Raw genomic sequence first — 144179 nt, 5'->3', positions numbered from 1 at the left:
CCATCCATCAAATTTTCACTGTGTTTGATAATTGGTGTTTGTAACAGTTGTTGTGTTTGTTTTCTCTGTTGTATTTTAGGTCAGTTGGGTAATAAGCATTGATTAACTACCTGCAGTTTTATGCATAGCTACTCTATAATTCCGATGTTTTGGCTCCCATATTAGATAGAGGGCTAAAACTTCTTGTCAACATTCCCATCAATATGGAGCATAATTAAGTACAATACATCCATGTCGATCGGACTGCCTTTAGGCAGGTTTTTAGCCATTTTTATATTTTTCAATGTTTGTGTTTTTGTCTCTTTTGTATTTTAGGTCAGTTGGGTGATAAGCATTTATTAACTACGTGTATTTTTTAGCCAAGGAAGGAGTGGACATTGGGCTGTTTATTACACTAGTCCACAAAGTTTTTTTTATAGTTTTTTTTATTCGTTAGCTTTACAACTATAAGGAATTTTATTAATTTTAATTGGCTGGTTCATTAGGTTGAGTATCCAAACGCTTTAACCATTTATTGTAATCTACAGAAGGAGTAATCATTGGGGATGTAGGTATATTCATCGTCCTTTGCCTTATTCCCTAAGATTCTTAGTTTTTAGCACAGCAAATATTTTATTAGGGTACTCCGCTATTAAAGAACAGAAAGCAGATTTACTAAACCTTAATTAAAAAGTATTATGAATTTATGATTCAAAAATTATAATACAGAGTCTTTGTTTTTTACTGTCTGTAGCTTAAGATCTCGTTAACTGCTGGACCGAGATAGTTCTTTATACCCAATTTAGAAAAAAAAACTTATTTTGATGGTGGTGTGTTGATTTTACCTCCCCTCTAAGCTTGTCTTAAATGCATGTAGATGTCTCTAGGGGCGTAGCCGCTAATCTAAAATAATTGGCAAGGTGAGATCATAATTAAAATGTTATATCGGTAAACAAAGTAAAATCAAAATAAGATATTGATTTATTTACAAAAATTCTATATAAAAAAACTACCGGATATAGAAAAGGGAGGGGCGTATTTGATATTATTAAAGGGAAAGGTAGATAAATATGTATAATCATTTAAAACAGCAAATATAAAATATTTACTGATGGTCTGTGATTACAAAAAAAATTTCTTCATTTTATATTAGTTTATTTAAGAGAAAAAAAATATTTGATAATAGTCAATTTTAACTTCAATTGAAACTTTAGTATAGATGTAATTTAAATACATTATTACACTATCTATTAAATTGATTTACTTTTGGGGGATTTTGTTCTGTTTACGAAGATTTTTTTATTTTTTATTTTCTATAAAATACAAGTACGTTTTACTTAAGAGATGTCCCTTTGTCCACTTGGATTTATGTCCTTTTGTAAGTTTGTCCCTTTATGAGGTTTGTCGGTGTATCGATTACTGATGATTGCTATTTTGATTTTTTGCTGTATTATATGGGATATGATACAATAATAAAGCAAGTTTTGGCACAAAGAATATAAAAAAAAGTTTTCTCGCTAAAAGTTTAGTGTTGTTATATTATTTGATTTTTATGACAGCTTTCTAAGATAGAATTTGATTCTACAATTTGAGAAAATGACTCTTTTTCTTGAACCTTAAAACATTTTCTGTTATCTATTAATTAATTCAAAACTATTCAAGTTGATTTAAATTTAAATGCTATTATGTGTATATTATATCTATTATTAGAATAGTTTATCAGAGCATAATTCTTAGAAAAACTTAGTTATAGTAGCTGCATTTTGGTCCGGATATGAAAAGGATAATATTCTGAATATTCAAATCTAATAAAATTATGAAAAGAGCATCAATGCAATTCTGACATATATAAATTTAACTGTAGGTATTTAAAATATGGTGCTTAGAAATAAATATGATATTTTATACATGATTTCAAGTTAGTATTAATTTTAAGATAATGATTTATTATTTGAAGAAGTAAAAAATAGAAATACTTTTTTTACTGGAAATTTTTAAAGTCCTATACCTCATTTTACTGAAAACTACATATTAAATAACCTACAAGATTAGATATTTGAATTAAGTCATATTTATGGCACTTAAACTTTTAAAATATTTAAATGCTTCCCTTAGCCTTGGGAATATCAATCTATAATAACCTAAATATCATACTATGCATATTTAAAACTTTTTTATTGCTGGGCTGTAATACGATTATAAAAAAGTAATAAAAAGTAATGAGTAATGATTAACTTTATAGTTTTCAAATGATAACCTATATTTGGCGATTTTTATTACTTATTATTTGACCTAGAAAAAATTCAAAAGCAAGCAAAAAAGTCACAGCAAATAATTTAGATAAGTACTTTTCCAGTATGGCCGAATAATATCCGATGGATTAGAACTGGTTCTCAGCCATACTGAAAATCATATAAAGCATTGTATTACATTCAATTTCTCATGACTATTAAGATAAAAAACATTAAATTAATACCAGTTTTGTTAGACCGGGCCTTCGTACCCTTAAGTCTTATTATATTATGTAAGTTTAAAATATTCTTTACTTGGGGATCTAAAGGGATAAGACAATAGCCGATAAATTGATATACTACCCAATGATGAAACACATAATTAGACCTTGTGTAGATTACAGTTAATGGTTGAAACGACTTGACAACCAACTAAATGAACCAACCAAACAAAGTTAACGAATAAGTAAAGGTTATAAAAAAACTTTGAGGACTATTGGAATAAACAGTCCAATGTCATACCCGCCCCCCCCCCCCCTGTCCACCCTGTTCTAATAACTAATTATAATTATTACCAAAATAAAGGAAATAAAAATATTTCTCATTTTTGTATTGATTTACACTAATTAATGTTTTATTACAACATAAAAACTATAATATCTTATTCTCATGTTTATAACATATTAGAGGAAAAACTTTTTCTAATTTTGTTAGAGGATCGTTTTTAAAAAGCTTCCTTTCTAAAGCGTTTTTACAAAAACAAGGATGACTACATCCATAAAATCGAAGCTCTGAAATGGTAGGACAAATAAACATTAACACTTCAGTGTCAGAACTGAAAATGCAGAATATAATGTCTAAGTTTAAATAAAATTTTTAGTAAATTTGTCGCAAAGCTGCTTAAATACAGTCTACTGTTTAGGAAATACTTACATTTTAAGGACTTGATAATAGAGGAGCTTTGCTTATAACATTGTACCTCTTGTTAATAGGAATCAGCATACCGAAAATGATTATAATATACCAAAAGTTGTTGTGAAAAAAGTATGAAAAAATAACATGTTTTAAATGGACGTACGGACATTCTGGTAACGATTACAAAGTTGAAACCCTTTATAGACTGTAAGATGTATCTATAGGAATCATCATGCAAAGTTTGGAATCGATCGGACACTTCTAAAATGTCTAAATTAACGAAAAGAGCTAACTGTTCTTGACACACAGGTGGACTAAACCTAACTATAGAAAAGCTTTGCTTCTAAAAAAGTTTTTATGAGCATTTTTACTCTTTTGAATACACATGAAAATGTAATGGATGTAGTATTACCTAGATGTTATAAGATAATTTCATGTTCTATAATAAAGTGAATCTCTCAGAGGGATAAAATAACGACCCCCCCCCCCCCCCCCATCTATTCCCTTTACCCCAGTTAGACCAATAATTGAGTTCCAAATTGACGACAATTTTTCTCCTGTCATAATATCCACGTATATTGTATATCCATTAGAAATATGCTATTTTATCGCCCTACACAAGGACTCTGGTAGGAAATTGACAACTTATTCATACGTACTGTACTAAATCAATCATTACTTGGACTAATTTAACCAAATTAGGTTTTTTTTAGGTTTTTGATATTTCATACAACCCCCTTAAGTTATTCATTACAGTAAAATACAATTTTAAAATTTATTTACTGTGTAAATATGCATAAATATGACGTTTTTACTGACAATTATGTTGATTTTTACTCAAAGCATATATCTTGTAGACAATAAAATGATTATAACTTTCGTTCTATTTAAGATAAATTGATGAAATAAAAAGTACATTCAATTTTATTAAGCTGAAAAGTCACTTATTGATATTAAGAAATAATAAACCCCTTTGAGTGGGGGAGGGGGCGGGGCATTGAGTATCGAAATAAGAAACTAATGTAAATTTCTTGTCTACTGTGGGTTTTAATGATTCATATAGCAGCCAAACTGTTTTAGGCAATACCCATTTGTCTGTCTGTCCCTCTGTCTGTCTGTCCTTTTGTCTGTCTGTCCCACCACTTGTCTGTCTATCTGTCTAACTGCCTCTCTTTTGGATTTCAATGAATCATCTAACATAGCCTAATTGTAATTTGTTAATGCCTCAAAGACTCTCTGTTACTATTTACCTGTCCCTCTGTCTGTCTGTCTGTCCCTCTGTCTGTCTGATCATTCACAGGTTCTCTATTGGATTTTATCTAATTAATTGTCTATTTTAGTAAAACTTTGATAATTCTTCTTGCCCGTCTGTCTGTCTATCTACTTAGTTTCTACCCTTGGTCTAACAGACTTATTCACTTAATTTATAAAAAATTAGATTTAACTAATAATATGGTGGTATCTTGTACCAAGAGATACACAAATTCTTGTGTTGAAAAAAACAAATAAAAAATGATTCAATTTCTTCTATGAAGAAAAGTGTAATACATGTTCCTTTATTCTCTTTGTACATCAAAAATATGTTTCAAATTTATAATATCAGGTTGTATTCCATTAATTTATTAACAACTAAATTTTTTGACACCCCACTTATGACTTTTAACAGCCCCCTTTAACTAAAATCAAGGGTGATTTTATTAGGATTTTACCAAACCTACTTTATTATATTCTACTCTACTCATTCTACTCTTGGCCGCTCCCAGCTGAGCTGTGGCCATTAGCAAGCTGCCAAATGAATTTTTTTGTGGTATTTTAAAAATTAATAAAATAAAATTAATGGTCTTCTTATCAATAAAGGGGGGTTTGGTGCTGGAAGGTGGGCAAAATTGATATATATTGAGCTAAAATTTTTAAACTACCTGGTCCAGTAGTTACTGCATCTAAAAGAAAAACAAAATTAAATTTTTTTTTTTAAGTTAGGTAAGAAAAACTGCAAAAATGGAATTTGACTTTGCAGATTTCTTGCTACACCTTCATATGTTATTATTGAGACTGCTCCATTTTTTTGGTAAATTTCAGGTTTATATTTACATACTAGAATTGAAATTTTGTAAAAATCTTTAAAATCGAGATCACACAAAAGAACCAAAAAAATGATGATTATAAAGACAATAAGGTACTATTTAGGAAGCGTAGCAACTCAATGATCGTCGTTAGTCCGTACGTCCATTTAAAGCATGCTTATTTTTTACAGTTTCAGAGCTTCTATTTTTTGGATGTCAGATAATACCCGATCGTTACATGAATCTAGATTCTTCTATGCCCAAATTTATTTATGTACTAATGTACTAACGGACTTATAGACTATTTGTAAAAATCTTCGCTTGTACAAAAATTGTACAAATTAATTGAATTGGATAGTTCCCAAAACTGTTACTTTTGTTCCACGGGAAAAACTATTTCCCAGTGGTTAAAACTAATCCCAAAATAAATTATTAAATTTATATAAATATAAATGTTTTATTTATTCATTGCAGTTTAAGGTACAAAATGAAAATAAATAAAAGACTTTTTTTATTTGGTGGGGTAATGGATATATTATTAGTTGGATGTTACAGCATATTTTCGTGTACTCTGATGATAAATTGATACATGCAGCGGGCTAAAATATCCCATTTTCTTCCCTCCTACTTAATGAACGAACTGAATTCAACCTAAATTGACGACACTTTTTCCCCTGTCCATATATTTTAAATATATCAATTGTGGGGTAGGGAGTATTTCTGTTTGTCCGCTAGGCTAGTTACTAGATTTTTGAGTTCATCTTTACAGGGAAGCTTTGTATAGTTTGTGGGCAGATTTTTTTTTGTTAAACTGACCCCAGCATTGAAAAAACCGCCAAATAAGAAACTTTCCTAAAATTTAGGCTTAACCGTTTCTGAGATCTTAATGGAAAAACACACACACAGATACCTAAAATGTATGCCTCGAAGTGACCTTTTAAAGAATGCATTTTTCAAAAAAAAAGTTTTACTTGAATATGTCGCCCGCATTAAAGGATGCACTTTATTATTACTTTCATTAGCAGGGCAGCTACTCTATAAATGAAGTTTGTCCGTGTGTAAATTAACACGTCATTTGAAGTAAAAAAAAACTGTATGTATCAACGTAAAGATCAAGTTAACTGATTTACATACAATACCTGCCAGAAAATAATGTTTATTTTTAAATTTTTACAATTGAAATAAGATTGAAAAAGATTTTTTCTTTTTTTTGCGTACTTTTTAGGATTTACATTCGCTTTTTAACAAACTTTTATAGTCAAAACTACTATATTTATTGTTAGAATGTTTTTAACCCTATTTCTTATACGAAAAAAATACTTTATTTGAGACCTGAAGATATATTTTGATTTTAACAACCATTTTCAGCTAAAAAATATATGTATGTATGAGAAATTAGATAACAGCAAATATGATTAAAGATTTTTTACAAAAATTGATAAAACTAATAAATCCAAAAACGCTCTCAAAGATATGATTATCCTTGTTTATATTTATATATTATGCATTTTAATACGTTTTTGCATGTTATAGTTAATGAAAATATGGTGCAAATTTTTATAAATTTAATTAAACTTTTTACATATTTTTATGCAGGGGGCCACCGTTTGCATTATTTAGTAATTTTTTTACTGGATTTTTAATATGAAACTTGTAAATATATGTATGTATATTAAGCACATAAGCGAAAGTTTTAAAAGCCGATTTTTAATATTCACATTTCGTCAACTAATACTTAAATAATTAAAATATGATTTAATTTAATAGAAATGTACTTTTATCTTTTGAAAATTGTAAGCATGAAATGTGAAAATATTGGTCAAACGATTTGCTATTGTCAAAAAGTATCAAATAATCTTTTTATATATTGTTATGATAACGTAAATTAGTAGTTGATTATAACATACATTCATCTTTCTGATTTTTTTTTTCAAAATAGCCTTAACCTACTATGTAAGGACATTAAGTTCACCTAAATTAATTAGTCTGAATTTTATAAGAAGTTTAATTGAAATTGAAAGTTTTCAAGATTAAATACTAACCCATATTTGTATTAAGGACGTAAAGTTATGGCCTAATTATATAATAGCTGTGCTATTCAAAATGAACTTGTTATAAACCGATCAAATGTTGCTTAATTATGCACGTAGTTTATCACATTTCTGCGAATGCACTCATTTTTTTGCACCAAATTTGCACAGTGGAATTTTGGTGCAACCATACTTATTTTCTTAAATGGACAATAATTAAAAGTTTTAGATTTCTACATTGAATTACTTACTTTTATGTTTATGTAAGAAAAAGAACTCTTACATAGTAATGAAGCCAGAATCATACTTCATAACTAAAAGTCTACTCTTATTTATTTAGATTAGAAAAAGCGGTTACGCCCCTAGAATCTAGGGGCTCTGTATTCTAATGGACAGAGAAAAGGGCTAGAAAAATTACATTAGAACATCCAAAAACTTGAATCTGAAAATAAATAGCCTAAAACCATCTCAGGACAGTTGAGAAGCTTACCTAAAATACACAAATGGTTAGTAGTTATTAGGCTTTAGACAAAAAAAACTTACTGCTTTATGTTATAGGATATTAGATTTTTTAAGAATGACAAATTTGAGTTCCATTAAATTTTCACTGTGTTTGATAATTGGTGTTTGTAACAGTTGTTGTGTTTGTTTCATTTTAGGTCAGTTGGATAATAAGCATTGATTAACTACCTGCAGTTTTATGCATAGCTACTATATAATTCCGATGTTTTGGCTCCCATAAGAGATAGAGGGCTGAAACTTCTTGTCAACATTCCCATCAATATGGAGTATAATTAAGTACAATACATCCATGTCGATCGGACGACTGCTTTTAGGCAGGTTTTAGCTACTTATTTTTATATTTTTCAATGTTTGTTTCTGTTGCATTTTAGGTCAGTTGGGTATAAGCAGCGATTAACTACCTGCAGTTTTTATTTGCCAGGGATGGAGGGAACTCTGGGATATTTATTACACTAGTCCCCAAAGTTTTATAATATAGTTTTTTTTATTCGTTAGCTTTACAACTATAAGGAATTTTATTAATTTTAATTGGCTGGTTCATTAGGTTGAGTATCCAAACGCTTTAACTATTTATTGTAATCTACAGAAGGAGTAATCATTGGGGATGTAGGTATATTCATCGTCCTTTGCCTTATTCCCTAAGATTCTTAGTTTTTAGCACAGCAAATATTTTATTAGGGTACTCCGCTATTAAAGAACAGAAAGCAGATTTACTAAACCTTAATTAAAAAGTATTATGAATTTATGATTCAAAAATTATAATACAGAGTCTTTGTTTTTTACTGTCTGTAGCTTAAGATCTCGTTAACTGCTGGACCGAGATAGTTCTTTATACCCAATTTAGAAAAAAAAAACTTATTTTGATGGTGATGTGTTGATTTTACCTCCCCTCTAAGCTTGTCTTAAATGCATGTAGATGTCTCTAGGGGCGTAGCCGCTAGTCTAAAATAATTGGCCATGTTAGATTATAATTAGAATGTTATATTGGTAAACAAAGTAAAATCAAAATAAGATATTGATTTATTTACAAAAATTAAAAAAAAAATACCGGATATAGAAAAGGGAGGGGCGTATTTGATATTATTAAAGGGAAAGGTAGATAAATATGTTTAATCATTTAAAACAGCAATCCAAAGCAAATTTAGCAAGGATATTTGGAAATAAAAAACAATTATATAATTTTTTAACTTATCTTCGAGAGAAAAATATTAATAACAGTGATATATTGTAGGGATCTAAAGGGATAGATAATGGTCGATAAAATTATATATATTCTTAATAAAAAATAACCTTTTCAGTAGATTACAATAAGGGGTAGAAACGTTTGGACACTCAACCTAATATCTAACCAATCAAAATTCATGAAAAGTTTCCAATATTGTTAGGCCAACGAATAAGAAAATGTTATTATACAACTTTAAGGACTAGTGTAATAAACAGCCACTTGACCTCTTTATCTCTGCCTATGGTTGCTATTTTGATATTTGCTGTATCATATGAGATATGATACAATAATAAAGCAAGTTTTGGCACAAAGAATATAAAAAAAAGTTTTCTCGCTAAAAGTTTAGTGTTGTTATATTATTTGATATTTATGATAGCTTTCTCAAATAAATTTGAGTCTTTAAGTTGCGAAAATGTCTCTTTATCAAATATCTTACCTTACACAGTTTGAACCTTAAAACATTTTCTGTTATCCATTGATTAATTCAAAACTATTCAAGTTAACTCTAATTTAGATGCTACTATGTGATATTACTAGAATAGTTTATCAGAGCATAATTCTTAGAAAAACTTAAATAATAATACCTGCATTTTGGTCCGGTTATAAAAAGGATATTATTTCTTAATGTATAAATCTAACAAAAATATGTATACAAGCACTAATGCAATTCTGACATAAATTTAACTGAAGGTAAATATTTAAAATATTTACATAAAGTATGGTGCCTAGAAATTAATATAGTATTTTACATAAGGTTGAAATATTAAAGCATTAATTATGTCTCGCTTCCAAAATTATCAATGATTATATTAAAATATATTATTTGAAGACAAATTAATAGACCTGTACGTAATTTACATATTACATATTTAATACCTACTCGATCATATATTTGAATTAAGTTTTATTCATGACACTTTTAACTTTGAAATAATTAAAAAGCTTCTCTTACCCCGGAGAATATCAATCTATAATAACCTAAATATCATACTCTGCATATTTAAAACTTTTTTATTGCTGGGCTGTAATACGATTATAAAAAGTAATAAAAAGTAATGAGTAATGATTAACTTTATAGTTTTCAAATGATAACCTATATTTATATTGGCGATTTTATTACTTTTATTTGACCTAGAAAAACATCCAAAAGCAGGCAAAAAAAAATACAACAAACATTTTAAATAAGTACTTTTCCAGTATGTCCGATTAATATTCGATGGAATAGAACTGGTTCTCAGCCATACTGAAAATCATATAAAGCATCGTGTTACAGACAATTTTCCATGAATATTAAATTAATAATCATACAATTAATACCAGTTTTGTTAGCCTGGGCCTCCGTACTTTTAAGTGGTATATTACATTAGTTAGAGAGATGCTTCACTTAGGGATCTAAAGGGATAAGACAATTGCCGATAAATTGATATACTACCCAATGATGAAACACATAATTAGACCTTGTGTAGATTACAGTTAATGGTTGAAACGACTGGACCTTCAACTAAATGAACCAACCAAACAAAGTTAACGAATAAGTAAAGGTTATAAAAAAACTTTGAGGACTATTGGAATAAATAGTCCAATGTCATATCCGCCCCCCCCCCCCCCCCCCACTGTCCACCCTGTTCTAATAACTAATTATACTTATTACCAAAATAAAGGAAATAAAAATATTTCTCATTTTTGTATTGATTTACACTAATTAATGTTTTATTACAACATAAATAACTATAATATCTTATTCTCATGTTTATAACATATTATAGAGAAAACTTTTCCTAATTTTGTATATAACAAGGATGACAACATGCATAAAGCAAAGCTCTTAATTGGAAGGACAAACGAACATTAAAACTTGTAGAGTGTCAGAACTGAATAAGCAGAATACAAGTTTGTTAGTTCAAACAAAATTTAACCTAAAAGGCGTAAATAAAGTATATTGTTTAACGATATACTTACATTTTTAGGAATTAGTTTTAGAGATGCTTTGCTATGAATATTGTACCTTGTTGTAATAGGAATCAGTATTATAAAAATCAGATGAATTAAATCGTACTTTGTTATAGGAATCATCATGTATAGTTTAAAATCGATATGACAATTTTAACATATCTAAATTAAGGAAAAGATCTAACCGTTACGGACGTACGCACGTATGGACGGACCTACTCTAATTTTAGAACAGCTCCGCTTCTAAAAGCCCTGTAAAAAAAACTTTATGAGCATTTTTACTCTTTTGAATACACATGAAAATGTAATGGATGTAGTATTACCTGGATGTTATAAGATAATTTCATGTTCTATAATAAAGTAAAACTCTCAGCAGGCTAAAACAAAGACACCCCAATCCAGCCTCTTTACACCATCTCCTGCCCTCAAATGCGACCAATAAATTAGTTCCATGTTAGCAACCTAAATTGAAGACAATTTTTCTGCTGTCATAATTTCCACGTATATTGTATATCCATTGGAAATGTGCTATTTTATCGCCCTACAATCCATTAATGTATTTTTTATCCACACGTATGTGAACAAAAGCAGGAATATGCATTCTAAAGAAAATAGTAAACAGATAGTTTCAACAAAGAGAGAGGGAACAATGGGCTGTTTATTACACAACTCCTCAAAGATTAATAACATTATCATATTCGTTAGCTTAACAACTTTGGAGACTTTAGTAAATTTTGATTGTTTGCTAATTAAGTAAGGTGTTCAAACGTTCCAACCGCTAATTTTAATCTACAGAAGAAGTAATTTTGTGTATCATCATTGGGGATGTATATCAATTTATCGGCCATTGTTTTATCTCTTTTGATCCTGTCTAAATGTTTGTCTATTGTTGGAATGCTTATCAATGCAGATGCTTGAACCATTCGATACCCCTACCCCTCCCTGCAAACTCTCATATAACACTCAATTTTATGGGGAAATGAATCCCCCCCCCCCTCCCGCCCATCCTGCGCCTTATTGCAATACAATCTTCTGTCGACACCCTACCCCCTTGTATTATAGATGATCGCTTTTAATACAACAAAAATTATAAGAAAATTTATAATAAAATACATATTTCCGTAAAAATTTGTGTTATCAGGGTTGAACTACCCTAACCCCCTCCAAAGAATAGATACAAACCTGCCTAAAGTCCCAAAAGGGTTTTATCTCCTTTACTTTATCATTTATGCAGTAAGCAGGTATTGTTTTTAAATCACTATGTATATTTCTGCTCAGGGATCTAATGGAATAAGATTGCTGATAAATTGATCTATAGCCCCAATGATGATACACAAAATTATGCCTTCTGTAGATTGAAATTAGTGGTTGAAAAGTTTGAATGCTCAACTTAATTAACCAACCAATTAAAATTCACTCAGTACTCAAAGTTGTTAAGCCAGCGAATAAGAAAAAGTTATTATAAAACTTTTGGGACTAGTGTAATAAACAGCCCATTGTCCCCTCTTTCTCTGATTTCTGCAGCTTTTAAAAAACACCTAATTTTCTATAATATAAATCCAGGGAGAGTAGGGACATTAGGCTGTTTATTACACTAGTCCCCAAAGTATTTGATTGAACCTTGGATTGAATTTTGATTGGTTGGTTCATTTACTTGAGTGTCTAAACGTTGCAACCACTTATTGTAATCTACAGAAGGTATAATCTTCATTGGGGATATTTATTAATCTATCGGCTATTGCCTTATCCCTTTAGATCCCTGACATAATTCCACCTTCTTCTCAAATTACTTTTCCCCACCTCTTCATGATTACATGGCATTAGAAAAAGTTGTGAAGAAATATTTTCCAGTATGGCATCGAAACCGATTAATATCCGCTGGACTAGATCCGGTTCTAAGCCATAATAAAAAACCATGTATCGTATTGTATTACATCCAGTTTTCAACGAATATAAAATTGTACAATCATAATATTTTAACCGGTTTTATAAGCCCATGACTTTGGAATCACGGGGCTAACAAAACTGGATTTTATCTAGAAATCGTACATTTTTATATCCGCAGAAAGCTGATTATAATACGATTATATATATAACTGTTCCTTTAGACTAAAAATATTTATATTTTCTAGTTATAACATATTAATGATACAAAAAATATGTGTCTTTTTTGTCTATTGGGGAAGCAATTTATTTGTGCTTTTTTAGGGATTAAAAGGTTTGTACAATGTGTATAAATTTAAAAAAAGAAAAGTTACTTGCAAATTTCAATAGCTAAATAATACAAACTGTAGTAAATAGTAGAATTTCGTTAAATAGTTGAAATAGAATACCAAAAGCTATTGTATAAAGTAGTAAGTTTTATCGTCTGTAGATCTCAATAACTACTAAACTGATTGTTTTTTTTCTATTTCAGGTAAGCTTCACATAGGTCCTATGATGGTTTTAGGCTATTTTATTTTCAGACTTAATCTTTGAATGGTTTAAATCATATTTACACCCTCTCTACCTCTTTGAAAGTTGCTTTATTAAATATGCAACACTTTCCCATATAGTCTACTTAAAACTTAAATCCTTACAGGCTTTTTATGCTTAACATTTTAAAAACAAGAGACCCATTCCTTTATCCAAGACGATATGTGTTCTATATGGTGCAATTTCCAATATTTCAAACATATATGTAGGTCCTATGATGGTTTTAGGCTATTTTGATTGAATAACTATATCTTGATGTATGACTAATGTGTTTTATATGGTGCAATTTCCAATACCTCAAACAATCAAAACAGATTTTATATCTCAATTTTCCTTCCTTCGGTGGATTTTTCTCAGGGACTTGTAATAAGAAAAACAAACAATACCATCAATACCTCAAGCATATAGGTCCTATGATGGTTTTAGGCTATTTTGATTGAGTAACTATCTCTTGATGCGTGACTATATGTGTTTTATATGGTGCAATTTCCAATACCTCAAACAATCAAAACAGATTTTATATCTCAATTTTCCTTCCTTCGGGGGATTTTTCTCAGGGACTTGTAATAAGAAAAACAAACAATTGCATCGAATTAAAGACAGTTATCTGCGGATAATAGAATAAAAAAAGGGATTTGATCTTTTGTTGTTGAAATTCTCTATAATACAAAAACGATTTCCTATCTTTCTTAACCAATACTAACCAAATGAGAGAGAGAGAGAGAGAGAGAGAGAGAGAGAGAGAGAGAGAGAGAGAGAGAGAGAGAGAGAGAGAGAGAGATTGAGCGAGAGTGTGTGTCAGAGAGAGAGAGAGAGAAAGAGTGAGAGAGAGTGTGTGTGTGAGAGAGAGGGAGAGAGAGAGAGAGGAATGGGATAAGTGGTTTAGGAAAAACTTAATAACACTTAACGACAGGGAAAAAGAAAGAAAGAGTAAATAACCAAGGATGACAACATCCTTAAAGCGAAGCTTTCTGAAACGGTAAGAACGAACACTAACAATTGTGTCAGAACTGAATAAGCAGAATGTATAAAGTGAAACAAAAGAATAAAAATCATGAACAATGAATGAATGAACGAACAGATATTCTGGTAACGATTATATAGTTGCTACGCTTTCTAAATTGTACCTAACAACTACAAAAAAACATTATGTAAAGTTTGAAATCAATAAGACAATTCTAAGATGCCTAAATTAAAGATTTAGCTATCCGTTTCGGACGTACGGAATGACCCAAATTATTGAAAAGCTTCGATTTTAATAAGAGAGTAAAAGAGGGAGGGGGGGGGGGGAGGCGTGATTGAATGAATGAAAAGGAAATTGATTGTTGAAGAGATAGTGAAATCAGGGCAAAAGGGGACATTGGGCTGTTTATTGAACAAGTCTCCAAAGTCTTATGCGTTGGATTAACAACCTTTTGTTGATTTTTGATTGGTTGGTTTATTTAGTTAAGTGTTTAAAAGTTTCAATCACTGATTGTAATCTGCAGAAGAGGTAACTTTGTGTATAATCATAGGGGATGTACATAAATGTATCGGCTATTGTCTTATCCCTTTAGATCCCTGGAAGAGATAGGGAAATAGCAGGGGTGTAAGCGTGTCAAAAACATTTAAGATTACTTAGATTTAATAACCATAGATAGATAGATAGAAAGATTAGGGGACATATATGTGAACAACATAATATTTTTGTTTTATTATTGTTGGGGAAAAAAAGTTTTACAGAAGCAGCACTTATAAACGTACTTACACTTTAAGGCTTGATTATAGATATGCGTTGCTTATAACATGGTGCCTAATTGTCCTAGGAATCAATTTTCCAAAAAATAAGTAAAAAGAATGATTTTATCATTTTAAACATTGTTTTTTTTTTGAAACAGCTAAACATCTTCAGTTTTTAAATGATTATATGGACTTTCTGGTTTATATGATTTTGGGATTGCTACGCTTTCTAAGTTGTAACTAACTATTACATAAATTATCATACCAAGTTTTAAATCAATAGGCTGATTTAAATCAACGACAAGAGCTAAGAATCGTACGGATATATTCTTCTTAATTGTATAAAGCTTCGCTATAGAAATAGAATCTACAGGCAAATGTAGAAAGACGCAAACAAAGACGAAATAGGAAATGTTTTTACCATTTGGAAAAGGGAGAAATTCAGGGAACTAAAGGGGAAAGACAATGGCTGATAAATTGATGCACATCCTCAATGATGCTCCACAAGATTACCCCTTCTATAGGTTAAAACTAGGGGTTGAAACGTGTGAACACTCAACTTAATAAACTTACCAATCAAAATTCAATGCAATTTATTAAAGTTGTTAAGAGAACGTATAAGAAAATATTAATATAAAACTTTGAAGACTAGTGTAATAAACAGCCCAATGTCCCCTCTCTTTCTGAAGAAATTAAAGAAATCACAGAGAAAGATATTTTGCATTTACCAATAAGGAATTTGAATTGACTACAGTTTAATTAATCAACTAATGAACTTTTTATTTTTGGATCATGTAAAGAAAAGAATTAAAGTAATTAAAAAGTAAACAATAGAAGTTTCAGTAGATGTCAAGTTAAATATGTATTTGAAAATTATAGAAGAAAACTTTTTTAACATTGTGTATCATAATCATTTTTCTTTTCGTTTGGTTAACATCTTTGGATACTTTTATTAAATTTTGATTTGTTGGCTTATTAAGTTAAGTGTCCAAAAGTTTCAATCACTAATTGTAATCTACAGAAGGGTAATTTTGTGTATCATTTTTGAGATGTACATCAATTTATCGGCAATTGTCTTATCCCTTTATATCTCTGCTGTATTACACTATAACCATTTCATGTGCCTCACTATTCAACTTGAACTTCCCCCCTCTCATCTTAGATTAAAGAAGGACACTTTTAATGGAAATTTTCTTTTTATAATACATTCACAAAATCTTCGAAATTGGAAAATTTGGGGATCAATTTTTGATTTAATTTGATAGTTGGTATTTTGGCAAAATTATTTTAATTAGATATAGTACACAGCTAGCTTAAGCCAGGTACAGGTTTACCTGAGCACGCCAAAGAAACTAACTAGCAGGGGTGTTCTAGGAAGGTATTGTGAGTTCATAACCACTCTTACTTAAATCGTAGCTGTAGCTTCCCTACTATGATTTTTTTCAAAATACATTTTCTTGGCTGCTGGGTTTCAATTTTTCTTTCTACTATAATTATGAAATGAATTGTTTGTTTCAGCGAGCTGGTTTACATGTTTTAAAGAGCAAATCTAACTGTTATCTGGATATTTCAATCATATAATCCAATCTATCAATGAAAAGTAATAAAAAATTCATATTCTTTTAGAGCTATACTACACAACATGAACAAACTTTTCAGTAGAAATTATATTTTGCTTTATTCAAGCCTTCTCAATTTTAATCATTTGAGAGTTTCTGACAGGTAATATCAGTGCATGTTAAACAATATGATCAGATAATTGACTCAAATTACATTGATGATTGATACCAGAACCTATTTCTTGTTTGTTGAACAAATTATTAAAAAAAGGTCTTTTCTTTTTTTAAGGTGTTTTTATTATTTAGAATCTGATTACTAATTCAGATGATCTATACAGACCTGTATTTTTTTCAATCTTTGGGATCTTGCAGTCAAACTAATATTACAATTGCATTTCTGTTCTGTTTTATCATCTGAGCAGGTATTTCTTTGCAGAATAAGATCTTCATAATCAAGCATAGCAAGTACTTTAGTTAAATTACCAGTTTGGCACTACTTAAGATATTTCAACATGTACTGCATGTGCCAGTTGGAAACACAGGATTGTTAATGTTATAGTTCACATTCATTAAATATACAGAAACTCTCAAATGATTAAAATTGAGAAGGCTTGAATAAAGTGAAATATATTTTCTACTAAGAAGTTTGTTCTTGTTGTGTAGTATAGCTCTAACAGCGTATTTTTTGAGAATTAGTTATACTATGTAAACTATTTTAGTATCACCTAGTCTCCTTGTCTTTTTTTGTCACAATGGACACAGTCCTTGCCATATTTACCTGTTAGTGTAAGGATTATTTCAGTTTACTTGTTTTAGACATATCCTAGTTTAGATGATTAAGTTTAAAATAATCTTATTTATCTGTGACTTCAAAGATATAATTTGCAGTAGAGAAATGAAAAATAGACTTGGTGTTTCAGAATTGTCTTAAAAATATTCTGGGACAATTTGATACAGATTCACCAGGCTTTTATCATTGCTTTCATCAATTAAATTAAAGATAAGGATGGTTTATTAGCCTAAATGTAGATTATATAACTTTAAAAGTATACTGTTTAAAATTTTATAATTAGTAAAAGATTATGAATTTTTTATTATTTTTCATTGATGGATTAGATTATATGATTGAAATTTCCAGTTAACAGTTAGATTTGCTCTTTAAACTTTGCAAACCAGCTCGCTGAAATAAACAATTCTTTTTAAAAGTGAAGCTTTTCTATAATTAGGGTCGGTCCGTCCGTCCGTCACGAATAGCTTTTTTCGTAAATTTAGACATGTTAGAATTGTCCTATTGATTTCAAATTTTGCATGGTGATTCCTTTAGTAGTTAGGTACGATTTAGAAAGCGTAGCAACTCTATAATCATTACCAAAATGTCCGTACGTCCATTTTTAACATGTTGATTTTTTTACTTTTTTAAATAGCTTTTTTTGTTAATTTAGGCATGTTAGAATTGTCCTATCAATTTCAAATTTTGCATGGTGATTCCTGTAATAGTTATGTACGAATTAGAAAGCGTAGCAACTCTATAATCATTACCAGAATGTCCGTACGTCCATTTTAAACATGTTGATTTTTTACATTTTTAACAACAAATTTGTATGTGACCTAATTATCCGATTGGTCTTATTTTTGGTATACTGATTCCTGGGACAACAAAGTACAATATTATAGGCGAATCAACTCTATAATCAAGTCCGAAAAATGTAAGTATGTCCATAATCATTATCCTGTATCAAGCAGTTTTTCAACAAATTTACTTACAATTTTACTTTGACTCTTATACATTCGCATTCTGATTATTCAGTTCTGACATTATACAAGTGTTAATGTCCGTTTGTCCTACCGTTTCAGAGCTTCGCTTTTATGGATGTTGTCATCCTTGTTATTTTATAGTAGAAAAAAAATTGAAACCCAGCAGCCAAGAAAATGTATTTTGAAAAAAATCATAGTAGGGAAGCTACAGCTACAATTTAAGTAAGAGTGGTTATGAACTCACAATACCTTCCTAGAACACCCCTGCTAGTTTTTTTCTTTGGCGTGCTCAGGTAAACCTGTACCTGGCTTAAGCTAGCTGTGAGTAGGAATGGTTTTAGATAATACGGTAAATTTGTCGTCAATTTAGCTTGCTAAATGTACCACATTTTTTGGTCAGTTCATTTTTCTAGTGTCTAGGAGGGTAGTACATGAAAACGAAGAAGAATGGACAATTAAAAATAAAAAATTTGGTACCAAAAAAATATATTAATGCATGTACGAATTGTGCACCTAAAACTTCAATTTTCTTAATTTCAAAACTTTAATCCTAACTTAAATTTATCATACAACTTTTATTCAATGATCCAGTTTTGATTAAAGTGAAATGCCAAGTTTTATTTAATGAACAACACCTAATTTTGCCTCTAAGGATACCTTGTAGATTAAACAAGGATGAAAAGATCCATAAAATTCAATTCAGCGATAAAAGCGAAGCTCTAAAATCAGATGGCTGGACAAACGAACAATAATCAAAATATAAATGTATAATAAAAGTCGAAATAAAATTTTTTGTAAATTTGTCAAAAACTGCTAAAATACAGAATACTGTTTAAGGACATACTTTCATTTTTAGGACTTGATTATAGAGATGCTTTGCTTATAACATTGTACTCTGTTGTCCTACCTTAATCGTACATAACTACTTCAGGAATTACAATGCAAAGTTTGAAATCGATTAGACAACATGCCTACATTAACATTCTTGACGTATGGACCGACCTTTATTATAGAAAAGATTCGCTTTTAAAAAGTAACATATGTTTGGTTCATGCTTGATAAAAACATCACGAGAAGGGGAGAAAAAAATTTTAAAAAGTAGAAACATGATATTGGCAAAATAACTAATATTCAGCGCAGCTGCTATACAATTCTCTTTTCAATTATACAGGCGTGGGGAGTCACCCATTCCCTACTTTTAATTGCAGTTTTAAAAATAAAAAGTAGTTACCCTGTAAATGAGAACCATATCGGTTCAGCGGTTAGCGAGATACTTCGGTACAGACAGACAGACAAATAAACAGAGATCCTTTTACTTTATCATAAGGATTTAAAAAAAAAGATTTTATTCTTTTGCTTCGTTTTTAATTTATCTGATTCTTGTTATTTTTAATCTAAATATCAAAATTAATATTTAGGGTCATATAAAATTTTATTTTATTTTTGCTCATTATTCTCTATTCAAATATCAAATTAGCATATTTTAATAAATATCATTTGAAAAAGAAAATTAATATTTGGTATAATTTTTTGTCTTTTAAAAGAATCTTGACTTTAAGTAGCATTTGATATTAAACAAGGATGATAACATCCATAATAAGCGAAGCACAGAAAAATCATGTAAAAAGCATTTGTGAGAATAGATTTATTGGAAACATCGGATCAAAAGCATCGAAGAAATTTGGAAATTTGGAATTTGATTTTTCTCAAACGAGTAGTTTAACACAGGGATCTAAAGGGATAAGACAATGGCCGATAAATTAATGTACATCCCTAATGATGATACGCAAAATTACCCCCTTGTGTAGATAACAATCAGTTGTTGAAACATTTGGATAATCAATTTATAAAAGAAACCAATCAATCTAAATAAATATTCCCAAAGTTGTTCAGCCAACGAATAATAAATTGTTGTTTTAAAACGTTGGGGACTATTGTAATAAACAGTCTAATATCAGAAAGATGTTTTGCTAACGACGACTCGCGACATATCTTAGGTGTATAGTATCTGCTCTACCAATAAAATAAAATATCAATAAAAATGTTCTAAGCTGAATTGCACAAAAACTCCACTTGAACCTATGAAATATAAAATACAAAGAAAACATTGTAACAAAAAGACATTGATGTATTCAAAATAGTTCTCCTTCAAATATTATTCTATTCAATATTAAATTCTAAAATGGGGGTCAATTCTCAACATTTATGAAACTTTTTCTGTAGACAAAGAATACCTTATAATTTAGTAAAAGTTGCTTAGCCACAAGCCTTTAAGGGCAATGAGACAGGGAGGGAGGGGACACCGGGCTGTTTATTCCACTTTATCGCAACGTATTATACACAGCTTTCCTCAGATATAAAAATGAAAACTTATTAGATTAAAACCAGTTTTGTTTACCCCGAGGGGCCGAGGGCCCAGACTAACAAAATTAGTATTGATTTTATTATTTATATTTTAATATTCGTGGAAAACTGATACGATGCTATACACGATTTTCCTATATGCCTGAGAAATGGTTCTAATCCAGCGGATATTAATCGGTTTCTATCCATACTTGAAATATAATTTAAATTCATCATAAATTGAATTGTCATAATTTCATGACAGCAGCAAATCTTTTCTGTAAACTAAGATTGGTTGCCAGGATTATCCGCGTAATTCTATCCATCTACTACTCATATTACAAATATAAAACTGGGAATCTATCAACGATAAAACATCTGTACAAATCTCTACAGGGAGGGAGGGGACATTGGGCTGTTTATTACACTAGTCCCCAAACTTTTCAGATTAGTAGACTTTTGAGGACTTTTAGTTAATTTTATTTGGTCGATTCATTTAGTCAAAACATTTTAACCACGTATTGTAATCTACAGAAGGGTAAATTTTGTGTATTGTCATTTCGGATGTATAAAAATTTGTCGGCCATTGTCTTATCCCTTTAGATCCCTGACAAATCTAACCCACACAGACAAAAAGAAAAACAGATTAAATGTCACAAATATTATATTTATGTATATTTTATTAGAAGCGAAGCTATTATATTACTTACATTATCTGTCCGTCCGTCCGTAAGTCTTACAAATGGGATTTTAACGAGTGTTCTATAATACAGACTTTTAATTTCATGTAGATACTTTCATCATTTATTGGTCAGTTCGTTCATTCAGTAGGATAGATTGGGTTGGGGTAGAGGGGGTGGAGGGAGGGCATTGTTTAGTTAGCCAGCTACAAGATTTACTTTATTAGAGTTCATGATAAAATCCATTGAAAAACTCTTTGTTTGTCTTTTTTTTTGTCTTTCTGTTTGTTTATCTGACAAATGTTTTTTTTTGTTTTTGAATTTACAAATAATTGACTTATACACACACTAATAAAATATAGGTTTTTTAGCCAAAAAGATGAATACTCTGGAAATTCGACCAGATATCATTTATCTATGCCCCACGTATTTATTTAAATCATAAGTGCATGGCCTAATTTTTTTTTAGAATTAATTTTATAGTTTAAAAACATAATTTTACAGCTTTTTGTTCAAGAAAAAAGACACTCAAGTTCAAATTCAATTTATTCTTTATGCCATGCACTTATGATTTAAATAAAAACGTGGGGCTCTCTATATAGGTATAAATAAATTAAATCTGGTCGAATTTCTAGAGTATTCATCGTTTGGGCTAAAAAACCTATATTTTACTAGTGCACAATACCTGCTAAAATTAAGTTCCGATAAGAATATATAAATAATGCTGAATAATAAGATTACGCCTGAAAGAAGTAAAACTAAATAAGAAACCTGTGCCTAAGTTATATTAAAAAACTTTTATAGAATGACAGCAGAGAAAATGGACAGATAAAAAGAATTAATTACTTAGAGAAACATATCAAGAAGGGAGGGGACATTGGGCGCTTTATTCCACTAGTACCCAAAGTTTTTATTAAAATGTCTTATTCGTTTTGGGGACTTTTATTTGATTTGATTAGTTGATTCATTAAAATGAGTGTCCAAACGTTTCAAGCACAAATTGTAACCTACAGAAGGAGTAATTTTGTACAGCACCATCGGGGATGTACATTAATTTATTGTTCATTGTCTTATCCCTTTAGATCCCTGGTTGCTAACCGAAAGTATGACCTAGCCTTTAGGAGCGTGTTACAAAACTTTTCTTTCAAATCTGCCTACGACTTGATGTGAAAATTCTATTAAACGAGATCTTAAGGGACAGACACACATAAGAACACAGTAATAGTGTCTGACGGATTATGACGTAACAAAAAAAAATTAGCCAATGAGAGGCCGTTATTGACCAATGGTAAAATTTATAGTGGCCTCTCATTGGCTAATTTTTTTTGTTACGTCATAATCAGTCAGACACTATTACTGTGTTCCACACATAAATATCTACTTTATTATATGAGAATAAATCTTATATTTACCTTTTTTAAAAGTCCTGTTTCATTTACTTTAGCTTGAAACCCACCACATGTAGAATGAATTGTTAAATGAAAGCCATTATTTTTCATGGCAAAATTGGACCACTTCCTGAACTGTTAACTATCGATCTATCTTTACCCCTATACCATCTATCTATCTTTCTATCCAGTATGAATCATTTCCTATCCAATATATCTATCTATTCGTATAATATTAAAAGGCTCGGCAGCCGCTTAAAACAGTCAATTTAAATTGGATTGGATCCCTAAAACATCTAAATGAACGGATGAAATGGTTTGCTCATAAATAAAAAAAAATATTTGATATCCAGTAGATTTTGATTAATTATAATGTTTGTTTGTCGCGGATATTCCGCGGATATTAAAGTGGAAAATTATAAGTTTAAACCCCGTTTTGTTAGTCCCAAGGGGCAGAAAGCTAGGGCTCACAAAACTGTTATTCATTTTATGATTTTATTCTAATAGTTGGAAAGTTGTCTACAATACATCTAATCCAGCAGATATCAATCGGTTTCGAAACCATTCTGCCGAGCCTTATAAAACTGAACCACACTTCCTGTTCTAATTTTACAAATTGTCCACTGCATTAAATTGAGTACACTGCACTATATTAAGATTGGCCAAAAATAATAGGACGCAGAAAATGAATTCAGTGCTGTCCCTCAAAGTACTTATCGAGCAATGAACTCTTCTACCTTTGTTATATGTTACCAAATGCAAAAGCTGACACATATTGATAGGTGGAATTGTTATTGATCGCACGTATTATAGACAGCTTTCAGCCTGGGAGGGAAGGGGACATTAGACTGTTTATTACACTAGTCCCCAAAGTCTTATAATAATAACATTTTCTTATTCGTTGTCTTAACAACTTTGGAGACATTGGTCGGTCCATTTAGTTGAGTGTCAAAACGTTTTAACTACAAATTGTAATTTTCAGAAGGGGTAATTTTGTGTATCATCATTTGGGATGTACATCAATTTATAGACCATTTATCCCTGTAGATCGCTGGCTATCAGCGGATAGTAATATTGAACATTATAGGATTAAAACCAGTTTTGTTAGCTCCGAGGGGTCGAAGGTCCGGGCTAATAAAACTGGCATTAATCTTTGATTATTTTTTAATATTCGTAGACAATTTTCTGTAATACGATGATATACATGATTTTTCAGTGTGGCTAAGAACGTGTTCTAGTACAGCGGTTATTAATCGGTTTTTAAGCCATACGGAAAAAAAAATATAAAAAAATGGAAAAACTATATTTATGGAAAAGCTATAAACGCATATAACAAACCTCACACAAAAATATAAAAATAAATGTGCCAAATCATCTAGAAATATTTAATATTCATGCTTATACTACAAAAGTTTTTCCCAATTTTTTTATCCCTTGTTAGTAAGTATTTCCATACAACCACACATTATATTCCTAAAATGTTATAGCATTAAAAACACATTTAATCACATTTATCTTATTCATTCGAAACCAATTAATATCCGGTGATTTAGAACCGGTTCTCATCCATACGAAAAAAATATGTCTAGCATCGTATTCTACAAATATAAAATGTACATAAGATTAAAACCGGTTTTAATCTTATATTTGTACATTTTATATCCGTGGAAATATGTTTATAATACGATGCGGGAAATAGGTATTCTTCCATTTATTGTCCACATAGACTAACCCTTTGGCCCTCATTCCCATAGATTTGGATTTTTAACCCCAAAGGGTTAGGGCCTCCGTAGGAGTTAGAAAAGGGAAAAGACTAACTGCCCACCATTACTCAATTGAAACATTGAGGGAAAGCAACATCATATATTGTCTAAAGCAAAGCTTTTTTGCACATGATTATAAGAGCACAATTGCTGAGGTCAAAAACCTCTGAATGTTACTACAGATATTTTGTGCTGGTCTAAAAAGGACTGTTTGTCATATGAATGTAGCAATTATGCAACATATGGCGCTTCTGCCTTACAGGAAAAGAGGGGATATTGGGATGATTATTACACTAGTCCCCAAAGTTTTATAATACGTTTTCATATTCGTTGGTTTATCAACTTTAGGGACTTTTCTTGAATTTTGATTTGTTTATTTATTAAATTGAGTCTTCAAACGTTTAAACCATTAATTTTAATCTACAGAATTTTGTGTATCATCATTGAGGATGTATATCAATTTATCGGTCATTGTCTTATCCCTTTAGATCCCTGGCTTCCTTACCTTTTCATAAAGATTATTCCTTTTTTAATAAAGGACGCTTTATTTCTAGGGTTCTAACAAAATGCTTTTCTTTGTCGTACAGCATAAAATTTTATCATTTTTCAGTGATCTATAGGGATAAGACAATGGCTGATAAATTGATGTACAATGATAATAAACAAAATTACCCATTCTTTTGATTATAATAGGTGGTTGAAACGTTTGGACACTCCTAAGAAACCAGCCAATCAAAATTTAATAAAAGTCCCCAAAGTTATTGAGCTAACTAATAAGAAAAAATATTATAAAACATTGGGGACTAGTGTAATAAACAGTCCAATTTTCGTAGCAACTCTATAGATTACAGCCAGGAGAAATATGTTTAATAATAAGTGTAACAATCTTCACATAAAGTCACTGACTTTTTTTATCAATTTGCAGAAAGTGTATTTTTAGCATTTGACATTATAGTAAATATAAAGCAATTTCTGACGTACAAACATATCATAGCTATACTACTTATTAAAAAATCACATCTTAATTTTGCTATCTCCATTTTTATTATTTTTTGTAAAACACCACAAATTTCTTACTTCCTTTTTCTATGGTCTTCAGATTTTCTTTAGCTGAGATATTAAATACTAGCGGCTTCGCCCCTAGCCTCTAGGGGCTTTGCCCCAAGAGGTGATAAAAAAAATTAAGGCAAAATTCGTTAAAGGACCAAGGAAATCTTAAGCAAAAAAAAAAAAAAATGGGGGGGGGATTTTTTTGTTTTTGGGGGTTGGGGGTGTCCCACCCCCCAGGAAAATAGCTTAAAACCACCACAGGACCAATAGGTATATACCCTGAAGAGTAGAATCCGATCGGTTCAGTGGTTACCGAGATCTTAAGGGACAAACAGACAGACAGACAGACAGACAGACAGACAGACAGACAGACGGACAGACGGACAGACAGACATCGTTCTACTTTGTATTATAGATAATTTTTCTATCTCTTTATATAATAGTAACAGGATGGCTGTATTTTTGTCCGTTTGTACGTTTATTTCGGAGACTCGACAAAGTGTCCGACAAAATGTTCCGTGTGACGTCAATAGATTCATTTTTTTTTAAAGGGGTTTACTGTCCCACTTCTTCTCTCATCTCTCCCTTTTATGACGTCACACGGCTCATTCTATCAAAAACTTTGTCGAGTCTCTTGTTTCGCTAACCATTAGACCTATGTATGGTACACTGAAGCTTTACATAGACCATTTTTAATTTTCAATTACAATGTTATATTTTCAGTTCATTATTTTTTGATTTGCTATAAATTGGTCATTAAACGTTATCCTTGATTAATATAAATCGAAAATTAATTTTAAAAAGTAAAATTGTTATCATTTCAAAATTTATTTAAACTAAATAAACCCAAAAATACAAAAGAAATTTTCGTTACATAGAACAAGGGCATTTTTATCTGTAAGTAGCACAAGACAAATCTAGGAGGCAATTGATTTACTATTATTGCTAAGATAGACGATTAATGCTGAATTATCAACTTAACCCATTAGTGCCGAACCGGGTTTTAAAACCCGGTTCCAGAAAATGTAAAAAAAACCGTTTCCGGCTTCATAATTGCATCATTCTCAGTATGAATCCCCCCTCTACTACCCTGGCTTTCATTTCCCCCTGGAGCAGGCAGTTTTGCTTACTTCCGTTTGCCGGTATAGATCAACAAAGTTTGAAAATCATGAAAATTCAAAATACCCCATCTAACTTTTTTGTTTTTATAGTAAAGTCGCTGATTTTTTTCGTTAAATCTAAAGTTTATTGACAAGTACATCTATTTGTGAATTCGTTTTATTTAAATTATTATTTTTTATATGATTTTTTTATCGTATTTTTACGCCCTATATAGGCCCGGTTTGGCATTTCCATTTGGAGTCTGAAATTTTTATTACCCGGTTTCACTAATAGATCTTTTTTGACAACAACAACAAAACAGGGTTTTTTTACCCGAAATCGCCGGCTAAACACGAAATTTGAAATAAATCACTTCGTATTATACTTGTAGCTCTATAGATTACATGAGGTTGTGTAGTTTTCAATTACGGATCGTATCAAAGTTCTAAAAAGTGTTCATCTCACTTTTGGCGTTCAAAAATTACATTTTTCGATTTTTGGTCAAAATAACCGGGTTTTTACAGGAAAACCGGGTTTTAACGCCGGGGGAAAGCACCAAAAACGGGTAATAATGCCTGGTTGGTATTTATGGCCGAGCCGAACCGGGTTTTTTTGCAACTTTCCTGTGCACGCCACTAGAGCAAAACAAAAAAATACGAATTCCGTTTTGACCATTATAAAGCTTCCCTGAAACTTTCAGCTCGCTCGGCCCATAAAAGTGGCGCTCGGCACTAATGGGTTAATCTTATTTAATCAAATCACTGAAAATCGCATATTTTATTGATTAATTAATTTTAAGATATATAAAGTTCGCCAATAAAGAATAGTAATAGACTGATAGAGGACGGTGTAACGTGTACAATTATAACTTAGTTAGAGAGTAGCTGCGCTACTATGAAAAAATGTATTACGACAGATTTTCTGTGGTTTTCTTACATCTTTTCCCGCTTTTCAAATACAAAGAAAATAAAGATTCACTTTTGTATTTAGTAAACAAGAACGGTAGTGTTATTTGTAAGAATAATAATGGGCGTAAGTTATGGCGCAAAATAGAAAAATAAGAAAGTTGTATATCACTTCGTATTATGGTCCTTTGTCTGCGGATAGTAAAATTTGTTGCCAAATTAAGCGGATATAGTGCAGTTTAAGGTTAAATGTTTTTCGTAACAATTTTAGAAGCAGCTTGGTGCTTAACCTCTCTATTGAAGAAAAAGCACCAAAAGATAACTGTGCATTATTTAGTGATGACTATTCCAGATTATTTGTAGGCTTTCTTGTGTCGGTTTAAATTTTGTGCGAGCATATCTATACGTTCCACCGTTTGGCCGTTAGCAGCATATAAAGTTAAGTAAATAACACTCACAATATGTTGGAATGAAAATATAAGTTATAGAGTATCTACGTGTAAGCTACCAAAATAGTGAATTTAAATTTTTTTCCCGGAAACCAACAAAAGTTATTCAGAGCCGGAAGTTTGATAAAAATTTATATTTATACATATTGGTGCAGCACAAAGGGGGGCGGAGCTGCATATTTTTCAACGTAGATTTTCATAAATTCTTTTTTTTTGTAGCAAAGTTACTCTAAAATGCATGTTTGTTATCTTTCTATTTCATTATATTCGTCTTGCTTTTACGGCTACTCATTTTATTTCAATATTTTTAACTCTTCCTTTTTTTCTTAATTTTCTAGATTTGCTCAAATTGGATTGTGTTTTCAATTTAGGTTACAGATATAGTCCTCATATATTGATCAATGTGTTCTACTATGTCCAGGCGGGGGGGGGGGGGTGGGGTGGTAAAGGGTTTTGTTATATTAGCAACCTGAGAGAAACATTTTATTAGGGTATGCGAGAATTTCCATTTATTCTATATCCATTCTTAAAATAAAAAATTATTTTCCTTTACTTTATATTTTTTATTTTTTAAAAGCCCAACTACCATATATAACATGTTTATCCTTGTTTATTTTTAAAATGCATGCATAGTTTGCTTTATCATCGTGACAACGGTTTGGGTAGTATTTATAAAAATAAACAGTTTAAAACTTTTTAATATTTCATATAGATTTTTACCTATAACAAAGCAGAAAATAACTTTGAAGTTTAGTATTCTGTAGCAAAAGTATCTATTCACCCCCCCCCCCCTTCAAATATATAACAGAATATTCAATGAAAATTAACCATTACATAAATAGTTATACAAATATAGTAAGGGAACCAAAGCATCAAGAACAAGAACAAAGTTATAATCGATACTGATAGTTTAAACGTTAAACAAAAATAAAATGTAGATGGCTCGAAGGGAAATCAAGTCCAATCAATGCGTTATTAGAACCCCTTAATATACACAATAGGTATTCTTTCAATGTGAAGAATAATTGCTTTTATATCAATCTTACATTATAATTACAAACTATTTTCTGTCAAAAGTATCTATGTCTATTAACAAAGTTTAATTTTTTCCGGCATACAAACTTGTATATACCAGTACAACATTTATAATTACACACAAAATAAAGTTAATTAGCTTATTGTTGCTTCGCTACTTATGGACAAAAATTTTCTTGACTTTTTCACCCATAAAATAATTTTTTTTAATGTGCTAATTATTTTTTTGTTTATTTCAGGTTTGTTAGAACACCTAGTGATACATAATTGACTTGTTATTGTTGAGGAGAGTGTCGGCTTGTCCGTAAGGAATTTTGGTCATATATATATAACGGATCCAAAGGGATAAGACAATGGCCGATAAATTGATCAACATCCTTGATGATCATTGATTATACACAAAATTATCCCTTCTGTAGATTAGGCTTAGTGGTTGAAACGTTTTGACACTGAACTTAATGAAGCAACCAATCAAAATTATCTAATTTTAAGCGAACGAATAAATAAACGTTATTATATGACTTTAGGGACTAGTTTTTTAAACAGCCTATTGTCCTCTCCCTCCCTGATGCACAATCATTATGCCTGTAAGTTGAATTTATGACCAAAATCAGTTGAATTTAAAATAACAATTTTTACAATAACTTTATAACATACATATAGGATTTATAGCTGCTGGAGGCTTTCCCTAGAGCCTCTAAGGGCTTTCTCATAACCAGCCTAGAATCATTTTAAAGTTTTTGAAATAATAATAACTAATTGGAGTTTTTTAGTATGGCTTCGAAACCGAATATTATCCACTGGAATAGAACCGGTTCTCAGCCATACTGGAAAATCATTGCATGACAGACAATATCCGTAGATAATAATCTTATACCTTTTAATTTTTATATCCGCGGAAAGCTGTCTATGATTTAATGCGATAAATAACTATTCCAGATTTCTTGTGATACCAGCATTCAAAATATGCAGCTACTTTTTTTTACAATTCTTAAATATCTGTAGGTCAGTAATGCGCTTAAAAAACATGCTCAACTTAAATACGATCTTCGAAATACAATTGCTATAGAAAAAGCACACTGAGAAAAACAGTTTTACAATTGAATTTATCGTAAAATTAACTATTTGTGCTAAACATTTTTTACATGAAAGGATCGACACCGCTTTTATTTTCTTAATTTAATTTGTAATAAAGTGGCCTAAAAACGGTTGCAATTTTTGAGTTTTAGAAAGTGTTTTTAGATGAGAGTTTTAAGTTTTTCATTGTAGTAGATTAACCTTTAAGCAATAGAAATAACTACAATCAATCTCCCCCCCCCCCTAAAAAGAAATAATTAATTAACTGTCTAGAAAAATCGGCTATTGATCCCTTGCAATCAAGTATATAATAAAAACATCAAGATTGCATAAAAATTATGACTGTTTGTTTGCCAATCAATGCGGGCTCTAAATTGTTTTTATTTTTACATTGTTTCTTTTCAAAAGCGAAGGTTTTTTTTAGTTGGGGTCGGTCCGTCCATCCGGGACATTAAGTCTTATCGATTTCTTGCATGGTGATTCCATTAGTAGTTAGGTATAACTCTAAAATTCAAACCAGAATGTCTGTCTATAGCGTGTTGATTTTAACTGTTTTACAACACTTTTTAGTCATGTTAGAATTATTCTGTTGATTTTAAACTTCACATGGTGATTCCTGTAATAGTTAGGTACAAGTGTTAATGTTTATTGTCCTATTGTTTCAGAGTTAGCTTTATTGATGTTGTCATTCTTTTTTTATGTTTAGTTCATATTAATTTAAAAATATGTCCATGAAAAGCAAAGAGGAATCTTACAATTTTTAGTTAATATTTTTTTTAAAACAATTTTTTGGCAGGTTTTTTTCAGACATATTGTAGTTTTATAGTAGTTACTAAAAATAATAAAGGTTTCTTACAGATGAACATACGGACAAATCTAATTATAGAGTAGATTCTGCAAATCTATATAGACATAATATAAACAATAGGATATATATTTATGTTTATTATTAAGCTTATTTTCTTATATATTCTTACCCGTTCTCATAACACCTATAATCCAGGGAGAGGGAAGGGACTACTTATTACACTAGTCCCCAAAGTTTTAAAGAACTTTTTCTTATTTGCTGTCATGACAATTTAGGGTACTTTAGTGAATTTGATTGGTTGGTTCCTTAAGTTTAGTGTTCAAATGTTTCAACCACTATTTTTAATGTACAGATGGGGCAATTTTGTCTATCATCATATGGGATGTATTACATTTATCTGCTATTGTCTTATCCCTTTATATCCCTGCTCTAATACGTAAACGCTTGCATTGATTATGAGCAAAATTGCCAGAAGGGTGATTGCACATAGAGTAATGAAAATAAGAGAAAACATTTTATTCCATCGAGTAATACACAAGATAGATTATAATCTATTTTGTTAAAATGTGTTATTTACAGCATAATTTTGCCCAGCTTATAACCAAAAATTGAAGAAAACTATTAGTGTCAACTCTAAAAAAATATAGATAATTATTCTATGGCTAGGACTATGGCAAGTGACACTAAGGATTAAGAATATATAGAATGGATATATATTTTATCCGGGAAAGGAAAAATATTCGAGAAATCAGCGTCTGTGCCTTTAGCATATAGTAGCTTTGTATCGAAAGGGGGTCTAAAAATTGCTTAAAACTATCCTAATACTTAAATGTATAAATAAAATAGCCTATAAGAGATCCCAATAGATTCAGTAATTCTTGAGATCGTAAGCTACAGACTAAACGCCTTACTACTTTTCTTAATAAGTAAAATGTTTAATTGTTTTTTACTATATTATCCCCTTTCCCAGTAAATTATAGTATAGTATTTGGTGCATTATTTGCCAAATGTACCACTTTTCTGCACTACCTCTCCGATTTTGTTAATACTCTATATTTTAATCCGTTGGGTCATTCAAGGATGCTGGATGGCCAAAAAAAAGTTTCAGAGTCCCTGGATGTCTAGATATCTAGCTATCTATGAAGGTAGGTAACAAAAATGTAAAAACACCCATTTTTTCACAATTTTAAAATTAATTTTTTCATCAATCTTACATCCAATCTATACATTTTATACATCAAAATGATCGTTTATTCATGTAAAAAGCGCACATAATGCTATTTTGGCCAAAACTCTAATTTTACAGGGTGTCCAACAAAAAGTGTATTTTGGATATCTAGCGTAATACCCAAAATACCTGTCCAAAAAAAATCATTTTTTTTTGGCTTAAATCCTGTGTTTTATCTGTGTGCATATGTGGTATATAACGGTTTGGACCACCCGGGACTATAAGGTTGTCAAATTTCACTTTGGGACACCCTGTAAATGTGATTTTTGCATCTGTAGAGCTAAAACTTGGTCCAAATTGGCTATTTTTTTCAAATTACTCTAATATGTGTCTTAGTATGTTTGGCCATAGTGTTTTCTGACCAGATCAATATTTTCATATTTTTTGGACACCCTGTATTTTCAAAAAAAAGAGAAATAAAATTTTTGGTTTTTTAAAAAAAAAATTTCTATTTTTAAGTTACTTAAAACTGTCATATAGATACAGATTTTGACTAATAACAATAATATTTGCCTATTTTATAATTTTTTACACTTTTGGGACACCCTGTGCATGTTTTTGAAAAATGATGGTTTTTGCCCATTTTTGGGGGGAAGGAGTCGTTTTAGGGCCATAGACTATTTCTTCATTTTTGTAGAACTTTTTAAGACACATCATTTGTTATTTATGCAAAAACCGCAAAAACAGAACCGTTTTGCCGTTATTCACCGCCAAAGGCAGAATTTTTTACGTTTTTTGCCGTTCCCGAGGTTCTAATGGGCATTTGTGGTAAGAAGACGTTGATTTATCAAGATAACTGTGAAATATCTTTATTTAGGCATTTTAATTTATTAAATTTCATGTGAAGTAAATTTTTTTGTATATCCAACTGATTTTTGTTAAAAGGAATTTCAAATGCACATGATTTATGATTCTTTTATCACTTATGTTATAGCAATTATTTATGTTATATTCACCTAATTTTTCTTGTTTTAACAATTGAAATCCATCTCGACGAAAAACGGTTAGCTGCACAAAAATTTTTACTTAATATGAAATTTAGTAAATTAAATTACCTAAATAAAAGTATTTAAGAGGGATCTTGATAAATCAACGTTTTCTTACCACAAATGCCCATTACAACCTCCGGAACGGCAAAAACGTAAAAAAATTTTGCCTTTGGCGGTGAATAACGGCAAAACGGTTCGGTTTTTGCGGTTTTTGCATAAATAACAAATGATGTGTCTTGAAAAGTTCTACAAAAATGAAGAAATAGTCTATGGCCCTAAAACGACTCCTTCCCACAAAAAATGGGCAAAAACCATCATTTTTCAAAAACATGCACAGGGTGTCCCAAAAGTGTACAAAATTGTAAAATAGGCAAATATTATTGTTATTAGTCAAAATCTGTATCTATATGACAGTTTTAAGTAACTTAAAAATAGAAAAAAAAATTTAAAAAAAAACTAAAATTTTTTTTCTCTTTTTTAGAAAATACAGGGTGTCCAAAAAATATGAAAATATTGATCTGGTCAGAAAACACTATGGCCAAACATACTAAGACACATATTAGAGTAATTTGAAAAAAATAGCCAATTTGGACCAAGTTTTAGCTCTACAGACGCAAAAATCACATTTACAGGGTGTCCCAAAGTGAAATTTGACAACCTTATAGTCCCGGGTGGTCCGAACCGTTATATACCACATATGCACACAGATAAAAAACAGGATTTAAGCCTAAAAAATGATTTTTTTCGGACAGGTATTTTGGGTATTACGCTAGATATCCAAAATACACTTTTTGTTGGACACCCTGTAAAATTAGAGTTTTGGCCAAAAAAGCATTATGTGCGCTTTTTACATGAATAAACGATCATTTTGATGTATAAAATGTATAGATTGGATGTAAGATTGATGAAAAAATTAATGTTTAAAATTGTGAAAAAATGGGTGTTTTTTACATTTTTGTTACCTACCTTCATAGATAGCTAGATATCTAGACATCCAGGGACTCTGAAACTTTTTTTTGGCCATCCAGCATCCTTGAATGACCCAACGGACCAAAATATAGAGTATTAACAAAATCGGAGAGGTAGTGCAGAAAAGTGGTACATTTGGCAAATAATGCACCATTTTATATATAAAAGCTTGAGAGAGATTTGCATATATAATCAAAATATTCACCCTTTCATTAGATTAGACAAAATTTAGACTGTTGGATTTTTGATATGTTGTTTATATAGCAGTATTTCTAAGAGAGAGGTGGTTTATTACACTAGTCTCTAAAGTTTTATTATAACGTTTTCTTATTCGTTGACTTAACAACTTTGTGGAATTTTAATTAATTTTGATTGGTTGATCCATTTAAATGAGTGTACAAACGTTTTAACCACTAATTTTAATCTACAGAAGGGGTAATGTTGTGTATCATCATTGGGGTTGTACATTAATTTATCGGCATTTGTCTTATCCCTTTAGATCCCTTTGTTATGTTTGTTGGTCTATCTGATTGCAATAATTGTATCATCTTATGGGCAATACTAGAGACGTTAAAAATGATCTCTACTGCTGCTCAATAGCTCATAGTTCTTTGGAAATAATCTACCTTGTTTGAAACAAGAAAAAAAATATATTTAGCACTCTAAGCTTTATCTCTATTATTCACCCCTTTAAGACAAGTTTACTTAGATGTATGTAAAACTCTCTAAATGTATATTATGTAGGAAGGGATATTATATTGAAAACTGTTATTAATATGAAAAATAAATATAAAAATATTTCTGAGAGATAGGGGACAATGTTTTGTTTATTACACAAGTCATCAAAGTTTTTTAATAACGTTTCAATATTCGTTAACAACTTTGGGGCCTTTTACTGAATTTTGATTGGTTGGTTCATCAAGTTGAGTGTCCATACGTTTCAATCACTAATTTAAATCTACAGAGGAGGTAATTTTGTGTATCATCATTGGGGATGTACAATTTATTTGCCAGTGTCTTTTATTTCTTTTAAGCTGATTTTTTTGGTATTTTCTTAAGGCGATTGATCTTGGAAGGGCGGACAATCTCTCCCTAAAGTAGTTATAAACCTTCCCTGGTCCTATGAAAAGCTTTACAATAGAGGAGAACCATATCGGTCTATTGTTCATTAGAGTAAAACACTAAAGGGAGAAAGGGTTAAATAACTGTATCTCCCCAACGCAACCGTCTTGTGCAACCTTTCTATTGGGTCATTGAAAATTAACCAATGGTATCGCTTATATTAGACAGCCGAGTAGCAGAAAATAATTTAGAAGTAGACGAAAGAGGTCTTTGAAAAAGGAAGGGAGGTAGTTGTCTGGTTATACATCTATACTATAGATCTGTTTTTTGGTCAGCAAGATCCTTCGGTTCAACCACACACAGACAGACATTGACTACAGTTCAACTTTTTTCTGTGGAAAAATTTGTCCCTACTGATATTTTTAAAAATTAATGTTTCGTGTAAGTTTCTTAAAATTGCATGATCTAAGGAGAATATTAATTTAATGATTTTCAATATATTCTTTCATGCAAAATTTAAAGAGTTATTTATCGCATCGTATTATAGACAGCTTTCCGCGGACATTAAAATGAATAATTATCTTAACCAACTTTGTTAGACCCAAGGGGACGAAGGTCCGGTCTAATAAATGTTTTTTATTTTGATATTCGTGGAAAATTTTCTGTAATACGATGCTATATATAATTTTTTAATATGGCTGAGAACTGGTTTTAATCCAGCGGATACTAATCGGTTTCGAAGACATACTAGAAAATATATTATACAATGTATACAGGGATAAGACAATGGCTAATACATTGATTAAACTCCTCATTGATAATATACAAAATTACCCCTTCTGTAGATTACACACTCAACTAAATGAACCAACCAATCAAAATTCTTTATAAGTCTCCAAAGTTGTTCAGCTGAAGGATAAGAAAACGTTATTATAAAACTTTGGGGAGTATTGTTATAAACAATGTCCTCTTCCTCCCTGCATTTTATATTTGTATTGCGGTCAAAAAATGTGGGTCAACCAAGAATATTTGATCAAGTTTAATGATTGAATTAACTTCTATTTGTTCATTTATATATTTATACAGCTTATGGTCAAGAGTTTTATAATGCAATTAATACAATATAAATACCAGAGTCTGATACTTAAAAACATTTAGAATTTGTTAACATTGCTATAAGGTTATTCATAAGGAAAATTGATTAATATCCTATAACATTAAGTAGTAAGCTTTTTTTGTCTGTAGCGCAGGATCTCGCTAACCACTGAACCGACAGGGTTTTCCTTTACAGTGTAGCTACTTATAGGCCCTGATATGGTTATAGGTTATTTTATTTTTTTTGAAAAAGTCTTAGTGTGGTTTCAGGCTATTTTTAGCGTTATTAGTATCATCTTATATTTACGAAAAATAATGTACAGCTAATAGTACATAAATGGTAACATAATGCGAAACAAACAAATTTAAAAGTATCAGACCCTAGAGAAACCGCAAAAGGTATGCTCTGTTAGGCTCTCTCTAGTCTGGAAGCTTATTAATTATTTATTTATCTTCATAAATTGTCGTTCAAAATTGCTGATTTTATTAGTTGGGACGTTTAGTCATATAAAAACCTAATCTGTCATTTTTTTCTACTTTTAGTTCATTTTGAGTAAATTACAGGGCTACCCAACCGACTTTGACCGGACACCACGACCGACACAGACCAGATATCCAAATAAAATCAACTCTTGCCGACGTATAATTACTAAACTTAAAAAGTCATGAAGTCACAGCTCTCCATCTTACCTACAAAAAAATGAGATTGAAAAAACTAGAGGGGATGGGGCTCCCCCCCCCCCCCCCGATCTGTAAGGGTTAACTAAATGAAACAACAAATTACAATTCATCAAGAGCCCCCAAAGATGTTAAGACACGTATAATGAAACGTTTTTATAAAACTATAAAAACAATTAACTATTTCACAGTAAAAGTAATATTTGTTAAATTGTAGGAAGCATATTTGATAATATTTACCAATAAAGTTTTATTATTAACATCGACAACTTAATAATACAAATAAGTAATGCATGGAAATTAATATTTACCAAAGCAAAGGCTTTATGCATTTAGGGGTTGTCTGTTTGTAATGGATAGCACTTGTGGTTAATTCCAGCCATGTTAGAATCGTCCTTACTATTTCAAACTCTGCTTAGAGATTTCTGTATTGATTGTATTTAATTGTTAAGCATTATAATACAGAAAACAAGGATGACAACATCTCTGAAAGCGAAGCTCAAAATGCATAATAAATCATTTTTAAGACTAAAACATTGTTGCTTTTTTATTCCATTGTTATCTGTTAAGCTTTACTTTTATGGATGTGTTTATTCTTTTTTTTTTATTAAATATTAACATTTAATTAAAAAGCACACTGATTGTATTCAATTTTCGCGTATAATACCATGTTTTATGAATAAATCAACTGCAATGAAAACGAACAAAATTTGTAGAAAGAAATTAGATTTTTAAATTTAATAAACCAATATGATAAAGCACTATACAAAGTTTTAAAACTTAAATTTTTTTCCGCTTAATTTAAAAAAAATGAAAATAATTTCATTAATCCGATTTCATCTTTGTTCTTTTTACTCATGCTAATAAAATACACATATTGGAGTAAAATACATGTTTTTTTTTGTCTGAAGCAAAAGATCTCAGATTATGTAGTTAGGAAAGCTTCTTATTAGTCTTAATATGATTTTATATTTACATATTTCAATTTTGTATATTAGCTATTTTTAACTAGTCGAAAGTTTTATTAAACTACTTTAAAACTGTAATTTATAAATACCTAATTTATAAGAATAAATTACATTGCTGATGATAATATGTAATTACTATGGACAAGGGACCAAGATTCTTACAAACTATTCTAAGTGAAAAAGTCCCCAAACTTTTATAATAGCGTTTTTATATTTGTTAGCTTAACAACTTTGGGGAATTGAATTGTAATCTACAGAATGGGTAATTTTGTGAATTATAATCGGGGATGTACATCAATTTATCGGCCATTGTCTTATCCCTGTATTATGAGACCTGTAATTAAAGCATTCATTATCCTCATAACATTATGTACAAGTTTAGCTTTATTTATTAATAACTTGCCTTAATGACTGATAATGGTATTTTAACAAGGACAAGATCTTACAAATTAAAGAATTGTATATATTATAACTTTTAATTGGCAGAAAAGCTGTAACTTATTTATGGATTTTCTGTAGTTTAAAGTCAAGGTCTAAAATGATAGAGGCATTTGACAAAGTTAATGAATAAAAATTATGTCTTTTGGTTTAAATTATACTAATATACATATGGTTTCATAATTTTATTCTTTGTTTAAATTTATAATACTATAAAATTTGATAAATAATGTTTAAGACAGCATGAAAAGTTAATTAAATTTAAGGCAATGTCCCTTTAATAATTATTAGACCACAAAGAAACTTATGAGAGAACTAATATCTTGTTTACATTTATTTTAGGATAGATTAAGTAAGGCATTGACTTTGCAATGAATTTTTAATTTTAACCCTTACAGATCGGGGGGGGGGTCATATTGACCCCCCCCTCTAGTTTTTTAAATGTCATTTTTTTTGTAGGTAAGATGGAGAGCTGTGACTTCATGACTTTTTAAGTTTAGTAATTATGCGTTGGCAAGAGTTGATTTTATTAGGATATCTGGTCTGTGTCGGTCGTGGTGTCCGGTCAAAGTCAGTTGGGTAGCACCAAAATTTTAAAAAAATTCTAAATAAATCTTAATTTCTACATTATGACTTTTGAAACCTAAATTTTTTTTGGTGAATACTAAGATATCAATGACCTTATGAGAAAAGTGGTGTTATGACCGTTTGACCGCACCCTGACCGACTTTATGACCGATTTTTGTCCGGCTTTTACTACAGACATATATCATGAATATCGTGGCTTCTATTACAGCTAGAGACCAATAAATTTTTTTGGTAAATTCTTGAGCAACAATAAACAGATAAAAATATTAATTGGCGCCGCCAACCGCCGTTTTACCGCCATAACCGCCGTAACCGCCGAAAATAACGGTTTCCATTATTTGCCGTTTTTCGGCGATGATCAGAAAAAGTAATATTTTTGTTATGAAAAATAAAAGTTCGTCCTAAAATTTGATCATCCTAGCTGCAAAATTGGCCGCTCTACAGCTGTTTTAAAATTTAGCGGCTGGCCGCTAAAAAGCGGCTAAGGAGCGGCCTGACCGCTATGACTAGAAAAAGTAATTTTCTCTAAAAATACACATGAACCACCAGAAAAAAATTTTACGTCTTTATCTGTAACAGAAGCCGAGATAGAGGGGGGGGTCAATATGACCCCCCCCCCCGATCTATTAAGGTGGGAATTGGGGCCCGATCTGTAAGGGTTAAATAAGATGGTTGTATAGCAAAAATTTAAAGGGATAAGACAATGACCGATAAATTGATGTACATCCTCGATGTAAATACACTCAATTACCCCTTCTATAGATTACAATTTGTGGTTGAAATGTTTGCTACTCAACTTTATAATGCAACCAATCAAAATTCGTTGAAAGTCCCCAATGGTTTTAAGCCAACTAGTTAGAAGGGTTATTATAAAACTTTAGGGACTAGTGTAATAAACAGCCTATTGTCCCCTTTCTTCTTGAGGTTGTATAGTTATCATGTAGGTTTCTGAGATTATACCAAAATTTAAATATCCTATAAAATATCCCCTAATTTGAATATCAATATCAAATTTGATTATCGTTGTTTCTAATTAATTCTTGGTGGAATAAATTAACATCTTAATACAAAGTCTACTTTGTTGATAAATTCTTAATTTTAAGTTGATTATTTTACTAAAATATTAGGTTTTTTTTAATCTGAATTAATCAATTATTTTATTATTAATAGCCATATAGTCGACATGAATTATTGTATGTTGATTCATTGCTACTGTTAATGCTAGGTTTCTTTGATGGTTTTAGGCTATTTTGCGTTCACATCTCTCAAGTGCACTATAGTCCTTTGGGATGTAGCCTGTAGTATTACAGTAACCAAAGTATCATTGATACATTATTTTATTGATACATTATTTTATTTCTTGGCTTATAAACTTTAGGCACATTAATAATAGGGGGTTCTTTGAGGGTTTTATTCTATTTTAAAAAAAGTCTAATTTAGAAATTGTAGCTTTTTTACAGGTAGTAGTTATAAGGTTTGTTTGTTATATGTTATATATAAAAAATAACGCCATAAAATACAAATGACCAATAATAGGTCAATACACAAACTAAATTACGAATGGCAGGCGAATATACATTTTAATTGACCTAGGGTAGGACAGTAAGACGTGATTTTGCAAAGGCACTATAAAAAGTGCTTGTTTGTGACTCATCCTAATTATAGAAAAGCTTTGCTAATTAAACTAGGCCACCAGTTCAACTTATACAAAAGCTTGTGTGCGTTCATTTCCGTTTTTCACATTAGCTAATCATTATCAATAGCATATTATTACAAGAGCACAAAATACCCTTCTTCTCTTTTATTTAATCTCATCATTGAAGGAAGTCTGCAAGAAATACACAGATTTAAGAAGCTAGAAAAAGTGGCTCCACAGATACTGGCCTCTCATTGGCTACTCTATCGTATGACGTCATAATGTGTGGATCAACTTTTTCTTGCTTTCAGTTTTAACTGCTAGAAGACTTCTTCAAGTAGACCCAATATCCCAAAATATGAAACTTATTATAAACAAAATGTCTGTAACTAATTACATTTTACATTAAAAAAAAAACGCTTTTTATAGTTATAATCTCTCAAAAAAGATTCAGTTTAGGCATTGGATCTACTTTCGGCAGTCTTTCAGCAGTTAGAGCGGTGTATTTCTTGCAGGCCTCCTTTAAACTCTGTTTGATAAATTTGCTATGATGTGTTCTTTGGCGAATATGAAAGCTATAAACATGTGATAAAATGTTGACGCGAACGCACACCAGAAGAAAATCTTTAGAAACTATGAAAACATAAATTTTCAACCCATTTTCTCTCCTTTTCAGATCTAGAAAATGATAAAGTGACAATCTCAAATAAAAGTGGAATCAAGAAAGAGAGAGAAAGATTATGTGTGTGTGAGAGAGAGAGAAAGATAGAGAGTGTGTTTAAGAGATAGAAAAGTTGCTTTCATCTTCAACTAAAAGGTATTCATACAAACACACGAAACAAATATTTGCAAAAAGCAATTGAAAGTTATCCTTATATTAAAGTAGGAGATATTATCTGTGTCTGTTTGTACCATTAAATCTCGCTAACTGCTAAACGTACATGGTTCTCCTATACAGTGAAGCTTTATGTAGGTCCAGGAAAAGTTTTGACTATTTTGGGGGAGGGTATCTCCACCCTCCCAAGATAAATCATCGACTTTTTTTTACAACTTAAATTGAAAATTGTTTAGGGGGTGCCCTTTCCTCCCATACAATTTAAGTTCCCCTAGAGGCTTCTATGTGGAGTAGCCGGTAATCTATAATATGTGAACACTTTACTATTATCTAGTAGAAAATCTTGAAAGTTTAATAGCCAGGGACAAGATATACTAGAAATTTTTAAAGCAGCTTATGGTGTATCATAAATAAATGACGTTATACAATACAAATGACCAATGGAAGGACAGTTTGCATTTTACCATTAGTTAATTACAATATATACTGGCCTATCATTGATCATTTGTATTATATGAAGTCATTTTTTATTAGGCACTATAAGTTGGTTGATTTTTATTTTATTTATTGGTACAATTAATAAAAGCGCAATAATACCTATCTATTATTGGTCTTTAATAAAAGAAATAAATAGCAGATCTTGTAATAAATAGATTTATTATTACTTGGAAGTGATACTTGTTGCTGGCTAATATAACGAACCACCCCTTTTACCACATCCCCTCCTACTGGATGAATAAACTGACCATTAATTATTGTCAACCTAAATTGACGACAATTTTCTCCCTGTCATAATATTCTCGTCTATTCTACATCCATTATACTACATTTTTTAAGTTTTTAAATCTGTAAACAAACCAGAATGTAATATGACGTATTCGGAGTTACTTCCCCCCCCCCCACAGTGGGATTTTTGGTCATTTTTTAAATTTCCTCAATTTTGAGTTAAATGTCCCAGGGGCTAGTATTACCATTCAAAAGTTGCCATGCAACAGATTTTTTTATATACTACAAAATTAGGCAAAATACAGCCGTTTTGCTGAACGTGGTCAAAGGAATATTTTTAAAAAGTGAATTTTTTCATTAAAATCATCATACATTGCTTTTCCTACTTTTTCCTAGAATAAATTGGTGTAAAAATCTGATTAAATGATATGTAACAATATTTCATTGATATATACAGATGTTTCTACTTTAAAATGCAAAGAAAAATAAGAAAAGTTGTCATAAATCTGTAATTTAAAATCCAAGAACACCTAATATTGCATCTTAAAATAACATGTATTTTTTACGTTTAAAGGTTTTTCTCACTTGGGGCTACGAGGTGCCAAAAGTTATTTAGGCCCTGATTAAATTCAAGTATTCATAATTCAGGATTAGTTCATAACTCTTGGCACCTCGTAGCCCCAAATGAGAAATCCAGCTTAGAAAATAGATACTGTGAAGTTGTATTAATATAAATTAAATACCATTATGAAGTCAAACTACTAAAAATTGATATAATTTAATAACACACATATTTAATCTTTAAAGGTTACCTTTCCGTTTTTAATAGTGAAGCTATTCTGTAAATGATACGTCCATCTGTCGGTACATCTGTCCGTTAGAAACATTATTAGGGAAAACGTGAATTTCTCGGCTGCTATTTAAAAGACTTTATTACCATACTAAGAAGCATCCAGATTATAATTTACTAAGTCCTTCAGTCTATCGGTAATGGTCTGACAACCAGTTGATTTATATTTGAACAAGGATGACAACATTCATAAAAGCAAAGCTCTGAAACGGGGTGACAGACAAACATTAAGTCATGTAGAGCGTGAATATGTAAAATATATATAAATAAGTCTTGTCAAAATTTTGCCTAATTTTTTTGCAAAAGTTCTTAAATATAAAATACTGTTTAAGGGTATACGGACATTGTTAGGAATTGATTATAGAGATGCTTCGCTTATAATATTGTACTTATAATAGGGGTGCTGCCACTTTTACCACTAGCAAAAGTACAGCCACTGTGTTTTTGACAAAAATTGGGTGTGTTTTTGTCAATTTCGTTTTTAGCTGTATTTTTGGCAATATTTTTTTATCCACTGTCAAAATTACACCTTTCTGCTGCCATAAACACAGTTTTACTGTCAAGTTCACACCCATGAAATTCAAGTATGCTGTCAAATTCACAGTTTTGATGACAAAAATACACCTACTTTTAAATCAATATTAATTATAAATATTTTGACCAAGTTATTAAACCTTATAACTATTTATAATAGTTAAATCAATCTACACAACAATAATTCTAAACTTTTCAAAAGAAGGTAACAGACAAATATTGGATATTATAGTGGATCTAGTGGTGATATAAGTATAGGTGTAGACGTTGGAATTGAATGTCCAGGTTCAGGTACAGTTTCAGGTACGGTCACAGGTACAGGCACTGGTTTACAGATTGTAATATGCCGTGGTAAATAGAAACTGGAATATTCCATATTACAAGAAGGACATGGTTTTCAACAGTTACGAGTGACAAACAATAATTCTTGTAGAATGTCAGAACTGAATATACAAAAAATTAATATATAAGTTCAGACAAAATTATACGTAAATTTGTAACAAAACTTCTTAAATACAGAATTCTGTTAAAGGACATACTGACATTTTTAGGACTTGATTATAGAGATGCTTCGCTCAAAATATTGTAACTTTTTGTAATATTAATCAGTAATCCAAAAATCAGATCTGATATGAGGAGGGGAGAAATAGGGGGTAAATCAAGGGGTATGTATAATGCTACAACATTAAAGTGGGTTTATACACATATTTTTCTATATGTAATAGATATATTAAATATTATGGATAAATAAGTAGGTATAAATTTAATAGGTGTATATTTGTCAATATGTAGGTGTATAATTGACAAATTATAAATTTAATAGATGTATTTTTGTCAATATGTAGGTGTACAATTGACAGCAAAACTGTGAATATGCCAGTGCAGTAACTGTATTTTTGTCATACCCCCTAAAAACGCAGGTGTGAATTTGACAGTAAAACTGTGTTTATGACAGCAAATCACTGTGTTTATGACAGTAATATCACTGTATTTTTGCTAGTGGTAAATCTGCCATGTACCCTTATAATATTGTACTTATAATATAATTTAAAAATCAACATAAACGTATGGACATTCTGGTAATGATTATAGGGTTGATACGCTTTACAGCACTAATACAGGAATCAATAGAACAATTCTAACATGCCTAAGTTAACGAAAAAGCTAACGTTACGGACGCAGGGACGTACGGACTGACCCTAATTATAGAAAAGCTTCGCTGTAATTTTAGATAGACAGCTTTTTTTTGGGGGAGGTGGTAAAGATTTACCTCATTGATGATAATCTACTCTATATAAAACTAACGTCTGCGACCCTAGCATCTAGGGTATTTGAAGGGATATAGAAGGGCAGAAAAATAGCTTAAAACAATACTCAGGCTTTTTTATAAAAATAAAATAGCCTAAAACCATCCTATAAGAAGCTTCCCTCTAAAGAAGAACCATATCGGTTCAGTGGTGAGTGAGATCCTTCGCTACACACAAAAAAGCTTAGTACCTTATATTATAGGATATACTGAAAACATATATACAATGATTATTATGAAATAGTTTTAGTAACAAAGCTGCTCAATTTTTATAAATGTGCGTATGTCTTCCTTTCTGTATTTCTGAAACATTTGATTTCTAAGCCACTATTTTTTTCTGTCTGTCCTTTAACTTTGTTTGAAATACTTAATTTATATTGTTCTTTCCTTTCAATGGTCTTGGTTTCTAAATTTATATTAGTCCCTGAATCCACTTTCATTTACTGTATTACTAAAATTTTCCATCCAACTATTAAAATTTGAAAATAATAAGGATGACAACATCCATTAAAGCGAAGCTCTGAGACGGTGGGAAAAACGAACATTACCACTTATAGATTGTCATAAATAATCAGAGCATAAATGTATAAAAGTTGAACAGAAATGTAAGTAAATTTGTTGAAAAACTTAATAATTACAGGATAATTACAAAACTTGTTGTTAAAAACAGTTAAAAATTGCCATGTTAAAAGTGGACATTCTGGTTATGATTATAGAGTTGCTACACATTCTAAATCGTACATAACTACTACAGGAATCACCATGCAAAGTATGATAAGTTTGATAAGACAATTCTAACATGCCTATATTAACGAAAAAAAGTTATCCGTTCCAAACAGATTGACAGACGTACGGACGGACCCTAATTATAGAGAAGCTTCACTTTTAAAAAAGATTTTACAATATAATAAGGATGACAACATCCATAAGTAATAAAGCACCAAAAAACTTGGCATAAACAAAAAGGCAACTTGAGTTATAGAGCAGTTGTTTAACATAAAAAGAGAGAGATAATATGCAAAAACTCTTTTGAAGCATGACAGATAAACGGACAAGATAATGTATAGATTAGATGCACATATATTTTAGCTGTGAAAATTACATTTTCCCCATAGCGTTACGGACTGATATCATATATTATATTTTTTTTTAATGTTTAAAAAGTCATATTTGATAAGTAATAGGAGATAGTTAAAAGAAAACGATCAACAAGGAAGTTAAAAAAAACTTTTGTATAAGTAATACCACGATACATTAAAAAAACTCTTAGATATCCTATAATATAAAGTAGTAAGATTTTTTTTGTCCAAACATTAAGATCTCAGTAAATACTGAACCGATTGGATTCTCTAAATTAATCCTGTGTTGGTTTTATGCTAATTTATTCTCAAAATTAAGACTTGGGATGGGTTTAGGCTATTTTTCTAGCGCTTCGCTGTCCCTTTAAATAAAAGCCCCTGGACTCCAGAAGAATAGAAGAATATTTTTACTATAAACATCATTACTTAAAATCAGTATCGAATTGAGAATGCATATAAAATCTTGAAGAACATCACATTTTTTTCCTATTTTGTATGGTGTATGTTTGCAGGGCTCGGCAGCCTGTATACCTCGGGAAACCATTTACAATTTTAAATATCAACTGAAAGTTTGAACCTGACCCAAGTATAACAATCCCTCTTATCAAAAATCTTTTAAAGCATTATAACGGGTTTAAATTTACGGTTTAGTCACAGCTGTTGCGCAGCTGCCGAGCCCTGTATACTATTTATTGATAACTTAGAATAATATATTATGTATATTAATCATATACACCTTAAAACTCTCCAAAAGTTTTAATTGAGGTCTCAGTCGATGTTAAAATAATTTTTTTTTAATATGAATAATTTCAGAAATTTCGAACTTTTAACTATATGAGTAGATTAGTTCTAGGGACATTTTTCTTATATAAAATCACAATAATATGTTTATAATATGTTATATTACATAAGCTATAACCTGTATATGAAAGGTTTTAACTTTATTTTTAGATAAAATAAGCTTTTGTTGGTATTTGTGACTCATAAAGTTAAAAAATCCCCAAAACAGCCAAAAAACCCACTGTGCCCCCTTTAAAGAAAATATTTTCTTTTGTTGTCTTATCCCTTGAATCTTACATACAAGGCTTTTTAATAAAGTCCCCCCTCTTTTAAAGAAAATATTTTCTTTTGTTGTCTTATCCCTTGAATCCTAGTATAAGAGTGAGTGAGCCATCATATTACATACAACTTACCATCAAGGCTATCAATCACCTTTATATATTCATCTCTCTCTCTATCTATCTATCCCTTGAATCCTAGTATAAGAGTGAGTGAGCCATCATATTAAATATAACTTACCATCAAGGCTATATATCTATCTATCTATCTATCTACCTTTCTATATCTCTATCTATATATCTATCTACCTCTCCCTTGAATCCTAGTATTTTAGTGAGTGGGCCATCATATTACATATTACAAAGTAGATTTTACCCCCCTCCCTAAATTTATAACCCAACAAACATCGAATTTTAGTGCCTACAAAAAATTACGTCATAGAATACAGATGACCAATGATAGGCCAGTATATATTTTAATTGACCAATGAAAAAATGAAGTAGCATTGTTCATTTGTAATGTATGACGTCATTTTCTTATAGGCACTATGAGCTGCTTCTCATTTATTTCCAATTGAAAAAAAAATCCGCCATTCGAATTTGTTTGGACTCACTTGATAGACCTTACTCTTACTTTTGGGTTTTCCATTATTAAAACCAAACGCAGATACAAATTGTAGATTAGCTTTGCTACAGAAATAATATAAGTTTTGATAACATTTCTCGTATTCAACCCTCCTTGAAAAAAAAACTTTATCTACAACTTTGATGTTTATTAAAACTGTCCTGAGCTGCTAGTCATTCAGTGAAATTGGTCAGGGAGGGAGGGAACATTGGCTGTTTATTACACTAGTCCCCAACTTTTTATAACGTTTTCTTATTTGTTGGCTTAACAAGCTTAGGGAATTTTATTAATTTTTGACTGGTTGGTTCATTAAGTTGAGTGTCCAATCGTTTCAACCACTAACTATTATCTAATATAGGGTTAATTTTATGTTGCATCATTTGTAATGTTCATTAATTTATCGGCCATTATCTTATCCCTTTAGATCCATGGAAATTGGTCCCAACCCTTCAAGTGTAAGGGTAGTAAAATAATCGTTTTTATACATCCTCACCCTTTAATTATGCTCTTATATTTAAAGAATACAAAAAAAAGAAAATTCTGAATTTATTTTAATATACATAGAATGTGTTCTAATGTACATCAACTTAGACCTTTTTATTTTTTTAAACTCCTGAAAACCCAAATATTTTAAGACAATGGACGATCAATTGATGCAAATCCCCAATGTTGATAAACAAAGTTATCCCTTATTTGAAAACTACTAGTTTGGATACAACCAATGAAAATTCAAGTTAAGTACCCAAATTTTTTGAGGCAAAGAAATAAGACATTGGGTACCTATGTATTTTAAAGTCATTCACTGTTACAAACCAAATTTGTATTTGCTTTTTTTGCCTAGATTTCACCAGCCTTACTTGATAGTCTGTGAGAAAAGAGTGGAAAAAGTTTCAACTTCCAACAGATAGAGAAGAGAAAAAGTGATTTGCTTCAACATGGAGAAATATTTTGTTCTAGTTTCGGTAAGTTTATGGATTTTTTTATGCTTCTTTTCAAAAAGTCACAGTGTTCGCTTTTTCCAACAATTATACTTAAAATGTCAATGCTTTCTTGTCATTTATTTGGCCTTTGGGACTTCTGAAATGATAATCTCCAAAAAAATTTGTACGTTACGCTAATAGAGACACTAAAGTGAACTACAAGTGAACTACAAATTATCTAGAGATACACTCTTTAAATCAGCCAATACGAAGTTTGAATATCATTATTAAGTTTAACGTTTTTTACTATTAAACACGTTGCTTAAGTCAAAAATGCAAAAATTACAGTCAGTTTAATTAACTTAACTTTTAATGTCATCATAAAAATTAGTGAATCATGGAAAGAAAACGAAGTAGCAGGTTTCGTCGTATTTTCACAGTAACTTTTGATAGGGTTTTTTAGTTTAGGTTAGGTTAGGTTAGGTTAGGTTAAGTAAATGCTAATGATTTCCCCGCAGGGTTAGAAAATTGGCCCCGCAAAGCTACTGTGAAAATACGACAAAATCTACTACTACGTTTTCTATTTATCCATTCTTTTTTACCCTTTGCTAAGAAGACATTCCTGAAAAAAAACTCCCCTCCCCCCTACCCGTTCTTCTTTAATCTCAACTGGCCTTTCTTAGAATAAATAACAATGACATAAAATAATTTTCTCATATTCATTCGAATCCGGTGGATAGAAACCGGTTCTCATCCATACGAATAAACTATGTCTAGCATCGTATTATATCCAGCTTTCTACGAATATAAAAATGTACAATCCTAAGATTAAAATTAGTTTTTTCAGCCCGTGCCTTCGGCATCTCGGGGTTAAAAAACTAGTTTTAATCTTGTAATTGTACATTCTATGTCCGCGGAAAGCTGTTTATAATACGATGCGAGAAATAACTATTATTTTCAGTGTTTATCGATTGTTAGCGGTCAAAGAACCCCCACCATTTCATACATTTCTCCTAACATTTCCACTACAAGGTAATATACTTTTTTATAGATGATATGTTCGAATCTCGGTCCGACACCGCGTCTTAATAAAGACGTTAAAAATGGTACCTACTGCTGCCATGTCAGATGCGCGACATAAATAGTTAGAGTAGGGAGAATTACTAGGCCACTAACAGGCGCAACCTATTACCATTCAGAGTCTGGACTTCTCAGACAAAGGTCGTGCAATCAAAAGGTTGGTTGGTCTGATGGGTGTTAGTTACGCTAGGCAGTTAAGCGCGTTACACTGCAAATCAATGTGCAGAGTATGTTCAAAGGTGACGTTCTAACTTTAAATCTAAAAACAAAGTATGAACTATATTTAGTCAGACGTTACAAATTATTTCGAGCATGTTTGCTCTCTACAGTTGTTAACGAAAAACTAAAGTTAAAACTAAAATTAAATTTTATGGATTTTAAAAATATTTTAGAAGATTTTTGTAAAACATTTTATTTTAAGTTATCTATAGATAGCAGCACCAGAATATCTATCTATCTAGGAGTAGTACAATTGATATGGACTGTTCAGTATTATATGCCACTGAGTACCCGGTTTTGTGGAAAAAGCAGGAGGTAATAGTTATTTCTAATGTATAGTGGAACAGGGTTTAGGGTTTTTAAGTCTGTTTCAAATATTAATATTCGTTTCATTTAATTTTCAGCAAAATTGTTCTTTTTTATTTATTTATTTTCATACATCACTTAATTGTAAATTCACTGTTAATTGATAAATTTCAATAATTTGATCAAATAATTAGATTAAATAAGATTGTTATAAACAGTAAATTTAAACTTATGTTGCCTTTAATTATTACTACATTTTGTCTGTGTTTTTAATCATATTTTTATATCTATTACTTTTTTTCTCTATTTAAATAATTGTTTTTTTAAAATAATTCATGGGTAATTTTTGTTATTTATATATTAAAATTCAGTGATCTGAAGGGATAAGACAATGACCGATAAATCAATAATCATCCCCAATTATGATACATAAAATTAACCCTTCAGTAAATTACAATTAGTGGTTGAAATGTTGGAACACTAAATTTAATGATCCAAGCAAGTCCCCAAAGTTGTCAAGCCAACGAAAAGAAAACGTTATTATAAAACTTTGGGGCCTAGTGTAATAAACAGCCCATTGTCCCCTCTCTCTCTGATAAAACTTTCTTTCAGATAGGGGGATACAACAGGGTAAGTAGTGTAGAGTAGCTGCACTCACAGCTGCAAATAATTATAACATATAATTTGATACAGGACAAAAACTCACAGATTAGTATGGTTTCAAAAATCTATCAAATTTTGAAATTAGAATTATTGTGAAACCAAAACAAAAAACAATCCTTTTTTATACCTTAATAAAAGTAAAAACAAAAATTGTATTACTTTTATTTTATTTTGTTTAGTTTTTAATAGTAATTTTGATTTTAAGATTTGATAGGTTCTCTTAGGTTGCTTGAATATAAAAGACTTTCAACTTTTTATAATTTAATGATTTTCTAAAATAAAGTTTTTATTTTTTATTTTAAAAAATCTAGAGAAAAATATAAATTAGAGTAATAAATAAAATCATAATTTTAAATAAACTTTCTAAACATCTTTGCTTTTATATAAACAAACTGCTTTATTAAATTTTCAATAAATTTTTTGTGTAAGATAAAATTCAAGCAATAATAAACAAGTCCTTAAAATTTTTAAAAGTAATTGTAAAAAATCCCGAATAACATTTTTTTTAAAATATAAAATATAGTTTGGATCATGGAAAGAAAACCAAGTAGAGGCTTTCGTCGTAATTCCACAGTAACTTTTCTCCTATTTCAAGCCCCTGCAGGAGGATCTAACCCTACGGGACAATCACTAAAATTTACTTCACCTAAAATAACCTATCCAAAGCTCTGTGAAAATACGACTAACCCCGCTGCTTTTTTTTCTTTCCATGATATTGAAATCTTCCAAAAGATCTTTTTGAAAAATTCTAAAATATTGTTTTTTTAGCCCGGACAAGGACCCATTCCACTTTCTGAGAGTTCCTCACTTATTATCAGAGATAACAGATTCTCTTTGAGGTAAGAAGATTATTCCTAATAGAGAAGTAACAGGATGTCTCTCCGTCATTCTGTTAGTCTGTCTGTCTGTATGTCTCTTTGTCTGTCTGTGTGTCTGTACCTAAGGATATTTCTATGGAACTCCTCATTATTAGAGATAACAGATTCTCTAAGGTAACATGATTATTCCTAATGTAAAAGTAACAGGATGTTTATCTGTCTTTAATTGTGTCTGTACCTAAGGTTATCTCTAACCGCTTAACCGCTATGGTTCTCCTTTACAAGTCCTAAAAATGTAATTATGTCCTACAGTATACTGAATTTAACAGTTTTGCAACAAATTTACGCTCTATTTTGTCAAAATGCTTATTAAGTTCTGTCACTCTACAAAAGTTAATGTTCGTTTTTTATGGATGTTGTCATCCTTGTTCTTTTATGTATCTATCTAGCTGTCTTCAATTTATCTCCTAAACTAAAAGAAACTTACATACCCTAGAACAAGATACAAATTAAGTTGGCTGTTATATTTCCAATAAATGTATTAAGTATAGATGTATAATCCAGACAAATACCTGGCCCATGTCTTGAGTATCTTTATCGTCTTTAAGCAAAATGCTTTCTGCTCTTTTGTAGCCACTTGGCTGTGTTAAAATTTATGACACTATCAGATAAAATTCAAACTCCCAATTGAAAGCCAGCACAGGGTCTTTGGTGTTGGGACATATAACCTATTACCCCTCTAGTGTTTTAATCTAATGTATTTCCTTACTTTACCTTTTTATTTAAATGCAATATCAAAGTTGGCAGACGTTAGGTTCAAGGAATTCCCTCTAGGGGGTTTTAATCAATAGAGATTGTGTTAGAGTAACAACTTTGAATCAGTTTAGGTCAGCAAAAATAGATCATATGTATTTTCAGCCTTCTGCAGGGCTTAATAAAAGATAATTTTATGAAAATATTTGTACATTAGTAAAACAGCATCAAAAAATATTTTACTTATTCTTTAAAAATAATTATAACAGTAATTGTTTAACATCTAGTTTATAAAGGCCCTATGATCATTTTGGGAGGAAGTAAGCAAAAAAAAAGCCTAAAACCACACTGATACCTATATGAATTTTCCCTAAAATAGCAAACTTAATTAGTTCAGTGTTTAGCGATTTTTAAATGGACAAAAAAACTTACTACTTTATGTATTAGAATCGCAAACAAGTGAGTAAGGATTTTATACTTTCTTACTTTATTAAAATTTGTATCATAGCTCTAAATTGAAATTTTTGAGAAAAATTGTACATTTTATTTGGAGTTAGTTTGTAAACTACATAATTTGCTGGTTTCCTTGTTAGGTAATTAATATTCAATACACTAAAGGACAAATTGCATTAAACAAATACGATTTTTATTGGCAATGTTATTTTTAGTGATTTTTTACTGTGCCCCTATTATCTGGGTATTGGAAGAAAGTAAAATAACCAAAAAACATCTTAAATTTAATTTAAAAACAATAATCCTATGTATAAGTCTATATTACATCTTATGTCTCTAAAAACATCTTGGTGGTGGTCTAGGTGACATTCCCCCATTTCAATATAAATTTAAGAAGAAAAGGTTATTTTTTTTTGGGGGGGGGGTATCATTTTTTAAGAGGGTGGAGATTCCCTCCCTCTAAATGGTTTTAAAAACTTCCTTGGCCCTATAACAAGCTTCACTGTAAAGAAGGACCATATCGGTTGGGTGGTTAGCGTGATCCTTCACTATAGAAAAAAAAATTGCGGTTAGATCATTTTACCTTTGAACATAATTATCCTTATTAGTCTAATGCTTCGATGCTACCCTTTATTTTTTTCCTGAATTGATTATAGATTTGTCCTTTTTTACCTCATTGCTTTTGTCATTTATCTTTCATAAGATTATTAGTAAGAATACTTATCTAAAGGGATAACACAATGACCGATAAATTGATTAACATACCGTATAATGATACACAAAATTACCCCTTCTGTAGATTACAATTAGAAGTTAAAACATTTGAACTCTCAACTTAATGAATCAACCAGTCAAAATTTTCCTCAATTAAGCCAATGAATAAGAAAACGCTATTAAAAAACTTTGGGGACTATTGTAATAAACAGTTCTAATATCTAATCAGAACTTTTAGAATAATATGGATTAAAACTTTTCTAAGCTTTACTGAAATATCATGTATCGTATTTTGTAAGCATTATAAAATACAAATACAGGTCAAGGCTCACAAAACTGGATAAAATCTTTTTTACTATCCACAGAAAGCTGTCTATAATATTATGCGATTAATATATTTTCCTAAATACTTTTTGCTAGTTGCTGCGTTCTTGTTCTTGTTTATTCCATTAATATATCTGTAATGATATTAATATTTAGGATTTAAAGGGATAAGACAATAGCCAATAAATTTATGTACATCTCTAATGATCACCCCGTCTGTAGATTGCAATTAGTGGTTGAAAACGTTTTGACACTAAACTTAATGAACAAACAATTATGTGCCTACTCCATATGTCTCAAAAGCCAGGGAGGGTTGGGACATTGGGCTGTTAATTACACTAGTCCCCAAAGTCTTATAATCACATTTTCTTATTCATTGGCTTCATAACCTTGAAGACTTTTATTGAATTTTTATTAGTGGGTTAATTTACCTGAGTGTCTAAACGTTTTAACCACTAATTGTAATCTACAAAAGGAGTAATTTTGTGTATCATCATAAGGGACGTATATCAATTTATCGGCCATTGCCTTGTCCCTTCAGATCCCTGGCCTATACTCCACATGTCTCAACAACACTACAGGATATTTTGGCATAAATATCGTTAAGAACCTCCCACACAAATAATCTTTTTTTTTATTAATATTCCTTTTTTTCATCAAATTATAAGTGTCTTAGTTCATTGACTTTTTGTGCTTTGTCTCCCCCCCCCCCCCCACTTTAAATATTTTTTGAGGGAAAGTTACGTAAATTTGGGGACACATACACCGTTAAAAGATTTTAATTTTATTATATTATTAAAAAGAATAAAGATGTTTCACTATAGTTAACCACTGAACCGATTGTGTTCAACATTTAAGCAAAGCATCACATAAGTCCCTAGATTGTTTGAGTCTTTTATCAAATTTAAATGGGGTTTATATGCTATTTTAGTCTCTCTAGATGCCGGAGGTGCAGCCACTAGTAATTATAAATAAATTTGAAATTATATTATTTTCTCTTTACTTCCTCCTACCCTAACAGAATTGACCCCTACTTTGTCCTTTATAGGGATAATTCCCTACAGACCTTGCACAATTATCATGGAGGGAGGGGACATTGGGCTGTTTATAACACTAGTCCCCAAAGTTATATAATAACGCTTTCTTATTCATTGGCTTAACAATACTGGAGACTTTTATTTAATTTTTATTGGTTGTTTAATTAAGTTGGGTGTCCAAATATTTTGACCAATATATGTAATCTACACAAGGGGTAATTTTAGTCCACAAATTTTTATAGTAACGTTTTTTTTTATTCGTTGGCTTAACTTGGAGACTTTTATTGCATTTTTATTGGTTTGCCAAGAAAAAATTTAAGTATGCGTAATAATCCAATGAGGGAAGAGACATTTGGCTGTTAATTACACTAGTCCCCAACGTTTTATGATAACCTTTTCGTATTCGTTGGCTAATTACTTCTTATTGATTGGTTGGTTCCTTAAATTGAGTGTCCAAATATTTCAACCACTAAATGTAATCTACAAAAGAGGTAATTTTGTGTATCATCATTTTGGATTTATATCAATTTATTGGCCACTATTTTATCCCTTTAAATCCCTGAAAATTATAGTCTATAGATAGATAGATAGATTTGTTGATTGATAGATAGATAGGGAAATTAACCCTCTTGGGACCTTGCGGATTAATCTTTTATACAACACTTGCAATATATAATTTTATATACATTTATTCCTACTTTTATTTAGAATGGACATCTTTACAAATAAAATCAAGCCTTTTTATATTAATACTAGCGGCTTCGCCCCCTAGAGGCCTCTAGAGGCACTTGGTGGTAGGGGGTCAGTCTTTCCCACCCCACTTACAATTTTAAAGAAAAAGTTTTTAAAAATTTGTGGGGGTTATTTTTTTCCAAAGGCAATTACTCTTGGCAGGGTGGTTGTACCCTCCCCTAAAATAGTTATAAACCTTTCCAGGACCTATTACAAGCTAGCTACATTGTAAAGGAGAACGATTTCGGTACTTTTGTATACGGAAAGGATATGGCATTCCTTGAAAAAATGACTCCCTGCACCAAATCAACGGAGAATTAGAGGTACATTGTATATTTGTATATACTTAATCTCAGAGGAGGTACAATATAATTGGAACAGGTTTACCCTAAGAGCAGATTACCAAGGATGACAACATCCATAAAAGCGAAGCTCTACAATCAGAAGGAAGATCAAACAAACAATAACTCTTGTAGAGTGTCAGAACTTTAATTTGTAAGTCTTAACTAAATTGTACATAAACTTGAAGCAAAGTTTTAAAAAACAGGATGTTGTAATGATTGGTTGAAATGTTTGAACACTCAACTTAATGAATCAATCAATCAAAACCAATAAAAGTCCCAAAGTTGTTCAGCCAACGAATAAGAAAACGTTATTACAAAACTTTGGGGACTAGAGTAATGACGGCCCAATGTCCCCTACCTCTTTAGATTATTACAGATTATTAAAATCTAAATATCTTACATAGCAAATTTTGTGAAAAAAATCTCAGATGTTCGACCATCAAGAAAAAAGAAATATTCAAAGTTAAAAAATATTTCTTTTGTAAAGAAAAGTTATTTTTGCATTTCCCCCTCTCTAAACTTTTCTTCTGATGTGTGTTGTCATAAAAAGTAAAAAGCATATTAGATTAGTACAAACATGGAAGCCTAAAATCTGAAAACGTAATTGTAAGTCTGAGAAATTGGTGGCTGCAAAAACATGCAAAAATATTGCAAATCTATTATTTTCTTCTCTAAAATGCCCTTTACCCTATCACCGCAAAGAAATAGAAAAAAAAAAATGTTTCAAACTGTAAAACATTATTTATTTTGGCAATTATTTTAATAGAAATATTTTAAGTTTTATCCTTATAATTTTAATATCTAATGTTAACATGAATGTGTAAATTCAGTGATTTTCTGAATTTTCTCCTCGCCCTTCGGCTAAATATTCAAGACTTTTCTACCAGGGATCTAAAGGATAAGACAATGGCTGATAAATTGATGTACATTCACAAAGATAATACACAAAATTACCCCTTTTGTAGATTAAAATTAGTGGTTTAAACGTTCAGACACTTGATAAACCAACGTCCCCAAAAATGTTAAGTCAACGAATGTAATAATGTTGTAAAACTTAAAGAGCAGAGCTGGATGTTTAAATCATTTCAATGGTGCGCCAAATCGGGGTGCGCCGAATTTCAGCCAATCACAGCGTAAAATGTTGTGCTCTTATTGGTGGAAAAATGGCTCACCCCGATTAGGCGCACCATTGAAATGATTTAAAGATCCAGCTCAGTATAATTTATAGTCTATTGTCCCTACCATCCCTGACTAAAAAATATATTTGTATTTTTTATTTAACTCTATCTCTCTATCTCTAATATAATTTTCTGTAATCTAACTATCTATCTATGAATGAATTATCTATCTATTTAACTATTTTCTCCTAGCCCTGTAGCTAAATATTCAGTGTCTATTTTGACACTTTGTCAACTAAGTGGCGTACTTGGAAATTTTAATTTGGTGGATTTTTTGTTTGAAGCAGTGATGCTCTATATTTGGTTATTTTTGTACGTTATATAAAATAAATACACCTTATAAACAGCCTTTGATTGTCTCATTTTTGTATACCTAGGAAAGCTAAAATCTCCTTTTTTACTCTTTTTCTTCTTACTAACTCACTCACGGCTTCGTTTCTTGTATCTAGGGTAGTGAGGCAGTAAAATAGCCTAAAAACCTCCAGTTTCCATAAAATGTAAGACAAGGAGAAAACAAACAAAGATATACAATCTCTATCATGACGTGGAAAAGTATAACTCGAACTCGAACACTTCACCCCATCCCCTGTTTACGCTCTCGTGCTGTCAAAATATGATAGCCTGATATCTAGTTGCCGAATGTGTACGCAGTTTCCTGAGTGTTTCCTCATCCTAGCTCAATATTTACTACTAGCTAAAAAAGCTTCAAACTTCCCTTAAAAAAATCAAAATTTGAATGTGTAAACGATTTATACAATATACATTATAAATTTGAATTTTTTAAATTTTGATTTTTTTTTTTTGAAGTTTGAAGCTTTTTTAGCTAGTAGTAAATATTGAGCTAGGATGAGGAAACACTCAGGAAACTGCGTACACATTCGGCAACTAGATATCAGGCTATCCAAAATATTGTATGAGAGTTTCTCCCATGCTAACCTTACCCTTCTTTAAACAATTCAATATTTCTTTTCCAAACTTTGGTCAAAATTATTAGTTGCGCATCCACTCTTTAACTACGGCTTGTTCGTCTGTATGTCAGCAGGGATCTAAAGGGATAAGACAAGGGCCAATAAATTTATGTACAACACCACTGATGATACTCTAATTACCCCATTGGTAGATTACAATTAATTGTTGAAACGTTTCTACACTCAACTAAATGGACCAACCAATAAAAATTTAATATAAGTCCCCAAGGGAGTTATGCCAAATAATAGGAAAACGTTATTGTAATACTTTGAGTACTAGTGTAATGAACAGCCCAATATTCTCTCTCTCCCTGGTACGCAAAAGTAAGTTAAGTAAGTTTACAATATCTTCGTTGTTAACAAAGTACATTGCTTTTCATGTTTTCCCTTATTGTTCCGTCTGTCCGTAACGGTTAGCTTTTTTCATTAATTTAGATTTTTAATTTTAGCGCTTCGCTTTTATGGATGTTGTCATCCTTGTTATATTGTATTTTACTGTTACAATAAGATAATTAAATAATTGGAACGTAGCTACTATTGACCTATATTTTTAATTAGGAAAAATATATGAAATTTTAATTCATTGTCCATGACTGCATCCATATACTTTTTTCCCACAAAAAAATCCGAAAAATAAGTTTTAAATCCTTTCAATTGTTTTTAAAAGCGAAGCTTTTCTATAATTAGGGTCGGTCCGTCCGTCCGTACGTCCGTACGTCCGTACGTCCGTCCGTCCGTCCGTCCGTAACGGATAGCTTTTTTCGTTAATTTAGGCATGTTAGAATTGTCCTATCGATTTCAAATTTTGTATGGTGATTCCTTTAATAGTTTGGTACGATTTAGAAAGCGTAGCAACTCTATAATCATCACCAAAATGTCCGTACGTCCATTTAAAACATGTTGATTTTTTTACTTTTTTAACAACAAATTTTTAAGTGATCTAATCATCCGATTGATCTGATTTTTGGTATATTGATTCCTAGGACAACAAAGTATAATGTAATAAGCGAAGCAACTCTATAATCAAGTTCTAAAAATGTAAGTATGTCCATAAACATTATCCTAAATCAAGCAGTTTTTCAACAAATTTACTTACAATTTTGCTTTGACTCTTATACATTTATATTATGATTATTCAGTTCTGACACTATACAATTGTTAATGTCCGTTTGTCCTACCGTTTCACTGCTTCGCTTTTATGGATGTTGTCATCCTTGTTTTTTTATGAATTATATCATTATTTTTAAAAGCGAAGCTTTTCTATAATTAGGGTCGGTCCGTCCGTCCGTACGTCCGTACGTCCGTCCGTCCGTCCGTAACGGATAGCTTTTTTCGTTAATTTAGACATGTTAGAATTGTCCTATCGATTTCAAATTTTGCATGGTGATTCCTTTAGTAGTTAGGTACGATTTAGAAAGCGTAGCAACTCTATAATCATTACCAAAATGTCCGTACGTCCATTTTTAACATATTGATTTTTTTACTTTTTAAAATAGCTTTTTTCGTTAATTAGGGCATGTTAGAATTGTCCTATCGATTTCAAATTTTGCATGGTGATTCCTGTAATAGTTAGGTACGAGTTAGAAAGCGTAGCAACTCTATAATCATTACCAGAATGTCCGTACGTCCATGTTAAACATGTTGATTTTTTTACATTTTTAACAACAAATTTGTATGTGACCTAATTATCCGATTGGTCTGATTTTTGGTATACTGATTCCTGGAACAACAAAGTACAATTTTATAAGCGAAGCAACTCTATAATGAAGTCCTAAAAATGTAAGTATGTCCATAAACATTATCCTGTATCAAGCAGTTTTTCAACAAATTTACTTTTACAATTTACAATTTTGCTTTGACTCTTATACATTCGCATTCTGATTATTCAGTTCTGACATTATACAATTGTTAATGTCCGTTTGTCCTACCGTTTCAGAGCTTCGCTTTTATGGATGTTGTCATCCTTGTTTATTGATAATGGTTCCTCCCCTAGCATCTACGGGCTCTGGATTTGAATAGATTTACTAAAAGATATATTAATTCCTAAATCATTCTGATTCAAAAATAAAATAGCCTAAAATTATACTAGGGATGCTTGGGGGTAGTTGTATTCGATAACCCATCTTTTATTGTAGATTCGAAAAAAAAATTGGGTGGGGGGGGAGGATTTTGAATTCTATTTAAAAAAATTGAAAACCACATTTTATTTTTTTGGGGGGGAAAGATTTTTTCTATGGTCCATTTATCTTGGTAGAGTTGAGGTACCCTCCCCTGAAATAATTAAAACCTTCCCAGAACCTATGAGAAACTACACTGTAAAGGAGAACCCTTTCGGTTCAGCTGTTAGCGAGATCAGACAGACAGAGAGACATCCTGTTACTTATAAAGATAAATGGTTTTTACATAGACTCCATTATTAATATATTGATTGATAAGATGTATAAAATTCATGTTTGCGTAAACTAGACTATTAAGCAAATCATTAGGGAACTATTTACAAACCTATTACCACACCACCAGCCATCAGGGATCTACAGGGATAAGACAATGTAAACTAGACTATTAAGCAAATCATTAGGGAACTATTTACAAACCTATTACCACACCACCAGCCATCAGGGATCTACAGGGATAAGACAATGTAAACTAGACTATTAAGCAAATCATTAGGGAACTCTTTACAAACCTATTACCACACCACCAGCCATCAGGGGTATAAAGGGATAAGACAATAGCCGAGAAATTTATGTTTATCTCCAATGATCATACACAAAATTATCCCTTCTGTTGAAACGTTACGACACTCAACTGAATTAACCAACTTATCAAAATTCAATAAAAATCCCCAAGGTTGTTAAGCCAATGAATAAGAAAACCTTATTATAAAACCTTGGGGACTAGACTATTGTAATTAATAGCCAAATGTCCCCTCCTTCCCTGTCTCACACAATACATCTATTATATAACTATTACTGGATCATTTTGAGCATAGCTGCGCCCCCCTCCTGAGAGGAAAATGGTTTCTTTCTTATTATTACTTCCCCCCTTTTCCCTTAAAAGTTAAAATATTTATGATACATGGTTTTGATTATATTATAGCAAAATTACAAGTTATTAAAATCGTATAAAATTAAGTAGTAAGGTTTTTTTTGTCTTTAACTTAAAAATTTCAATAACTACCCAACCGATTAAGTTCTCCATTTTATGAAGGCTTCTAATAGGGCCCTGGATGGTTCTTTTTAACTATTTAGCTTTTGTATCTAAGTTAGGTTTTAGACGTTCCTTACTCCTTCGAATATATAGCTCTTAATGCGCAGCCACTAGTGATTAATAATAGGATATCGATAAACCGCCGCCGCCTATAACAATCCACAGCTAGTCGCATTTTTTTAAAACAGATACAGCCACAGTCGCGATAATGACAGCTGGATATTTCTAGAACAGTTCACAGAAATTCAGAGAGGCATTTTTAGCGGAAATATTTTCTTGTGAAAACACTTTACTTCATTAAACCATTTTGCATAATTTAGGCCAATTTTCTTAACAATTTTGTGGGTTCTTGATACTTTTTAAAGGTCTAAATGATTATTTTTGACGTCTAAGCTATACATTTCATAAAAATATTTATTTAATTGTTCGAGGAACGATACAATTAGTTTAAAGTACATCCAATAGCTGAAAGAGTTTTATAATGTATCCATTTATCTATTTAGGTACGACACATCCAGTGCGACGTACAACGTTCAGCTGAAAAATGTACATATACCTCTTCTATTTATGTCTTTTTTAGGTACGGCACAGCCAGCGCAACATACACCTTTCTATTGAATGACATACAGAAATCTATCTATCTATACACAATTTAGCTAAACGTACATTAATTTATCTATCTTTCTTTTTAGGTACGACACAGCCAGTGCAACGTACACCCTACAGCTAAAAGACGTGCAGAAATCTGACGAGGCTAGATATGAATGTCAAATTATTCTGGGTCTAAACAACAAGGTAAATGTTAATGGATATAGAATTGGAAAATGGGCTGTTTATTACACTAGTCCACAAAGTTTTGTAATGGTATTTTCTTATTCTTTGGCTTAACAACCTTGGGGTTTATTAGTTGAGTGTTCAAACGTTTCACCCACTTATTTTACGCTTCAGGAGGGGTAACCGGGACATACATTAATTTATCGGCCATTGTCTTATCCCTCTAGATGTGAATATTATGACAGGGAAAAAATTGTCGTCATTTATTGGTCAGTTCTTTCATCCAGTAGGAGTGGAAGGGATAGGGTAAAGGGAGAAGTATTTTATAAATACAGTGATTTTTTATAATACAAGTTTATTTGTTTATAGGTTAGCAAATCTACATATCTAAGAGTTCAAGAACCACCAATCATTGATGATAACTCCACTAGAAGGTAAATTCAGTTTTATTTGTTTACTTAATTATATGGAGTTTAGGCGCTCTAAAAGTCCTAATTATATATTTGTCTATAATAAATTGTCTTGAATCATGGTTTTTAGATTTAATTTACCTAGTTTAAGCCGTTTTCCAGTTTTCAAAGCTACCAAAGCAAATTTTAATATATTGATATTGTATTAACCATAGATGCATGCTCCTAACACATTAAATTTTTGAAAATGAATAATAATTTTGTTTTAGTGTGAGTGTAAATGAGTTTGAAAGTGCTTCACTCCAGTGCACAGCAACAGGTAATGGATTTATTATTACTTAGATGTTGCACCAGATTTGCTTGTACTTTGATAAAGTAACACTCGCAGCTTGCTAAAATAACGATATCACCCATGGTATACTCTAATTATAGGAAATCTTTGCTTTTAAAATAAGTAATGTAAAAAAGACAGAGGAAAAGGGCTTAAAAGACAGATGAATTAAAGAACAGATACTATAAGAACAAAAATACATAAATACATTCAGACACACATGCATACATAAAGACAAGCAGACAAATAGACAAGACAATAAGATAGACAGACAGAAAGACAGACAATCAGATAGACAAACAGATATACATACAGACTGACAGATAGACATACATAATACATAAATACAGAAAACCAGATAAACAGACCATCAGTGAGTCAAACAATCATAAAGACAGGCAAGCAGAAAGACTGATAGACAGACAGACAAACAGGCAAATAAATAAAAAAAGATAGACATGCAATAAGAAAGACAGGCATACATACATTCAGTTAGACAGACTAACATAAATTTACTTATCAAAACTACATTGAAAATAAATATTTAGGGTCCCCAAAGCCAAGAATTGAATGGAGAAGAGAAAATAATGCAATTCTTCCTACTGGTGGAATTATTTATAGGTATATCTATTTACTATACTATCTATCTATCTATCATCCTAAATACCTAACTATCTATCTATCAATCTATCATCCTAAATATCTAACTATCTATCTATCAATCTATCACCCTAAATATCTAACTATCTATCTATATTGCAGAAGAGAAAACAATGCTATTCTTCCTACTGGTGGAATTATTTATAGGTATATCTATCTACGGTGATCACTGGGATTTTCGAACGCATAGAAATTTCGTACGAAAGTTTTTTCGTCGTGATCTATTCATGATAGTTCAAATAATATGATACGCAAATTGATCAAAAATATTGAAATAAATTACTACAGTAAATTTCAATTTTACTTAAAGAATAAATCTATTATTTAAAGGTATTTTTAAGGTTTTTTAATGTTCAATCTATACATATATATTTTAAAAGTCTTAAAAAAGGTAAAAGTATCTCAGAGTACATTAAACAAGTATATGCCAATAAATGGTAACATAATCACAACAAATAATAACATAATCAACATTTTCTTTACTATGCAAATTTCTATGTTTAAAGCTTGAAATAAGTTTTTAAGAAATGTTTTTTTACATTTACTTATCCCTGAACTCTGTGAGTATGGTAGATTTACAAACAGCTGCATATAATAAAATTTTTTTAAGGATTAATACTATCAGGTACAAAATTTAATACAACACATTTTTTAAAGTGCAACTTAATTGGATTAAATGAAAAGATAAAAAAAAACCAAAAGTTTGTGTTCTTTAACTCATACCTACATATCCCATCATTTACCATTGTTTCTAATTAGGGAAGGAATATCTCTGTGAAACTCCTATAACTCTAAATTTGCCTAACCTAAGACAATATTATGTAAGTGTGTGTGTGTGTGTGTGTTTTTGTAAAGAATTATATATTTTGTTAACTTTTACATTGGTATCCTTGATTAAATCTTCTTGAAAATAGGGTAATAAACTTATGTTTCTACATCCTTCCTGTATCTATATATAAGTGTTTATATATTTTAGCAAATTAAATTAATGTTATATTATTATTATCTGATTCAATAAGACTGACATCTACTAATCTATTTTAAGGGTTGATATGGTATAACAATAAGAGTTTACATTTTTCTTTTTTTATAAATACAAATACTTTCATGCAAAAAAAAACAATAAAATGAAAGCCTTTTTCAAATTTTAAATATTTTTTGTGACACAATAAAATAAAATCGTATAAATATCTTATTTGCATGGAAACATACTTTTTGGTTTAATTTTAGAAAGAATATTTAAGTAAATTTAATACTTAAAAATGAACTTAAGAAGAATTGTCAGAACACTGTTTCATGACAACAAGAAAGTATTACAATTAAAAACAAGGATGAATATTACTATAATTGCACAGCTTAAACAATCAAAGGCTAATTTTCATACTATATATACCCAAACACTATTATTCTCATACGAAATTTAAATTAAATAATTCATATATTTGCAATTTTTAAAAGCCACATTTTTTTGTATCTGGTCGGTTAATCCGTCCGTTAGTGAATAACGTAGAGTTCTGCTTGTTTTGGTATACTTACTATCTCAAATTAAGAGTACAATAAGGAATATAAGGAGTATTTGCAACAAATTAACAACGAATTTATATTCAAATTATTTACTTTATTTCGCATCATCATTATAAAAAGTCACTAAATTTTCTTTTACGTTATTCTCTTTGAATGCTCACTTGAGTTATAGAGTAGCTTCGGGTTTTTTATGGCGGAGTGAAAGAGTGGGAGGAGTTACAATAAAAAATAGGAGGGACAGTTCTCACCGAATATTATTTCTACCTTCTGCAGCGCAACTACTTTACAAATAGGTTTTCTAAAGCAATAGTTTTACAAATAGTCAAGATTTTTAAAAACTTTTCAAGTCAAAACCTTAATTATTTACAGTCTCCGTCAATAGACATTAGATCAATAAAACAATTTACAGTTTTTTTCTCTGGTCAAAATAATTTGTTTTTTGTTCACAACAATAACTTAGATATTATTTTTTACTAATAACCGTTTGTTTATTTTATTCGTATTTTCTCTCGTTTTTCTCTTGTCTTGTAACTGTAGGTTTTTAAAAACAATCAAGAATTGTCCCCAATGTTGTACATACATACAAACTAGACGGAAGAGGGAAATTGGAGAGATTCAACTTATCTTAAGAGAAGGTCGCAATGACTTATATCTATTATTTGTACAGACATTTTCAATGTACCAAAAATTTAAATTGTATGCTTTTATTCTATAGTATAAATTGATAAGGTGCATTTTGTATGTAGCGAAGGATCTCGCTAACCACTGATACGAAATGGTTCTCCTTTACAGTGTAGCTTTGCATAGGTCCTGGGAACGTTTATACCATTATGGGGGAGGGTACCATCATCTTACATTTATGTTTGAAACTAAAAAGAATGGGGTCCAATACAAGTGCCCCCAGAGGCCTTTGGGGTATAGCTGCAAGCTGTCATTATTGTGACAAAATCTTTTATTTTGGAAGTATTAACAACGTAAAATATAAATATGTCCAATCTTTACCTATACATATTTTGCAAGTTAATCTTGCTTTGTAATAAGAAATGTAGAAGAGTTTTCTAAGAAAGACCTGAATATGGATTTGTAATAGATGTATTATTATGTTTTTATGTTCTCTAATAAAGTGAAGCACGCAGAGGGCTAAAATGACGATTACCCCTTAAACCTCCTTCTACACCATCCCCTCTCTTCCTACGGATAAACTAACTGACCAACACAGGAGTTCCATGTTTGCAACCTAGGTTGACGAAGATTTATTGTATAGAAGAACCATACAAGTTCAGCTGTTATTGTGATCCTCTAGTACACACAGACAGACAGACTCCCCTACATCCTGTTACTTTTATATTAGGAGTATTGTATATATGTACAATGTACATATGAAGGGGAATCTATCTAAATATTTATTAAAATTGGTTGTCATGCGCTCCTACTCTTCCCATTTAATCTGGAATACAGGGATAGAACCATTGACTACAAAGTTATACCCCCTCCCCCCGCAAAAATAATTATGATCAAAAATCGATAAACCTAGATTGGACAGTGGGAAAAAATAATTTTCGAGAAATCTAAAACAATATATAAAGTAATAAAGACCAAGACATAATAAATGAAGTAATAATTATTAGCCACTAGGGGAGCTTATTGTTTGTCAGAAAATAGCCTAAATCCATTTTAATTCTTTCCTGAAAAGTTTTCTGAGATCTTTAGCTTCAGACAAAAAAGGATAGTATAGGCCAATATAAATATAGGTTAGAGATATTATTTTATAGCCCATTGTCATATCACTGTTTTCCAGAAATTATTTCTCTTCCTTCTTCCAAGTATAAGATGTGCTCAAGACGTTTTTACAATAATGCAATATTGAGCAGCACAACATATCTCTGACTAAAAACGTCGGTACGTGCGTAATAATGTATGTAAAGCAGAGTAGATTGCATTAGTGTTTCATGTCCCAAAAGGTCTAGTAAAGGGCTGTAATGGCGTTCCAACTTTTCAGGAAATGGTAGTGTTGGTTTGGGGAAGGTTTTATGCTATTGAATATAGAAATATCGAATCCTCATCATTGTAAACAATTTATATTTAAAAAGCTAATAATTTGAACGATTTATTGCTAAAATTTGGAAAAATTTTTGTTGTTGAATGAAATGAATACCAATACTCAATCTTGTTGTATCTTATAAATCATTATACATAATGGGTCGCGTTAAACTTAACTTCGTGGCGTATAATATTGTAGGAAACGTTTCTTTGTACAATGTTATAGGCAAAGCTTCTCTAAAATCAAGTTCTAAAAATGCAAGTATGTCCTTAAACATTTTTCTGTATATAAGCAGTTTTGCAAGAAATCTAATACAATTTTGTTCGGTAAAGTTTTTACATTTACTACATTTATATTCTGTTTATTCAGATCTGACACTCTACAAGTGTTAATATTCATTTGTCATAAAATTTCAGAGCTTCGCTTTTATGGATGTTGCCATAAATTCTCATATATTATAAACGTACATAAAAGTCCATAGAAAAGTCTTGACAAAATTTTAAGTAATTTGCTGCAAAACTGATTAATTAGAGGATGCTGTTTAAGGACAAGACATGTTTATCACATATTTATTTATGTATTTTAACGCATATTTTCCTGACAAAAAGATTGGCAAGGTGAATTATAGAGTAGCTTTTCTCTTAACTTGCACTTCTCATAAACTTGATAGGTCACTCATATTTATTATTATGGTGTTTCATTCTTATAACAAAATAAATGTGCTATACAAAAACTCAAAAAATAATTTAGTTTATGAAAACTAGACTCCATTAAATATAAAAGAAGACAACAAAAGAAGATGAAATGCAATAAACTTTAGCAGAAAATATTCATTACATATTGTCAATTGTTCAATATGTGAATATAATAGATACATTTCTTAACTTTTTATATTTTGTTTTCAATATTAGGATACATAAACATTTGCTATATTGTTAATTTGCAGAAATGTGTGAAGGACTTAATATCATAACGACATAGTGTGACATTAGGTGTTTATACATTACAGCTAAGAAAAAATAACTGGACTCTCAGTTTAGAGGAGACTGGTTTTGTCCAAAAAATTATAATTATAATTTTCACAAGATTTATTTGAATAAAAAATGAAAATATGTAGAAAAAACATTGCTAATTAATAATTTATTATTATTTTTCTTTTTAATTTAACGGTAAATGTATGAACGCCATGATCTGCACCTGTTGTCTACTACTTCCTTTCTCTCCAAACGGGCGTTTACATAGGGGGGATAAAGGGAACAGACCCCACCTTTTTTAAAATTCAGGAGAAGACCAACTTTAACTTTTAAACTCCAAAAAATTTTAAAGTTTGTTAACCTCAAAAAGAAGTATTATTGTATGAGGTATAATAAAAAAGGTTATACCAATACGATATTATAAGGAGAATAAATAAAAACCAAAATTTTGAAGTTTAAATGTTTACCCCCCTAAAAGATAAAAAGCTTGGACGTCCTTGCCTATATAATGTAAAGATTACCCCCCCCCACAAAAAAAAATTAAATTCGGGTTGCCATAGGCCCCCCCACAAAATTTGGAATTTTAACCCCCCAAAATGAAAAAACTTGGACGCCCTTGAAATAACCCCACTTTTTTGGGATTATGAATACGAACTTTCTGTACGATTTTTCCAAATTTATGTTCTCTACGAAGAAACTCTCACGAAAATGATACCTGCAATCCTATCTACTATACTACTATCTATATTTATCTGTAATGGAGAAGAGAGAACAATGCAATTCTTCCTACTATTGGAATTATCTATAGGTATATCTATCTACTATACTATCTATATATCATCATAAATATCTACCTATCTATAATAGATAAAAGATAACAATGCCATCCTTCCTACTGGTGGAATTATTTATAGGTATATCTATCTACCATACTATCTATCTATCATCCTAAATATCTATCTATAATGGAGAAGATAAAACAATGTTATCCTTCCTACTGGTAGAATTATTTATAGGTATATTTATATACTATACTACTATCTATATCTATCTGTAATGGAGAAGAGAGAACAATGCAATCCTTCCTACTGGTGGAATTATTTATAGGTAAATCTATCTATTGCACTACTTATCATCTTAAGTATCTATCTATCTATCTATCTATGATAGGTAAGAGAAAATAATGCTATTCTTCCTACTGGTGGAATTATTTATAGTTATATCTATCTACTATACTATCTTTTATAGTATCTATCTATCTAAGTATCTATCTATCTATAGTATCTATCTATCTATAATAGAGAAGATAGAACAATGCTATCCTTCCTACTGGTGGAATTATTTAGAGGCATATTTATATACTATACTATCTATCTATCTATAATGGAGAAGATAAAATAATGCTATCCTTCCTACTGGTGGAATTATGTATAGGTATATCTATCTATTATACTATCTATCTTTCTATCATCCTAAATATCTATCTATATTTCTATAATGGAAATGAGAGAATAATGCTGTCCTTCCTACTGATGGAATTACTTATATGTATATCTATCTACTATACTATATCATGCTAAGTATCTATCTATTTATCTATATTGGAGAAGGGAAAATAATGATATTCTTCTGATGATTCTGTTAGGGAAGGTTTTGACACACAAAATCAAAGCTGAAAAGTTTTCATTAATAAAAATCTACTAATTTTTAATAGGGGTAACACAATGAAGATCCACAGTGTAAAGAAAGAGGACAGAGGCACATATTTCTGTGTGGCTGATAACGGAGTTGGAAAACCCGCCAAGAGAAACGTGGCTCTAGAGGTATTACATCTATTTTTTGTTTTAAGGTTGCGTGATTTTTTACCATATTTTCTATAATATACTGGAAACAGCGTATAGTGACCATTTAAAAAATGACGTCATACAATACAAATGACCAATGATAGGCAAGTATACAATTTACCATTGGTCAATTACAATCTAAACTGGATTATCATTGGTTAATTGTATGGTATGACGTCATTTTTTATAGGATATATAAACTGTTCCTCATACTGGCATATTTAAAATAATTACAGAGATGTTTTTATCAAAATGATCGATTTTCTTAATTATGATTAAAACAAAAAATGTCAATGTGCTAAAACATATAAAATGATATTGGTTTATGTGGTTTAGGGTTTCATTTGCCTTACATGGATGTAAATTACTATGCAAGGCCTAAGGAACACTAACTCTTAGGCTAGCAAAAGAAATTTCACTTTTAACAGTTATAAATCTCTCTCAGTCATAACATTTAAAATTAGTAACTACTGCTGCTTCATAACTAAAAATATTTTAAAGAAAAAAATCTTCATTACAAATCGCATCTTTTGTAGAAGTTAATCAAGCAATATTAGCTTGGTTGTTTTAGAATTTTATATCATTGGGCCTAATATCCAAATAAGTTACCTACCAATAAGTGCACTATTCTATACTACAAAATTAAAGCAAGGATGGACATATCCATTTACGTTAATGTGTATTTCTTTATATACTACCAAAATTAGGATACGAATAAGAATGATAATATTCTACAATTTATTATTAGCTATAAGAGCCCGTTATCTAAAGGGATAAGAAAATGAACGATAAATTGATGTACATCACCAATGTTGATACACTTTTGTAGATTACGATTAGTGGTTGAAACGTTTGGACACTCAAAATAGTGAACCAACTAATCAAAATTCAATAGAAGTCCCCAAAGTTGTTTAACCAAACAATAAGAAAACGAGAAAACTTTTGGGACAAGTGTAGTAAACAGCCCAATGTCCCCTCCCTCCCTGGTAAAACTAAAAAAACTTTAAACTTTTTATGAACAATAGGAATAAATTGACGTACCTACCCTAATTTTGGAAATGTTTTACTGGTAAATATCTAAGAAGCAATATTTGGTATAAGATTGACAGGATTAGGTTAACAAAATGCATTCAAACAAGAAACTTTCTTCCACAGAAGCGCAACAAGAAAATATACATGTCTGAAATACAAACTAGTACGGTGTGTTTCTGTCCTTCTGTCTGTCTAACACAACTACCTGTATCCCCCTGTCAAGAACCCTTTTTGTCTGCTGGCAAATTGTTTTCTGCTCTTTTGTAGTGACTTGGCTGTGTTTATATTCCTGACGCTATTCGTTGATTTTCAAAGGCCCAAGTACAAGTTCCTTGGGAAGGAGACATACAGTTATTTAACACCTTTCTCCTCTGGTGTTTTACTCTAAAGTCGGTATGCCCTTCTAAAACCTAATACTTATTAGCTGCTGAACCGGTTAGGCTCTACTTTTCAAGGAATATAACCCCTGGTCCTGATTATTTTCTTGGGGGGGGGGAGGAACAAGTCACTCAATTTTAAATCAGAAAATTGACCTGTAGTGACTGATTGACTGACAATTACAAATTATACAAATTATAGAGTAGCAATGCAATTCTTGCGATACATGCTTTGAATCTTACAGATTTTCAACAATACAATCCATGTATCTATCTATCTCACTTTTAATCTATCTACTTATCTATCTGCTATATCTATTCATAATTGTATCTATCTATCCACCTGTTCATCCTATTTATAAGTCTGTATGTCTATCCTATCTATTAGTCTATCTGATTAAACATTATATCTATGTTCTTATCAGTTAATCTATGTATCAATTTTATTATCTATTAATCTTACAATGTAGTAATCTACCCTATCTATCAATATATCTATTTACCTTTAAATATATCCATCCACCTATCTATCTATCTACCAATTAATATATCCATCTGTTCATCTATTAATAAATATATCCATCTATCTATCTAACTATCTACCAATTAATATATCTATCTATCTACAATCTACCCACATATAAAACTACAAGTTTTAATTGTTTAATTTGATGTATAAATACAAAAAAAATATTAGATTAATTGTTGATTATCCAAAAATCTGTAGAATTGATTCTATTATTGCAAAAGATTAATCTAAAAATGAAAAATCTGAATTCTGAGCAGATAAGATATTTCTCTGTCTCTCTCTCTCTGTCTCTCTCTCTCTCTCTCCTCTCCTTATTTCTCTCTCTTCTTTTTCTCTTTCTTCCTCTCTCTCTCTCTCTCTCTCTCTCTCTCTCTCTCTCTCTCTCTCTCTCTCTCTCTCTCTCTCTCTCTCTCTCTCTCTCTCTCTTTCCTTCTCTTTCTCTCCTTCTCTCTCTGTATCTTCCTCCCCCCCCTCTCTCTCTCTCTCCCCTCCTTATCTTACTATCTCTTTCTATTATTTTCTTTTCAGCAAAAAGTTTTTATATTTGTTGAAATGCAGGGCTGGATGGGTGTTCCACCCTTTTACAAAATAAACATTATGTGAGGGTTTTCACTGAGCTAGAAAGCTGCTTTTTTGGCTGATTTTAAGGGTTTATATTAGGGTATAACACCTACCTTTATGTTGGTTATTTTTATGGTGGGTTCCAGCCTGCCTATTGAAACAGATATTTAGCTATTTTGCCCAGAGAGGGAGAGGACATTGGGCTTTTTACTACACCAGTCCCAAAAGTTTTATAATTACATTTTCTTTTTTGTTGGCTTAACAGCTTTGTTGAATATTATTAAATTCAAATGATTGGTTCATTGAGTTGAGTGTTTTCAACTTTTCAACCACTAATTGTAATCTGCAGAAGGGAAATTTTGTGCATTATCATAGGAGAAGTACATCAATCTTTCGGTTATTGTCTTATCCCTTTATATTCCTGTATTGTTTCTTATCCTACTAAAGTCCATTATTGTCATTATTGTAAAAACACTAAAATAGAAATGGCCAGGTTTGATTTAGGCCAAACTTTAGTTTGAGCGTGTCTGAGTGAGAAATTTTTTTGGGAGATTTGTTATTCCACTTTTCCTTATCTACATATAGGAATATTTTTAGGCAATTTAGTATACTCTAACTTCTTTTTAACAATTTTAAGCAAAAGATGTCTAAATCTATTGAACCTATTGGCTCAATGACATCCAAGGAGGGGGGAGGGTTAAAGTGTGTTTCCCTCTTTAAAAGTTTTTTTTTTGAAATACATTATAATTATCACCTCCTAAACCTTTGGAAACATTATTTTAAGCCCTACCCTTAGAAAAAAAGCTTGGACGTCCTTAAATTTGCTTACCTTTCTAAAGAAATCTTCATAATATTTTTAATTCATTTATTTTGTTTTATTTTAATTGAGTGGAGAAAAAAAAATTATAAAACTTTACTTTGAATATTTAGATTTTCAAGATAATTATTGAAATAACAAAAACTATTGTTATGTTAAAATAAAATTTTAAGGAATGCAAAAATGAAAAATTCAGTTAGATAATCAGAAAGTGAGAGCCAGATTTTCTCAGGGCTTATCATTCCCAGTCAACAGTTAGTACATCAGGGATCTAAAGGGATAAGACAATAGCCGATTAATTGTTGTACATCTCCAATTATGATACACTAAAAATTACCCCTTTCGGAGATAACAATTAGTGGTTGAAGAAACGTTTGGATACTATACTTAATACACCAATTAATCAAATTTCAAGAAAATACCCCAAGGTTATTAAGTCAACGAATAAGAAAACATTATTATAAAACTTTGGGGACTAGTGTAATTAACTGCCCAATATCCCGTCCAGTCCCTGATTATTTCACACAGTTGCTTGATCAGGCGCGTGTACAATACAGTAGATAATTCAATTATAAAAGGTATCCTTTACTTTGAAGGGTTAAGGTTATTTCTGAAATGATTTAGTTCTACATTTTAGGGAAGCTTTATAAAAGCTCCTGTGATAGTTTTTTTGTTTTTTTTGTTTTTATATTAGTTCTTAGAATGGTTTTAGGCTATTTATCCTACCATCCATCAAAAGTAATTTAAAACGACGTATAAAAGTGCCTTTGGTGTTTACTTATTTTGTTTTTCTAAACCAAATTTTGATAAATAATAACATTGCAAACCATTTGATTGCACGACTTTGGTTACATTCAATTCAATTTTTAGAGGAGGTTGGGGAGGGGAAGTTATCCATCTAACCCATCTAATACCTTTTGGGGGTCGTAATCCCCTGTTTATCTTCTTTATGTAGTTGTAGTTTAGACCCATTTGAATTAATTTTTTCACCATTTTGCATAAACACAATTGTGTTAATTTTGCAAAAAGAAAAGAAAAACTAAAACGCTTTGCCCCGGGAAAAATTGTTGGTTTTACATGTTTACCGCATTTTTTACAGTTTCACTTTTAAATGGCAAAAAATGTAAGCCATGAAACCTCTTTTATTATTTGAATTTATATTTTGATAGCTCAATTGTTATACTTAGCGTAAGTGCTATTGAGACAATCAAACAATTAATTTAAAGTTCAGGTTGTGTCTTTTAGGGCCAATGGGACAATCTTAGTTGGCTTCACACAAAAAAAATCTCTTAATAAATTCAAAAAATTAAAATATTTGAATTAAAGAATAGTTATTTATCGCATCGTATTATAAACAGCTTTCCTCGGATATAAAAATGTACAATTATAAAATTAATTAAATTTTTTTATTTACAAAACTGATTTTAATATTATGATTGTACATTTTTTATTCGTAGAAAACTGAATATAATATGATATCACAGTGGTCCTCAAGGCAAAAGAAGTTTGACAAAACCTACCATAAAAACATACTATATGGCCATCAAATATACACATTGGAGGGCCAGGAACTGATTTTCTTAAAATCATAGCTGTTCCTTCTTGGGGTTTATTCCATTTTAAAGTTAACAGACCAAATTCCCTAAAAAATCAAGGTTGTTTGTCACGATTTTGTTGCTTTGGATTCAAACCCTTATAACTTTGGCTGTATGAAAGACTCGTGAAAGCTAAACCTACCACTGGAAAGCCTATTGAATGACAATTTCAGACATAGCTTTAAATTTTTTGTAGCTTTCTTACTTTTTGCTCTACAAGGAAAATTGTAACCAAAGGGAGAAAATTTATTGATAAATCTATTCTCAGAAAGGCTTTCACTAGGGTATTTTGATATAAATTTTTCAGGATTTTTCTAATGTTCAGTGATTCTTTTGATGACAAATGCAAAAAATACACTTTCATACATTTAATTTGGTATATTTGCATTTTTTCTACCTTGTGCCAAAATATTTTTATAAAAATTATAAGTTGGTGTATATTTTTTTGTCCAAAATTGTACATAAATTTCAGGAATAAATATTAAGAACCATCAATTGCTACATTTTACATGTGTAGTTTTAAATTTCCTATATTTATGGTTGTGTAGGAGCCTCAAAAATGCTAAACCTACCATTGTAAAGCTTGTTGAACACTCTATCCAAATAAATCTACGACTTTAAAAAAAAATTGACTTAAAAGGCTTGCACAGGATTTATGTTAGGTGTAATAAATTTCACCAAAAATGTTTTCTTTCCTACAAAATTTGGAGTAGAAGGGAGGTTACAAAGCAGTAATAGTTATCACATGTCCTGTTTCAACACCAATCTATGGAGGGGGTGTGCCCCCCCCCCCAAAAAAAAAATGGTGCAGGGCTTAGGTGCCCCCCCCCTTTCCCCCCCTAAAAAGGGAGGGGGGTAACATTTTGATAGTTGAAAATAATGCAAAATTTAAAAATTTAAAAAAATATTTTTTCAAAACTCAACAAGATATAACATACCCCCCCCCCTGGCCCCCCTCCCCTACCCCATATCTATGGGGAATAATTCACAGTTGGGGGAGAGTGGGGGGTGTAAAAAGTGCATGAAAAGTGCTGAAATTCATTTTATTTTCCTAAAATATATTTACCCCAGGGTTAACACTTTTATGGGGTGGGGGGGTATTATCTGCTATATATCTTTTTTTTTTAAATTAGGGGGGGGGGATTTCAACCCCTCCCCCCACCTCCTTAGACATCTCTGGGAATTTTTTTCATCTTTTTTAACTCTTCTCCTTCTAAATTCTGGTAACTTCCCCCAGTTCAGAGGGTTTGGGTGGGGCTAACAATCCTTCCATAGAAAAAATCCTGCTCACGTTCAATCTGCACAAAGTAAAGACCAATTTAACTTTGGGCTCGGGAACGAAGTAGAGGTTAGAAACAACAATATGATGTTTGGCTGGGAAACCGCTAAAGGACTAGTCAGGCAGATGATTCTGAATTCCCGCAGACCAGCAAAAATTTGCACCTGGAATGTTTGGACATTGTTTCAGTCAGGCCAGAAAGAAAACATTTGCTGAGAAATGCTTAAAGCCAGGGTTGATATCCTGGCTATCACCGAATCAAGGTGGACAAATAATGGAGAGTTTAAACATCATTCTGGCTTGAAAATACTTTACTCAGGCCATATGAATGAGAATCATCAGCATATGAGCAAGGGGTGGCTCTTATGCTGACCAAGCAAGCAGAGCAGGCCATGATCAGTTGCCAACCCCATGGTCCAAGAATCATGGAGGCTTACTTCAAATCCTCAGATATAAACATCAATCTGAGAATTATAGTAGCATATGCTCTTACAGAACAAGCAGATACAGAGGTCAAAAACAAATTTTATGACCAGCTTGACTCTGTATTTAAGAATGGTCATAAAGAAAAGGACCTGACCATGCTCCTAGGAGATTTCAATGCTCAAGAGGGGAGTAATAATGAGAATTTAGAAGAAGTCATGGGCAAATATGGCCTAGGCTTAAGTAATGGCAAGGAAAATGACAATGGTGATAGACTTGTAAGTTTTTGTACTGAAAACAAACTTGTCATTGGTGGAACCATCTTTAAACACAAGAAGATTCATACTGCCACCTGGAGATCACCAGATCAAAGAACCTTTAAACAGATAGACCACATCTGTATATCTAGATGTATAAAAGGTTCTCTCCTTGATGTCAGGGTTGAAAGAGGACCATTCAGACTATTATCTTCCTGATAAAGACCTGTATAAGATGCTCAGCAGGGAAATCCAAAGAAGTGTCAGAATTGACAAAAAAGAACACTTGGAAAAACTTGCTATGCAAGCAGAAAATGCTGCTAATCAAAATAGAATGAAAGATGTCTATGAGATTACTAAGAGCATTGCAGGTAAAGTACACAAATCAGGATCACACATCAGGGACAAGGATGGTTCACTCCTTAAAACTGATGAAGATATTCCAAATAGATGGGCAGAGTACTTCACTGAACTGCTGAATCTTCCAGTTCCAGAGGAAGATACTGAGATTCCACCCTCAGATGCACTTGACATTGACTGTCAAGCGCCAAATCTATTGGAAATCAAAGAGGCCATTAAAAATTTAAAAAATAACAAGGCCACTGGACCTGATAACATACCAGCTTAGGTCATAAAAGCAGACCTAGATACATCAGCTGAGGCATTCCTACCTTTGATTACAAAGATATGGAATGATGAGTTATGCCCAGAGGACTGGAAGAATGGACATATCTCATTACTAGCCAAAAAAGGACACTTGACCCAATGCACACTGGTCCGAAAACGGAGATTTGGGTCAACAATTCGTTTTTAGCCGTTTTTTGGCCGATTTCGATGCCCAATACGGCAAATTGGGGATTTTAGGGGTCAGGGAGTCCATTTATGAGAAAAAAAATATATGACCTCGAAGGTCAAAGACCTTTAAAATGACCTTTAAAGTCTGATTTTGCCGTTCTTGTGGTTTAATTGGACATTTAGGGGGGGAAGGAGGTGTCCAATCAAGGCGACACTGAAATACGTTTTTATAGGGGATTGCATTAGCTAAATTTCATGTGAAGTAAAAATTTTTGTAAAATAAATTGGTTTTGCACCAGCTGAATTTCAAATTTTCGCCTTTATTTATAGTTTTAACCCATTTATATAAATATATATAAATATATATATATTATATTATTAAGACATACTTTTAAAAAAGAATTTATTTGATACTTTAAAGTCTTGCAAATTGTAATTTTTAATTAATGAAATATTTAAAATTATTAAAGCCCAAAAAATGTGTTTATGTTTAAATAGAAGCAGACGAACACACACACGAACGCACACACACGAACGCACACACACAAATGCAGACACACGAATACATAGTTTCGACCAATCAGAGGCAAGAGATTTTTCTTAATTGTCCAATGAGAACTCAGTATTTTGGCTTCGAACAATAAGAGACAAGGACCTTTGTTTCTACCAATCAGAGGCGAGATTGGCTATGCTAGATTGTGTAGGCAGAAGATTGAATTAATATATGTATGTTTTACGACACGCATATTATTTTTTTTTATAATGCACAAAACGAACAAAATCGGATGCCATATATATCGTGAAATATGAAGTTAATTACAATACCAACAAATTCTCTTTAATAAACATGCGCAAAACTCGGAGAATACTCACTAAGAAAATTTTGCCAAACTTACCCTTATCTTAAAAACTGAGAAAAAAAACCACATTTTTGCATTTTGTACCATTTTTTGTGTTATAAATAATTTTTGAACTTATTTAGGACTTATTTTAGTTGGACAATTTCCAACATGCGGATATTTGATTTTATCACATTTAAGCAAGTATAGCCAATTTATCAATGTCAACAATACCTTCTTAGATTTTAGGGTTCTGCAGCTTTGGCCCCAAATTATTTCAAAAAACATATTATCAACATGGGTTGATATTTAAAATAAAGGTGGCCCAGGATGTCTTTGAAGGCTGGCAGGTCAACTTTTGTCTAAATTGATGGGTAGGAAAAATTGAATTGTTGACCCCTCCAGACCAGTGTGCAATGTGGAAACCACAGAGGGATAATGCTTCTTTCAGTACCTAGCCGTATCCTTACTGAGCTCTTTGTAAACTTCATTGACTACAAAAAAGCATTTGATTCTTTAAACAGAAGATCTTTGATCTGGTGATCTCCAGGTGGCAGTATGAATCTTCTTGTGTTTAAAGATGGTTCCACTAATGACAAGTTTGTTTTCAGTACAAAAACTTACAAGTCTATCACCATTGTCATTTTCCTTGCCATTACTTAAGCCTAGGCCATATTTGCCCATGACTTCTTCTAAATTCTCATTATTACTCCCCTCTTGAGCATTGAAATCTCCTAGGAGCATGGTCAGGTCCTTTTCTTTATGACCATTCTTAAATACAGAGTCAAGCTGGTCATAAAATTTGTTTTTGACCTCTGTATCTGCTTGTTCTGTAAGAGCATATGCTACTATAATTCTCAGATTGATGTTTATATCTGAGGATTTGAAGTAAGCCTCCATGATTCTTGGACCATGGGGTTGGCAACTGATCATGGCCTGCTCTGCTTGCTTGGTCAGCATAAGAGCCACCCCTTGCTCATATGCTGATGATTCTCATTCATATGGCCTGAGTAAAGTATTTTCAAGCCAGAATGATGTTTAAACTCTCCATTATTTGTCCACCTTGATTCGGTGATAGCCAGGATATCAACCCTGGCTTTAAGCATTTCTCAGCAAATGTTTTCTTTCTGGCCTGACTGAAACAATGTCCAAACATTCCAGGTGCAAATTTTTGCTGGTCTGCGGGAATTCAGAATCATCTGCCTGACTAGTCCTTTAGCGGTTTCCCAGCCAAACATCATATTGTTGTTTCCAACCTCTACTTCGTTCCCGAGCCCAAAGTTAAATTGGTCTTTACTTTGTGCAGATTGAACGTGAGCAGGATTTTTTCTATGGAAGGATTGTTAGCCCCACCCAAACCCTCTGAACTGGGGGAAGTTACCAGAATTTAGAAGGAGAAGAGTTAAAAAAGATGAAAAAAATTCCCAGAGATGTCTAAGGAGGTGGGGGGAGGGGTTGAAATCCCCCCCCCCTAATTTTTAAAAAAAAGATATATAGCAGATAATACCCCCCCACCCCATAAAAGTGTTACCCCTGGGGTAAATATATTTTAGGAAAATAAAATAAATTTCAGCACTTTTCATGCACTTTTTACACCCCCCCCTCTCCCTCAACTGTGAATTATTCCCCGTAGATATGGGATAGGGGAGGGGGGCCAGGGGGGGGGGGATGTTATATTTTGTTGAGTTTTGAAAAAAATATTTTTTAAAATTTTGCTTATTTTCAACTATCAAAATGTTACCCCCCTCCCTTTTTAGGGGGGAAAGGGGAGGGCACCTAAGCCCTGCACCATTTTTTTTTGGGGGGGGGGGGCACACCCCCTCCATAGATTGGTGTTGAAACAGGACATGTGATAACTATTACTGCTTTGTAACCTCCCTTCTACTCCAAATTTTGTAGGAAAGAAAACATTTTTGGTGAAATTTATTACACCTAACATAAATCCTGTGCAAGCCTTTTAAGTCAATTTTTTTTTTAAAGTCGTAGATTTATTTGGATAGAGTGTTCAACAAGCTTTACAATGGTAGGGTTAGCATTTTTGAGGCTCCTACACAACCATAAATATAGGAAATTTAAAACTACACATGTAAAATGTAGCAATTGATGGTTCTTAATATTTATTCCTGAAATTTATGTACAATTTTGGACAAAAAAATATACACCAACTTATAATTTTTATAAAAATTTTTTGGCACAAGGTAGAAAAAATGCAAATATACCAAATTAAATGTATGAAAGTGTATTTTTTGCATTTGTCATCAAAAGAATCACTGAACATAAGAAAAATCCTGAAAAATTTATATCAAAATACCCTAGTGAAAGCCTTTCTGAGAATAGATTTATCAATAAATTTTCTCCCTTTGGTTACAATTTTCCTTGTAGAGCAAAAAGTAAGAAAGCTACAAAAAATTTAAAGCTATGTCTGAAATTGTCATTCAATAGGCTTTCCAGTGGTAGGTTTAGCTTTCATGAGTCTTTCATACAGCCAAAGTTATAAAGGTTTGAATCCAAAGCAACAAAATCGTGACAAACAACCTTGATTTTTTAGGGAATTTGGTCTGTTAACTTTAAAATGGAATAAACCCCAAGAAGGAACAGCTATGATTTTAAGAAAATCAGTTCCTGGCCCTCCAATGTGTATATTTGATGGCCATATAGTCCGTTTTTATGGTAGGTTTTGTCAAACTTCTTTTGCCTTGAGGACCACTGTGGATACTATACATGAGTTTTTAGAAAGGCTTAGAACTGGTTCTAATCCAGCGGATATAAATCGGTTTGGAAGCCATACTGGAAAACAAATTGTTCTAACCAAAGCAAATTGATATTGAATTGGTCTATTTGGTAGCTTGCAGTTGCACCCAGGGAGAAAGGACTGTAAAAGCAGAATTTTTCCAGTATGGCTTCGAAACCGATTAATATCCGCTGAAATAGAACCAATTCTAAGTCATACTGGCAAACTATAAAACAACTTTTGGTACTTTATTGAATTTTGATGGTTGGTGTTGAGTGTTCGAACGTTCAACCACTACTTTTATTGCAGAAGGGATATTTTTTGCATCATTTTGGGGATGTACATCAATTTATCGGCCTTTGTCGTATCACTCTAGATCCCTGCTTTTTAACAGCTTATAGATAGGCAGCAAGAAGAAACCGATGTAAGAAAAGGATAAAAGTAGTTTTTTTTTTAATTAAATAACAACTATATGAGATTAAGACATTTAAATAGTGAATATGGATTGTTTTAGTAGGATTTTTTTCCCATCAATAATAAGAAATCCATATAACCCTGAAAGTACAATTATCTGAATTGAGGCCAATTTTAGATAATTTTACTATTAGACATAGACAATATACAATTATAGAGACTTAGATAAATTTAGATTTTTATGCCTCAAGCCATTTAGAAAGTTAATAGAAGATAGTATAATACCTTCACACATAAAAGATAGAAACATAGCAATACATGTTTAATCTAGATAACTACCTGCCCAAAGTGGTGGGGACATTTTTCGTCAGCTAGCATATTGCATCTGTAGTTACTTATCTGTGTTTATATTTTCGATGCTATTAGCTTATATTCAAAGACCCAATTGAAAGTCAGCACAAGGTCTTCAACCTCTGGATAGTTCAAATATCTCGTAGCCCCTCTATTTTCTTACTTTAATTACATAAAAGTTAAGTAATTATTTATTTTTTATTTCTAGTCATTAAATATGTTTAGACTATAAAAAAAGTATATATATTTAATTTTTGTTTTCAAAGATTAATTCATTTTCCATTATATATCCCTGCATTTTTAAAATCTGCAAATACATAATTGCTATCTTAGACAATTTGGATTTCAGTGAAAGTGATTTGGTTTTCCTAGAAACATTGGTAGCACAACTACTCTTTAACTAAGGCATTTAATTAAGTACGTACGTTTGTCTTAATTATATCCTATTTTATGAATTAGTTAGGTTTTTTTGTCTGTATCTTAGAATTCGACAACTACTTAATCGATTGAGTTCTCCTTTTTCTAGAAGCTTCTTATAGATCTCTGGATGATTTAAGGCTATCAATTATTATATCTAAGAGTGTTTTAGGCTATTTTCATACTGTCCTCCTTCGAAAACATAGCTCCTAGATGCTAGGAGCTCAACCGCTAGTATTTAAAGACATAATATTTATTACTAGCGGATTCACCCCTAGCCTCAAGGGGTTATGTTTTCGAAGGAGGACAGTATGAAAATAGCCTAAAACACTCTTAGACATAATAATTAATAGCTTTAAATCATCCAGAGATCTATAAGAAGCTTCCAGAAAATAGATAACTCAATCTGTTCAGAAGTTATCGAAATATTAAGATACAGACACAAATTTCGTACTACTTTATAAACAACAACACTTTATAAACAACAACACCCCCCTTGAAATTAGAATTTTCACACTCTCAAGAAACCCACAAAAACTCTGTGAACGCAAGTGATTCCAAATTGTTATTGCTGCCCTACTGATGAAAATAGTTATCCTTGTTAAACTACAAATTGTCTTTTCATAATTAACAAATTGGAAGAGTTTTTAGATTTTGCATTCGTAGAAATATTTTAAAATAAATTGTCTTTTGATCATTTGCAAATTTTGATATTGTGCAAATAAAACGTTGCAGTGTAAAATTGGTAAAAAAGTAATTTAGGTAAAAAAGTAAAGTTTGTTTGGTTACAAACAGAAAATAGTTTTTCAAAAATCCAATAAAGAAAACTAACAATTCTAATATTCCATGTGTATACTGTATAGGGAGGGTCTGGACATTGGTCTGGTTTATTACACTAGTATCCAATGTTTTATAATAACTTTTCTTATTCGTTGGCTTGACAACTTTGGGGACTTTTACTGAATTTTGATTGGTTGGTTAATTTATTTGAGTATCTAAATGTTTCAACCAATCATTGTAATCTACAGAAAGGGTAGTTTTGTGCATCATCATTGAGAAGTACATCAGTTTATCGGCCATTGTCTTATCCCTTGTGTATAGCTGCAATGAAGTAGACAATATAGTATAAAGGGATAAGACAATGGCCCACAAATTGATGTATATCGCCAATGTTGAAACACAAATAACCCCTTCTGTAGATTAAATTAGTGGTTGAAATGTTTTAATGTGAAACTGTATTATAAAACCTTGGGGACTAGTGTGATGAGCAGCCCATTGTCCTCCCCCCTCTCTGGTTTGTGGCCTATTTATAGAAAAGCTAACAAAATAAATAGAAGGTTTCGTGATTAAAAATATAAAATTTATATTTCTAAGAGAGGTTTCGTGATTAAACTGTAATTTTTTTATTTGTTTTTTTTAGGTTGAGTTCCCCCCTAACATAGTTGATGCCCCTCAGGAGAAAGTGATCTCTCAAGCTCAAGGATATGAGGTAAGGACCATAGTGAAGCTTCATTTAAAACTTAAATTAGAACAGGACAGTAAAACACTATGGATCATTGAAAGAAAATGAAGTAGCAGGGTTTGCCATCTTTTCACAGTAGCCTTTGAAAGGTTAATTTACGTTAGGTAAATGTTAATGATTGTCCCGCTGGTTTAGTGCCCCCCAAAGGGGCTAGAATTAGGAGAAAAGCTACTCTGAAAATACGACGAAACCCGCTACTTTTTTTCTAACAATTTAAAGAGTCAATAAATATCAATTATATCGCTGGAATAACAAGCTAAACACATTTATAATTAGTAAATGTAGAGCATACAATTTTACGCAATTTTTTTATTAAAATTATTAAAAATCTGCCAAAAACAAGAAATATTGCTACTTCAGAGATGTATAGACAAACCCAAATTATGAAGAAGTAGAACTTCTGGAAAAAAGAATCTAATTGAGCAAGGAAATAAAGTAGAAATTGAATAAATTTTCTATGTATCTATCCATTTTCCGGCATATTCCCTAAAACCGACAATAATGATTTGAACATAGCCTCCTTCCTTTCGCTGACTTTAAAAATGTGTTTTCTTCTCTTTAGCAAGTTTTATTATTTTAAGCTTCCCTTATCATAATTTAATATAAAATTATATTCAAACATGCGTTTTTTTTTCTTCTCAAAAATAATTTTTTTCTCGTATTCATTCGAATCCGGTGGATAGGAACCGGTTCTCATCCATACGAAAAAACTATGTCTAGCATCGTATTATATCCAGCTTTCTACGAATATAAAAATGTACAATCATAAGATTAAAACCAGTTTTTTTAGCCCGTGCCTATGGCACTTAGGGCTAAAAAACTGGTTTTAATCTTATAATTGTACATTCTATATCCGCGGAAAGCTGTTTATAATACGATGCGAGAAATAACTATGATCCGCTTTCAATTCTTTGAAAATCACCTATTTTTCCTCTCTCTCTTAATCTTTACTCTCACACTGCAAGGAGGAAGGGGACATTGGGCTGTTTATTACACTAGTTCCCAAAGTTTCATACTAAAGCTTTCTTATCCGTTGTCTTACAACCTTAGAGACTTTTATTGAATTTAATGGTTGGTTCTTGAAGTTGATTGTCCAAACGTTTCAACGTCTAATTGTAATCTAAAGAAGGGATAATTTTGTGAATCATTATTGGAGATGTACATTAATTTATCGGGAGATGTCTTATCCCTTTAAATCCCTGTATTTTTGCTCTCTCTTAATCTTTACTCTCTCACTAGCAAACTCATTAAAAGTTGTGGGCTTATTAAAACTTGCTTGGAAGAAGATTATAGAGAGCATGGGGTGCCATAATGCATGGCAGGGCAGCCGCCATTTATTTTTAGCGGATTTTTTTTGTAGCCCCAGATTAAACTACAAATACCAAAAAAGCAAAATGTAATCTGACATCTGAATTAATATCCATTTTTTTTTCTGTAACAATTACAAGCGGCTACGCAACTATAAGCCTCTAGGGGCACTCATGAAGGCTGGGTAAGGACTAAGAGATATAAGTTTTCCGGAATTTTAATGTAGGGAGTAGATTAGAAATCTGCATCAAATTTTAAGGATTTTTTATAAAATTCGTTTTTTGTAAAATTCTTTATCTAAAAGCGGAAATACATTTTAAGTTAATTAATTTGGGTATAGTCCTTTCCATGACATCGCTCCATATGGGGCGATGATTTTCTATAGCTCCTTCAAGGAGCTATAGCATAGCCTCTTATCATATGGAGCGATGTGATAGCCCCTTTTAAGGAGCGTTCATATCGCCTCTTATGATAAGAGGCTATGCTATAGCTCCTTCATGGCCTCTTAATAGCTCCTTTGAAGGGGCGTTAATATCGCCTCTTATGATAAGAGGCTATACTATAGCCCCATGATGGCTCCTTCATAGCCTCTCCATCGCCCCTCCATAGTCCTTTACCTCCAGTGCCCCTTCATCGCTCCTTCATCGCCCCTACATCGCTCCTTCATCTCTCCTTCTTGAAATTTATATTAAATTGTACTTTGATGGCCCCTACATCGCCCCTACATCGCCCCTACATCGCTCCTTCATCTCTAATTCTTGAATTTTATATTACATTGTACTTTGATGGCCCCTACATCGCTCCTCCATCGCCCCTACATCGCTCATACATCGCCCCTACATCGCTCCTTCATCTCTCCTTCTTGAAATTTATATTACATTGTACTTTGATGGCCCCTACATCGCTCCTCCATCGCCCCTTCATCGCTCCTCCATCGCCCCTACATCGCTCCTTCATCTCTCCTTCTTGAAATTTATATTACATTGTACTTTGATGGCCCCTACATCGCTCCTCCATGGCCCCTTCATCGCTCCTACATCGCCCCTACATCGCTCCTTCATCTCTCCTTCTTGAAATTTATATTACATTGTACTTTGATGGCCCCTACATCGCTCCTCCATCGCCCCTTCATCGCTCCTACATCGCCCCTACATCGCTCCTTCATCTCTCCTTCTTGATATTTATATTACATTGTACTTTGATGGCCCCTACATCGCTCCTCCATCGCCCCTACATCGCTCCTCCATGGCCCCTACATCGCTCCTTCATCTCTCCTTCTTGAAATTTATATTACATTGTACTTACTTTGATGGCCCTTACATCGCTCCTCCATCGCCCCTGCATCGCTCCTCCATCGCCCCTACATCGCTCCTCCATCGCCCCTACATCGCTCCTCCATGGCCCCTACATCGCTCCTCCATCCCCTTACATCGCTCCTTCATCTCTCCTTCTTGATATTTATATTACATTGTACTTTGATGGCCCCTACATCGCTCCTCCATCGCCCCTACATCGCTCCTCCATGGCCCCTACATCGCTCCTTCATCTCTCCTTCTTGAAATTTATATTACATTGTACTTACTTTGATGGCCCTTACATCGCTCCTCCATCGCCCCTTCATCGCTCCTCCATCGCCCCTACATCGCTCCTCCATCGCCCCTACATCGCTCCTCCATGGCCCCTACATCGCTCCTCCATCCCCTTACATCGCTCCTCCATCGCCCCTACATCGCTCCTATATCGCTCCTACATCGCCCCTACATCGCTCCTTCATCTCTCCTTCTTGAAATTTATATTACATTGTACTTACTTTGATGGCCCCTACATCGCTCCTCCATTGCCCCTATATCGCTCCTACATCGCCCCTACATCGCTCCTTCATCTTTCCTTCTTGAAATTTATATTACATTGTACTTACTTTGATGGCCCCTACATCGCTCCTCCATCGCCCCTTCATTGCTCCTCCATCGCCCCTACATCGCTCCTCCATCGCTCCTACATCGCCCCTACATCGCTCCTTCATCTCTCCTTCTTGAAATTTATATTACATTGTACTTTGATGGCCCCTACATCGCTCCTCCATTGCCCCTTCATCGCTCCTACAACGCCCCTACATCGCCCCTATATCGCTCCTATATCGCCCCTACATCGCTCCTTCATCTCTCCTTCTTGAAATTTATATTACATTGTACTTACTTTGATGGCCCCTACATCGCTCCTCCATCGCCCCTACATCGCTCCTCCATCGCCCCTACATCGCTCCTCCATTGCCCCTACATCGCTCCTCCATCGCCCCTATATCGCTCCTACATCGCCCCTACATCGCTCCTTCATCTCTCCTTCTTGAAATTTATATTACATTGTACTTACTTTGATGGCCTCTACATCGCTCCTCCATCGCCCCTATATCGCTCCTACATCGCCCCTACATCGCTCCTTCATCTCTCCTTCTTGAAATTTATATTACATTGTACTTACTTTGATGGCCCCTACATCGCTCCTCCATCGCCCCTACATCGCTCCTCCATCGCCCCTATATCGCTCCTACATCGCCCCTACATCGCTCCTTCATCTCTCCTTCTTGAAATTTATATTACATTGTACTTACTTTGATGGCCCCTACATCGCTCCTCCATCGCTCCTTCATCTCTCCTTCTTGAAATTTATATTACATTTTACTTACTTTGATGGCCCCTACATCGCTCCTCCATCGCCCCTACATCGCTCCTACATCGCTCCTTCATCTCTCCTTCTTGAAATTTATATTACATTGTACTTTGATGGCCCCTACATCGCTCCTCCATCGCTCCTTCATCTCTCCTTCTTGAAATTTATATTACATTGTACATACTTTGATGGCCCCTACATCGCTCCTCCATCGCCCCTACATCGCTCCTTCATCTCTCCTTCTTGAAATTTATATTACATTGTACTTTGATGGCCCCTACATCGCTCCTCCATCGCCCCTTCATCGCTCCTTCATCGCCCCTACATTTTTCCTTCATCTCTCCTTCTTGAAATTTATATTACATTGTACTTTGATGGCCCCTACATCGCTCCTTCATCGCCCCTAAATCTCTCCTTCTTGAAATTTATATTACATTGTACTTACTTTGCTGGCCCATACATCGCTCCTTTTCCAAATTTATATTACATTCTACTTTGATGGCTCCTACATCGATCCTTTTCCAAATTTATATTACTTTGTACTTTGATGGCCCCTACATCGCTCCTTCTCCAAATTAGTATTACATTGCACTTTGATGGCCCCTACTTCGCCCCTTCATCGCCACTCCATTGCTCCTTCTCCAAATTTATATTACATTGCAACTTGATATCCCCTACATCACTCCTCCATCGCCCCTACATCCCTCCTTCCTTAAATTTGCAATACATTGCAATACATAGATGGTAACTAAGAAGAAAACAAAATAAAAACTTAATATATTTTTAATATATTTATATGGCCCCTACAACGCCCCTTCTACAAATAAAACATCATTTTACCTTATCTGAAAAAAAACATAAAAAAACAAAATAAAAAACTCAATATATTTTTTTAATATATTTATTAAGTAATCTATTCAAATGAGTAATCTAACATTGCAATTTAAAATAGAGGTCATAGATACAAGGAGAAGCTGCTATAATACAAGGTAGAATGTCAGTCTGTCTATCCATCTATCCATCTATTCATCTATTCATCTATTCATCTATTCATCTATTCATCTATCCATCTATCCATCTATCCATCTATCCATCTATCCATCTATCCTTCTATCCATTTGTCTGTCTATCCATCTATATATCTGTCTGTCTGTCTGTCTGTCTGTCTGTCTATCTGTCTGTCTGTCTATCCATCTATCCATCTATCCATCTATCCATCTATCCTTCTATCCATCTGTCTGTCTATCCATCTATCTATCTGTCTGTCTGTCTGTCTGTCTGTTTACGTTTACTTCAAAGTTTAGTTCCTAGCTGCTAGCAGCGGCCGACCCGACCCGACAATTAAACGAAGTGTACACTTCATAGACAAATAATACATCGATTTTTAGATTAATTTCTATGACCATAGACAACTTAATATTTTTCTTTTTGCTAATTTTACTTTGAATAAACATAATTTGTAAATAAAATAAAATTTACTGTTTTTCTTTTAAATATCTTGTGGACTTTAAATGACTATTATTTTTACATAATTAAATACCAAATTTCATATAATTGACTGGATCTCTCCTGCTTATAAAACATTAAATTTGTGGTTGATTTTGACGCAATACCCTAGTTGTAAAGTAGATATTCTAAATTAAATCCCTTAAAATCTAACCCCAAGAAGTGATTTAAATATACCTAACTAAAATAAATATTAACTACTTAACAAACCATTAAAATGGAAATTTGAAGAAGGAGCGATGTAGGGGTGATGGAGGAGCGATGTAGGGGCCATCAAGTTGCAATGTAATAAAAATTTGGAGATGGAGCAATGGAGGGGCGATGGAGAGGTGATTGAGTGGCAATGTAGGGGTCATCTAAGTGGAATGTAATATAAATTTGGAGGAGCAATGAAGGGGCGATGGAGGAGCGATGTAGGGGATGTAGGGGCCATAAAAGTACAATGTAATATAAATTTGGAGAAGGAGCTATGAAGGGGCGATGGAGGAGCGATGTAGGAGCGATGTAGGGGCGATGGAGGAGCGATGTAGGGGCCATCAAAGTACAATGTAATATAAATTTTAAGAAGGAGAGATGAAGGAGCGATGTAGGGGCGATGTAGGAGCGATATAGGGGCGATGTAGGAGCGATGTAGGGGCGATGGAGGAGCGATGTAGGGGCGATGGAGGAGCGATGTAGGGGCGATGGAGGAGCGATGTAGGGGCGATGTAGGAGCGATGAAGGGGCGATGGAGGAGCGATGTAGGGGCCATCAAAGTAAGTACAATGTAATATAAATTTCAAGAAGGAGAGATGAAGGAGCGATGTAGGGGCGATGTAGGAGCGATGAAGGGGCGATGGAGGAGCGATGTAGGGGCCATCAAAGTACAATGTAATATAAATTTCAAGAAGGAGAGATGAAGGAGCGATGTAGGGGCGATGTAGGGGCGATGTAGGAGCGATGTAGGGGCGATGGAGGAGCGATGTAGGGGCCATCAAAGTAAGTACAATGTAATATAAATTATAAGAAGGAGAGATGAAGGAGCGATGTAGGGGCGATGTAGGAGCGATGAAGGGGCGATGTAGGAGCGATGAAGGGGCGATGGAGGAGCAATGAAGGGGTGATGGAGGAGCGATGTAGGGGATGTAGGGGCCATAAAAGTACAATGTAATATAAATTTGGAGAAGGAGCGATGAAGGGGCGATGGAGGAGTGATGTAGGAGCGATGTAGGGGCGATGGAGGAGCGATGTAGGGGTCATCAAAGTACAATGTAATATAAATTTCAAGAAGGAGAGATGAAGGAGCGATGTAGGGGCGATGGAGGAGCGATGAAGGGGCGATGGAGGAGCGATGTAGGGGCCATCAAAGTACAATGTAATATAAATTTCAAGAAGGAGAGATGAAGGAGCGATGTAGGGGCGATGTAGGAGCGATGAAGGGGCGATGGAGGAGCGATGTAGGGGCCATCAAAGTACAATGTAATATAAATTTCAAGAAGGAGAGATGAAGGAGCGATGTAGGGGCGATGTAGGAGCGATGTAGGGGCGATGGAGGAGCGATGTAGGGGTCATCAAAGTACAATGTAATATAAATTTCAAGAAGGAGAGATGAAGGAGCGATGTAGGGGCGATGTAGGAGCGATGAAGGGGCGATGGAGGAGCGATGTAGGGGCGATGTAGGAGCGATGAAGGGGCGATGGAGGAGCGATGTAGGGGCCATCAAAGTAAGTACAATGTAATATAAATTTCAAGAAGGAGAGATGAAGGAGCGATGTAGGGGCGATGTAGGAGCAATGTAGGGGCGATGGAGGAGCGATGTAGGGGTCATCAAAGTACAATGTAATATAAATTTCAAGAAGGAGAGATGAAGGAGCGATGTAGGGGCGATGTAGGAGCGATGAAGGGGCGATGGAGGAGCGATGTAGGGGCCATCAAAGTACAATGTAATATAAATTTCAAGAAGGAGAGATGAAGGAGCGATGTAGGAGCGATGAAGGGGCGATGAAGGAGCGATGTACGGGGCGATGGAGGAGCGATGTAGAGGCGATGGAGGAGCGATGAAGGGGCGATGGAGGAGCGATGTAGGGGCCATCAAAGTACAATGTAATGTAAATTTCAAGAAGGAGAGATGAAGGAGCGATGTAGGGGCGATGGAGGAGCGATGAAGGGGCGATGGAGGAGCGATGTAGGGGCCATCAAAGTACAATGTAATGTAAATTTCAAGAAGGAGAGATGAAGGAGCGATGTAGGAGCGATGAAGGGGCGATGGAGGAGCGATGGAGGAGCGATGTAGGGGCCATCAAAGTACCATGTAATAAAAATTTCAAGAAGGAGAGATGAAGGAGCGATGTAGGAGCGATGAAGGGGCGATGGAGGAGCGATGTAGGGGCCATCAAAGTACAATGTAGTATAAATTTCAAGATGGAGAGATGAAGGAGCGATGTAGGAGCGATGAAGGGGCGATGGAGGAGCGATGTAGGGGCCATCAAAGTAAGTACAATGTAATATAAATTTCAAGAAGGAGAGATGAAGGAGCGATGTAGGGGCCATCAAGGAACTCAGATATATATATAAAATCGTGAAGGGGCCATGAAGAGGCGATATTTTATTAAATAGCCCCTTGGGATAAGAGGACATATCATTACCTCTTTAGAAGGAGCGATTATGGAGCGATAAAGGATCATTTAATCGCCTCTTAGGGCAAGGGGCTATCAAATCGCTCCTTTCAAGGAGTCATAACATCGCCTCTTGTTATAAGGGGCTATTAAATCGCTCCTTTCAAGGAGCCAATACATCGCCCCTTGTCATAAGAGGCGATCAATTAAAATCATCGCCCCATATGGAGCGATGTCATGGAAAGGACTATACCCATTAATTTTGACCAATAGGATAGGTGGATTTTAATCTACCTGCGCTCTAATTGGTTGAATGATGTACGACATCCAATCAGAGCGCAGATTTTTTAAATCCACCAATCACGGATGCCAAAATTAATTAACTTAATTTGTATTTCCGCTTTTAGATAAAGAATTATACAAAAAACGAATTTTTTAAAAAATCCTTAAAATTTGATGCAGATTTCAAATCTACTCCCTACATTACAATTCCGGAAAACTTATATCTCTTAGTAAGGACCCCTCTCACCCTGCCCTACAAATTTTAAGTTAAAAAAGTATAAAAGAGTGTTGTGGGAAGTTTTTGGGAGGGTGGAGATAGTTAAAAATAATCCTTAGGCCTATGAGAAGCTTCATTGTAAAGGAGAACCATACCTGTTCAGCGGTTAGTGAGATCCTTCGGTACAGACAGACAAACAAACAAAAAGACAGAGATCCTGTTACTTTCATACATGGATAAGCTTGCTTGCTAAGGCATAATTAATCACAGGAAAATTGATTGAAAGATTAAAATAACAAAATTTATTGTATACTTTTTTCATTGGCCGCGACTGCTTATGCCTCTTTCATAGTACTATCTTAGAATAGTGAATGAATGAACGTAGATAGTAGATAAATGATAAAATAGGGATAAAATTCTACATCTTTTCATCATATTATATTATCCACATATAAGTATAACAGTAACAGTATGTGCACAGAAGGATCTCGCTAACCACTAAACCGATATGATTCTCCTTTACAGGGTAGATTCTCTTAGGTCCTTGGAAGGTTCATATTTTTTGGGGGGAGGGTACCACTACGTGACTACATTCCCAAGAGAAAATGCCCTTTGAAAAAAAACTTCTTTTAACACTTTATGAACCAACCTAACAAATTCATTAAAAGTCCCCAAAGTTGTTAAGTCAACGAATAAGAAAATGTTAATGTTATTATAGGACTTTGGGACTAGGGACTATTGTAATAAACAGCCTATTAATCCTTCTTTCATTGGGTCGTAACAATACCAACAAAAATCTTAAAAACTAAAATTTGTATATGAATGTCAAATACCCTAATTTTCATATTTTTCAGACTGGTAACACATTGGTGACTAGATAATGGACAACCATTATTTAGTCTAATACAATTTCAACCATGATATAGGAGGATAGGCAATGTTATGTTATCTATGGTCGTCCACGTTCTTAGGATTAGGGAACGGCTTTAATGCAATCCCGTAGGGGTATATTAGATTTGAATATTAGATTTATATATTAGATCAAATATTGTTAGGTTATATATGTCAGGTTTTCATAGAGATAAATTCTATATATCTCAAAAGTGGTGTGCAAAAAATTTGCATAAAGTTTGTCCTTTTTACTTTATTATAAGGATGATTAATCTTATGTACATATTAAATAACTTTTTTGTTTTTAGGTTTTGTTGACTTGCAGTGTTGAATCATTCCCCGCTGCTGAGATTGCTTGGATTCAAGGAGACACACAGGTCTGTATTTATTCAGTCTTGTTACTACTCTATAATTCACTTTGTCTCTCCGTCCGTCTGTCTGTCTGTCTGTCAGTTATTACCAGCAGCTGAGATTGCCTTGATTCAAGGAGAAACACAGGTCTGCATTTCATTGTTCTTGTTATTACAAATACCACTTTTTAGTAGCGAATCTACACTATTATTCACTTTGTACGTACGTCACTCAGTACATAACGATATGGAGAAAATGTGAATTTCTCGCTAATTTGTGAATTTCTAGACTAAATATTTTTGTTGTGAATATACCTTATAATTCTTAGTTCAACCAATTCTTTGATTTCACAACATTATCATTGCATTGGTGTTCTCAAAACCCTCCAGTAGAATAAACCTAAAAGGATTTGGACTTTTCCCTCCCTAAAGTATAATTTTTTCTTAATTTTTGTGGCTTATATATAGGACCTTAATTAATTCAATGAATTTTCTGTAGAACCCTTTTAGATATATATAAAATACTAACACCATTTCTAAATGAAACCAAATTGAAACATATTTTTAATTCTTTAGATTGTGGACAGTCCCGAATATTCAGTATATCGTGGAACTGGAGTTGATGGTCTTGTATCTACCTATCTCAAAATTAAGGTTTGTTCCATTTACGTAACCTAACATTATATTATTGATAGCGGATGCGCCCCTAGAATCCAAGGACTCTGTCTTCAAAGGGCTATTTTAAGGCAAAAACATCCCAAGGCTTAAATCTAAAAATGAAACAGCCGTTAACCACCCCGGGACCTGTATGAAGATTCTGTAATTATCGAAACTTAAGCTTAAGACAATAAAAACCTGACTACCTTATATAATAGAAAATTATAGTATCAAAGGTTTCGTGATTTTAAATAAGTTATTTTATATTATTTTTTTTTTATTTTTTTATGATGAATATTATGATTGTATTTTAATATTCATAGAAAACTGGCTATACTATGTTACATTACATGATTTTTCAGTATAACTTAAAACTGGTTTTAATCCAGTGGATATTTATCGGTTTCAAAGACATAGTGGAAAAACAACTATTCCCAATAGAAAATAGATTGATTTTGAAAACCTTTTTTTTCCAGAGGATGCATGCAGAATTAGAAGGAAACTACCAGTGCAAAGCTGCTAACAAATTGGGTCAGGCTTCCATCACTTACACGGTAAGGTAATTTACCCATCTGTATATCTTTCTCGCCTTTTCATAATACTCTAAAAGTCAAAACACGTTTTTAATAACCTTAATTGTGGCTGTCTCAGACTTTGGGGACTAGAACAAATGCAACTTTTCTTATTTTGGCTTATTTGAAAAACTTTGGGGACCAGTGCAAAGAATGCCGCTAAAACAATTCTTCCCAAAGCAGACAACTGAACTGAACTAACAAAAACAAATACTAGCAGACTATTTAAGAAAATTAAAAACAAGTTTATTTTGGTTTGTAATCAAAATAGTTTTCTTTTAAGAATGGGTGGGATAATCAGAAATTTATAAATGATGACCTATCGGTCCATCATTTATTCCCTTGGGTAAGAAATATTCATTCCTAAACAAAAAACTGGACAGGAATATCATTCTCATTTAAATAAAAAACTCATTTTTTTATGCTAAAATGTGGTTTAATTTTGGTTTTTAATTTTCATTTATTTCCCGGCTATGATCATTTATATCCCTGATATCAAGTTTCTTTTAATAATTAATAAAAATTCTAAAATCTTCCAAAAAAAAATTAAAAATCTTCTAAAAATGACTACCTCCGGGAAATAAATGACTACCTCCGGGAAATAAATGAATATTTACATCCACTTTTTAAGGGGTTGTTTATATGGGAATGCATTGTGACAATTCTGTAATTAGCCATTCTATTCAACCCCTTATCAAATCTAAAAACAAACCCCTATTTTGGTATTATTTTAGAATAAACCTTTAAGATAAATTACAGACTATTCACAGGAAAATAAGATAGTATAATGTAATGTTAAATACTTTTCTTTCAATGTTGAATCACTTCTGATTATCCAAATCTATTAAAGATTTATATGTATATTAATGTCTGGTTAAGAAGATATTGATTAAGAACTCTAAATTAAGTCAAATGCCCATTGTCCCAACTCTATATCCTGATAATTATATCTCACTTTACCTACATAATATTATACTATATATCTATTTCAGGTTAAACAGGGCTGGGATGTGAACTGTGATGTAGGAAATTGTGAAAGAAACTCGGCTATACAAACTACTGCAACTTCAATGGCCATCCTTTCCCCCCTGATGGCTTTCTTATACACGTAGACACAAGACTTATTTTAGTGGCTGTTTCCTATACATGATTTGTTGTCCAGTATGGCTTCGAAACCGATTAATATCTGATCGATTAGAAATGGTTCATAGTCGTACTGAAAAATTATGTATACCATCGTATTATATCTAGTTTACTATGAATATAAAAATTTACAATCGTAAGATTAAAACTAGTTTTTTAGCCCGTGCCTTAGGCATCTCAGGGCTAAAAAAAATTGTTTAATTCTCATAATTGTACATTTTTATATCCGCGGAAAGCTGTTGATAATACGATAAATAAATAATTATTATCTTGACAAAAAATGCTTGAAAATAAATTTTTCAAAAATCTAGCAATTTTTCAAACCTTAAACCTAATCTTAAAAAATAAAATGAAAGACTAAGAATAAAAGCATTTTTATTTTAAACTTAATTGATCTTCTTAAATTTGCCATGATTTTGCCTAAAATTTTATTTCTTTTAAATTCTCATTAAAATTGGCATTTAATCGTGTCATTAATACAGTGATGATTAAAAAAATTAAAGACAAAGTGATAAAACGGAGACTTGTAATTAAGAAGAGAAAAAAACAAGAAATTATTGTGACAAAAAATCACACAAAAATCTAAATAAATCCAGTGATTAAAAAATGAATAACAATGTAAACTAGTAGATTTTCTATGTTATTTCTATGTATTTATAATTTTTAATAAAATAGGATGTTTTAATAAATATACATTTGAGGTGGATTCTTAAAAAAAAACTTTTAAGCTCAATGCCTCACTTAAATTAGTGAGGCTCGCTAACAATGTTTGTGAAAATCCTCCAAAATCGCGCAAAAAATCTACAAAAACTAAACAATATATTATGTTAATAACTATTTTATGATTTTATTTAATTTTTGTAGATTTTTTTATGCGATTTGGGGGATTTTTTACAAAATTTTTTAGCGAGCCTCACCAATTTTAGTGAGGCAGTGAGCAAAAAAGTTTTTTAAGAATCCACCGCTGATTAGGAACGCTTTAAGGAGACATTTAGTTTTTAATCAATTCTCAATCTTTTTGTAAAGAAGCAAAAAAGTTTTCAAAATTTTTTTTTTAAAATGTCTAATTTTAAACAATTTAATATAGCTTTATAAATGGCGTCTTGTGACCTAGAAAAAGGAAGGTTGTATTTTATACATAAAATAGACTAAAAAAAGACTTAATATTGAATATTTCAAAGCTTAATAATATTTGTTAAACAATCAATTTATAATTTTACTCTTAGAAAATGTTTTATATGCTATACAATTGTCGTACAATTTGTACTTTGTGAACCCATTTTATTAATTATTAAGTCATGTATTTATGAAAATACAATTTATATGTTAAATGTTTTGTTTAATTCAAGCTGTTGACCATTGTTGAAAAATCCAGAGATCTAAAAGGATAAGGATAAATGGCCGATAAATTGATGTAAATCACCAATAATGATACACAAAGTTACCCTTTCTGAAGATTAAAATAAGTGGTTGAAACGTTTGAGCACCCCACTTAGTGAATAAATGAATTAAAATTATTAAATCTCCAAAGTTGTTGAGCCAATGAATAAGATAACGTTATTACATTTAAAACTTTGGGGACTAGTGTAATAAACAGCCAATTGTCCTCTAAGAAAACCAAGTAAAACAAAATCCATAAAAACGAAGTTCTGAATTTTGAAATGGAAGGAAATACGAACATTAACACTTGTAGAGTCTTAGAACTAAATAAAAAAAAAATTGTAAGTATATTTGTTACAAAATTTCTTAATTAAATTTTACTGTTTAAGGGCATATTTATATTCTAAGGACTTGGTTATAGAGAAACTTCGCTTAGAACATTGTACCTTGTTGTAATAGGAATCAGTATTCCAAAAAAAAGATAAATCGGATGGTTTTAAAATACAAAAATATGTTGTCAAAAAAAAAACAGTATGTTTAAAATGAACATACGGATTTTCTGGTAGCGATAATAGTATTTCTAATAGTACCTAACTGCTATAAGAATTATCATGCAAAGTTTGAAATCAGTAGAACAAATCTAACCTGTATAAATTATCGAAAAGAGCTAACCGTTCTGGACGGACGGACCGACTCTAATTGTAGAAAGGTTTTGGTTTTAAAAATTTACAATAAACAAAAATCCTTCAATATAAAATCAAATAATGACGACATTAATATTTCCTCTAATTTCTTTGATAAAGAATAAAACATTATGAAAAGAATACAAAAGGGGACAACATATTCTAAATTATACTGTTGCCCAAAGATTTAAAACACGTTCCCAAAAACTTTAATTTTGTTAAAGATTAATTGGTTTAAAATAACACTGTTCAAATTCATTAATATTGAGAATGTTCATATAAATTAATTGCAATCATACCTGCGATCGTGGCTCAACCCTTAGCGCATCCGCTCTTTGCCGGGGAGGGGAAAGGTTTGAATCTCGGGCCAAGATGGTTCCTACTGCTGCTATGCCAAGTGCACGGCATAAATTGTAAGAGTAGGGGTAATGTCTTGGCCCATAAACAGGTGCAACTCATTACCATGCACAGTTAGGACTTCTCAGTCAAAGAACGTGCAATCAACAGGGTTGGTTGTCTGATGGTTGTTACTTAACCTATATCCTTGGTTGTTAGATACTAGAGTCTCACATCTCATAACACCGCGTGGATGATGCTCTGGATTCTCTAGATGATCACTTAAATCGAAGAAGAATCCCGCCCCTTATGAGGTAATGGTAATAATTTGGATCATGTAAAGAACACGAAGTTGTTCCTGCAAATGGCAGAAATTGCCTTCATGCTAAGTTAATCTGTCCTTACCTAATCAAATTCAAAAAATGTAAAAATGACGCCATACTTGCCTACCATTGCTCAATTAAAATGTATACAATTACAGGCCTGCTATTGGTAATTTAGTCTATCATTGGTCATTTGTATTTTATAATATATTTTTTTAGAGGCACTAAAAACAATTTCTTTCTTTATGAAATTTTGGCGGTTTCCTCTCATATTGTATATGGACCACAAACAAACTTTATAAAATGAAAAGTTATATTGTTTGTTTGGTAATGTCAGGTTAAGGTACCTATTATGAACAGAACACCGTATGGATAATATATCTATTGTATAGATGTATATACAGATGTCTACCTGCCCCCCTTTTCCATGGACCTTTTTCGTCTGCTAGCAAATTATTTTCTGCTTCTTGGCTGTGTTAATATTGCGGACAATATTGGATGATTTTCAAAGACCCAATTGAAAGTTGGCACAAGGTCCATGGGATGGAGACATACAGTCATTTTACCCATTCCATCTTTAGTGTTTTACTATAATGTATGGATAGTTACTCCATCAGAGGCTAGAATATATTTTTTTAAGCGAAGCTTTTCTATAATTAGGGTCGGTCAGTACGTCCGTTACAGACAGTTAGCTCTTTTCGTTAATCTAAACAGGTTAAAATTGTCCTATCAATTCCAAACTTTGCATGATGATTCCTGTATTAGTTAAGTACACTTACTTAAGCGTAGCAACTCTTTAATTGTTACTGGAATGTCCGTACGTCCATTTTTAACATGTTGATTTTTAACCTTTTTAACAACTAATTTTTATGTGATAAAATTATCCGATTGTTCTGATTTTTAGAATAATAATTCCTATAACAACAAAAGCATATTATAAGGGAAGCTTCTCTATAATTAAGACCTAAAAATTTAAGCATGTCCTCAAACAATATCCTATTTTGAAGCAGTTTTTCAACAAATTTACTTACAATCTTCAACTTTTATTAATTTATATTGTGGTTATTCAGTTCTGACACTATACAAGTGTTAATGTCCGTTTGTCCAATCGTTTCAGAGCTTCGCTTTTATGGATGATGTCACCCTTGTTAAAAGTTGCAAATAGGTATGACCAACAAGTGAAATAAATCTTAACTAATATTTAGGGAGCAAATGGAGAGGTCGTCAATATTTCGATGTGTTAACCCCCAATGACAGCTGAAAACCACGTATAGGTTTCGTGATTTTTAATTTCGTTATTTGTATAAGGTGCAAATATATACTAATATGTACAAGCGTCTTTTTAACCTGACATAATTGCTCTATCAATTTAAACCTTCTTAATATTTTTTTAGATATTTTATTTGTTAAGATAGGCTATTTTTTGGTTTTCTTAAGCAATAATTTCTTGGATGATTTCATCCTTGTTTATATTACTTATTTTTTCAGATATAAACCTTTGATAATGACAAACCGCAAGTAATATATTAGGACTTGAGTATTATATAGTTCAAGATATTTCAATAATAGTCAGATTAGAGGAAGGCAATGCCTTGACCTAAAAATTATCATTCATAGTTAGAACGTTTTATTTTAGTAGTTAAAAGCAAAACAAGTCCTGAAGTTATAATAAGAAAAAAATATGTTTAATTTAAGGACAAACTAGTTATAGATTAGCTATAATTGTATATTAAAGAAAAAAAGAAATAAGAGCTTTTTTATAATATATTAAAATTACATTAAAATCAAATACAAATTATATAATCAAAATAAAAATCATCAAAACTTATAATAATAATTATAAAACTATCAATCAATCATAATAAATCATAGTAAGGGGTGGGAAAGTCAAAAAAAAGAGGGGGGGGGGGGGCAGTTCAAATTGAAAAATAAAAAAAGAAAATTTTTTTGTTAAAACAAAAATATAGTATCATATGACTCCAAAAAAAAAAGGGGGGGGGGTCCAGGTTGATTTGGGTGGGTCGGGTTCGGTTAAAGAATGGACTACTTTTAAATATACATTTAATAAAAAACTTTTTAAGAACTTTGTTTTATATTCTAAATCTGATTGTAAATAGAATAGAAATTTTTTTTGTAAATGTATTTATTATTTGATAATTATCAATTCATTTGAAGGCAATTTTCTGTTCTAAGGATAAAATAAGTATTATTCCAGTATGGCTTCAAACTGATTAATATCCGCTGCATTAGAACCGGTTCTCAGCCATACTTAAAAACCATGTATCGCATTGTATTACAGAAATTTTGCACGAAAACTAAAATAAAATCTCAAAAAATTATTGGAAAGTTTTAGCTAGTGTCATTAAAACGTGAATAAACATCTTAACATGAGACAAATTTTTTCTCAAATTAGATATTTTGAAAGAAAATATTTTAGGTGCCACTAGAGGCCTCTAATATAGAAATCATTTTTGCAAAGTTTAAAATCAGAAGAGCTATTCTAACATTCCTAAACGATCATAGCTACCTATAATGGACATACCGTTAATATAGAAAAGCTTAGCTTAGTGAGGCTTTTGATAATGAATCAATAAATCAAATATTAATCAATTTACAAATCTTTTTTTGTTCCACTCAAGTTTGTCAGGATTAAATGTATATTTAGTAAGTGTTCTCCATCCTTTATCCTGACCTTTTACCCAAATATGTTCCTGATACTCAATATTCCCACTAGCAGCACATTTGTATAAACGATATTCCCTATCCTCCTCCCCATCATCTCGACTTTTGGCAAATTTACGTTGCCCTAGGCAACTATTTCCATTATTAAATATAGCTCTGTTACCTCCATCCTGAAGTTTTTTATCTTCATATCTATAAATAATCTCTACCTTTTTATCAGAATCATATAATCTTGCAAACCCTGGTACTTGCTGTGTTTGATACACCTTCTGTTAGCTTTATTTTGTCACCGAGAAAGGACACACCATTTTTTTACTCCCCAATATCCTACAACTTAAAGTGAAAAATGTCTAACAAAGTGCTTTTTAAATCAAAATCTGATATTACTAATTTTTTCAATAGTGAAGCTAACCAATCTCGCGAAATCAAGGATGGTGACCTAACAAATATTAAGCAGTTGAAGCTTAATAATCTTGAAGAAACATTACTTAATTTCTGTTTGAAAGCAAATCAAAAAATCTTTGAATTGGGTAAGTCTATGGAAAACCTAAAAAAGCATAATGGCTTGGGAGAAGGAGAGGAGGGCGTGGGAGGAGGTGCAAATGCTTCTGGTAACGGAGGAGGAGAGAGGAGCTCTAATTCTCAACAAGAGAGAGGTAGGGCAAGGGAGAGAGAGGAGAGGGGGCGTGAGGAGTGGGATGTCACCAACAACTTCAAGCACAAATTTAATAGACTTAACAATAGATTAGACTACTTAGAGAGTCAAGTCGATGAAAACGCAACTCGCCTTAGAAAAGGAACACTGATTTGTTCCTCCTCTAGCAAAGAGGGACATAGCCTACTACAACCTATTATGGCCAGGAGTAATGGTGCAAATGTTAGTACCAACAACAAATGCACAGAGGACGAACTTGTTCAAGTCTTGGAGCTAATACAGAAGAAATATAGGGTACAACTTGTACCCTCCAATATATCAGCCTCTCATTGGCTTCCCAATGGTTCCTTTATTATAAGATTTAATGATAGAGGAATTAATTCACCATGGCAGAAGCTGGTGGAGGCCATGGCTGAAGGAGGAGACAGGAATATCAACTTATTCCTAAACTTCAACCTCACAAGGAAGAGGTTGTCTTTACTGGCTGAAGTGCGAAGATTCAAAAAGGAGAAGAAAATAGAAAAATATGAGGTCAATGAAAATGGCCAAATATCCATCAGAGTGAGGAGCAAATGGATGAAAGTAACTCAACATTATTCAAAAAAGACTGACATTCAACCAAGTGAAATGATTTACACATACTCTAATTATAAACTTCAAACAACTGTAGAGGATTTGTATTCTCGCTCGTAAATTGGTATATAGTTATAAAGTTATGTAGATACTACTGACACTCTAAATTATTTTCTCTGTTATTTGTTTTACAATACAACACACACACACACTCACGCGAGCGTCTCCTCAACATAATCACATTACACTTCCCCTTACACTTTTTTTTACTCAAACGCACACACACATAAAATTCCTCTTTTCTTTACCACACGCACGCACACGCACGCACACATACATTTATAATTATATACTCACACTTACATTTATTTGTATTTCTAATTTTTTTATCATTTATAATTTAATTACAATGTTTTTGTCAATCACTAAAAGTTTATTTTTTCTTAGTAAAATGGCTTATATTCTACTTTTCGTTTTGTTAATCGTTAATGTTTTTTTTCAAACATTTATTCTACTTATGGTTTTTATTCATTTTCATAAGTTTAATTTTCTTTTTCTTAACCCTTACTTTAAAATACATTTTTTTGGATATCTTTTGCTTAAAATGTTTTATAAATGGAGCAAAATAGGATTCTGAATTTTGAATTAAACAGTAACTTTTTCTCAATTTTAAATAATGAAACGATAAATGAAGATTTATTATTTAATCCATATGAAAATATTGATATAAAATGCCAATACTTTGATATTTGTAAAGTTATAAACCACTTAAAATCAAAGAAAGGTTTAAAAATTATAGGTTTAAATATTCAAAGCCTTCAATCAAAATTTATTGATTTTCAAGAATTTGTTGATGAATTCTTGAGGCAAGGTTGTTATCTTGACATTATATGCTTAGGGGAAATCTGGAATATAAAAAATGATGATTATGTTAAACTAAAGGGGTATGATTTTATATACAAATGTCGATCTCAATCTAATGGAGGTGGGGTTGGTATATATATAAAAAAAGGTATTGCATTCAAGGAAATAAAAGCTTTATCTAGATTTGAGGAAAAAATAATTGAAAGTTTAACCTTAGAGATTAGTATTGGGAAAAATGATAAAATATTTCTAACAAACGTCTATAGATCAAATTGTAAACATCCTAATCTAACTGAAAGTGAGCAGTTAGACAGGTTTATCAACTTGTTCTCTGACTTACAAGCAGATCTAAATAGCCGCAGATACCCTTCCTATATTATTGGGGATTTAAATTTTGATCTATTAAAATTTGAACAACATGATAAAACTAGATCACTACTTGAAAATAGCTTTGCAAATGGTTTCTTAGAATTAATCTCATTGCCAACTAGGATCACTCATACAAGTGCTACTCTCATAGATCATATTTATACCAATGATAATAAAAATAAGTTTGAGTCATTTATTATTACAGCAGATATTTCTGATCATTTCCCTACTTGCACTATTATTCTTGACAAAGTTAAAGAGTCTGGTCCTGTTTTTATTCAAACTCAAAATTTTAGTGAGGAAAATATTTCCTCTTTTAAACATGATATGTTAAATGCTGATTGGAGTTCTGTGTCTAATAATTACAGTGCTCAAGATGCATATAATAAATTCTATAGTATTTTTAATGAGTCATACTCAAGACATTTCCCATTTAAAAAAGTTAAACTAAATAAAAATATTCATAAAGTTGAACCTTTTATGACAAATGCTTTGCTTAAATCTAGAAAGACAAAATTTGAGTTATATGACATTAAACTTAGAGAACCAACTCAAGAAAACATTTCTAAATACAATGAATATAGAAAATGCTATAATAAAGCAATTAAAACAGGAAAAAAATTGTATTTTCAAAAATCTTTTGAAGAAAATAGGAATGATTTGAGAAAAACATGGTCAATATTAAGGGAAGCAATAAGGAAGCAAAATGACAAAAGTTCAGTCATAACTGAAATTTTTAGTGATGGGGTTTGCTATAAGGAGGGGAAAGATATTTCTAACAAATTTAATGAATTTTTTACAACCATTGCAGATGATATTACAACTAAAATAAATCCATCAGATAGAGACTGCACTTATTATACCACTGCATCTGACTCCATATTTTCATTTACTCATATTCAGCCTAAAGATATAGTAACAATTGTAAATGGTCTAGAGTCTAAATCAAGCCAAGACATGCTAGGTGTTTCTAATAAACTTATGAAAAAAATCATTGAAAATATTGCTATTCCTCTCACTCACATTATAAATTTATCCTTACAGTCAGGCAACATTCCAAATGAGCTCAAAATAGCCAAAGTTTTGCCAATTTTTAAACTTAAAACAAAAGAATCGGATCTATTAAGTAACATGTCTAATTATAGACCAATAAGTCTTTTGCCAATCTTCTCAAAAATTCTTGAAAAAATAGTTGCAAATAAACTTACTGCATATCTTGATGAAAATAACCTTATTTACAAACATCAATATGGCTTTCAGAAAAAAAAGTCAACCATACAGCCCATTTTTCATCTAATAAATGAAATTGTAAAGAATAGTAATGATAAAAAGTATACAGTTGGAGTCTTTTGTGATTTACAAAAAGCTTTTGATTGCTGTTCTCATAGAATCTTGCTGGACAAACTTTCTAAGCTTGGAATCAATGGTACAGAATTGACATGGTTTAAAAATTACTTAGCAAATAGACAACAATTTGTTTACATCAACAATGAAAAGTCTGATATGAAATATATTAACAAAGGTGTACCTCAAGGTTCTATTTTAGGACCCTTACTATTTTTAATTTATATCAATGACTTAGCTAAATGTACTACTCTATTTACATTACTTTTTGCTGATGATACCAGTTTTTTAATTTCGGGTAAAAACCTTCATGATATTATTGATATTCTTAATATTGAATTAAGAAAAATAACTTATTGGTTTAGAACTAATGAGTTAAGCCTACATCCATCAAAAACTAAATTTATGATATTTACAAAAGATGAATCAACAATTGACTTTGATAGCATTAGTATTAATCTTGATCACAATAATGATAACCAAAATGATCCAAATTTGGTACACAAACTTTCATATGTCAACTCAAGGAGTGAAACTCCTGCAATTAAATTTCTAGGTGTTTATCTAGATCCTAAATTAAACTTTAAATATCATATTGATATGATAAATAAAAAGATTTCACGCTCATTATTTGCTATAAATGCTGCAAAACATATTATTGGTGGAAAAGCATTGCAAACTCTATACAATTCACTTGTCCATAGCCATCTTACATATTGTGCCCCAATTTGGGGAAGTGCAGCAGCATCAACTCTTGATAAAATTGTAAAACAGCAAAAAAAAGCACTGAGAATAATCACCAACTCAAAATATAATGCACATACTACAATTTTATTTAAAAATTTAGAAATTCTTCCTGTAACTCAACAAATTGTCTATTCTAAATTACAATTTATGTTTGATTACGTTAATCATAGGCTTCCATGTTCTTTTGATAACATATGGATTAGAAATAGCACAAGAACAACAAGAGTCCTTAGAAATAATCAACAGTACAATGTTCCATTTGTTAGACTTGAGACATTTAAAAAATTCCCTTACTCTGATCTACCAAAGTTATGGAATGAAATCATTATTCCTAATACTAATCCTAATCCTGAAAATGAAAATAATAATAATAATGACGAGGTTATTTATACTTTTAGCACAGTTATGTCAAGAAAACAATTTTGTATGAAACTCAAAGATTTTTTGTTGGAAAAACTTAATTTTATTTGTAATAGAGAAAACTGTTCTGAGTGCATAAACAGATCTTGAAAATTGATTTCATAAAAAACCTAGTGATTTTTTTAAGTAGGGGGGGGGGGGGTTGTCTTTTGGCGGGGAGGGGAGTGTTGTTTTTTGGCGGGGAGGGGAGGGTTGAATATAGGGCAAAGCTCAAAGTGGCATTCTATAAAAAAATATTATTTTGAATTGAGAAATTTCTGTTTTTTTTTGAAAAATAATACAATGACAAAGGCTTGACGTATTGCTTTTTTTTCCTTTTTATGTTTTTTTTCTTTCTCCTTTCTTTTTATAAAAACTTTACTTATTAATCTTCAATGATATTTTAAAACTTGAAATATTGTATTAAAATTATATACAACAATGATCTATCTTATTATTTTTCCTTTTTATTCTCTTTACTTTCATATTAATTTTGTTTTATTTTTCTCTAAATTCCTTCACATATTTTTTTTTCATTTTTCTTATTATTTACTGATTTCTCTAACATAATATAAATGTTTATTTGTGTTTTTTTTTTACTTTTTTTTACCATCCTCACAACTCAATTTAACTAAATTAAAGTTTCAATTTTCCCTTTCACATTTAATTTGTTTTATATTCTTTTTTTTCTTTTCGTCTTCTTTAAAAAGGGGCTTCAGGAATCAAATACACTATCCCCATTTTGGTCAAGATAGTACTCCTGTAGCTCCTGGTGCATATCCTGAAAATTTTACTTCTTTTCCACCAAATTATATTTAGTTAATAATTAATCTCTTAGTATATATTATTTTATTTTGTATGAGACTAAACATCATAATGTAAACTCTAAATTGTCGATAGATAGCAGCAATTTAGAGTATTGTATGTGCTATCTCCTAAGCTAGGGGGTACCTGGCGGCAGCACCAAATAAACATTATTATTATTATTATTATTCTTATTCTTTTCATAGTTTGCGTTGTATGACCGACCATATTTCAAAGTGTTCCAGTCTACATATTTAACATAGTTCTCATAAGTTCTTGGTATGTCAGCAAAATCAGGGACAAAACCTAGATTAATTTTGTTTTATTAGCATTTCTTTAATTTATTACTAATTGTAATCTACAAAATGGATAATTATGTATCTTATCCCTTTTATGCATTAACCTATTCTTTACTACACCCACACTGTCCATGGAAATTTAGAGAAAATTATAAAAAGCTTTTCTATAATTAAGGTTGGTCCATCCGTCCGTCTGAAAAGTTAGCTTTAGTTGTTTATATATGCATGTTAGAATTACCTATCAATTTCAAACTTTAAAAGGTGATTCCTGTAGTAATTATGTAAAATTTAGAAAGCGTAGCAACTCTATAATCGTTACCATACGTCCATTTTAAACATGTTGTTTTTTAACTTTTTAACAACTAATTTTTATGTGATGAAATTATTTGATTGATCTGATTTTTAGGATAAAAAAGTAAAACGTTATAAGCAGAGCATCCTTATAATCAAGCCTTAAAAGTGTAAATATGTCCTTAAACATTTTTTTGTATTGAAGCAGTTTTAAAAGAAATTTAGTTAAAATTCAGTTACGACTTTATACATTTACTAGCGGCTTCTCCCCTAGCCTCTAGGGGCTTTGCCCCAAGATGTTTGATCAAACCAATTTCTTGTAATTAGATTTAAAAGAATTTTTTTTCAGCGGTTAGCGAGATCCTTCGCTTCAAACAAACAGACAGACATCATTCTACTTTGTATTATAGATATTCTGATTTTCCGTTCTGACTCTCTACAAATGTTAAAGTTCGTTTGTTTTACCATTTCAGAGCTTTGCTTTAATGAATGCTGTAATCCTCGTTTATAATATGCTTCACTAAAAATAAAAGCCATTAAAAAAAGATAATTAGGATTATGTCAGTCAGGATTATGTACTGACATGATTGCAATCACCAAAGTTATAATCCTGGTAACCGGCTTTAAAATGATTGCAAGAAACTCAAATAAATGATTTTTTTGTTGGTGGAAGAAGGGAATACATAAAAAAGACATAAAAATCAGGTATTTTTTACTTTATCACATTCTATGGGCTTTAATCACACAAAAATATTGAGGGGTTAAAATCACTTCCACACCCCTCATTAACGTTATATTACCTTTCTTATATAGATTGTTTACACCCCCCTTCTAGGAAAGAAAAAAAAGAGCATGGGCGTCATTGGATGTCTGAATTTAACATCTTGTATTCAATTATTCAAATATGATTAGAACTGATATACAAGAAATTAATAAATAATGCATTGCTTCTTTTTAAATATCAGTTACTTTTTATTTGTCTTTCAAATTTGTTAAGCTGCACTTTTGAATGTTATCATCCTTGTTCATTCTATTAACTGTAAGTATTTAAGAAACACTGAAGGCAATGCCTTAATTATAAATATACCTCCCATTTTCTTTAATATTGTGTATACAAAGGGGGGAGGCGGATGTGCCACTTTTTGAAACCAAAAGTAAAACGTGCATGATCTCGGCCCATAAAAGAGTTACAGCTCTAAAATTCGACACAGCAGTTGCTTTTGTGGAGAACAATATGGAACTGTGAAGAAACGGCGGTGGAACCGGAGCCTATATTTTCACAATTGTATTATTTCAAACATGTCATAATTTTAAAAAATGCAAGTGTAAAATCTTACAAGTGTCAAGTGAAAATATAAGGGAAATTTTTATGAAAGTTTATCTCAGATGATTGAAAATTGTCTATTATGGCGAGAAGAGGAAAAAAAATATCGGCGGGAGCGGCGGTTCCGCCGCCGTTTCTTCACAGTTCCATATTGTTCTCCATAAAAGCAACTGCTGTGCCGAATCTTAGTGCTGTAACTCTTTTATGGGCTGAGATCATGCACGTTTTACTTTTGGTTTCAAAAAGTGGCACATCCGCCTCCCCCCCTTATTAAGATACTTACATAGGTACGGTTTCCATTCAGGCTTGGCAGTCAAAGCAGCTTTGAAAAATCCTAAAACATTTAATTTATTTATTTTGGTTAATAACCTTTAAAGGGAGTCTGAAGCAAATATAGATTAAAATTAAACTTTATTTTAAAGAGATATTTTTTTTACTTAAATGAGTTTCAAGCATTGCATATTAAATATTACTAAATATTCTGGAAAAGTAAATTGTAATTGTGAAACATTAGAAGAAATTTTTTCAAGAGAAACCAAAAAAAAAATCCGCCAAGAACAAGTACTTCTTAGCACTAATTGATGTTCAAACCTCTACCTATTTGAAATACCTTATATAAGATCTAAAAAGAATGAATTAGATGATTAAGATTCCTACCTGAAAGTAATGAATTGCAAATGTCAGTAAATTTTTTTACACACAACTCTGTGGCTTCTATTTCTTCAAGGGCCTCATCAACAGGATTAAAGCCAGGTAGCTCCTCCAGTAATTTATCAGGGACATGTACCAGGTAGGTCAGCTTCAGGAGACAGTAGAGCGATCTCACATAGATCAGGAACCTTAATAAAATAATCTTGATACTAAAGAATTATATAATATTGAGTAATATCATTCTTTGGTATATAAAATATCCTACTTATTTTCCCAGTATTTTTATTGTATATATTCTTTTCCAAATTACTCTATCTGTATTTCATGGTATTTCCTAACCTTACCTGTGAGCATGTTCCAGTGGTTCTAATGAGTTGTCACATTTCTTGCTGTAAACGTTTCTCAGGAACTCTTTAATCTGGGAATCTCTGAAATCTGAAATTTTGTCCTCGAAGTCTGATAGACCACGATGGAACTTGGAAGCCCATGAAGGTAACTTAGATTGTGATAACAATCCATATGCTTTGTCCAAAGTCCACTTAATGTTTGAGAACGGCCATAGTTGTTGGAACAATCTAAGAGTTGTATTCAGAGCAGACTAAATAAAGATATTAGTTATAGTGTAAGATATTTCCCAGAATATAAACCAGAGCAGACTAAATGAGAAAGGTATTATTGTGCTTATTATTTCTTAACACAAATTAATTTGTTGTTATCAAAAATAAAAGAAAAATTACAAATAAATCACACCTGTGTTTTGTCATGTTTTGTTTTTAGATCTTTGAATCTTGCATCTGCATAAGCAGTAAAAGAATCTCTATCATCTTTCATAAAGTTTAAGAAACTCCGGGAATTCTGTTCTGATCCCTTAAAAAATATTCATATACTTGATTATATAAATGTTTGATAATGAATCTTTCTTGACAAACTTCAATTGAGTAAAATATCATTTTTCTCTAGCTTTCAAATATGTTATCTAAAATTATCTACAACCAATGCTTAAGAAATTCAACCCTCAAATATATCAAAATGTAGACTCTAAGTACAAAAACTAGTATGTAACTTGAAAAACATTAAAAGATTTTAAATATTTGTGTAGATATAAATAAATTAATTAATAAAGATGTTTTCTAAACTAAAGATGTCAAAAATTGTAAAAATTGTTATATCTGGCATGTTAAACTAGTGAGAGTACCGGGTATGACTTGCCCCATAAACATTTGGGACTTCAAGACAAAAATCATGCAATTAAAGGTTTGCTTGTCAGGTGGATCCTATAGTGAACATTACAGTATTACATAAGATAACGAGAAGATGATGCCCTTATGTTCTCTTGATGGAAAATATGTTTGAAAATGTGCAAATTATCTCATTTTCAAAGTAAATACATTCATATATACAAAGAAAATTTACTCATCAAATTCAAATTTATACATAAGATAGCAATAAAAAATGTGAAAAAACTCAGTTTTTAAATAAGTGCAAGTTGCTAATCTTAGAACCTATGAGATTACATCATAGGGTAAATGGGGGTTACTCTCGCCCTATTTAGTTATTACAAATTCTGCCTGAACAATATTTACTTACCATGTAATTATCTTTTAGCATAATTAACCCAACTTGCATATAGCAAGTGTCTATTATAAGTTTTGGGTTTGGTCCAGGAGTATTGTCCAGAAATCGGAGCATTCCTCCACTCTTTTCAATTTTCTGGGCCAATGAAGGTTTAAGGGCAATAGACCAAAGCCTGGTGCTCTTATCTCTTCCATCAAGGCCAGGCAGTTCTATTTTAGCCACTGAAATAATTATACATCAATAAGATATATATGCTTTGGTAAGCTTTAACAGCTAGCAGCTGTTGATCAGATCACACAGACTTTCTCCTTAAGATCATAGAACTGGTTTTGTAAGCCAACAAAATATCTACAACTAGCAGTTTCGCCCCTAGCCTATAGGGGCTTTGCCCCAAGAGGTATAATTACATCTTTTATTACCTACCCAGCAGAACGGATCGCAAATTTTCGCACCTACCCAGCAGGAAAACATTTTCTCAATTAAATAACGAATTCGCAAAATTCCTAAAAAAATAGTGTAATGTGTTCTCAAGAAAATTACTACTGGTGCTGCTCATAGTCTAATGTGTTCTCAAGAAAATTATTTTTTTTTTTTTGGGGGGGGGGGTGGTTGTTTCATAAAACATTCAGTAGTAGACTGGCAATTCAATTTTAATTTACCAAAACACTTTTTAGTGTCAAAACAAAATATGATTAAGTGGGACCCACACATTTTTAATTGCAAAGCAAGATACCTTTCTCCAAGATGTCATCAGCATTAGACAAGCCAAGTGTTTGCATGCTCTTCTCTATCTCATGGTCAGTAAAGGTTAAGCCAGGATTAATGTTATGCTTTTTACATGGTATGCCAGGGTCACTTACATTCTTCTTCATCTCCTTCAAGCTAGGGTTAGTAATGTTCATCTTCAAGCCAGGATTAAAATAAAGATTTTTTGTGAATCCACGTTCAACAATTTCTATCATTTGTTTGTTTTCTTCTTTGCTTAGACAGTTCATTACAATACCCACATCCCTGAGCAAAGTTCTTAGATGACAATTCCAAGCATTGCTCATGAATACTCTGACTAAAGATTGTATAAACCAACTTCCTCTTCTAGTTCTATACGACACATAGCCAGGTATTGCACTATACACTATGTACATGTCCTGCCATATTGAATCATATTGAGCTGATGATGAATCTACCATGATCTTATTTGATATACCAACTTCTTCATTTTCTCCTCTACATGCCTGGAAAGCAATAAACTTGGGCTTTCCTTTGAGTTCTATACAGGTAAGTACTTTTAAGATTTTTTCAGTTTCCAACGGCTCTCCATCAGAACATATTATTGAGCTCTTGTTCCCATGTGACATGATGAAAACCATGAGCATATCTGTTGTTTTCATCAATGGATTTTTTCTTATGGAATCTAACTTATGTAAAGTTTCTTGTTTAGTGCGATCAATGTAGGTGATAACTTCAAATTCTAATTGCTTGCACAGTTCTTCTAGATTTTTGACATCTTCCCTACTACCCTCCCTGCGTTCATGGTTTGGGATTATGTCATAATTAAAAATTACTGCAAGTCCTCTGGGTGAAGTTTTCATGGGATAATTATCCCAGCCTTTATCAAAATAGGTTTCAGTTGCCGGCCTTACTCTGATATCTAGTTGCTCTTTGGGACCATCGTTAAGTATTTGATTTATCTGTTCTGCAATATCAGAAAGGCTGTCTGTATTTGTAGATTGACTGTAAGCCATAGTTCTAGTTCTGTTTCCTAAAAAAACAGAAAGAAATTATTTACTCTAATTTCCTATAGTTGTAATTTCACCTTAAGCCATGTTATTTTTTTTAGCAATTTTCATAGCCTTAATCTTTGATAATATTTAGTCATTTTGCATGCATTTATTTTCTGTTAGGTATGGGTATTTGGGGTGGTATTAGTCCTTTTACTATGAGTTTTATCAAACAAAAAAATATCCTTCATTAATTAGGCACTAATAGAAATACACTGCCGTAACTACTGAAAGACTGCCACAAGTAGACCCTATTATAACACAAATTAGAAGCTTTCAGCTTCATTAACAAAAGTGATATAGTAAAAAAGTATGCATAATAGAAATTTCATGATTTTAAGCTTATTTTGGGCATATAGTTAGAATGCTAGGAACTGATTACATTTTTACAATAAAATATGCCTTTTCATTGTTAGAATATCACAAATAAAACTCCATTGAAATACACCATGGAAAACAGGTTTTTGAGGTATAAATGGTTGAAAACTAAGACATTTTTTCTTTATAAAATATAACAAGCCAATGAAGAATAAGATATTGAAGATTAAATTATGTCAATGGTAATTGGGTTAAATCATGTTCAGTTATAAATGCACACTTAGTAACAAATGATGATAATACCTGGCTAGTTATGTGAGAAGAATTCAAAATCAAATTAACACTTTCTTTACATTTTTAAATATCTGAAATTTATTTATTATTAGGTCTCCATTTGAATTAAATAGACCTTTTTTTATATCCCCATACATACAAGGATATCACTACCCATGCAAGTAAAGCACAAAGACTAACTTCTACCTGTAGAGACTAGTTTGTCTCTCCTATGTATCTTAAAAATCTTATAATTAATACAATGTTATCTACTGCTGATTTTTTTTATGAAGATACACCCTACCAAAAGTATCCAGTTTACAACTTATTTGGTCCGTCAGTCTGTCATCCATGCTATGAAAACATTTATTAAATCATAAATAAACAGTGCACAGTGGGGCAAATATTGATAAGAAATATACAATTATTTATAGGCCTTTTTGGTTTCCCAACAGAGCTAATTTACCCCCCCCCCCTCTTAACCCTTACAGATCGGGGGGGAGGGGGGGCTCTTGGAGCCCCCCCCCCCTCTAATTTTTTTCAATCTAATTTTTTTTGTAGGCAAGATGGAGAGCTGTGACTTCATGACTTTTTTAGTTTAGTAATTATCCGTCGGCAAGAGTTGATTTTATTAGGATATCTGGTCTGTGTCGGCCATGGTGTCCGATCAAAGTCGGTTGGGTAGCACCAAAATTAGATAAATTTTAAATAAATCTTAATTTCTACATTATGACTTTTGTGTATAAGGTATAAAACCTAAGATTTTTTTTGGTAAATACTTAGATATCAATGACCTTATGAGAAAATTGGTGTTATGACCGTTTGACCGCTCCCTGACCGACTTTATGACCGTTTTTTTGTCCGGCTTTTACTATAGACATATATCATGAATATCGTTGCTTCTAATACAGCTAGAGACCTATAAATTTTTTTGGTAAATCCTTGAGCAACAATAAACAGATACAAATATTAATTGGTGCCGCTAACCGCCGTTTTACCGCCGTAACCGCCAAAAATGGCGGTTTTCGTTATTTGCCGTTTTTCGGCGATGATTAGAAAAAGTAATTTTTTGTTATGAAAAATAAAAGTTCGTCCTAAAATTTGGTTATCCTAGCTGCAAAATTGGCTGCTCTACAGCTGTTATATAATTCAGCGGCTGGCCGCTAAAAAGCGGCTAAGGAGCGGTCTGACTGCTATGACTAGAAAAAGTAATTTTCTCTAAAAATACACATGAACCACCAGAAAGAAAAAAAATTACGTCTTTATCTGTAACAGGAGCCAAGATAGAGGGGGGGAGGCTCTTGGAGCCCCCCCCTCCCCCCTACCCCCCGATCTATTAAGGTGGGAATTGGGGCCCGATCTGTAAGGGTTAAAAAATTTTACCCTCCCAAATAAAAAAGCTTCAACGCCCCTGGAAGGAACACTAGCACTGTAAATTACTGTAAAGCGAAAGAACAATTGGCCGTTCATTACACTAGTTCCCAAAGTTTTATTATAATGTTTTCTTATATTTGACTCAACACAACAACTATAGGGACTTTTAATGAATATTTTTGGGGTTGCTTTATTAAGCAATGTCCATTAACGTTTCAACCACTAATTATAATCTACAGAAGATGTAGATTTGTGTAATAATATCACAGACGTAAATCAATTTATCAGCCATTGTCTTATCCCTTTAACTCCCTGCAAATAAATTGTCACATTGTGCAGAGTAAAGAAAATAACTATGGCCATGAAGGCAGATGATATTATTTGAATGTGTTTACCTAACAACTAAACTAAAAAGGCAGAAATATTTTTTTTTAATTTAAGGAAGATAAGAAAAATTCATATTCTTAATTTTAACAATTATGTAATCTTGAATGGCGGAATGCACAGTTTAGGAGTAGGGGGGGGGGGGGTGTAAAGGAGTGAGATTTAGTTGTAGTCTTAACAGGAGTGGTTAATAGAAAAAGGTCCTTTTATCTATTTAGGTACTTATCTAAAAAATTATAACCATTTCTTAGATCTATAAGAATTTTCACTGTAAAGGGGAACCATGTTTAGGTCTAGCATTTAGCAAGATCTTAAACTACAGTCAGTACCAGAACAGCAAGTCATCCTGGTAGTTTAGGATTACTAGAGCCTACGCCCCTACAAGCACTCGAGGGTGGAGGGGATGTCACCAACTCCATTTAAAATTAAACAGTAAACTACAGAGTGATTCAAAATAAACTAAGTTTTCCAAATGTCAGAAACAACCAGAAGGAATACAGAAAAAAATTATATGTCCCTTAAAGTAAAAAATTAAATTAAAAAACCACTTCAAATTTATAAAAGGTGTTTTGCTTTATCTCTCTAAAATTGCGGCCTCTATGATAGGTACAAGGTGCACCACATAAATCCGGAATTTTTAAAATTTTTAAACAAATAAACATAAAATTGTCAATTTTAATGATTTTAAAAACTAAGAGACAGAATAGGTATATGACTAGAGAGATGGTGATTGAGAATGGCGGCCTTTTATAAAAATAATCTAATATTCATATACCTATTCTGCCCAGGCTCAGGTCAAGATGTACTTGTCCAAGCTGGCGTAGTTCTCCTTGATAGTGGCAATGAGGAAGGACTTTGTGGTATGGACACGTCTATTGGTGCATGCTTTAAAGTAACTGCAGGCCTAACAGTCCATTGAATTAAGATTGGGCTGCTGGGAGGCCACATTTCCTTAGGAACATGAGTAACCGCAGGATCCCAATACACACAACTTTCACGCTACTCAAAGACACGGAGGTTCTTATTTGAACCACAGTTGAGCTAGAATGACGTTCTTTACCTTTTTGGAAATGGCATGCCAATTCAACTAGGGTTGTTATCGCAATTCATAGTTTAAAATGAGTTTTAAAGTTCCATATGGGTCCCTGAAGTCAAGAACCGAGAAATTTTCATGAATTTTTCATGATTTTTGACTTTTTTGACATCTTAAAATCTACCACCTTTTACTTTGCTGGAGTACTACTGCTAAGTTATTTCAAATAGAGTCTTTTCTAGTGTCTTACTTATGTATCTAACAGTATTCCCAGCAAGTAGTATAATTCTATTTCACCTACAGATGGGCTGAGTTCTGATTTAGTGGGCCTTAGTCAAGAACACAGATTATACCCCCAGCGCATTTCAAATCTAACTTGTTGAACTTATGCACGGCCAGCTCAGAATACATGTCCATCTTTGTCCAAATATTTTTTTCCTTAGCTTTTTATAGTGGGGTCAAATGTCCTGATTGGTCAAGTACTTTTGATGCTATAGCCGTTTTAAAAAAGTCCAGATTTATGTGGCGCACCCTGTATATAGTTTCAAAAAATACTGTTTAGTTCATCACAATAGCACTTTTAAAAAACTGCAATTTATCATTTTTTCACGTTTCTTGATTGTGAGGCATTTGTAGTAAAAAATAACAAAGCTTATGGTAAAAAAAAACTATTTATTTGACAAAAAAATCTCTAAAGACAAGAAAGATATTGAAGTTTGATTTTATTTACAGAAATATTTAATTACAAATTATAGATAAACTGTTTAGTGTAATGTAATGTAATGTAATGTAGAATATGTCTTAAGATGTTGTATTCAAGTATATAAATTTTTAACCACCAACCATAGAGCACAAAATTCTACCAGAATTAATCATTATATGATATATAATTTTCTGAAATATTGAAAAACACTTTTCTAAGATTAATATATCTCTTTTTTTACAGAGAACAAGAGTGTATAATTATTTTTTTATGTATTCCTTCTGGTTTTATAAAAAAATCGAAACAGGCAGTTTTCTGAATCACCCTGTACAGTCAAATACTAACACAGAACGATCATTTATTCTTTTCATAGGTCACATTTTTCAGGTTAAAATAAACAAACAAAAATCAACGTGACTTGTTTTTTTTATCTTTAATTACATAGTGTAAATAATTATAGCTTCAAATACATATATTTTTATCAAAGGTCATATTTTTCACGTTGAAAAAGCAAACAAAAAACAACGTGACTTACTTTTTATCTTTAATTACTTAGTGTATAGTAAGATATATAAGTTTTTCTAATTGGTTGAATGATGTATGACCCTGAAGCTTCTCCAATCAGAGCTCAGATAATTTTCAATCCACCAATCACAGATGTCAAAATTAATTAACTTAAATTGTATTTCCGCTTTTAGATGAAGAATTATACAAAAAAACTAATTTATAAAAAAATCCTTAAAATTTGATGCATATTTCAAATCTACCTCTAACATTAAAATTCTTTCCAACTTATATATCTTATTATACATAGTGTATATCATTGTAGTTTCAAAAACATATTTTTTTATCAAAGTTGGCAGACGCGTCGTGTGTCAGCCGCATGTAAGCATCAGTGAAATCAACATTTTCCAATTTAAAAATTAAGTTTAAAGTCTGCTCCTGATCAAAGTATGGCAATGCCTCTTTTTGAAAAGCATTTAAACAGGTTCAAATTTGAGGCTTGTAGTGCCGGCTGGCGTTCCCTGACAAATTTAATTATTTGTTATCTCTTGAAAGGTAAATAAAATTATATTTTTAAGTCCAAATATCTGAATATGCCACATAAGTGATTAAAATTTTCCATTAAATTCACAAGGATGACAACATATACAGGAGCAAAGCTCGAAATACAGACAGCCAGACAAACCAGCTGCATAACTTTTGTGTCACTTTTGATTCCTGTGACGTCATATAATAAGGAATGTGAGAGGAGAAGTGGAAAAGAAAATCCCTAAAAAAGATGACGTCAAAAGTGGTGCAAAAGTTATGCAGTTTGTTCTTCGTCAGACAAACAAATATTTAGAAATATAATAATAAGAATATAAATGTAAAAAAGTCGAACGAAACAAAATTGTAAGTAAATCTGATGAAAAACTGCTTAGAATACAATACAGAATTTGTTTAAGGACATACTTACATACTTGTAATAGGAATCAGTATTCCAAAACTCAGATGAATCGGATAATTCTAACATACAAAAATTTGATGTCAAAAAAGTAAAAAAAACAACGTGTTTAAAATGGACATACAGACATTTTGGTAATCAATAAAAGCAAAACAAAAATGTTAATACATAATAAATTGATTATAGTGTTACACTTTTAAATTGTGCAAATTTTATGATTTAAAAAATCATATCAGCCATATATATCACTTTGTAGAGAGTGGAAAATGAAATCATACATTACTTTTACTTAAAAGGATAAAACCATAATCATAGAGGGGGGGGGGGGGTTAATGCAACTATATCGTAATCAATGCGCAAATGTCACTTAGAATTCGAATTTCGTTAAGAAACTTGGCATGAGTAATCCTTGGTAGGTTTGTTTTCCTAAATTGAACAAAAGTTGGTAAAAAAAACCAGCTGGCGGATCACCCTTTTTATGGCTATTTTCAGGGTAAATCCATCGTTTATTACATAGGACTTTTCATACTTTTTCATACAAATTTTTGCTTTTATTCATGTAAAATGATACCAATTACCATTTTTTAAATTTTAGTACCAGCCGCTTATGGCTAGAACTAGGAGAGGCCAACATTTTGAAATGTAGATAGAGCTTTTTTTTGAAAAATATCCGAAAAACGGCCAAATGTCTGAGCCTCCAGCCGTTAGTTTCTTTTCAATTTTTTTGTTCAATTAAAGGATAATAGTCCTACCAAGGACTAAACATGCAAAGTTTCATAGCGAAATTTGAATTCTAAGTGTCATTTGCGGTCATAGGACAAACGCAGGAGTCCCAAACGTCGGAATTGACAAACGCAGGAGTGGAAACTTAACCTAACTTAAACTATTTTAAACCATTTTTTCGGTTTTTTTAATTCCTAACCTCTGCGGGGGGCTTATTTGTATATTCATGTATTTCACACGTGATTAAATTACCCCCCACCCCCCATTATATTTCTGCATTTATGCTTTCATCAACAATCTAACTGTTACTGGCAAAACAATTTTAGGTTATCATTCAGGCCCTTTAACACAATTATAGAGCCTCTAGATGCAAAGGTTGAGGTGCTAGTAAACTGGCTAGTGATTGTTTAATCCCCGTATGACTGCAAAGCCCACTCTAATGTTGCAAATACAGTAAAACTTATATACAGAATGGCTTCGAATCCGATAGATATCTGCTGGATTAAAACAAGTTCTCAGGCTTACTGAAAATTCGGGTATTCGTCGTATTTTTAAAATGTTTTTTAATAAGTTAGGTTAGGTTATAACAGGTTAGTTGATTGCCCCGCAGGGTTAGAGCCTCAAGCAGGGGCTAGAAATAGGAGAAAAGCTATTGTAAAAGTAAGAAAGATCGCCCCTTAAGGGGCGTTGCCACGAAAAGGACTATACCCGAAAATTTGTTTATGTATTACTATTCAAAATAAAAATAATAAAATTAATACCAGTTTTGTTATCACATGCCATCAGCCCCCCGGAGCTAATAGTTTTAATCTTATTATTTTTGTTTTAATATCTGCGGAAAACTATCTACCATACGATGCAAAAAAAAACTATTATGAGATTGGTTATGACGACCTTTCTGATATTCTGTTCTTGGTTTAATGTGCATAAAACAAGGATAACCATTTCTCGTATTCATTCGAAAACGGTGGATAATAACTGGTTCTCATCAAAACGAAAAAACTATGTCTAACATCGTATTATATCCAGCTTTCTACGAATATAAAAATTTACCTCCGTGCCTTCGGCACCTCGGGGCTAAAAAAATTGATTTTAATCTTATAATTGTACATTCTAGATCCGCGGAAAGCTGTTTATAATACGATGTGTGAAATACCTATTCTCGTATTCATTCGAAAACGATTAAAGGGAGTGTGAACGTAAAAATTTCTCATCTGATTATCGAATCTTAACATTTACTAAGCACATTTCACTACACTGATCAACCAAAAACGTCCTTATTAACAAAAATATCCAGGAATAATGCCTTGATTTTATGGTATTTTGAGAGGGAAAAAGGAAAAAACAGGGAAAATCTGAACGTTTTGGATTCTTATAATGTTTGTAGGGATATTTAACTTGTCATATATAGTTGAAACAATTTACTTACTGTTAAGGATTTATTTTATGCTATAAAATTGCCAATTAGTTTTTTTATAACGTAGTAATTAGGTAATAAAGACATATTTTAAATTCGTATTATTGACAAAAAAATACCTCACTGTCTACAAAGGGTTGAATCTCATAGGTTGTTTAAAATAATAATATCCTTTTTTATTGTGTTGGACAATAAATAACCCACTTTGGAGAATTAGTTTACACTTTTATCAGACTGTTTATAAAGAAATATTGCGTCTTTATTATTTACAAATTTGTAATTAAAGGTGGGCGAGAGATGGGCCATCTAAAGTTAATTGGATAATGATAAAAAACCTGTTTCTGGATTTGTTATTGTATTTGGTTTTCAATAAAAAATATTACTTATTTTATCAATTTCTAAGTAACTATACATTGGTTTAAAGCAAGGATTATGTTAAAAGTCAGCTTAACTGTTAGGAAAAATCTAGAACTATGTGAAAAAGTTTAATTTTAGCTATAATGGGAGAAAAAGCCAATTTAATGGACATTTTATATAATACGGAAAATTTCTTCCTTTCCCTGTACCCTATAAAAATCGTCGGAAAAAGCCGTTTTTTAAGCAAACAAAAGCGCGTTTTGCTCTATCTGTGAGATATTAAGAATGAGATAATGTTAAGATTTGATATTAAGATGAGAAAAATTTACGTTCACAGTCCCTTTAATATCCGGTGGATTAGAACCCGTTCTCAGCCATACGAAAAGGTTATGTCTAGTATTTTATTGTTTCCAGTTTTCTACGAATATAAAAAAGTACAATCATAAAATTAAAACCAGTTTTTTAGCCCGTGCCTTCGGCACCTCAGGGCTAAAAAAACTGGTTTTAATCTTATAATTGTACATTCTATATCCGCGGAAAGCTGTTTATAATACGATGTGAGAAATAACTATTCTCGTATTCATTCGAAAACGATTAACATCCGGTGGATTATAACCAGTTCTCAGCCTTATGAAATTATGCCTATAGTATCGTATTATCCAGTTTTCTACGAATATGAAAATATACAATCATAAGATTAAAACCAGTTTTCAATCTAATAATTTTACATTTTACATCCGCGGAAAGCTGTTTAAAATACGATGCGATGAATGATAACCCTTTTCATAAGTAGTGCAGCAAGAACAAGAACCAATTTCTCAGAATAATAACAGTAAATTGTGACACAGAAATGAATAAAATAATAAGGGTCGAGGGGGAGGGGCGAGGTTGATAAGAATTTAAAGTTGTAAGGGAAGGAGGGGGTAACTTTAAATTAGATGGGTACCATTACAAGGGAACCAAAGTTTTAATACCTCACCATCTTTTTCGTTGATTATAATTTTGGATACTTTTATTGAATTCTTAACTAGTAGAAGTGTCCAAACTTTTCAACTAATAATTTTGATATGCACAAGCTTCATTTCAAAAAAAAAATTTGTGGATGAACAATAATTTATCTATGATTGTCTTATCCCTTAATGGCCATGGATAATATAAAATTAATAGTGGAACAAGTAATGCCACGTCTCGCGGTCGTAGCGGTCATGCGTCATATGGGAAGGGTTACGCAAATTTCAGATCTCAGTATTCCCTAACTGATTTACTATTTTTCTCTGTAAGATAAAAGCGATGCATTTAAGATTATTTAACTCGCGGATCTGAAATTTGTTTCACCCTTCCAACCTGACGCATGATGGCGTATGACCGGGAGATATGGCATTATTTTGTTCTCTATCACAAAATTGAACTGAAGCATGTCAGATGGAAAATATTATGTATTTAACCCTTAACGGTCAGGGGGGAGGGGGGAGATAAAGAGCCAAAACTTCTTGACTTTTTAAGTGTGGGTATGACACATAACTGAGAGTTGGAATTTTTTGAATATATCTTCATCCTGACGGGCACAGGATGTTAACAAACCTGGCAGGGTCATCCAGGTAAAGAGCAAAAATATTTTTTTGACTTAAACAAAGCATTTTATCTCACCAAAATACTAGAATATCCTCTAGTAGTACATCCTCATATTCAATACAGGTGTTCAAGTAAATTTAAGGTTCCAGGTATGATACTGCAGTTCCTGATCCTCCAGGTCTCCAGATATCTTTAAAAGGCTCCTGTGGCCGCAATTTTTGACTTAGAGACTTCAAATTTTAAACTTAAGCTTATCTTACATGTCTACATAATGTATTAAAATTTACATCATGTACATAAAGATCCGCCACCGTTTTCCCGCCGACCGCTTACTGCGTCGGCTGACAGCTGCCAAGTACAGCTGCGGCCGCTGAAATTTATATTTTTATATTTCAAATATAAAATTTACAAAAAGATAAACATTTTCTGCAAAAAAAAATTTCTTCTAGCTTCAAAAATAAAAATTACAGTCGTTTGAAATCTTTAAGTAAAAAAGGACCTAAAAACAAAGGTTGTTAAATAAAAGGGTGACGGAAGCGAAAATTGACTTTGGCTTACTTAAGGTCGGAAATTCATCATAACACAGGGGACTTGCACAAAATTTTTTAACCCTCTAGCTCTAAAGGAACTGAGATAGTATGGAGGGGGGGGGGGGGGGGGCGTTCAACTGATTAAGGTGCGGCAAGGGGCCCGACTGTTAAGGGGTAAATATGGAGTGTGGGGAAGGGACAATTAAATGTAAACTATTCGGGTATCCGTGCCTCAAGACGTAGCGCATTTTCTCGTCGTCGGGAAGGTGATAGGTTAGAATCTTGGTACGACATCGCGTCATAACTAAAGACGTTAAAAATGGTTCCTACTGCTACTATATCAGATGCGCGAGACAGATAGAGTATGGGGAATGCATTGGCCAAAAACAGACGCAACTCAATACCACGCACAGTTAGGGCTTCTCAGACAAAGGTCGTGCAATCAAAGGGTTGGTTGTCTGATGGGCAAATGGACGCTTTACACTGCAATCATAGGGCTTATGGGTTGGCTTTCAATCTTTCTTCAGGCCACCCAACTTTCTGTGGATGCTACTCGACTGCATGGGATGTGCGATTGAGATATAACCATCTAAAAAGCCGAACGTCCGAGGGCGTTTGAGGCAGCTAAAGTGTATTTTAGTAGCTGCGCGGATTTTAATTCTATATTTGAAAAAAAAATTTCTCACAATTTCTTACAATTTTCATTGTTTGTTTTATAAGGATAAAGATAAGACTTAATATCGTTTGTGAAGTAAAGCTTCTCTATAATCAATCATGGTAGATTGATCAGTCAGTTTGTTCAATTGTCATCAATATTGCCAAGTAATGGAGTTGTCCTATTGATTTCAAACTTTGCGTAATGATTTCTGATATGTTTAAATACATACAATTCGGAATGCTTGGTTACTCTACCATCCCTAATAAAAAAAAGTCTGTGATTTTTTAATGTGACATCTCATTCTCTATAGCTAGGAGACAAAGTATCTCAAAAATCAGCCTGTTTACCCCTTTTTTTTGTCTTTTTATCTTCGCGTGTCATACACATATGTGATCTTGTTTTTATCAGAGTGTATGCATTTAACTTTGTTTTTATCAATTCAAATACATTTTTTTAAATATCAACTAGCATATTCAATCATCCAACTTTAATATATGAAAATTATATATTTTTTGTTAATATTTTCTGGATATTTAGACGTTTTGGTTCATGTGAAGGAAACGAAGTTGCGAGTTTCGTCGTATTTTCGCAGTATCTTCTGAAAGGTTATTTTATGTTAGGTTAAATTAGGTTATGTGATTGCCTCACAGGTTTAGACCCCCCCCCCGCAGCGGATAGACATAAGAGAAAAGCTACTGTGAAAATATGACAAAACCCGCAACTTTATTTCTATTACATGACCCAAAGTTTTTTTTAGCAAATAAAGAAGATTTTTTGTCATATGATTAAAATAATAAACAATACGGCATTTTACTTTAGCAATGTCCACTCCGACGTTTGTCCAAATCCTGCGTTTGTCCCACTCCGACGTTTGGGACTCCTGCGTTTGTCCTTGGACAGATTTAGACATATGCGATTCGACCTATCAATTTAAAACATTTTAAGATGAATTATGTATATCTCACAAAGCGCAGCAGATTTTTGGATCAAAGCACAATTATGAGTACCATTGTTATAAACAAAGCATGTCCTTAAAAAGTATGAAGATGTAAGAATGTCTATATTTATCAATGTGTATTTAAGTAATTTTGCTACAGATTTACAAAAAAGTTTGTTCAGGCTTCTAATGATATTGATCATTATGATAATTTTCATTATATAATTATTAATATTCGTTATTCTGACCAACTGATAAGTTTCAGAGAGAGAGAGGGGACAATGGGTTGTTTATTACACTAGTCCCCAAAGTTTTGTAATAACATTTTCCTATTCGTTGGCTTGATAACTTTAGGGATTTTAGTTAATTTTGATTGGTTGGTTAATTAACCAACCACCAAACTAAAACACCCCCCCCCCCCTAATGATGGAGAAAGGAGACAATTACACTAGTCCCCAAAGTTTTATAATAACGGTTTCTTATTCGTTGAATTATCTACTTTTGGAACTTTTACTGAATTTTGATTGGTTTATTTAGTTCAGTGTTTAAACTTTTCAACAACTAATTTTAATATACAGAAGGGGTGATTTTGTGTACCATCATTGGGGATGTATATTAATTTATCAGACTTTGACTTTTTAGGTCTATTTAGAAGTCTACTGTTAAGAATGTTGTCACCCTTGTTACCTTATTATCCTTATCTAGTTATAATAAATTGACAAAAAAAGTTATAACAAGATCTCTGTATAAAAAAGATTAATCTTGTATAGTCCCTTTCGTGGCAACGCACCTTAAGGAGCGATTCTTCGTATTTTTCACAGTAGCTTTTCTCATATTTCTAGCCCCTACGGGGAGATCTAAATCTGCAGGCCTAACCCTGTGGGGCAATCACCTAACCCAACATAACCTAACCTAATCTAAAATACCCTATAAAAAGCCATTCTAAAATTACGACAAGTCGCCCCTTAAGGGGCGTGGCCACGAAAGGGACTATTCCCGATTAATCTTGTCCCAATCACAAAAGTTTTCCTCTGCTAGAAAAAAAAGAAGTAAGTGCAAATATCATAGCTAACAAGGAAAAGAGTTTTGCAGGGATGGAGGGGACATTGGGCTGTTTATTACACTAGTCCCCAAAGTTTTAATATAATGTTTTATTATTTGTTGACTTCACAACTTTGTAATTGTAATCTACAGAAGGGGATTTTTGTGAAACTTCATTGGGGCTGTACATTAACATATCGGAAATATTCTTATCCCTTTAGATCCCTGGATAATTTGGTAAAAATCTCCTAATCAATCCTGGTAATCCTAGTAATTTTACAAACATTTAAGCTAAAAAGCAAAAATTTTCAAGATCAAAACGTTTAAAATAAATTGTTTTTAAGACAAATTTTATTAATTAAAGAAAATTTATTTGTATATTTATAGTTGTATACATGTGGCTTCGTTATTAGCCAGTAAAGACTTTAAATCCTTATATTTAATTCTTTCTTTACAATTTAATAACTTTTAACTAATATAGGAAGAAATAATCACAAAACCTACGGGGTAAAATTTTTTTTTCTACAAAAATTATCTCAACTCTATGTTTTTTTTTGTGTATTTTATCTTTAAAAAATAGAGAGTAAAAAACTGGAAATATATGTCCTTATCATGTTAAAGATTATTCTATTTTTTTAAAACTCTAGTTGCTTTTTATCTAACAAAATTATTAACAAAATACTATTTTACATCACTTTGTATAAGGAAATGTGTTTATTTCTCAAGATTTAATACGACACATTTATATAACTCTTTATAAGCAAATACACAATTTACTTACAAATATAGTAAGATTAAAGTAATTTTTCCATTTTGTATATAAAAACCAAGAAAACAGTTGCCAAATAGTAATAGCCTATGAAAAATTATGAAAATTCATGTATAGCTTTGAAACCGGCAATACTGAAAAATCATATATAGCATCGTATAATAGACAATATTCCACAAATATTTAAATAAAATCGCAAAATTAATTTTATTATCCACAGATAGCTGTCTATAATATGATGCTATGAATAACTAGTCCTAGTGAATTCAAATCTCATTTGTAGTGTAGATGCTAATTTGTTAGAAAAATCTTTACAAAAAATACAGCATTTAAATTTTGAAAGCAGCTGAAAAATTGAATTAATTGCTGTAGTGACAGACGACCAGACAAAGAAAGTTATAGAGTATGAGCTCATTCGTTTATATAAAGTTGAAAGGTTTTATTTGTCTGAAGCTTAAGATCTTAATAACTACTAACTTATTCTCTGTTTTAGGTAAGATTTACACAGATCCTGTAATGTTTTAACCCTTACAGATCGGGCCCCAATTCCCACCTTAATAGATCGGGGGGGGGGGGGGGGAGGCTCCAAGAGCCCCCCCTTTATCTCGGCTCCTGGTACAGATCTGGGTACAGATAAAGACGTAAAATTTTTTTCTGGTGGTTCATGTGTATTTTTAGAGAAAATTACTTTTTCTAGTCATAGCAGTCAGACCGCTCCTTAGCCGCTTTTTAGCGGCCAGCCGCTAAATTTTAAAACAGCTGTAGAGCGGCCAATTTTGCAGCTAGGATGACCAAATTTTAGGACGAACTTTTATTTTTCATAACAAAAAAATTACTTTTTCTGATCATCGCCAAAAAACGGCAAATAACGGAAACCGCAATTTTCGGCGGTTACGGCGGTAAAACGGCGGTTGGCGGCGCAAATTAATATTTTTATCTATTAATTATTGCTCAAGGATTTACCAAAAAAAAATTATAGGTCTCTAGCTGTAATAGAAGCCACGATATTCATGATTTATGTCTGTAGTAAAAGCCGGACAAAAATCGGTCATAAAGTCGGTCAGGGAGCGGTCAAACGGTCATAACATCACTTTTCTCAGAAGGTCATTGATATCTAAGTATTCACCATAAAAATTTAGGTTTCTACCTTATACACAAAAGTCACAATGTAGAAATTAAGATTTATTTAGAATTTTTTCTAGTTTTTTTTGCTACCCAACCGACTTTGACCGGACACCACGACCGACACAGACCAGATATCCTAATAAAATCAACTCTTGCCGACGTATAATTACTAAACTTAAAAAGTCATGAAGTTACAGCTCTCCGTCTTACCTACAAAAAAAATGAGATTGAAAAAACTAGAGGAGGGGGGGGGGGCTCTTGGAGCACGCCCCCCCCGATCTGTAAGGGTTAAGGCTAATTTATTTCAAGATTAAATCCATGGGATGGTTTTAATCTATTTTTATAGCCCCTCTATTAGTTGATCCTACAGGAATACCCATTTGAAATTTCTCCAGTTCTAATTAAATTGTAGCTGGAAAATTCATGTTCAGACAAACAGACAGACATTAGGACATCCAAAGGGATAAGACAATGGCCGATAAATTGATGTATATCCCCAGAGATGATACACAAAATAACTCCTTCTGTAGATTACAATTAGTGGTTGAAACGTTTTGACACTCAACTTAATGAATCACCCAATAAAAAATTCAATAAAAGTTCGCAAAGTTATTAAAAATAAGACAACTTAATTATAAAACTTTGGGGACTAGTGTAATAAACAGCCCAATATTCCCTCCCTCCCTGTCTAAAAGGAGTGTATCTTTAATTTGTTTGAAACTATTCTCCGCTAAACAGATTTAGGACAACTTCTGATTACATTAGCAGATAAAAGATGTAAACTATGTTCACATTGATATACATTACAAAACAGCTAACCCAGCTTTTTTAGAATAGTTATTTTTCGCATCGGAATAAAGACAGCTTTAAAATGAAAAATTATTAGATTAAAACAAGCCCCAATGGTCGAAGGTCAGGGCGAACAAAACTGGTTTTCATTTTATGATTTATTTTAAAATTCTTGAAAAGTTGTCTGTAATACAATGCTATACATGATTTTTTAGTATGACTGAGAACTAGTTCTAATCCAGCGATTATTAATCGGTTTCAAAGCCATACTGGGGAGTGGGTGTGATGTAAAGAGGAGTATCCAAGAACAAGAGCAAGTGATTCTAAGCATCTTCCAGCATTGACCCATAGTATTTTTTTAGGAAATATACTAGGTTTATGTTTAATATTTGCTTTATCGACTAAATGTTAGGTTTCACCATGGTTTTATATGAAAAAAACTTTGAAATGTTAAGCATTGTTTAGTGCAATATCATCGAATGTTTTGATGAGTTCAAACTGTTGTTTAAAAGCTTTGACACAAAAGTATATTATTGTGATTAAAAATGTATATTTAGAAAAAGGATAGGTAACTTGTAAACAGTTTAATTAATGTACTTTTGCAATTTGCAACATTTGATGCTTTTCTGCTGTGTTATTTTATTTTGTCCTTTTAACTGAACAAAGCATTTGATGTTATTGCTTTAAAAATTTATTTACATTTCAAAGTTGTTTTCATATAAAACCATGGTGAAACCTAACATTTTAGTCGATAAAGCAAATATTAAACATAAACCTAGTATATTCACTAAAAAAATACTATGGGTCAATGCTGGAAAATGCTTAGAATCACTTGCTCTGGTTCATGGATAGTCCTCTTTAACTATGTTTATCATTATTGATATAAATTAATTGAACGTCTACTGTCTTATCCCCTAAAAATCACAACCCGGATGAAAGATCCACAAAAGGTGTAATCCAAAAATATGGAATATCTGTTAATGTTTCCCTTCAATACTATTTTCAAACGCCTCATTTCAATAGTTTTTATATTGGTTTATAATTTTAGTTACTATGTTTCAACACAACCCGACCTATAAATGTGGAGTATTTTGAAACTTATGTTTGTAAAACTTTATCTAAAAAAAGTTTTTATGTGGGCTCTTCCTATACATTCCTGTGGTATTCTCCATTCAAGTTTATGCATCTCCATCCCTGTCCACATTCCTATACTTCTCTGGCTGAGTCAGACCTCCACTTGTAACCGCCACTATACTCCATCCTGCTGTGTTGAGGGACTAGTTGATTTTATGTAGGCCTTGTGAGAACATCTCTCCACCAGCTTACACTTGGTAGACTGTATACCTATATGCTAGGTTGTCGACAGTCTTAGTCCCATATTCCTGTGCACGTGGTTTTCTGTCCTGTACAGAAAACGAGACGTCCAAGCCTTTAGTTGATATCATATCTAAATATATCCTATAATAATAATCCCATTAATCTGCCTATTCTAACCAGTTTAATTGCTTAATAAATATTGTATTTTTTAGAAATACCTAGACAGAGTTATTACAAAACTGTATTGATTGCTAAAATTTAGTCCTTTCAAACTAAGCTTATTATATTATGCTTTATTTCAGAATCTGAACTCCATTGAACTCCATTCACAAGTGCATGCAGGAAAAAATATTTTCATCAATGAAGTTAACACATCAAAATTTAATGTCAAATCCTAAAAAATGTCTTACTTATTCTTTAAAAAAATTTGGTAAAAACAACGCCCAAAAGAAATGCAATCTCAATTATATGCATAGAGAAAAAGACTTTTTCCTTATAATTATATGAAAACCATAAGAATAACCTTCTGAACCTTATTTCATTGATTGAATACATATTGGCAAAATCTAAAACTAAATAAATCTAATTAAATCTTTGGAGTTAGGTGTAAATCATAATTTGAATACTTTTTCAACTTTTTTTCACCACATATAACTAAGAACAAACTAATAATAACTTTTCTTTTAGAATTTGTTTTTGTTATGTTATGTCAAAGGTGTTAAAATACATAATATAAAAATGGAAATGGCATTGCAATTTTTCTCAGGGGGGGAGGGGGCATTAAGCTGTTTATTACACTAGTCCCCAAAGTTTTACAATAACGTTTTCTTATTCGTTAGTTTAACAACTTTAGGGACCTTTATTGAAGTTTGATTGGTTGGTTTATTAAAGGAGTCCAAAGGTTTCAACTACTAATTGTAAGGGGTAATTTTACGTATCATCATTGGGAATATACATAAATTTATCGGCCATTGTCTTATCCCTTTAGATTCCTATATAATACACTAAGTAATTTATGAACCTCTCTCCATATTTATTATAAGATGTTCATTTTGGGCCAAACTTTTTGTGTGATAATACATACATAACTGGGCCTTTTTCTTCTATAAGAGTCAATTAAAACTTTTAATGAGTTTTGAAAACAAATTTTTGTGTCACTTTCAGATCTTTTTAGCCAACAAGGTAGAAAACTTTTTACTTTTGGTATATATTTTTTTCTCTCATTAAAATACAATGTATTACAATTAATATTGATATGGTTATTTCCAATAATTTGATATGCCCCTAAAGTTCTAGGTGCATTAGAAGGGAATTGGGGGTTAATTATGTACACACTAGCTGCTACACCCCTAGAAGACACACTCCCCAAAAATAGTTTAAAACCTTCCCAAGACCTATAAGAAGCTTCATTGTAAAGGAGATCAATATCGGATCCTCCGGGACAGACAAAAAACGCTTACTACTTTATATTATAGGATTGAAGAAAAATTAAAAAACAAATTTGGATGGTGGGTCATTTTTTTCGAAGAGTAATTTCTATTGGGAGGTTGGTGGTACCCTCACCTAACCAAGATCATGTGGTAGAGTCAGACATACTGACATAGATCCTCTTACTTTTATATAAGAATTAGTCAATAATGATATCAAAATCATTATAAAAGAAATAAGAAATATAGAGCTAAAGAACATTTTGCAAAATAAACTTGTTAAAAGAACTTTACATTTTTTGCTTAAGATTGTAAGGCTTCTAAGTATAATTCTAAGATAGATTTATTAACTTACTAGTCTTTGTGTAATTATTCTTTTTTTACCATCTTCTTTATCCTAAGCCCCATGTTGATTGATAGGAAGGACAGAGCCACCAGAATGATACCTTGTATTTTTGTCTTTTCTAAACAAACATTTAAAAAAACGCCCCTCCAGGATTGGGTTCCAGGAATTAAATACAACTGGAATAATTAAACTTCTTTGAAAATTGGCTTTTATGATTGATGTCCTAATAAACTAACAGAAACATCAAATAACTTTAGAATATTGTTTTAGTATGAAAATAAGAATATTATATGCATGAATAGCTGCTGATTACAAACAATAATCTGAACAAAATCTAATATATTCATGTAATTTCCATAAGAAGCACAATATATCGCAAGTTACAAAAATGATAAAAAAAAGAATGGTGAACTGTTATTGAATCAAGTAGGAATTTGGTAAAATGAAGAAGATATAGTATCTGTGTCTGTCTGTGTGTATTAAAGAATATCTCTGAAAACTAGACAGATATGGTCTTCCTTTACAGTGTAGTTTCTCATAGGTCCTGGAAAAGTTTGTACCTATTTTGGGGGAGCATAACATCACCCAAAGAAATTTAATAATCTCCCCCCAATTAAAAAAAAATTGACGTGAGTTTCAACCCCTTTCCCCTCACCCCAATCTATATGTGCCGCTAGAAGCCTTTAGCTGCAAGTATTAGTATATACTGCTTGTAAAATAGTAAAAAATCATTAAACCTTGCAATGAAAAACTTTGTATCAAAGTGACCTACGGATGTACGGACAGATATACTTTAGTTATAGAGCAGCTGTACTATTTAAAATCAGAAAGAGTAAATAAAAAAGTACCACTTTGTTCTTTGGGATTCTGCAGAAATCTTTAGAGATTGTAAAAAAACGAAATTACACCAAAATTGCTGCTTGTTTGAACCTTGAAATCATAGATAAAAAACTACCCAACATTTTGTAATTTGCAGGGATCTAAAGGGAAAAAACAATGGCCGATAGATTAATAATACACAGAATTACTCCAATGTTGATTACAGAAGGCAAATCAACCAATCAAAATTCACTGTAGATGTTAGGCCTACGATTAAGAAAACGTTATCATGAAACTGTGAGGACTGATGCAATAAATTGCCCAATCTTCCCGCCCTTCCTGTTACATTAGTTACTATAACGTAGGTACGCTACTAAAAAGTTGTAGTCTATAAACAGAATATGCAGAGAGGGAGGGTATATTGGGCTGTTTTGAGTGTCCAAACGTTTCAACCACTTATTATAATCCACAGAAGGGCTAATATCAATATGATCAATTGATCGTCCGTTATCTTATACCTTTAGATCCATTAGAATATATGAGAAGGTAAAAATTAGTGAATGCATAATTTAGAAGTGTATTGACAGAATAATAATATATGAGTGGCTATGGAAATATACTAGGACACAAAATAATATTATCATACAAGTAACAGGATGTCTTTCTGTGTGTGTGTTTGTCTGCCGTTTGTCTGTTTGTACAGAAGAATCTCGCTAACCGCTAACACGATATGTTTCAATCTAACAGTGTGGCATCTCATAGGTCCTAGAAAGGTTTTTAGCTATTTTGATGTGGGTATCACTACCCTTTACAGACAAAAATATAATAGACCCCCTACTTAAAAATTTTAATTAAAAGTGGGGGGGGGGGGAGGTCAATTTCCTTCATCCCCATAATAAGTGCCCCTAATGTCTCTTTGTTTGCCCATTAAGATTTTTCTAGCGTTGTTTAAATTTTCTGGAAAGGTTAGAATTAACCAAGTACAGGTTTCAGGCTATTTTGCGTATTTTGTCCTATTTTATAAATTTGAGTTAATGAGATTCCAATTTTTCATTGCTTTTATAAAAAGTGGTAAGGTTATTTTTGTCTAAAGCTTAAAGTTTCAAAAACTACTGACTTGGTTAAATATTTATTTTTAGGAAAGCATTACATAGGTCAAGGGAGAGTTTTAGGCTATTTCGATTTAGATTAAAGCTATGATGCTGCTACCTTTTTACCCCTTTCGATAAACATATCTAAAGTATAGATGTTTATACAGACAACTACCTACCTTCCTTTTTCAAAGACCTCTTTCGTCTGCTTCTAAATTTTTTTCTGCTACTTGGCTAAGTTAATATAAGCGACACCATTGGTCGATTTTCAATGACCCAATAGAAAGGTTGCACAAGGCAGTTGCGATGGGGAGATACAGTTATTTAACCCTTTCTCCCTCTAGTGTTTTACTCTAATTTTCGATACATGCTCCTATATGCTAAGACGTATCCTCTAGTTTTCTTTAAATTCGCTAAAAGAGCTATTAAACCTATGAGAAATTTTTTTCTATAGTCTAAAATTATGTGTATATGTAAAAATGTATGTTATGTGTTGTATATTGAGTAAAACCTAATTATAAGACATAAAAAAATATCTAATTAGCAGTACGTGCTGCATATACTAAGATCAATTGAGATCAAGAAAAATATATATATTGTATTTTACATACATATTTTTGTTAAAACTGTTCTACATCTAGAAAACTAAAACTTAGTTTCTAGTATATTTTTTTTGTCCCATCGTTACCCAACCAAGCACTTTTTCAGGTCCTAGGACAAACGCAGGAGTCCAAAAAGTCGGAGTGAAAACTATTTTAGGCCATCTTATAGTTTTTTTTAAGATGTCTAACCCCTGCGGGGGGCTTATTTGTACATTCATACCATAACCTAACCTAATCTATATAGAAATTCTTAATTAGAATAATACTTTAACACTCCTGCATTTGTCCACTCCGACGTTTGGGACTTCTGCGTTTGTCCTTGAACTCTTTTTCTGAAAACTTGTATATTTTGGATCTAAAGGGATTAGACAATGGCTGATAAATTGATGTACATTGTACATATCCAATGATAACCCACAAAATTAAGTCTTCTTGTTAGTGGTTGAAATGTTAGGACACCACAATCAGAATTCATTAAAGTCCATAAAGTTGTTAAGCCAACAAATTAAAAAAACGTTATTATAAAGCTTTGGGGACTAGTGTAATAAACAGCCAAATGTTCCCTCACTCCCTGCTTAAATATTCTATAGTTTATAGGATTATGCAATATAATTGCAATAGGAGGCCCCGATAAGAAATATTTTTTTAATGTTTAAAAATGCATAGAGCAATTTATTTGTAAAATGTCAATAACTGTATTAAAAGAAAAGCTATAATGATAACCTTCATTTCATTCACAAATTCTCAAATAAAGGAATAGTTAAATTGCCTTGGAATATTTTGGATGTAATTTACATCTCTTAATTAAAAATGTCCAATTCTAACCAAAAATTTGAGGACGAAATGTTCCAATCTTAAATCAGGGTTTGCATTTATCAGAATTTAAATTAAAAGAAACAAGAATGACAACAACCATAAATACATAGCTCAACAAATTAAACAGTAAAAAAAGGAACATGAATTGTCAGGAAACACAGAATTCTTTTATTTCATCATAATTCAATCTATCTAAAAATGAAAAAATATGATATGATATAAGATTCCATGCTTTTAAAACACAAAACACAAGAACATATTCATGTAAAATAACTATAACATACAAACAATCAACCTATAGTTTCTTTTTTATCTGAATCCTACTCAGTCATTTACAAGTCAGAGATTAGATAAAAAAGAATTGAGAGTATCCTACAACTTTGTATTCAGATAGATATATTTTGCTGGGAATAGGTCTATGCATTATCTGGGAAAACAAAAACATTTTCGTATAATTTTCCAGATTTGAAATGCAATGTAAAAAGTATATCCTCATGATAAAGTAACAGGATGTCAGTCTGTCTGTTTGTACCAGAAGATCTCGCTAACCGCTGAATCGATATGGTTCTCCTTTACAGGGTAGCTGCTCTTAGGTCCTGGGAAAGTTTATAGCTATTCTGCATTATATCGCAGAAATCTAAAAGGATAAGACAATTGCCGATAAATTGATGTACATCCCCAATGTTGATCTACAAAATTACCCCATCGGTAGTTTACAATTAGTGCCTGAAGCTCAAGATCCCAATAACTACTTGGTTCTCTATTTTAGGTAAACTCCACATAGGAGAAGTTTTAAGTTATTACATTTTCAGATTTAAGTCTTAGGATGGTTTTAAGCTATTATTCTAGCCCCCTATGAATAAGGCCATAGATGATAGGGACACAGCCTATAGTATCTAATATTGCAAGTAGCATCTGAATTATGTCGGAGTAATATAATTATCCCAAGATTGATTCTCCATGCTCCTATTGTTAGTAGCAGAGCTACTCTACAAGCCGTCTGCTGTTTAACACTACAGGCAATTTTAGGTTCTTCCTTCAGATGACCGCTTCCCAGACTTGAAGTTATGCTTCTATCGATTTTTTTCCCGTTTACGTTTAAAAGCGAAGCTTTTCTATAATTAGGGTCGGTCCGTCCGTACGTCCGTCCGTCTGTACGTCAATCCGGAACGGATAGCTTTTTTTTGCTAATTTAGGCATGTTAGAATTGTCCTATTGATTTCAAACTTTGCATGGTGGTTCCGGTAGTAGTTAGGTACGATTTAGAAAGCGTAGCAACTCTATAATCATTACCAGAATGTCCGTACGTCCATTTTAAACATGTTGATTTTTTTACTTTTTTAACAACAAATTTTTATGTGATCTAATATTCCGATTGATCTGATTTTTGGTATACTGATTCCTGGGACAACAAAGTACAATATTATAAGCGAAGCAACTCTATAATCAAGTCCTAAAAATGTAAGATTGTCCATAAACATTATTCTGCATCAAGCAGTTTTTCAACAATTTTACTTACAATTTTGCTTCGACATTCATACATTTATATTCTGATTATTCAGTTCTGACACTATACAAGTGTTAGTGTCCGTTTGTCCTACCGTTTCAGTGCTTCGCTTTTATGGTTGTTGTCATTCTTGTTATTATTAACTTATTTATATTGTTTATATGTGTTATAGTTCAGAAGAAACATTTGTGAAATTGTAATGCTATATTTAGTTGTTATTTATAGACAATACCTGCCTAAATTATGTTTTTTTAAAGTTTATATGTAAAGAACAACAATAGTTAATTTCTGTTATCATTTATTTATCTAAAAATAAATAAATAAATCTAAAAATAGGGGGCAGGGGCGGGCTTGTAGGCGGGGACGGGGGCGGGACCCTGAAAAAAAGATTATTAGTTATCGATTAAATAGAAGCTTTACAAATTGTCTCATAAAATCAGCCAGAAAGAAATCAGGGAAAGAAAACTCATAAAAAAGATATAGATAATCCATCATTTTTAAGACGTCACATGGCTGATTTTTTTAGACACTTTGTAAAGCTTCATTAAACCCATATTATGATATAAAGTCCTGATCAATGAGGCTTACAGCAGCAGCCAACTAGTCACCGCCGCCGATTTTGGCATCGCCGCCGAATCCGGACCCCTTTTGCAAGTAAGGGGAGGTGACAGGACAGTATTAAGCAGTTTCAGCCGCCAACTGACCCCCTTCAGCTATGCTAGATCCGGGCAGCCGCGTGCCCGGATCTGCCGTTATCTCGGAGACCCTAATGGTGGCGCTGGGGGTTCAAGACCTCCTGATCCCCACCGACCCCCGCGTCATGACCGCCAGTGGAGACGGACAGCCGCTCCAAGTTATTGGCAAACTCAGCCACTTATATATGGCCTTGAGCCAGACCCTCACCCTTCCCCTGCATGAAATCTCCATGGTGCGAAACCCTTTGCACCCCCTCAATCTGGGAAGGCTCTTCATGCTTGAGTTTGGCACCCGTCTGTGTTCCTACATGCAGGCGCCCTGCCTGGCAGTGCAAGGGAGCTTATTCCCCTGCGCAGTGTGCCATCCACCTGAGACGCTACCAACCAAGAGCTGGGTCGACATGGACCAACTCTACCTCAACCTGACGCGCCACCCGAGCCTCCCGAGATCCCCCGTGCCAATGCTGAACGAGAGCTGAGCTATGAAGGGCCATTGCCAGGGCCAATACCCAAGCCACCCCGTGTCATTGAGAAGAGCACTAACTGGGTGGACACGGCGCACTCAACGCCAGCATGGAAGCCAACCTGCTGGCCGTGTCTCTGCCAGCAGTCCTGGATCCACCAGCCGTGGAACCACCAGCCACCTTCCCTGAGATTGACAACCCTCCAGAGGCCCTCCTGACCAAGGACACCTTCATCAACGGCCAGCCTTGTCCTCCCGGGCCCATCCCCGAGTGCTCCAACCAAGCCGAGCCGTCAAGTTGGGACCGGCTACGCACACCTCGAACGCCGTGTCACCCATGAATAGGCTTGCAGCCCAGCTGATCACAGCCAAGCCAGTTGCCCTACCTGCCCGCAGCGTCGCGATGGTACCAGAGGGATTGTACAACCATCAGCCAGGATCGGCCAGCGTCTTCCGAGTCCTGGGGAAGCAACCCCTCCTGCTGGACGCTGGCCCTCCTGTGGCCGGGGAGCTAGTTAAGCCTGATGTTCTGGAGGTTTCCACCAATCCACCCCAAAGTCTACATGCCAGGGGAGAACCTGTAGGGTAACGGTCGGACCTGGAGCTGGACGAGACTAAATTCTTGAAGACAGACCTCATGCTCACGATGGAGGTACCAAGCGCTCCAGGGCAATGCTAGGACCTCAGCTACCCTTTTAACCCAGGAGGATGGAAGCTCCAGCCAGAAACAGCCAAGGGCCGTAGGGAGAGGCCATCACCAGGCACCGGAAGTAAGGGGGAATCAGCCCCCCTGAGGAGAGTCCAGGCCCCCACAGGGTCAAGGCCTGGGGAGGACGCCTATCCCAAGCCACATGACTGCCCGCCTGGAGAGCTACCTGTGACATTAACCCCGTACTGTAGGGTTTCCCCTAGAGGCCCAGTTGCAACCGTGTCCTTCAACTCTGACCCACAGCTACCTGGTCACCTGGCCCGGCTTAGACAAGAGAGACTTCCCACAGTACAGCAGGATGTCAGGGATGGCCAGCTTGGAACCCTTAACCACCTGGCATCAATGACCACCGCCTGGTTATCAGTCATTATCTTGTCAATGTTGATTGGTTACACCTGTCTTTCACCCCTACATCAACCAATGTTCTTACAAATGTTCACCCGGATTGGAAAGTCAGCGATCGAGTACAGCCACGGTGGTGTATGGCAACATGAGAGAGTCCGTGCATCCAGCCCAGTGCCATATCCAACGCCACCACAGAAACCTGAAGGGTCCCCTGACCAAGGATCAAGGGGTTCGAACCCATGCCAGAGAAGGGGTTTCCTACGGAAGAGGTACCAGACCCCTAGGATGGGCCAGAGGCCACCAGAGGTTGATCACCAGGCCAGCCCCGAGCAGCTGCCAGCCACTTCATCACCTCAACCTGCCCTGACCAATTGTAACAGAACAACCAGCCCAAGCCGACTTGACCAGATCCGGACGGTTAAAAAGAGTAGAACCTGCCCTGGGGAGCACCATCCAGTAGGGTGGGTTCATATCGGAATTAGACAAAGCGGGGATATGCAACAGATAAAATTAACCTTAAAAACATTTCTGACCGAAAAAGAATTTTAAAAAATTGAGTTTTAGAACACGACCACTTAAAAATATAATTCATTACTTATTAGTATGCAAAGACGACATTCAAAAATATTTTTTAATCAGAACTATAGCTTCATGGTGCTCTCTGGAAAGGCCTTGAGGAGCTGAATCAGGAACTTTTGTCCGTTTCAAAATATCTCGTTCCTAGCCTTAGAAATCACTAAAAAACCAAAAAAAGAGGAAGGGAAGAGCCAAGTCCCGCAGCCAACGAGCCTGTGTGCCATCCAGCCAACAAGGATCCACCAGAAGACCAACCAGGAGACCCTGCCTGGCAGCTGGGGCCCAAGCCAGATGAAAAGAAGGAAACCCTAGCTAAGGCCATCACCCCCAGCTGTGAACCGGATAAGAAGTGCAGGGGGAGTGCAATACACCACTCCCCAAAAGGCCTAGAGACCCCTATGAAGCAACTGGCCGCATGCCTCTGCACAGACCCAGTAGCGACCAACCCGCCTTGGGAAGGATTCGCCATTCCTACCCCAAGCTGCCAACAAGCGGTCACCCCCAGCTGCCCAAGGCCAGCCACGAAGAACCTGCCAGCCAGGGGAGACCTCCCAAGATCTACACCTCCAGCTGGTGATGTGTGGGACCTGGGAATACAGGCCTCAGATATTACCAGCCAACTTGAAGAAGCTGCTGCCGCCACCTGGGGAGGGCTGATGACAATATCTGCACCAAGTGTTGAGCCCAACAGTCAAAAATCTTTGACACTTCCCTCTAGCCAAGATGGAAACGGAGTGCCAGGTCACCTCCCGGCTAGGGAAGAGATCCCAGGATATTGTACCTTCAGCTCCCTTGCAGCAGGGACTGAGGAACTGCCTGCCCAGAGGCCAGCTAAATTCATGCTGGACCTTCAGACCAGCGCTAACATCCGACACAGAGAGCTGATCTACCCCAAACATTGAAGATTTGACTGCCAACCTCCTACCTGCCCCTGTCCAAGACAACCCTGGGGCAGGCAAGGGGGCCACCAAAGTGCCACCACCACCTGCTGGGGCAGACCAAGACCTTAGAAGCCGGACACTCCTGTGCCAGTCAAATCGTGGGACGATTGCAGCCTCTGTACCAGCTAGCAGTCAACCTGGACCCATTGGCCAGCTGGGATACCTGGGAACCGGACCAACCACCCTGGAGGAGAAGAAGAGGACCTGTCCAACCAGCCTGAAGAAGATGACTCGCCTCCTCCGGCGCCTCCACCAGCACCTGCCCAGCCAGCTGATGCCGGCTGGACCCAAGATGAGGAAATGAAACCACCTACACTGCCACCAGGGCCAACCTGTTACGATGCCCCAGCAACCATGGTCCCTGCGCCCCTGAGTCCTGAGTCCTGCGCCCGTACACCACGAGTCAAGGCTTGGGGGATGGGACCCCCAAGTCCTCGAGGGGAGAGATGTGGTATACAGAGAGAGACGGCCTATAGAAAAGCTACGCTCCCATCTACGTGATAAACATCAGACAAACAAACCCATAAAATTTGAGATAAGCCATCAAAGACTTTTGTTGTGATAACGGTCACCACCCTTTCTATTGTTATGCAATATAATGACCGCATTTGACCGCCTGGATTGGGGAGGGGATTAACCCCTTCCCCTCTCCTCAGCCGGACCTTCCCTTTTCTTTGCCATCACCTGCCTACCCCAAAGAGGCAGCCTTCCCTCCTACCTTTGCGCCTGTGGACACAGCCCCAGCTCAAAGGGTCCCCTCACTAGCCATCCCTCATAATCTATTTTTATACTTCTATTTGCTATATAAACTTGTATATTTGATGTAATGATTAGTTCTGAATAAACCATAGAAGAATACACTTCTGCCTTGCTTACTGTCACAGCTGCGTCGGCCCATTGAGAGCTCCGTCCAGGTGTCTGGAGGCTCTGATCGGATTTCGCCCCAGATACCACATTCGTTTAATTCATTTATTATTGTTCTTGACTCTTTTTTATGTATGATGTCCACCAATTAATAAAAAATCTATATCTGACCTTCTTGGGTGGTGGAGGTGGGATTTCTTACTTGAACACTGGCTTTTTCAATGCTTCCTTAGGGTGAGGGGATGGGACAATGTTTTTCTTGTGAAGGGGCTTGTGAAGCGGCTTTTTGTGGTGGGGGGGAGGGGTCTTTTTAGAAACTGAGGAATTAAATGTGTTTTCGGGCTTCACTTTCTGCACCTGAAAGCTTGACTCTTGTTTGGTGTTATCCTTTTCTTCAACAACAAAATCATTTTTCAACTTTTGATCTTCTCCTGTGGTCGTCTGCTTGGTTTTGTCATCCTGCGCAAATGCCGCGTTTTTGTTTTTGTGCGCAGAATGCGCAATTTTGCGAGGACGCTTGTTGTTGTTGTTGTTACCATTGGCGGGTATTTGATGATGTTGGTTGACAATTTTGCTGGCAGGTTGGGGCCCCCCAAATTGGCGTTTGGCGTGGGGGCGGAGCCTATTTTGCGCAAATGCCGCGTTCTGGTTGATGATGTTCTTGGCAGCGCGGGGGGGTTGCAGGTTGGGGTGAAGTCCTTGGGGCAGTGGTAGGTTACGAGGCTGTTGGGGTAGACTGTGGGTTGGGGGGTGGGCAGGGGGCCTGGGGTGATGATGTACATGTTGCTGGGGTGCGTTATTTCCCTAAAAAGGCAAAAAAAAGTAATAAGGTAATAAGGTGTTTTTTTTGTCTGAAGCTTAAGATTGCAATAACTACTGAACTGATAAGAGTTTTTTGTTAAGGGAAACTTCATTGAGTATTGAGCTCAAGTGTTGAGTTTGTTTAAGGATCTTTTTTTTAGATTTTAGCCTTTTGCTGGTTTTACGCTATTTTTATACCCATTTCTTATCCCTATGAATACATAGCCCCTAGGTGCTATGGGCGAAGCCTTTAGTTTTAATACTATAAAGTAGTAAAGATTTTTTGTCTGTAGCTAAAGATCTTTTCCTAACTTTTCATAGAGGCTAGGGGCAAAGTAACTAGTTTCAATTCAAATTAATCCAGCCTAAAGGATTTAATTATGTTTTAATGGGTATTTGTTGTAAAATTTTTAACAACTATCTAACCCCATTGTATCATAGTGTAAATAGCATTGCTAATACCATACTATTTATTTATTTCGCCCCAGATACCACATAAACACATTTAAAAATAAGATTTTTAAAGAAAAATCATAGCCTTCTTTTCATAAAAAAATAGAAAATACTTATTATTATTCTTTAGAAGAAAATAGTATCATATCAACTTTCCCTATAATATCAAGATAATATAAAGATTAATACTTTTTTCCTAGAATTTTCTATTTTAGTACCGGAGTTTTTCTACAGCTTTAACGTGTTCATCTGTCTGTCTGTATGTCATAAAAATTGAGTGCGCTTTAGTTGATTAAATGCTGCGCTCTAAGTATCCAGGGAGAAAGGGGGAGGGTATAATAAAACAGACTTAAATTTTAAAAGAGAATAGTATTAAACTATCCCGGGACCTAAGTCAAGCTTCCCTAAAAATAAAGGCCCAATCAGTACAGTGGTTACCTTACTAATTTATATAACTAGGGGCGAAGCTGCTAGTAAGAAATACAATATAATATAACTAACCTCAATATAATAAGAAACATTTTGTGGTTCCCAAGTGGGGGCAACTATGGAGCTTCTTCTGTCCACGAATCCTAGAACATGGTTAGTATTTGTTTTTTTTTGTCATCAATTTCTTTCAATATATAACTCTTGCCATAAGGTTATTCAATTGCGAAACTTCAAATATATAAGTAACAGGATGTTTGTCTGTCTAGTTGTACCAAAGCTGAACCGATATGGTTATTTATAATACAAGTAGCTGTCGTCTGTCCGTCCGCCCCTTAAGATCTTGGTAACCACTGAACCGATCGGATTCTACTCTTCAGGAAATATACCTACTGGTCCTGTGGTGGTTTTAGGCTATTTTCTTGGGAAGTGGGAAACCCCCATCCACCAAAAAAACAAACCCCCCCCCCAATTTTTTTTTAAGAATTCTGTTTTTGTTAAAGAATTTTTACGAATTTTTCAAATTCGCCATTTATTCACGAAAATTTGTGATTCATTCGCATTTCTTCCACTGGGTATTGCGATTCATTCACATTTTTTTCCCCTGGGTAGGTAATAGTAGATGTAACTAGAGGCTAGGGGCGAAGCCGCTAGTTCTTTATAAAGTAGTCACTCATAGGTCCTACAATGGAAAACTATTTATTGGAAATCTAGTTAAAAAATTAATTTTTAGTTCTGTCAATAAACAATGAAACAATTTATACCTGGAGAATCATAAACATCTGGCCTGGGGGGTCCTAGTACACCCTCCAGTCGTGGCTTGTACACATGGTTACCATTTTTCTCTTCAAACCTGAATTAAAACAAAGATAACAACAACCATAAAAGCGGAGCTTACAAATTTATAATAGATAGATTTATTATTATTCCACTAGTTACATATAATATAATAATAAAGCACATTAGGATTTAATAATGAATTACAATTAACATATCCAGTATTATATATTAAAATATAACTAGGAAGATTCATGGCACTACACTGTATCTTAGTACTTTGTAGATTTACCCACGACTTGGTTCTGTTTTTCAGGTTGGGGATTGGGTGAAGGCGGCAGAATGACAAGACAGGCTGAAAGGCCAAAAGTCATGTTTAAATGTGTTATATTTTTAAAATTTAGTAACCTTCATTCCTGCCTATCCACTAAGAGATATAAGTTTTCCGGAATTTTAATGTAGGGAGTAGATTTGAAATCTGCATCAAATTTTAAGGATTTTTTATAAAATTCGTTTTTTGTAAAATTCTTTATCTAAAAGCGAAAATACATTTTAAGTTAATTAATTTTGACCAATAGGATAGGTGGA

The 144179-nt window shown here is 32.7% G+C and overlaps 2 protein-coding genes across 3 annotated transcripts; one reads left to right on the top strand and one right to left on the bottom strand.

Annotated features, from left to right (window-relative positions):
* The first annotated feature begins 41329 nt into the window (after positions 1-41329).
* LOC145323944 (lachesin-like) lies at positions 41330-97420 on the top strand. Of its 2 annotated transcripts, XM_080166556.1 has the most exons (16): positions 41330-41490; positions 48528-48648; positions 49568-49638; positions 50148-50220; positions 50824-50841; positions 51643-51713; positions 62098-62200; positions 62549-62613; positions 62859-62908; positions 63469-63541; positions 69834-69942; positions 83801-83869; positions 93676-93744; positions 94294-94371; positions 94851-94928; positions 95939-97420. In XM_080166556.1, the coding sequence occupies exons 2-16, from the start codon at positions 48622-48624 to the stop codon at positions 96056-96058; spliced, it is 1074 nt and encodes a 357-aa protein (XP_080022682.1). In that variant the 5' UTR covers positions 41330-41490; positions 48528-48621; the 3' UTR covers positions 96059-97420. The 2 variants fall into 2 exon arrangements, with proteins under 2 accessions (XP_080022682.1, XP_080022684.1); XM_080166558.1 differs by lacking the exon at positions 50824-50841 and having other exon boundaries at positions 41331-41490.
* Positions 97421-107384: 9964 nt separating this feature from the next.
* On the bottom strand, positions 107385-113851 carry LOC145324603 (uncharacterized). Its single transcript, XM_080167186.1, has 8 exons — positions 113788-113851; positions 112122-113147; positions 111401-111609; positions 110564-110680; positions 110158-110411; positions 109820-110001; positions 109446-109496; positions 107385-107554 (listed from the first exon to the last, which is right to left on the bottom strand). Exons 2-8 carry the CDS (start codon positions 113128-113130, stop codon positions 107385-107387), a joined length of 1992 nt encoding a protein of 663 aa, XP_080023312.1. The 5' UTR covers positions 113131-113147; positions 113788-113851.
* Between the last annotated feature and the right edge of the window lie 30328 nt (positions 113852-144179).

Source organism: Acartia tonsa, chromosome 7 (assembly GCF_053477335.1).
Source record: "Acartia tonsa isolate MP-2025a chromosome 7, ASM5347733v1, whole genome shotgun sequence".
NCBI classification, from domain to species: Eukaryota; Metazoa; Arthropoda; class Copepoda; order Calanoida; family Acartiidae; genus Acartia; species Acartia tonsa.
This window is presented reverse-complemented; position numbering and strand designations above follow the sequence as displayed.

Coding starts and splice junctions, on each gene's coding strand:
- LOC145324603 (XM_080167186.1), bottom strand. CDS start 113,130: ATGGCTTACAGTCAATCTACAAATACAGACAGCCTTTCTGATATTGCA. Junction 109,497..109,819: donor TTGCAATTCATTACTTTCAG/GTAGGAATCTTA, acceptor TAAATGTTTTAG/GATTTTTCAAAGCTGCTTTG. Junction 107,555..109,445: donor TGAATGGAAACCGTACCTAT/GTAAGTATCTTA, acceptor AAATTAATCTAG/GTTTTGTCCCTGATTTTGCT.
- LOC145323944 (XM_080166556.1), top strand. CDS start 48,622: ATGGAGAAATATTTTGTTCTAGTTTCG. Junction 62,614..62,858: donor GATGATAACTCCACTAGAAG/GTAAATTCAGTT, acceptor ATTTTGTTTTAG/TGTGAGTGTAAATGAGTTTG. Junction 83,870..93,675: donor CTCAAGCTCAAGGATATGAG/GTAAGGACCATA, acceptor TTTTGTTTTTAG/GTTTTGTTGACTTGCAGTGT.